Below are 121,637 nucleotides of genomic sequence, written 5' to 3'. Positions count from 1 at the left end.
TTTTCATTTAAACACAGATGTTACTCCAGTTTCACATTTCCTGTGGACATCTTGATCTTGTTGATTTTGTAAGATTGTGCAATAGTTAAGTAAACACAGTTGATGCTGATAATCAAACTGTTTGTTCTCCTTTTTTCCCCAAATTGGAATCGAAAAAAGAATCGATAAAGAATCGAATCGTTTCATAGAATCGAAAAGGGAATCGGAATCGTGAAAATCTTTTCAATTCCCAACCCTACTGTTTAGGCAAACAGAGCACGCTTCATTAAACCTTTTGGTTGGGGTTCATTAAACAGCAGGAAAGGACATTCCAGGAGACTCTTAACCAAGCAGTCCTATGACACGCAGTCAGGCCGGCAGCTTTCAAACATCTTATCTTAAAACTGCTGCCTTTTCCCCTTCTCGCCCCTCCCAACAACTCTTGTACAAAACACAAAGGAGCCACAAAGGAATGCACTAGCAAAAATGAAATGACACGTCAAACACAAATGCACAGGCACACCGCATTGCACGCACATTTTCACGGGTCTGTGTGTCTTCTGTGGCTCTGATGTGCTACTACCTATATTGCAAGACGGCCTCCATCTGCCTGTTTCCCTGGTTTATATTTTAAGGGGTGAGGGGGGGCTGCACGTGGGGGTCAGTGAGTAAGTGTTGGCGACCTGACTAAAAAGAGCAGCTATTAAGACAAAAAACCATGTTAGGAAATGGGTGTACTTATATAGTGGCTTTTCAAATCTGAAGACAGAAAAATGCTTTACACTTCATTCCATCATTCACTCAAACATTTACACACTGGTGGTAAGCTAGATTGTGGCCAAAGCTGCCCTGGGGCTCACTGACAGAAACAAGTCTGCTGAGCACAGGCGCCACCAGTTCCTCTGACCACCATCAGTAGGCAATGTGGGTGAAGCGTCTTGGCCAAGCCAACAAACACAGAGAAACCAACCTCTGCCTCTCACCCTATACAAAATTACTTTTGTATTGGGATAGTTTTAATAGTGGGAGGAGGGTTTATGGCCAAGGATCAACAACAGACTTACTGGATTGGAGAGACTCGTGTAAGTGCAACTTAAGTGATGGATATCTCAGAAGAAGAGTAATGGCAGCCTTATTTCTGCATGTAACATTAGCAGTTGCATTACCAGTAGCATTTTATATATTTATTTCATTATATAACTTTAAGTGTACCATATGGTATCCTATCTATTCTATTGAGCCACTTGTTTTAAGTAAATCAAAAAACTTTACTCAAATCAAAATGCATTCTCTGGCACTTGAGTGGGAGAGATCTGTGCTCTTAGCTGTGTGCTGCATAAGCAGGTATAACTGGATTATCCTTGTGTTCCAGTTGGCAAGCCCTACCATGTGGGGCTCTATAGCTGGTCAGTTTAAACTGGGAAGATTACATTTTGCAGAGATGGAGGTTTAGCCTCGTTTCTGGTTCTGATATGTTAATTAAAGTGGATTTTCTGAAAATGGGACGGCTGCAATGGTAAACTCCACCTCAACAAAGCATTAAGCCCATCTGTTGGCAGAGGTGTGTTGGGCTTCGATGAGTGCATTTGTGTGTGGGTTGACTTCATGTCGGTTAGCTCTTGTATTTCTGTTCCTATGAGAACAATTTAAGACTCATAACATTTCTTCAGTGGAGTCTTTGGGGTTTGTGATGAGTCTTGCAATAGGCAGATTTCAATTTTTAAATCCACCTACTGTATTTCTTCACGAAAAAAAAAAAAAATATATATATATATATATATACATATACCACTGGATATATATTGTTTTATTATATATATATATATATATATATATATATTTATATATATATATATATATATATATATACTAGTGCTGTCAATCGATTAAATTTTTTTAATCGCGATTAATCGCATCAATGCCTGAGTTAACTCGCGATTAATCGCATTTTAATCGCAAATTTTTTTTCTGATTGAAAATCATTTAAATACTCTCGATGACATACAAAAAATACATACAGGCTAGGTTTGTGCCAATGTTCTTTTTTTAAATGAGAACAGGTCACAGATACTGATTTATGCCATAGAAACATATGGCAAGAAGATGGGGAGGCATGTAGCAAAAAATAACAAATATGTAGCCAAAAAAAAGGCCCTGAAAACAGGCTGATGTAAAAGACAGTCTTTACAGTTAATACAGTCTTTTGAACAAAGACAAGCATTTTACCCTACTGCTATAAAATGTAGTACAGTTAACATTAGATGTTAATTAACCAAGATAATAATGAACAATTTTCAATCAATACATCAAAATCAATAGACGGACATCACTAGATGGAGGTAGTCTATGAAAGTTACTTTTCAGACTCTTAACAAAAATGAGAACACACACACACCCACCCACACACACACAGACACACCCACCCACACACACACACACACACGATACCGACCTGTGACAGCAAGAGTGCCGTAGCAGATTCCATTTCCCCTCAGTAATCTGTTTTCTCAGCGTATTTCAGGTTGCTACTAGTTACCAGACACTCAACTTGTTTGTTGGTGGTGGGGCTTAAAGAAAAGGCACTAGCGTCACCCAGTGTATGAGCGTCTTTTTTCCTTGAGGAGCTCCGCTCTTGAAGCCTATGAGAAATGCATAGACTGGGGGAAAATAGCCCCGCCTCCCCGCAGGCTGCAGCGGGATGTACTTGGAAAATTGTACCATAAAACCACATAGCGTTAATCTCACGTTAAAAAAATTATCGCCGTTAAAATGGCCTCGCGTTAACGCGATAATAACGCGATAATTTTGACAGCACTAATATATACATATATAGATAGATAGATATTAGCATTTCTTAAGAATGTATTTTAATTTGTGTTGTGCCGATGCCATTTTTTGGCCCCGATACCCGATACTTGGCTGTGCAGTATCGGCTGATACCGATACCATAATAATGTAAAATAATTGCCATCATGGCTAAAAAATCTAATACAAAGTGAATCCAGTAGAACTTTTTATTGCCTACCAGGAGTGGATGACAATAGTTGAATAAACGTATGGCTCTCAAAATGGTATCGGTGCCCTATTTGTTGGTACTCGCCGATACCGATACCACCATTTTAGGGCAGTATCGGGGCCCCGTCCGATACTGGTATCGGTATCGGTGCAACACTAATTTTAATTAGGTGGTTACTCTGTTTTGCTTAAGATGCTACTTGATATCTTTTACGACATTGGGAAACAGTGAAAATACAGTAGCTAACATGTTAGAAGAGGTATCCATCTTCTCTCCTATTTCTAATTTACACGTGCTTGTACAATGCTTACTTGACTTATTTTACAGTGGTCTGATTCTGGCCCCAATCTGTTATTTCAAATCAAGCATGGCTGTAATCAAAAGGCTGAAAAACCACTTTTCCTCGGCTGCATTTGAAGGCTACCAAATAGTTGTATAACTGCAAAAAGAAATGTAGTTATTGTGGCACTTAGATTATTACTACTATCTTCCATTCTATGGTTCAATCACAGTCAAAAGACGTCAGAAAGGAATTGAAGTCATTAATTCTGTATTAATTCTGTTTGCTTCCTATTCTTAGCATCATTAATTATATTATGGCAACTACAGGACAAGAGGTGTATGAAATATCCAATATTATATAAGCTAAAAATGTAAATGTAAATCTGCATGGTGAAACTGAATACATGGTATGTATCTATAGTTAAACATTCTGAACTAAATTGACATCGCCAAAAAAATATAATTTGTAATTGTTTTTCTTCATAAAATAAAAGAACATGTCTTTAGCAAAATATTCAGCAATGGTCACAGAAATTAGGTAGAATTATTCATATTGGTATCTGTTATGCAGCATATTGGTGCAATGAGAGCCTTATGTATGAATTGCAGTCCATCATTCCTAAAAGAGGAGCCTCTGCTTGCTTTGAGGGAAATATTCAAGTCAGACTTAGAAGACCTTAAGCATTAGTTTCATCAAACGAGAGGGCTTCTTTTAAGAAGGGAGAAAATTGGAGAGGCCAGCTTCTCTCCTTGAGTTTGTTGTATTTTTGGAACCTTATAAAGAGGTTTTCCATGAACTTTTTAGGCTCAGTGAAATTTGGGTTGTAATTCCAGTTAGCACTGCATCCTACGAAAGAAGTTTCTCTGCCCTTAAATAATTAAAAACCCACTTTAGGACAACAATAGCAGATGATAAATGAAGTCACCTGGGCATATTCAGTGTTGAGTCAAGGAGGGCATATTCCCTAAATATGGAAGATTTTGTAAAATATTTTCCTTCATCTCACCAGAACCACATAATTTTGCTGTTGTAATTGTTTTTGTTAACTTGATTTTGTCATTTCACTGGGCAGTGGTCAACTTTATTCAGTTTTAGAGGGCTGTATGTTTTTTTTGCTTTGTTGTTCTAATATTCTTCTTGTGGTACACATTTAAATCTACACCGCTACTTGTCCTGTCCAAATCATCTCAAGTTTTTGGATTTGATTAGTCCAAGGAGAAAATTGAGTACTTGTTTTGCTGTATACTTAATTTATAATGCACTGTACAGTACATAATGGTATATATTTTTGGAAAATAAACAAATAATAATTACATATATTCAATATACATGCGGAAAATAATGATTGTCTGTAGTCTAATTGAACCCTTTATATTTTGATCCCCCCCTAAAATTAAAGATCAACGGTTTAAAATCAAGAATGGAAAAGAGTTTTGTACTTACTGGACCTTAAAACACACATCTCTAACCAGCCTCTTTCCTTCAGAGGGAAATGTATCTTTTTCTGCATAAGATTGCAAAAATTGCACTTCAAATCTATCACTCACTTTCTAAAAGAGCGCCAAATCACATCAACAGCATAAGATGGTCTCTGTTCAGGCACATAATGTAGAAATTGCATATGAGTTAGGAATTAAAAGCAATTAAAAATTGAGTAAACAACATTTAGAAAATCACACTTAGATCTTTTCTGTGATCGATTAGCCATACAACAATCCGTACAAATCCGTAGTTTAGCTTGATTCATTAAAGAAAATGTAGTTTTATGCAATAGACTAAAAAACTGCAGAAATCAGCTTCACTAAAAAGGATTTATGCCTCTTGTTCTAAATTTCTATAATTTCAGAATAATTTAATACATTTGACAATGGAAGTAATCAAGAAATGAATCTTGCTAGCATCTATTCTCCAAGCCTCATCGTACAAAACAAAACACCAATGAATTTAAAACATTAAACAGTTACACTTAGAAAAGCAGCAGTTTCTATCTAATATCAACAATGCTTCTTTACAGTTGCTAATGTGTGAGTCACTTTTAAACATCATGTCTATTTATTTCATTATGGTCACAGAGTTGAGATCCTGTCTCAGTAGTGGCTTTGCCTTGGGTGTTTTGGTTGAGATGACACCACTGCCCCTTTCAGGCATCTTCACTCACTTGTAATCATCAAAAATGTCAGCTGAATTTGTATCACCGGGGGAATCCTTTGAAAACTACTGGACCTCCTTCAAATAAGAGAGAAAAAAAAAACACTTTCCTGAGGAAGAAATTGCAAAATCGTCACCTCTGGGATGAAACTAATGCCGTGAGGAGAAGGTCATGAGGAACAATACACCAGACCGGAGCTCAGCGTTAAAGCTATAGCAGTGAGAATTATTGTAAAAAAAAAAAAAAAAAATGAAGAAGAATGAGTTCACTCTTAGGAGTTTCTTTTTTGGTTAACTTTAAACACACACTTTTATGTACTGCATTATCATCCCTGTAATAGTTCTATACTCTAGTTTCATTGCCAACATTAACCACTAAATAATACTGTAATGACAGTTTAAGGAGAAATTTCTTCACTTATAAAAGCTTTCTTATGATCCTTTCAGATTTTTTTTTCTTTCAATCCCCTGCTTTACCCTACTTTTATCTCATCCAGATTTAGCTCTCTTTCATCCTATGATCCCTCTGTTTTGTAAGAGACACTGTTTGGACTATGTCACTCAACCCTCGCAGTCAAAGCCTATAACATCTCTCCCCAAGATGAGTCTATTGCTTTTTGCTCTGGGTGTCTTTAAATCGAATTGCTTGTGATAGAACGCTCATATTGAGTTGGTTGTCTGTGTTTGAGCATATGTTCGATTGTGTATTTATTGTACTTGTATCTAGTGAATTTGGCACACTAGGATAAACTTCACCGTTCTCCTGTCTGACCTTAAATTTCATACCTTCCCCTCTCTTCCATCCTACCAACATCTTATCTGTCCATTCCCACAGTGGGTGATAGATATTGCAGCAGAGACGGAGGATGTTAAAGTTTGTGGGCCGTAGATGGACAGCTAGGGATGAATATCTGTGGCACAGAGAGTAAATGCTCGGAATTGGATGAGCCAGGCAAAGGGAAGCGTCAGCACTTTTCCTCCCATGCATTTTCACTCAGTCGGATTGAGTCTTATTATGTGACCCTGCTCTTCTCTCAGTGACCTAATAATATTGTTTCAGCGATCCTGTCCAGCCTGTGAACTTATGACTTTTTAAAGGAATGTATTAGATTGGAGGGAAAAAGTTTAGAGCTTTTTAGTTTTTTATGAAATCTTCCTGTGATATCAACATAGAGTAAATCAATCAATTAGGTTTTATACAAAATAACTTAGAGATTTTTAGGTATATAATTGCTAAAAATAGTTCTGCTGTACTTTAAGAGTTTAGTACGGTTGTATGTTATGACAGTTGATGAAAACAAATCACATCAACGGAGAGAGATAATGCATGATGAAAGATCAGATACAGTTTTAAAACTCAATGTATACAAGATTAAGAGCAAACTATTGGAAATTTTTAATCTATAATTAAAGTTGTTTATAATAAGACAATATGCCTAACATTTATACATCTATTTTACTTATTCAGGTTTAATACAACTTTTGTTTTATTTTAGGTAATGGTCATTTTAAAATCCTCCTGAATTTTACTTTGAATTTATCTTTAATCAGTTTCGGAGGACAATATAACCTTTTGTTTGAAATCTTTTCACAACTCTTTTTCGAGAAAGAGAGATTACACAATTTGACATGTGCATATCCATTTGGATGTAGCATTAGCAATACTAGCAGTTTGCTTTGATTCTTTTAACATTGGTGTTAAAAAAGACATTGATACCTTTTTTTTGTTTCAGCTGATGCCGATACCAATTCTTTTAAAATCAGCCTAAAAGATCCCTGATATATGCTACTTATGGTTTTTGAGCTGATTCTTTAGGCCTATATTGATTTCTCTTCTTCCATTTACATCATAAACATCACACAAAAATGCATTTTTATTCTTAAAAATCTCAGTTCAGACTAAATAAAGCATTTAGTAAGAAATCAAAGATACCATTAACAGTGGGTTGCATTTAAAGGGAGTCACAATGCATGCACTTAACATGATCTCAAGGCATGGCTGCTGAATTGATTAATGAATTGGGGGACATTTTTATATGTCGGCCAATACCAATGCAAGAAAATAAATATCAACTGGACAATGTATCATTGTACCTCTAGTAGATCTTCTTCCTGACACGCAAACTTGCCAATTTAATTCCTAGGCCTATGATCAAACCAAGGACTTTCTTGCTATCAGGCATTTCTGCAAGGCACTGCACTACAGAGCTGCCTATGTAGACACTTTAAGTTACTAACTGGTGATTCATATTTATTTTGCAATAAGATTGCTTGTCTTCAAAGTCTAAAACAAAGAATGCAACACATTTAGTGACTCAGCTTTAAACACAGATGAAACATACCAACATTTGGCAGAGAAGTAGCTTACAAATTTCTCTCTTCTAGAGTTGTTGTTACACCTTGTATTTGCACAGAAAGAATTAAATTTTAAAGCAAAATGCTGTTGTAATTCAACAGTAATTCTCAACTTTTGTTTCACATCATCAATTACTCTGTATCTATTGTAAATGTCTCAACAAATTAGTTCCTATATTAGCCCATTTAAACTTTCTGTTGCAAAAATCTATGTTCAGTGTCACCATTAATGCCTCGTTGATCGGACATGGGTGACCACCAGAATCAGTGTTTGCTCTCTGTGAATTAACATGGCAATGTAGGAGCTTGTTAGACAGCTGGGATAAGTGAAGGAGATTTGGGAAATAATCCCTTCCCAATCTGGACACCACAGCTGGTTGTCTCAAGTCTCTCTATCCCTCCCAGCACATATGCACACATTTGTGCATCCACAAATGCTCGCCTCTGAACTGCACTCTGGTGCCAAGTGACACATGGATTCGGATTTATGGGAAAAGCAAGGAGTGTGTTGGTGCATTTAAGTGGGATTTTCAAAATCTATCTGGAGTTCCATTTATATACAAACACATGCTTCAGTTTCTCTTAGTCTGCAGGTCATTTAAACTCAACAACTGAAGAACCTTATAATCACTGGGATATATATTTCAAATGTTTACCCACTTTTCATCATAAAGGAGCCTTTTAAAGATATCCAGTGACTGCCACACTTCAGCAAAAACTCTTATTTAGTGTAGTTTTAATGATATTTAATTACTACCTCTGGTCTCTGGTAATACATGCTCAGTTTTTGTGGCTGTCTGTTAAATTTCCCTCCTCTTTGTTCTACTGGGAGCCAGATTGGCTCGGAGAAAAAAAACAAAAAAAAAAAAACATGTTGACCTTGTCCACAGATTTAGAAAACAGAAACATCCCTGACAGGGCAGCTGTGCTGTGGCAGGCAGCAGAAGCTTGAACTCCAATCAGATCATCAGGTCAGATGGCTGTAGTTAATGCCAAAGCACAGAGGGAGAATATGATGCCTTTCAATTTGATGGACAAAGACTGCTTTGATGTTCTTTATTATAGCCTTTGGTCACCTCAAAATATTACTCGATTTGCTACATTTGAAAATAGGATGGTTCTGTTGGGTGTTTTGGATACAGCCAACATGGCTGTCCCTCGAGGCCAGCATTTTATCTATGGATGACATACACGTTTTTTGACTGTTCTTGATATGTACTTAAATGTTTTGGGTGTTGATTGCAAGTCCTTTGTATCCAAACTTTTTTCCAAAATAAGGGAACCTGGAGAGTCATCACATAAACTTTTATGAAACATTTTTTTTTATAGAAAAAAAAAAGAAAACTTGTAATGTCTAGTTTTAATATTGATTTAATGTATTCAACTCTATGGTGGGGCAGTTTGTAGCACGTTTGCCTTGCTGTAAAAAAAATGCTGCTTTCTTTGAGTTTGCATGTTTTTCCCATGTGTGGGTTCCCTCCCATTACTCTGGGTTCCTCCCACAGTCCACAAACCTGACTGATAGGTTGATTGGCCTTAATTGTGTGTGCATGGTTCTATGTCTCTGCCCTGTGGTAGACGGGAGACATGTCCAGGGTGTACTATGCCTTTCACCCATAGACTTAAGATAGACACTGTGACCCTGATGGATGTAATGTGTTATATTTGGTATCCTTGTAGATCAAAAGTATAACACAGAATATTTTCTTTCTGGGATGAAATTTGTGGAAAACTTTATCCACGTTTTTGTTCCAATATAATTTGTACATATCTTCCGCGCCATGTTCTATCCACACAAATTCAACCCACACCCATAAGCATAAATAGGAAGTCCAACCCATCAAAGTACCATACACAGTTTGGCTTCTGCTCCACATTTCTGATTAAATTCCCTGGACATGACCTCGTCTTTCCATTTTTTGCACAATGTGTTGCTTTTCTATGTGGTGCTTATTGTTTTCCTTTGATTAATCTTCCTTCGAGCTCTCCCTGACGCACTGCTTTGAGTCAGTAGGCTTCCTGTTGGTTTTCAAAACAACCCTTCATGTCAGCCTTCCTTCCGCCCAACTCTCCATTTCCCCTTCTCTTCCCTCGTCTTCAATTCATCACTCCACAGTCAATTTTACGGTATCTTTCTGTCTGCTTCCTCCATCCGTTTCTCTCGCTCCATTACCTTGCCGTTCATGTCCCCTTCAACTCCCCCTCTAACAGTCCAACCTCCTGACATGAATTCTTTTCAAACTCTTACTGTATTTTCCTCCTCTTCGTTTCCTCTTACCTCTTGCTATTCATCTTTAGACCCTCTGTCCACTTCCTTCACTCCTTTTCTACAAACCACCCACCCCCACCTCTCTGTCAGGCCTCTGCTCCCTCCCTCCTGTTCCTTCATCTGGCAGTGGAGCTGCTCCACTCTTGCTGACAGTGCTGTTTGCGTGAACTGAGTGCTCAGCTTCACAGCCCCACGCCTTGCATTGCCCCCCATCCACCCACCACCTCTTTACCTCATCCTCCCCCTCCTTCCATCCTTACTTCTTGCTTCACTCCAGCCCAACACCCCACTCCTCTTCTCCCTTCAGGCAGGGGAATTAACCTTCCAGCCCTGGGCTGCTGGGCTTTAATGACTGTCTGTGGGGCCAGTTTCAACCACACAACCCAAATACTCACATCTTGGCCGCACACACCTTCCCTTACTGCCTATATAAAACAGAGACCATTTTATTCTCCTTTGCATAGACACCAGTAACATCCGCACAAGTACATAGTCATCAAATTAAGCAAGAGAGCTTTGCAAAAGCTTATTTTAATCTTTCTAACATTTGAACACACAAAAACTCAATGTTTTTTATTAATTTTGTTTATTTTTCTTACAAATAAGAACCTGAGGTGTTTACTAAGAGCTTTATATGGGAATTTTATGCTGGATTTAACAGAAAGCTATTGAAGGAAAGCAAAAATAGGATAAATACGGTCTTTCTTTTTAATTTTTATCAGAACGCATTTTGGATCAGATGAAGGATTTTATGGTGGCAGCGGAACAAAAATCACAGAAAAATCCTCAATGGAAATCAAATTTATTAATCAATGGAGGCCTGGATTTCGATAAATGCTGTTTTTCTTACCTAGTTGAAAACAAAACTATTGGTCTTACTCAAAAATCATATTCCTGCCTATTATCCATGTAATATGTCAATCAAAATCTGAAGGACCAACAATGCTGCAACCCATCTTGTGCTTATTTTGCCCACCCTCCACCAACTAAGATTGGTCAATGCAGTTAAAAAGATATGAGCTTGGTGGCTGAAAACCCTATAAGATCCTATAGATAAACTTTAAATATAATCTATCTAAACGAAATCTAATCTTGTGAGGAGACAGATGGCAGTTTATGTTGGCATAAACGAGGAGGGAGAATCAGAGCGGAACCTTAAGGCTCTCTGTGCTGATATTTCTATGTATGGCTGGACAGCAAGTGCAATGTTCAATCAAGTTTATCTACTTGATTATGCTCTGCCAAGACAGTCATTTTGACAGTTCTGAGATTTTGGAGAGAATGAACTTAATGTTATGTTGGTCAGGTTAACTGAAAATTTCTGTTTCTATATTTCCTTAATTTTTACATTGTTTTTTTAAATTAAATAAAAACTTAAAAGATAAATATCATTACAATGTATGTGTTTTAAGTAGTGGGATTTGGGGGATGCACCAGGATGTAAAGTCTAATCTGAAGGTACCGGTAAAAATGAGTGAAAGGCAGTGCTGTGTGTGTGCGTCTTCATTTAATAAGAGAAACAAACATAAAACATGGTGGCAGCGGTATATCCGAACGCAATAACCCAGTTGTGAAGTTGAGGAGAAGGAGGAAGCTGAAGACAGCTTTATACAACAAAAAAGGATTCGGTTTTTCAAACAGAATTGCCACATGGGATTGGAATTCCACATACCTGGCGAAAACATAGAAGACATGGAAAGATGAGTTTTATTGTATGTGTCTGATAACAAGACAAAGGTAAAAGTGTTCAAATACAGATTGGATCAGTATCAGGGTTGTGCGTTAAGAAACCATCAGGAAAATTGAGAATCTGCATTGATCTTAGACCCCTAAACAAAGCATTAAAGAGAAACACTTTCCACTATCAACCATCAATTGATGATGTCCTGCCAGACCTAGCAAATGCAAGATTATTCACAGTGTGTGATGTAAAGAATGGATTCTGGCATGTGAAACTGACAGAACATTCCAGCTATATGACAACATTTGCGACCCTTTTCGGAAGATACAGATGGATGACAATGCCAATGGGGATCAGCCCGGCTCTGAGGTGTTTCAGCACAGGCTGACACAGGCATTTGGTGGGCAGTAAGGCAGTCACCTGCACTGAGAGAGGGTATGCATGAATAGAAAAGGAGTGCTTGGCCATATTTTTTGGGATGGAAAAGTTTCACCAAAAAAAAAAAGTAATAGTGCACTTTGACCATAACCACTTGAAAATTTCAGAAAAAAACCTCTGCTTAGCACCCTGAAGGCTTATGAGATTTGAAAAGTACAACATAGAACTAGTGTTTGTCCCAGGCAGATTAATGCTTGTAGTAGATACACTGAGCAGGGCGTCTCTACCTGAATGTGCAGCTGAGGGTCAGTTGAAGCTGAAATAAAAACTGTTAATATGATTCATTGCTTACCCATTTCAGAGGAGAGACAGCAGAGAATCCAAAGTGAGACAGAACGAGACCAGGCTCTCCAAGTCCTAAAACAAACTGCAAGGATGGCCAGAAGATAAAGGACAGGTTGAGGACGTATTTTTCTATGGGGGACGAGCTAAGCGTGCAAAATAATGTCATCTTAGGGGAGAGAGGGCTGTTATCCCAACTGCTCTATTTTTCAGCCCATAAGCAATTCTCTGCAATTGGTTTTGCGTAGTTCCAGCTGAGGTAGACCCCCAGACTATTAAAATTAACAGTGTACTGTCAGATAAAAGATGACTATCTTTTTTGAGCATTTTGGAGCAGTAGCCACAAATTAATTCTTACAATTTCTGTGACATCCATGGTCAATAGAGGAAGCATCTACATAGCCGGTGCACATACAGAATTGGACCCAATAAGTGTCATCTGTCCTTTTTTTCTAAAGTTTGTTATGGCCTCTAACATTTTGTCTTACAGGAATGCCCTGAATAACTATTTTCCACTGAAAGGATCTAAATCCCCTGGATTTGTATTACCCAGGTAATAAGAATAATTCATCAATGAGCTTTTCAATTGCTGTCTAGCGGATGCCAGTAACAAGTGCACACAACTTCTCCCACTACCTCCAGTGACGATCAACTTTAAGTTAATCTCTAGGCATAAAAAGTACATTTATTTATTTGTTTTTTATGATCCAGAGACTGGCCAGAGTTGCTTTTTAATTGTATGATTAAATTAAAATAACCACAACAAACAGATTAACAGCTTTCTTCTATTAAAATATCAGCCAGTTAAATCTCAGATATTTAGAGCAGAAAAGAAAACATAGTCAAAATGTTAATTATCAGTTAGTTAACATTTACAATAAATAAATATCTCCACTTTATACTGCAGTCATAACAAAATATTTATATCAAACGGAAGCTCTAGACCCTGGATTTGATGATGAAAGGATCCCCACAAGCCAACAAGCAGTATCCAACTCCTGATCTCTCCTCTTCCAGTACTGTAGGCAGAGAGTTGTGAAAAAGAAATAAGCACTTAAAAACATATATACGTATAAATGGTAAAAATTAAGGTTAACATCAAAACCTAGCCTAAGAAAAATGTACTCCAAATTACTCCAAATATTTTTTTAGACAGTATCAAAACACTTTGGAACTAATAAATACATTAACCTACAATCTGTACCCTACTGGTGAAAATCCACTGTTATTTTGCCATATACCTCCTGAATGGTATTTATTCACTTTCAGTCACTACAGATGAAACGGGCTGGCCAACTGACTTGCCGACGATGGTTAGCCAGAGGTACACATCAGTTATTCAGCTCAGATGAAAAAAGGAAAAGGTATTACTCTAGTATTAGGTATTTTAGATCAAGACTTTAACAAAACAGAGAGAGTAACTCATCAGTTGAAAAAAATGATTCAGATAAGTTTGATAATAAAAATTATTTGTTACTTTGAGTAAATCATTTATGCACACTAGACAGAACAACAACATTCTTAGTAAGATTAATTTACATATACAGTAGGGGTACTCCGCAAACTAATCAGGTGACTGCCAAATGCAATTGATAGCATCTGGTCTTTGCCTTAGAGGTAGAAAAAGATAAACACAAAATAAGTACTGAATAGGTACACATGTTTATGACTTTTAAAAAAAGGAAATTAAAATAATATATTATATAATATAGTTGAGACAGTCTCATTTCAAGTTGAACAGAGCATCGAATGATCAAGTAAAAGATGCATCTGCAGATAAAAACAAACATTAGCTTTTAAGTTTATTTTTTAGAAAAGCTTAAGTACTGTATGTTCCACTGAGTAAATGGTGGTATACTCCAGACACCATTCAGTTGGAAATATATTTACAAAAATGTTAGAGGGCCAATATCTAAAAAAAAAAAAAAAACAACAAAAACAAAAGACAAAACTAGTTTATACTTCCCTTCTCTGCAGAGCATGTCAGCCTTGAAGCGTTCTGTGTAGAAAATACAGTTATGTGGGAAGTCTTGTATCCATTTATTATGTATAAGTGTTAGAGACCCGCAGTGGTGAAGACATCTGTGTTACCTCAGGAAATATAAGACAGTTCTGGTCTTTTCAACCCAGTAGTAAAACTATTACTCTAATTTTGCAAAAGTGGAGATTGTTCTTTTACACATAGAGGTGTATTTAAAAATAGCCTAGGCATTTTTAAGATTTACAATTAGAGATTAATACAAATGAGCAAATACAAAATACAAAGATTAATTTTGGCTTACTAATCAAAAAGTATGACAGTCTCCAAAAATATGCAAAATTAGAAAAATAAAAAATGGAAAAAGTATATCTCATGGTTTAACTTTTGTTAAAAGATTTTTTTTCCTTGTGGCTTTTTGTCACCTCTATTAATTACATGCCATACAGTGTATTAACTGACACATGAGGCACCAGTTCTGAGAGTCAGTCCCTTTGAACTGAAATAGTTTTTGGAGGAGTGGCCATTGTGTTTAAAGGTACACTATGCAACCGGTGTTGATTTTCCAGTGAGGCTCCCTCCAGAGGGCGAAAGTAAAAGTGCACTGTCGTAAATATGCTCAGCTGTTCTCCTGGTTTCTCCGTCAAGCCAGGCGCGGTTGTTTTGAGCTTAGCAGCGAATGACTAACGCTGCGTTCACACTGGATGTAGCTGGCGCGACAGAAGCAGCGAGTTTACATGCAAAGTCAATGGTTGACGCGCGCGTTTTGAGCTGCAGGCGCAGCACGTCTGAGCGGCTGCAGCAGCGCGTCGGGTGCGTTTAACGCAGGGAGAGAGACACAGGCAGCGCGTCGGGTGCGTTTAACGCAGGGAGAGAGACACAGCGCTGATGATCACTGCTCTTAAACAGTTTATTGATGCCTAAATTAACTTAAAATGCAGAAATCTGCCGGCAGAATATGCAGTTTGGATTATTTAGATGAAAAACACCTACCAGCTGCTGCGGTGAACCGCTGCTGATGAAGGGATCCATACTGTCGGGGCATCCCTGGTATGTGGGGGTCTGAGCGGCTCCGACAGAAAAAATATTGAAGGCAGGATAATAATCTGAATGAACTGACTGCACTGATTACGTTTTCAGGTGGATTTTCTCACTTAAAAACATATTAAAACTACTTTATTCCCACTGATCACAGCAAATATAGCTGCAAGGCAGAGAAAGGATAGAGTAGCTCCGCCCAACGCGCCTCAGACACACTTTTGCAGCCAGAGCAGCAAAGCTGCTTCAGCCCCGCGTCAGAACTAACTGGTACAAGCAGCAAAAATGAAGCAGCAGATGCGATTTTGCTGCTTTTGCTGCGTGAACGTAGCATAACTGCACAAAGATTGCCACTGTGCTAGCAACGAGCATGCTTTTAACTGGGGGTGTGTAGCAGTTCTCGCCGTAAAGCAAGACTGACCCTCGCGAGACTTCTGAGCCTGTGGGTGCGGGTCGGTGCTCCTGCAATTGCAAGTGCAGTATTTCCCCCACAGACCACCAGGGCGGCCGAGAATACCTTTGTTCAACCTGAAATGACTCATTTAATCATCCAAAACGTTATGGAACACATTAATTAACTGAAAAATGTTGCATAGTGTCCCTTTAATGAGTCAATAAAATATGAACATTTCTTTTGTGGAAAAAAAATTATTTACTCTTTTTATCTCTGGCTCTAATGTGATATTTGAAGGCATCAGATGTCCAAAACAAAAGTGTTAAGGACCTATCTGTGATATGAATAGATAATGAGTCATAATTATTGTAGCAGACTTTCACATTCACATTGCCAAACCTCAAGAAAGAGGAGCAAAACAATGATGTGCTAAACAAAGAAAGAACAAAGAAAATTTTGTTTTGATTTGAGATTTTAAAGGAGCATTGAGCAAGTTTAATAATTGAAACTTTATTTTTTTTTCCATATGTGCCTTTACATTTTTTTTCTTTTATTGTCATTATACTGTCACAAGTACAGAGCAGCGAAATGAAGTCTCTGCATTTTACCCATCCTCTTGGGGAGCAGAGGGCTGCCATTGTAGAGTAGTTTGGGAGTCGAAGCTCTGTGCCCAAACCGCTAGGCCGCCACTCCCCCCATCTTAAAGTGTAAGAGTTTCTCCTGTATTTACCGCTATCTGTATTTACCATTATATAACTGGTTGAAGACTCTATGCATACATGTGGTTGTGACACTCTGAACACTCGGTTTCCCTTGGGTTAGTTAATTCTCTTCTGCCACAGACACTGTCTGTCGCAATTAACACTTTAGTCCTAAACCTAACTCCCACTCATGTGGACCAATTGTTGATCCCCACAAGTACCTATAAGTTCCCAAAATGTAGCACATTTCTGGGAAATTAATTAAATAGGTAACAAAAACATGTCCAACTAAACTTAACTAATACAATCCAGCTAAAACTAACCCCTAACCTTAAAAATTTGGGTATAATTCTTAGGGCTGGACTTTGGTTTTTACAAGACCTATTAATCTTCAGAAGTTAGCAAATACACAACATACAGCACACCTTATTCTTCAGTTTGTGCATCGTGGCCTCTCTCACTCTCCTTTTTGTGCCTAAGTCAAAGAGGACGGACTGACTGAAGGAGAGTCCCATTGGCATTCTTTAACATCTCGGTTGCTGACTTGCGTTCAGAGAGCTATCTGGAAATCAGGAAGACAAAAAGAGGCTCCTGAGCATTGGTGTCACTCAACAGGTAAGCTATTGCTCTCTTTCACTCATGCAAATTCAGAAAACCGTTCAAAGATTCAGGGTCTTTTTTTTTTCCTAAAAGAAGCAGCTCCCTCTCCGTGTGTGTCTGCCTCATGAACTCACTCTGTGAGCTTTTTGCTGGCAGATGAGTTGGTTCGGGTTGAAAGGAGGTTTTACCATTCTGTCTTAACCTTTTTTAGAGGAAAGCAGGTGTGTCACAATATGAAGTGAAGTCATTTTATGCCAGAAAACCTGAAGTGTGTAAGAAGAAAAAAACAGTATCGGTTCCGTACAATCCCTTTGAACTGTTTGGGGCTTTGAAAATGATAAAGGATATCTACTTATTATGCTTTTTCTATCCATATTGTGTATATTATGATAATGGTTATCAAAAAGTAGTGTAACAATTCAATTGAGTAGATGTATGATGTTGGGGTGAAAAGAATGAGACAAGCTTAAAAATAAGTGACTACATTTTAGTGAAACAATTTTTTCACCAGTTCTTTAAAGATTTCACAAATCACAAACTGTTTTTTTTAAATCAGCTCCAATTAGTGTGAAATATTACATTGCTGTCTCTTGATCATAGATGTTTAGTGACATCTTTTTTTCACAGCTTATTCAGATCTGCCTTTTATAATCTCTAAGTGTGGTGTGTTAACACAAATAGTAAAATCAAATGAAAGCAACTGAATGCCTTTTAACAACCAGGCATTATATGAATGACTTGCTGAAGTTCAATCTAAGCTTTAAAAAATTGAGGATTTAAGTGTCTTGGTATGTGACATGGCTATCGTTGCAAGAAAGTATGGCCAGAGTGTTTAAAGAAAATGGTTGTATGCAGTGATATTAATGATCTCCAATTGACCATGAAAAGACAAAATACCAATTGAGCTGTAGTTATGTTTACTCAGTGCCTTACTGATATCACGCAGATACTGCAATGTAGCCAGATTTGTTTGACACTGTATGTCAGAGAGGCAACAGTATTCCAATACTTTGTTATACAGAAGATACAGAACGTAGTATAATGCTTGTGTAACTTAGTGTTGGAAGTCAGCCCGACAGTACTGTACATATTAGTCAGTTATGTCAACACCACAAGCCAACTCAAAACATACATTATGTCTTACTTTAGAAAGAAGGGCTTCAAAAATTGATTGCCCAACTGAACTTCAGTTTCAGTCTGTCATAGTTCCCTTGGTAGCTGTTATGACTGTTAGCAGGCATACACAAACAATGAGTTTTGAGAGAGATGGGTTGGCATTCACATGTCAGACCTCATCTAAACTACACAGCCATACGAAGGTTAAACTTCATTTTTTTTATATTAACTGGACTCATCAAGCTTTGTGTTAAGTTGATAATGTTCTGAAAAGCTGTCTGTCATGGTCACATAAACTGGTTCAGCTGCCTTCTTTGTCCTTGCAGGAGGAACTGACAGACATATTCTTTTCATTCCACAGAGAATCAAATTTCAAATAAAACTTAAATTTGCATTTGTAGCAATCTGGTAACAAAAATCACTAGAAAAAGCAATTGTAAGAGATATTTTGGCAAAATAGGTTTCTTTCTGTAATTTAAAGAAAATTGAATGTTTTTCATCCACAATTTATCTATTCTCACATTCTAAATGACAAATTACAGTTCATCTGTAAATATTGTACCATCATATATTTCTCACACAAAACAAGCAAACATGCACCATTTAATGAACATTCCAGGGACTCGCTATATTTTTAAAGCAATTAAGGAGGTTGTTTAACTAGGTAATGGAAATGTGGGGAGGTCAGGCAGGCAATGTCTGCTTTCATTAAGAGGCCCAATGAAAATGGTGACTCATGAGGTTACCAGCAACCTTTTTTGTGTGTGTGTTAGATTAACATTTCCCTTCCTCACAGTGAATATTTGATGTTTAAAGTCTGAATCCCAGAAGAAGAAATAATATTTAGGATTTCTAACTGTATTATATACAAAATGCTAAATTTTTTACTCAAAAAGCATTTCACTGAAATCCATATGAGAAACAATTTAGGCAGCAAATGAAATGATAAAATTATGCCTTTTGTGTCTACCCACATGTGGCAGGGATAAATAGACAATGGGCTTTTTTCACCTCACAGAGGATTCTCTGTTCATTTAAGATGAAAAATAATTGGCTTTGTGTATTCTAAGAGTATACTGGAGAATGTGAAATGCACAAAATGTTTTGAGAGCAAAAAATAATTAAGTGCCAGTTAGGTCTTATCAAAGTCTGTTGGAGTGCAACTAATCGACCAGGAGAGATGCGTCAAAGAGCAATAGCCTCCAATTCATTTTGTGTATTCAGATGAGAAAATATTTAGTTTTCAATTAAGTTAATCACTATTATTTGTTCCACTATTGCAGCAGATAATTTAAAGTGATTGCCTGCTGAACCTAAAATCCATAAAGCTCTTCTGCATGTCAGATAAGTCAGTCTGTACGTGTGTTGCTTTCAGAGGTGGCTTTAACTATTTGTTTTTTGTTTGTCTGGTGTCCTGTTTTGCCAATAAAACTCTGGGAATAGATGTCCCAACAGCTTTACTTTCACAAGCGGACCATTATGACTGTTGCCATAATGTCCAGCTTTGTACTTATATATTAAACTTTTTTTGAAAATTATTTTGTCATTTTTTAAAAGGAAAGGGAGTTGATTAAGAAAGAGGGAATAAGAGCTAAGGGGAGATAGAGAGAGACACAGACAGCAAAGAGTGCATGACAGGAGAAAAATAAAACAAAAAGGCAAAAATAGACAACAAAGATGATAAACAGTAACTCCTAGAAGTCTGCTTCCAGACTACATAACAGCAAAAAGAAGACAACAGACAACCCAAGTAATCATGAAAAAAAAAGCTTCAAGAGCAGCGGGTATCCATGTGTGTTGAAGTCAAAACCTATGGTGATTACCCAGTATTATTAATGGAGGTATGTATTTGTAGCTGCAGCTTAGTATTTTAGTATTAGTGTGTATCCATGAACACCTTGAACCAAACTACCATGGTATGTATGCATGGACGTGCTCATCGATAGAGGATTAACAAATCTTCTTCGAAGGGAAGTATGCTAAATAGCATGTTGAGGGTGGCCCCAGACTTGTTCTACAGGGCCCCAGACTGAAAGAGTGGTGATGTGAGCCCCAGATATGCAGATATGCACCCCAGATCACACACAAGGAGGGACACAAGGAGGGCAGACATACTGTAGGGTTGGCTGCATCCACCAGAGAAGGGCAGACCAGAGCACCCTGAGATAAACTCCAAAGGGCCCCAGTCCCTGAGGGACCCGACCCTTGGGGCCATACTGTCAGGGTCCCACGGGACCGTGGCAGCAATCCCATGCACTCTGCCAGCGGCTAGTCATGGCCAAGTTGGGTCAGGATGAGAGGACCACCCCAAGTGGAGACCACACAGGGCCAGGAGGCCCAGTCCCGGCCAGGCAGCCCCCAGGAATGAGACAATGCCCACTGAAGTGCCCAAATCAGCACCTAGAGAACCATCAGCGAGGCAGCAGACACAGGCACCTGTCACTGACGAAGACTATAAGAAGGGGGAGGATGCAGGTCCTGCTCATACTTCGGGAGCTAAGATGTTCAGTAGGTGGGGTGGGGGAGGCAAACACTACCTGACAAGTAGACAGAAACAACAAGGGGCAAGTTTGTGCGACAATGGAGGGACATGAGGACGAAAAAGAGAGGGGATCCAGGTGGAAAAAGGGTCTCAGCATTCTCACACACTTCGCTCTTCTATAAATCAGCCTTAACACTTTATTCTGCTTTCCTTGCCTCATTTCTCAATCATCAGGATCTGACCCAGCATGGATAAAGACAGGTAGGACTGATTTAAAACAGGTTTTAGAAAAGGCAAAGAGGAATTTTTGGCCTAGGCAGATGGCTGCTCACACTGAGCCTGGTTCTGCTGGAGGTTTCTTCCTGTTAAAAGGGAGTTTTTCCTCTCCACTGTCGCTACAGGCATTCTTAGTGTGAGGGATTGTATTTGAGTTAATGAGTCAATGCAATCAACAGGTTGTCCTTAGATAGAAAACTGAATCAATTTGACTGTATGATCTGGTGAACTGTAAAGTGCCTTGAGATGACGTGTTGTGATTTGGCGAATTTGAATAAAAACAATCTGGGTTTTACATGGAAAATTATTTATTATAGTGTAATTTTTCTAGATGTTTGTTAATTTGCATAGTTGCTCTTAAATAAACACATTGTGAGAAAATAAAAAGTTTTTATATATTAAAAAAAATATAAAGCTGACTAATAGCTTCTCAATTATTAAACTGGTACATTATTTTCTTTAGGTCTATAAAACAATATTGGACCAAAACACAGATTTGCCTCCACAGAACATCAGAAGGGCAAGATTTACGTACAAAAAGTAAACCTGTACATGAAATTATGTTTTGTTTTTATGTTTTGTTTTATAATGTTTTTATTGTTATACTGGTGTGATAACTTCATAGACTTCTGATTGGTTTTCTGTATACATCTATTATGAATTTATAGCCCCCTCTGGAGAAAACTACACCAGCCGCCACTGGTGAGAGCCCAGACCCCCAGTGCGGGAAGGCGGCAGGTAAAAAAAAATATATTTTTTTTTTCTGGAACCTGGCGCCACCATAGGGAGGAGAGCAGCAGTGAAGCCCAGCACCAGCCACAAACACTACTCCAGTTTCACCCCCCAAGAGTGCCACAGCCCCTCTACAGTATCCCACCACAAACTGCCAAACCGCTGATAGCCAATCCACCACGCCCCAGCCATGTTCAGCTGTTCTAGGCCCCAATATCCATATATTCTATGGCTGCCAGGCAATCACAACCCAGGTACACCCCCTAGGCCAAGTATGGTGCGCCAGCCACCCAAGTCCAGGCGTCAAACACCCTCCAGTTGCAGCTCCATACCCGACTGCAAGCATTGGCTGCACGCCGGGTCAGGGCAGACAGAAAGGCAGACCCACACCACAGGCTGAGATGCATCCAGTCACATTGATTGTATTATATAATCACGCCAGTCAGTCAGTCCAAATATATCTGTGGGCATGAGCACCAGAAGTAAAGCCAGAAAGCCTGACCCACCTCTAGTGCCCTGAATATGCCCACAATGATGGCCTACATATGAATGTCTTGGAAATGTTATAAATGATGCTGACTTAAGTGTTTTCATCAATTCAATTCAGATTATTTATATAGCGCCAATTCAAAACACATCATCTCAATGCACTTTACAGTTCACTAAAAGGGATGGGAATGGCCAACCTTAGCCAAGGGACAAAGCAGGACACATAACAGCCCAACCAGCTCCCCAACTAGGCCTCCAGTGGGGGAGCGACTGCTAAGAAATCAAAAGATGCTGCAGGGAGCCCAAAGCCCCCCGCCAAGTAGAAACATCCCACCCAGAGGTGGCAGTAGGCGACAGGAGCAGATACTAGAGCTGCACCCAAAGCTCCGATGCGCAAAGGGATCCCAAGAGCAAAGGCGCCCAGGAAGAGCCAACCCAGGAAATCTGACCCCCACCAAGGGAGAATGAGAGATGGCCCCAAGGAAAAACCCCAGCCACCGAAATGCCGGAGCCCCCAGGAGCTGCGGGGAGGAGTCTGCAGGCTCCACCGGCAGCCACCCACCCCAAAGTGGATCCGGCCATGAACCCCCACTCGCAACACAACATCTCTGTGAAGAGAAAAAAAAGAATAAATAAAATAAAGAAATAAGTAAAACGCGGACGCACATTCACACATAACACTCACATCCAATAATCGTAGGACCCGGCGGCACCGGTGGCTGGTCCCGGCACTACCGGATGACCCAAACTTAGTAAATAATTCTGTAAGCTAGGGACTGTAAGTATGCTACATGCCATGCAATCTTACTTGGCCTACCGGGCCATCCCGGCAGTCGTCAGCCGTAAACCCAGTTTTCCACAAGAAGACATTAACTATATTTCATACATAATCAATGTTGTCTTCTTCTTTGTAGTAGAAAAACGTTACAGTACAAAAGAAGAAAAAGTAAATTGTGTTTACTGGGAATATGCATGTAGCCTTTTTGAACCTTATGTTAAAACTAAAAAATATTGGAATTTTGGGTTTTAAGGATCTAGCACAGCTGAATGTTTTTTTTTTTTTATCTTTAATTGTATGTTGTTTTCTTTGTATATTTAGACACACTCCTTGAGTTTCTTTAAAATCCAAATAGCATTTTCTGCTGAAAAAAAGTGCTGACCCCCAGAATTCAGAGATGTCTACAAAACACATGTCAAAGTGTTTCTTAACTCTAGAGTCACATATGTTAATTTTATAATCTTTTTTTCCTCTGGTTCTTCCAGGATTTCTTTAAGGTCAGGTGTCAATGGTGAAATGGAGTTTGTGTCGGCTTGGATTCTATCTGCATCGAGTCTACCCTTTTTCTGTTTCTTTTTGGGTAAGGGAGTCAAATGTCATTGTGGAGCTTTCATCTCAGTAATTGTGGCCTTTTCAGGTCTTATCTTTGTTTAAAGCTGTACACCCATATCCAAAGAATCTTGAAAAGGATTTTTACTTTAATTTAACTGCTACTATGTGTTATATGTTAGATTCCTTGTAAATCTCAGTCAAATACATGTTGATAATTATCTTTGCGCTCTATCCAAATGCTATTTACAATCCAATTCAACTTTATTTATAAAGCACTTCAAAATTTCTCAAAGGACCAAAGTGCTGTACAGTGAAACAACATAACACCATCAATGATTTTTTAGATAAATAGAAGCTTAGAAATCGGACTATAGTTTAAAAGAATTGTGGTATCTAGAGCAGGTTTTTTTAAGTAATCATTTAACCACAGAGTGTTTTAAATTTTTAGGAACTAAACCTGAAGCCAGACTGCTGTTAACAATAACAAGAGCAGAGTGGTCCACTGTTGGAAAGACCACCTTCAAAAATCAAAGAGGAACAGCATCATATTGAGAGCCAGCAGTCTTTAAACCCCTTACAACCTTATTTTAAAAAGCCGGATTCACAGGCTCAAACTGATTAAAAACAACAGAGAAAGTAACAGGGGTTGACGGGTCAGAATCAGAATGTGAAATAGAAGGTCTAGTTGTTGTGACCTTTTTAATGAAAAAATTAAGACAATGTTCACAAACAGCAGGAGATGCATCAATCACATTTTTCTGGGAAGCATTTAAAATGTGATCAATAGCCCTAAACAAGACACGAGGGTTGTGACGGTTTGCTTGGAAAGCTGAGAAATGCTTTCTCTTAGCATTTCTCACAGCTATTTGATAGTTTTGCCAGTGGTCCTTCAATATCAGAAATGAAACCTTCAGTTTGTCCTTTTTCGATCTGCTCTCAGCTTGACGGCACTCACGGCTGAGTGTCTGTGTCTGGTGGTTTAGCCAAGCCTCAGATTTAGTTTTTGGCATCTTAATTTTCATTGGTCCAACACAGTCTGGCAAGTGAAATGAAACCAAGAGATAAGTTGTTTATCCTCTGTGTATGCTGGTTCATGTTCTTTCATTAGTTCAATAACTTCAGAAAACTGGGGTGCAGATGAGGGATTAAAAATGCAATAACTGCAAGCAGGCTTGAGGTTGCATGGGCTAGGGCAAAAACAATGGGTATGTGATTTGAAAAAACTGCTTCACAGAGCTCCAAAATTGAACAGACAGGCCATATGATAAAATCAAGTCAGGAGTATGGCCACATATATGTGTTGAACTGGACACGCACTGCACAAGATTAAAAGGGTCATTAAGGTTTAAGAACTCCTTTGACCTCTGCGACAAGAAGAAATCCTTCAGGATAAACATCTTATTTGCTATAGATCTAGCGATTACCAGACCAATCCTTACGGGATCTGCCTCCCCCTACAACCTGGAGGCCCGAGACAAGGTGCGCAAGTTTCGCTGATCCACACCACGCTGACGCTGACAGGGAGACCACGAGTGGTGGGTCTGGAAAACTCCATCCCGCCCGCAGAGAGGCACCAGCCAGGGATCGATGAAGGCCAAAAAGTGTCGGGAAACAGCGACTCCACAAACCAATACATGACTTTTAGTTGAGGTGAATGAAGAATGCCACAGAAAAACCCTCAGCTTCACTGGTCATCCACTGCGTTTACCCCGGAGAGGTGGAGTCCAGGTACGGAATAGGTGAGTCGGAATCCCTGAAGACAGAGGAGGCAAGGTTTTATGCCAAGCTTATAAAATTTATTGAGACCTGGGTATCCAACAATGTTTGGCGATCATACACCAGTAGAGAATTGACATTTGCTGTGATAATCAAAAAAAGTAACAAAATACCACATAAAGCTGACAGTGAGAGACGGCATGCCTCAGAAAATGGCACCATCTTGTCAATTAAATGGTTCATCAGACGATTAATTCTATGAATTCTATGAATTAGTTTAATCTAATATCTACTAAATTGCAAATAAGTCTTCACAAACATACTGGATGTGATACACCCTATACACAAGAATAAGCTTACGATAAGATATTGTAAAACACTAAATGTCCACACACAAGTTGTTCGGTCGAGTTAACTTGTGAGTCAAGTGAGGTATGTTATGTACCAGAGAAAAAAAACCTAGGCCGTCTCTCAATTCACGAGAACGCAAGTACAGACTTGTGTCCTCACCAAGCATGTTCTTGAGAAGAACACAGGAAAGTCTAGACTTGGGGAGAACGGGAGCACGCAGCATAAATATGGGGCAATTGGAACAGAAGCGTACTTGTGACGTCGTCACATGCTCAGCTCATCTGAAGCTATATTTCTCCTCCTGTTATTAATAGTCTCTAGATAACAATAAGGTTTAACTTTTTTCATTTAGTGAGAGAATAATAATTAACACAACCAGATAAACACAAATCAAATGAACATTTTGCCAAACAAAACAAAAATATCAGAGCCAGCGGTCCTTCACACACGGCTATGCCGAGACAGGACTGCTATATTAGCCCTGGCTGCTGTTACCCTCAGAGCTCTGCTTGTTGCAGCGGTCCTCTCAACTTCGGGAAAAAACATTTTTAATTATGCATTAAATCAGTATATGGGCCATAAAGTGACGCTTTTCTCGTCTCAAATGATATTAAAACTTGCTTTTATTGAACAACAGCAAAAGAAAAGAGAACTTTAACTTAACACTCTGAGCTCTGTGAGCGCTCCATTGAAAGCTCCTGTTGCAACAGTGCATGCTGGGACAGCTGTCAATCTCAAGAACGGACAAGTCTGCTCTGATGCATACTCACTAAATAGGGAGGGGCGAGAACAACATCCGGGGATTTTGTCCGTTCTCGGTCTGCTGTTCTTATGAACAGTACTAAGGCCAAGGCTGATGACATTTCACGAGCACATGAGAAAGCACAAGTACATATATTGAGAAACGCGTCTAGTCTAGCAAAGGGACAAAAACTATTTGTCTCATATAGCTCTTAAAATCTATAGCCAATCTAAAAACAGCAACTAAATCCTAATCCTTTTTTTTTTCTTTTTTTTAACAATGGGCATTAACAGATCAAGAAAACTCATTAATAACTGAACATACATAAACTCTATTCCTTCAAACTGATTTGTCAGTGTAAAACATCCAAATTCTGTGTTGAGGGCTTCTAGGTGCATGCTTGTATAAAATGATACAATATGAATATTTACCTATTTATGAACTGAAGTGATAAACGACTTTAGGCAACTTGACGGAAGAGAGAGGAAGGCTGTTTTAGCTGCTTGCCAGAAACAGCAACTATTTAGAGAAAAGGTAACAATGTATATATTTATTTATTATGATAATGTATCACACCCTTAAGGGTAAATAAAGTACAAGGTTTTATCTGAGTGTTTATTCCTAAGAGAGTGAGGACACAAAGATAAGAGGGTTTGAGCAATAAAAAAAAAGAATGGAAGGCTTGCTTATCTGAAATACAAAAAAATAATAATAAAATAGGAATGCAGGCTCAGAAGCAAAATCAGCTGGGGATGCAGCCAAAACAAAGTAAAAAAAATAAAATAATAAAAAATAAATATGGCATTTAATAAAAAATCTGTTATCATGGCACAACAAAAAATATAAGCAGGTAGCCTATAGGAATGTTCAGATTACAAGTCATGGCTGCAGCAAAACAGTTTTAGAAAAAAAACATATATTTCTTGATACATAAACTTAAAAAGCAAAAAATGTAAATAATTATATTTTCCTTCATTTCATCTTCAAATGCTGCATATTGTATTAAAACAGTTCACTTGCACCATCTCTAAATAACAGCTCAACAATATTGCAGAACTGCAGTGATAAAATTTACATTTTCTGAAATAAGAGTTTAAAGACTGGCCAAGAGAAGACTACTGATGAACTTTGGAAGGAACGATAAAACCAAAAGCAATAACATTTGCACTTGAAACCCTAACCCTTTGAGGTTGCCATCTTATCAATTTACTGCTAAATAAAATCAACATCTTATAGTTCTTTTTTCATATTGATAATATCCATAGCTCACTTGTAAGGAATAGGCTCTATGCACAGCTCCACTACTTCCTGAATTTAAGGGAGCTCCTTTGTTTCCTGTCTTTCATGATTGGATGCACTGATTAATCCAGGTGTGTATGACCTAAGTAACTGGCCAGACACACCTGGATTAATCAGTTCGTCCAGTAATGAAAGACAGGAAACAAAGGAGCTGCCTTAAATTCAGGAAGTAGTGGAGCTGTGCATAGAGCCCATTGTATTCCTCCTAAAGATACATTTGATCAGTTCAAGCTAACACTGGGTTAAGCAAGTGTTGGTGGGCGAGTAAATTCTTTTTAACATAAATTCAACAAGATGCTTGTTTTTGTTGACATAGAAGCATCACATTATTGCTACAGATTTGCAGGATAGAGATCAATTATGTAAATCTCTTGTTCAACCACAGCCTAATTTGGTTCTATAGCATTGAGATCCTGAGGCTATGACATACAGTGAGCATTATGCCACAATAAAAACCAGTATTAAAGTATTTCAGTTTTACACGGAGCAATGTCATGTTGTAAATAAACAATACAAGATCGGTACACAATGGTCATACAGAGATGGACAGAGCAAATTATTGAACCCCGACAGTGTTAATTTTAACACCTTTTCAGGGTTTATATAGGTCCAACATATTCAGAGTTAAATTAAAACAAGCAGTATTCCTTCCAAAAAAGTAAAAAAAAAAAAAAAAACAATCCACTGGACTTTGTTTCTAAGTTCGAAGACATATTGCTTCCCATCCAGGAAGCTTTTTTAATTCAAAATGTCAGACAGTAGCATTGAGTTTAAGGCTTTTTTTAAGTAGCCTAACATAGCTTTTGCTTTTAGAAAGCTATGCCAAACTCTACCGTAACAATCTAAATGCTGATTTTGAGATATTTATAAGCAAGTACAAATTTTCAGTCTGTTATTGACAAATTTTGATGAGTTTGTAAAAATTATGGCCTTGGCTTTCCGATCTTAGTAGGCATAAGTGTCACTGGTCTTGGTCTCCATCTGCTTCAGAGTTTAATGTTTCATTGCTCAAAAGCGGTATTCCTCACATATTTAGATGTACTGTAGCAAGACGAGAACTGCTACTGCACCTACCAAGACATCTGAAAACAGGCAACTTGTGCTTACTGCATTTACCATAAGTGTGTATGAAAATCTCTGTGAATCTACAGTTTTCTAAAATTATACCAGCTTACCTGGAATCAAAAACAACGCCACACTTAAATCATGCTGCCCTGACTTTTTACAACTAACCACATGGTCACAGGACACACACTTTTATCTTTAACAATGTAATTTAGGGAAAAGCACATTTTTGGGATATAAATTTATATTTTACTTAAGCACATAAAAACGAAGAGTTATCACTTGTACTTGATAACCTATATTTTCAAATTTTGAAAAAAGAACACATCCACTCAGCATCTGTTATGTATTCATTTATGTAAAATGTATGCAAAAATGCTTCTATTTGGCTGTTTGTATGCATCCTCTGTAATGGCCAATCCTGCCCTTCATATTTGACGTGAGGTGACTGGTTCAGCCTTGATCTAAGAGCTCTGCCTCTCACTCATGTTGTCACATGCAACAGAGCATGCACTTCACAAACAACTTGGTCATTGTTTCAATGAAGGTCAAAATTTAAGCAACTCACTGGAGTCTGGCAGTCCCTCTCTGCAGGGTATTGCCTAAACAAGACTCAAGCTTTGATATGAGGTGCTAATTGAAGTAAGTATTTGAACTGGGCTCCTTAAGCTAAATTTATTCTATGTATAATACTGATATTATGCTTAAGTGGCAGATAGTGGTTCTGCCTTAAGGTTACCTCTCTGATTGAAGCGCACTCAACCAATGAATTTCCCCACATAGCCTGACTGAAGGATGGCCAACCATACCTATGGCAAACAAAGGGGATTAAAGTGATAATCGTTACTCATCCTAGAAGGAATTAGGTAGTGGGACATTGACAATGAAGAAAAAGCACAGGTCAACAAGGCTCTTTGATACCCCACGCTTTTTTAACATCTCCCCATACACTATCTATGTGACCAAAGGGAGGTTTAATTTGCCATAATTACTTTATTGACTCATTTTCAGAGCCGTATTCCTCCAGTTTGCCATCTATAAAACATATGCCAGAATGAATAATGTCCGCACACAATGGGGTTGCCTTCTACAAAACATCACAGGAATGAAGCCCTGTAGGTCATGTTTATCTCATGTTCTCTCTACTTCATTTACTTCATTGATACCCCTGCTCGCACAATGATTTCCTCATTCATTTTTATCTCCTTACATTAACTACCATTACACCCTCTTCCGCTTCAGCTCTTCTCCCCTTCTGATTTTTGTGTCTCCAGGCATGAATGCCCAGCAGGCTTTCAGAACTGAGCCTAGAAACCTCACTGTGCGGATGGGAGCCACAGCTGTGCTTAAGTGTGAGGTCCTGAGGGCCTCAGGGATTGTGCAGTGGGCGAAAGATGGCTTGCTTTTAGGACCCCAGAGGAGCCTGCCAGGCTTCCCACGCTACAGCATGATCGGAAGGAAAGGTAAACAGGAGTAGTCGCACAAATATACCTCATGTTTTTCAGGGAGTTCATACAAAAATTACTAATAATGATAGCAAAAATTAAAAAGTTAAAGAAGAAAAACAACAGAGTCAGTGCTGTGCTACAGTGTCTTGAAATATTTTTTATGAAATTAGAATTAGAATTTTATTTTTTATTTTTATTTATTTATTATTTTATTTTCTGACCTCAAATATCAATGTACAATATACAAACAAAAAAATATAGATAGATGATAGATAGATAGATAGATAGATAGATAGATAGATAGATAGATAGATAGATAGATAGATAGATAGATAGATAGATAGATAGATAGATAGATAGATAGATAGATAGATAGATAGATAGATAGATAGATAGATAGATAGATAGATAGATAGATAGATAGATAGATAGATAGATAGATAGATAGATAGATAGATAGATAGATAGATATTGTTTTAGGTATATTTTTTTAGGTATATATATTTTTTTCTTTTTAAGAAAAACTTTATTTTTAGTATTTCAGCAAGTTGAGGAGGCTGCTCTCTATCAAGTCTAATAACTTTGAGCTGTTCTGAACAGAATTAGTATCGAAAGTCTTTATCTCCAAATTTGCAAGGCTAGTAGAGACATGGATCAAACACTGGTAACTGCAAATAGAGTGTTTCTATAAAGTACTGTCTCTTAGAAACTGAATAAAAAAGAATTATCAATTTTTATTTATTTATTATCATGTTTATTTATAGATTAAAAACATACCTCATGTTCCTTTTGCTTCTCCATCTGACATTACTTTGTGTGAGTTTAATACCATAAATCTAGGTAAAACACAATGACATCTATAGTGGTTATGTGAACAATTTGGAACTGTTCAACAGCTTAGAATATAATTCACGAGCTAAGGGTTTTGTTTATAAGTAAAACAACATAGAAAATTCCACAAACCTTTAGCTCTACAGTTGGTCCCTAAAATAAAGCTCAGGCACTAATTTACACAGTTTTAGTAACAAACCGATTATGTTTGCTCATCATACATCAAATAACACAGTTTTTAAACCTCTCAGCAAAGAAAGTGAGGTTCAAACTGTTAGCAACACCGACATGAAGAAAAAAGTCCAGCTGTAAATGCAGTGGAGTTGCACAAACATGTTAGAGTACATGTTCCACTTATCCTGTCACTGGCACATCAAGAGTGGGGAAGAAAAAACACTACAGAGGTGTCAGCTAATCAGTAATATGTGACAGAGGGGGGAAAAAGTGTCTCACAAAATATGCACCACAGTCTATAAAAAGTAATAGCCAATTAGAAGGCAATCCTGAGAAGCAGAGAAGCATCTGTTCCTGATCAGCTTGCAACTCGACGAGCTGCACTTCACCGTTGAACACTGTCTCAGACAGCCAGGGACATATAAGAGCTCATGGATAAATAGCCACAAACATTGAACAGTATAAACAAAAAAAATCTACAGGTAAATAATATATAGTATCATTAAAAAAATATGTAAATTTTTCCTTCCTATATTCAAATAAATATAAATAATTTTTGTTTTATGGTTGTTTTTTTACTTAGAGTGATTCATTTCAGCCCTTTATTTTTCGTTATTTTAATGTTTTATTTTCATTGAAAGCTGCTGAAATATGTGTATACTTACTGGGGAGTATTTGCACTGAGTGCTTAGACTTTGTTGGCATGAACTATGCAATCAATGAGGTGTGGCAGAGATGCAATCTGCCTTTTCTTAGGTGTGTGGGGAGTTGCAATCAGCTTATCTCCACTGTTGAGTCTAGTGTCCCTCATCTTCCTTTTAATAATAGTTCACAGCTTTCTTTTTGTCTTAGGTATGTGTGAGTTCACTGGAGAATTAATCATATATATATATATATATATATATATATATATATATATATATATATATATATATATATATATATATATATATTGCATTCATTACACCAGGTGTTTGTACTTTTTTGCACTGCGTATAAAGTTCCAGTGTAAAAGAAAATCAGGATCTTTATAAAGTTTGTTAGCAGAAGAAAGCATGATTTTAGTTTCCAGTGGATACAGTTGACCATCAACTGAATCTGAAGTCAAGTCAATGTGGTTCCTCCTTAGTTAATATCAGATTGTGGAATATCCCAGTGAAATGTAAAATGTGCTTTCTTTTAAACAGAGGATTGTGAACCACTGATCAAGGGGGCATTTGATTTTCTCCTTTGTTTGCTTGGCATGCTTTTGATGTCACAAGCAGCAATTATTTCCCACAACTCCTGGGTACATATCTCCTGGCTATTGAGGAACTCACAGTATCTGCAAACAGTGCCATGTAATCTTCTCAAAGATCTTTAGGAAAAGACTTTGCATACCACATATTCCAATGATTTCTTAATTAATCTACATTTTCAATTAAAATCATGGATACAGTACTCTATAATTGGCTAATTTGCTCTTTAAAGTGTTAGCATTTTTCTTCTGCATTATACAAATTTTCTGAAGCACTCTAATGATATCACTTATTGACTAATACATCTATATAATTTATGTCTTTTATTTTTTCTAATTAACTTAATACAGAAATGGACCTTTGAGGTAATACAATTACTTTTCATGTGCTCATGGGAGGACACAAAAGCAACACCAATAGCAGCAAATATTGAAATCCAAACAAAAATATACCTCTGAAGTATTGAGAAAAAAACTGGCACCCATGAACACATGCAGGGAAACACAACACACCAAAGACTTCTCCACTCACCCTTGAATAACATCTTCATCAGCACAGGTACAATTTCCAGGAAAGGTAACTGCAGACTGGTGTATGCAATCACTTTCCTCAGCCAAGAAAGAGCCAAATCATTTAGGATGACACTTGACTGCACTTTACAAACCACCGGTTCTTGTTGATTGTATCATCAGGAGTTTTTATTTATGCTTTAAAAAAGCTTGAAATCATGCATTTACAGACACCGAAGAGGGCAGCATTGATTTCAACACACTTAAGATAAATGTAGCGTACTTAACTTTTTTCCCATGAAGCTGAAAAAGTGACATAAATACTCAATGCATGAGTCATGATCTGCTGTAGAATTTTCATCTGATTGGCGCAACAGCTTCTATTGTAAAGACAAACACAGATGAGCTGATGAAACAGCTTGTTCAGGGCATTAGAGCATGAAGTATGTCTTTGTTAATTTATTTTCAATGATTAGCCCACAAGAAGGGATTTAATTATACCTGACCTGCAGCAAGTCAATAAGGTGAAATATAATTATTAGTGGGCACAAATAACACCAAGCTTTGCATGTTTCCTATACTTTTTATAACCTAGCTATTATAAAAGCTTATTAAATTGATTGATGATTTATTTTGTTATTTATGAAACTTAAAAAGTCCACCCCTTTTAATTTGATCAGCCCAGGTACATAATAGTGTCATGTAAGCACAGAAGTGTTTGTTTTCTTCCTTTGAGTCTGTATTTTGTACACACACACACACACACACACACACACACACACACTCACACATATATATATATATATATATATATATATATATATATGAATAAAAATAAACTCTTCCTCACCCATCGCGGGTGGTCTTCCCCCCTTTTTCCTCTAAGCTTGGGTCCTCTTTCAGAGGCCTGGGAGTTTGAGGGTTCTGCGCTCTATCTTTGCTGTTTCTAGAACTGCACTCTTCTGGACCAAGATGTCTCATGCATTTCCAGGGATCTGCTGTAACCACTCCTCCAGTTTGGGGGTCACTGCCCTGAGGGCCCCAATGACCACGGGTACCACTGATGCCTTGACCTTCCCGGTTTTCTCCAGCTTTTCTCTGAGTCCCTGGTATTTCTCTGGGGCTCAGAGAAGAGCTTAAGAAAACCTGAAAGGTTTAAATACATACATATATTTATACAACAATATATATATATATATATATATATATATATATATATATATATATATATATATATATATATATATATATATATATATATACATATACACATTAATATTAGTGGTGGACATAGATTCATTTTTTGAAACTAGATTATTCTCACTGAAATCTTGGAATTAATCCATGTGTGTGCTATCTAAATAATAAAAATTCAATACATTTTTCCTTAAGCAAACCTGGCGCCTATATACAGTACCTGCATCCATGTTGAACATGTTTCAGGGTCAGACATAATTAATTATCACACAGATCCCTTCACTTTTGAAAAAGTTAATCAACAAAAATCCTTCTTTGCCACAATCCTTTTCCAAAATCAAGAACTTTGCTTTCTGTGATCAATTGTTTCTTTGCAGCACAGCAGTGCTTTTTTTGATAAACTCAATCAGCTGATTTTACTCACAGCCGTTGGCTGTTTTCTTTGTTCGTCTGTGAGTGTTCGGCTGGGTCCCCCAACCTTGTTCTTTTCTTCAAGTCCTCAGTAAAGTTTTTGTACTTGTTACAGCTTCTCTTGCAACCTAATATGATATTACTCAGCTTTATATATATTTTTTATGTATAAAATAATTTCTTTTCTGAGAATTTGTTTATTTAGGAGCAACTATTCAAAATAACAAACATCTAGAAAAAACAAAACTATATATTATTTTCCATGTGAATCCCAGATTAATTATTCTTCTTTGCCATTTATAAAAAATGCTTTAGATCAGTCCTACCTGTCTTTATCCATGCTGGGTCAGATCCTGTTAATGAAAAAGGAGGCAGGGAAATCACAATAAAGTGTAACCCCAGGCTCACACCGACTCCGTCTTACCGTTGCGGTGCGGTGGGTGCGGCGCCGCAGTGATTCCAAGTCATTAAAAAGACGTAAACCTCTCTCACCGGCTGCTGAGCAAGCTATCCTTGCGGCGTGCCGGAGCCCTCCGCAACAAGCTCTCGCAAATATCCTTATTTGGGCCGTGTTATCGCGTGAAGTTACGTCAACTCAAGTGAACTTCTGTTAAATCTCCGGACCTGTTGCCGGAGCCGCAGAGCCGCACCGTACCGTAGTCAAAAGGGCGGTGTGAGAGGGGGTGTGCGGGAGTTGCGGTCTCCGTCGGCTCGGTAACCGCACCAGAGCCAGTGTGAGCAAGGGGTTAGCCTCGCTATATGCAGTTAGCCAAGCCTTTGTGCTAAAGCAGGTCCTAGAAAAGGACGTTTCTTGCACCATTTCTCTTTCTCTCTCTCTCCAATGCATCTCCAACTCCTGCAACTCAACCTGTCAGGTGGTGAGCAAATACACTTCCTGTCACCTCAGGGCACAGAAGAGGTGCACCCCAAGCTCTCCTATACATTTGTATTGCAGATTAAGAACTGCATATGTACAACTTTTAACGAGAGCCAATGGGCAAAGATTTTTGCACCCTAGGGTGGAAATACATCTTATTTTTGCAATATTTCAAAAATATTTAAGATTTTAATTTTAAAAAAATTTTATGCTCAGGGTCATTATGCTCAGCGCCCTCTATTGTCCAGCCAACACTGAAGGTGTTTTCTTTACTTATAAAAGTGACAGAAATAATCTCCAAATTGACTTACAAAAAATTCAAATATTGACGTTATTGGTAAAAACTGTTTCCTTCCTCACTCTATCGCCAAACAATCAGATCAACCAAAGCAGCTGCTTCTGCTTGTTAATCACAGCAGGAGGCGGCCTGACAGGGAAGAAGGTCAAATAAGATAAACAGAAAAATAACAATAGATTTCACATAACCTTAGATCTATACCATTAATAATTTAGCAAAAAAGAAATTAATCTAATACTTAAGAGACTCCAGCAGTGCATTACTTTCAATGTGGAAATTTCACAGTAATTCTACACAGGTTCAAAGAGGGATCCTTCTTGCCCCGCAGATTACATCCACACTAAAATATCAAGGTGAAAGACAACATTAGAATAGACCCAGATCTGCTAATACATAGATAGATAGACATCCAGACAGACAGACATAGAAAGAAGGACGGAAAGGGAGAGATAGATGCAACTGGTTGCTTTTGCTTTTACGAGTTGAAGATAGCTGTAGGGGAGATATAAAAACAGATATTTTTATAAATGGCTTCTAGTTTTACTAAAACAATATGAAAGGCCTTCTTTCCCCCCATAATTGGGGTTTGGAAAGGGAACACTTATTTTCACTGCAGCCAATATGTATGCGAATCTATCCTCAGTCATAAAGCCTCCTAAAGTTCTAATCTAGATGAAATAAATACAAAGTAATGGGCAAATAGGCACATCACGTCTCTGCCTTCCACCATCTCCTCTGCCATAAATACACACTTGCTGCTACTTGATTGCACTATTTGTGAATAATTTCAGAAAAGAGGAACATGATTAATGACTTCAGTGTCTCTCTCTCTCTCTCTGCACTCAATGATAACTTAGATGTGAAAATTGCTTCTGGTTGGTGTTAATTATCTTGCCAGCTTACTTGACACATGCGTTTTTAGGCCTGAGTGGTTGTCAGACCAAGATACTATTTTCCACATGTTAGTGGGCTGTGAGCCATCAGGAGTTGGAAAACCAACAGTGAGCATCATCTAATCCCCACAGGTTGTGGCAAAGCATCAAACAAATCAAGCCCCATTGGCATGCTAGACTAGCAGTGGGGAGATACATAGTGAGGAACTCTGTCTGGCAGCAAATAATAGGCAGTTTATTTAGTTCGCATTCTGAATTGGAGATTGGATTTTATTTACCGCATTAGAAACTCCTGCAAAAGCAGAAAAAACAATCCTTCAGCTATACAGTACACTGCAACTTGCATATCAATTAGAATGCCTGGGGCAAGAAATTAGAGATTCTCAAAGAATCGGATGTCTCCACTACACAGCTAGAAGAAAATAATCTATTTATAGCAAGATTACCAGATATCACAGAATATTGTTCATTTTTTTTTATTTTATAAGTTCTAAAGAGCTATTCTTATCATTGTACAACAAAGAACATATTTTGATTTGTACATTAACTAGGGTACACTGAAAGAACTTTAAAAAGCCTTTATTTCACATGCTTTCATTTGCAAATATATAAGTGTTAATTGTTTATAATTTGAGAGATCATAAACTTATCTTAATTGTTTGAACATATGGAGAAAGTTTGGGTTCAAAACCTTTTAGGGTTTTCAAAAGGCTTTGTCATATAAAAGGGATGGTTTAGGTTATGAAAGGTAAAGACAACTCTCTTAGTGCCCTAATTTAGTATAAATCCTGTTTGGTGATCCTAGGAGCTCAAGCTATCAACTATTTAGAGAAGAGTTTAAACAAAACAGGATGTCCATTGTCTAAAAATGGCCCCAGTCTCACATCTGTTGTAGTTCTTATGCAAACACAATTTCCTACTGATATTTATGTATAAGGGGAATGGAGGCTGGAGGTGATCCGGCAAGAGTGAGTGTCTTAAAGAGAAGTAGGGCAGTAGAAAATAATTTCAATAATGTTTTCTACAGACAAAATAATATATTTTTTTCCATTGTCCTTTGGTGAAAGGTTACTGAAACTGTCAATGATTTAACGGACTCAGTCATAGTTTCACACAACGAGATTTATCATAATGCTCAACCTCAATTACCTCATTAAAAAGTCTGTTTATATACATACGTTTCAAGTTTAAAGGTTTAACAAACAGAACTGCTGTGATATTTTCAAGAAAGGAGTTGTTTCACTCAAAAAATAAAAAAAAGGTTGCTCACTCAAGCTCAGTTGTATGACAGACTGAATAAAGTGCTAAATTACATATAAGTAAATGTTTATTTCTAACCCAGAGAATGGAAGAAGTCGATGCACCCTTCATAAGTTTCCTTTTGTGAAACACATTCTAAAAATGAATCATTCCATCTCAGAGTAACTGTCTGGTATAAAGGTTGAATATCATGAACAAAAAACGTAGAATAATAGTTAAGGTGTACCTTAATTTTATGATTTTATTTTTATATGCTGGCATACTTTTCTGTTTGGCCGCTAATCTGGCTAGAAACACTACATTTTTCCTTTACAGTATCATACTGGAAAAAGCTTTTGTCACCACATTAATTTTTAGCTTTGACTTTCTTTAGGAAGTAGAATAGCATATTGCTCTTGGCCCCTCTTGGATGATCCATTATCTTCAATAATAAGATTTATTGGGTGAGGTATCAAAAAGAAGATGAGATGAAATAGTTTTTTATGACTTTTCAACACTTCACTTTAAAGATATTTGAAGGGTATTCTGCTCAGAGCTGATTTAGTGGTTTGAAAGATTGCAGAGTGATGAACAATCTTATTGGATGAAAATCTTAATGTGACAGACCGCTTTTTATGTTATAATAAAGTTTTTTTTATTTATTTATTTTTTTTTTACATTTTATACAATACTAGAGTAAGCATGTATCTCTGTCTCTCCTTCAGGACAATATAATCTTAGGATTGAAAATGCACAGCTTGAAGATGATGCATCCTTTGAGTGTCAAGCTGGCCAATCTGAGAGAAGTGATGCAATTATCTCCAACATAGCCTTCCTCACCGTACAAAGTAAGGATCTGTCTGTCTGTCTGTCTGTCTGTCTGTCTGTCTGTCTGTCTGTCTGTCGGCCTGTCTGCCTGGTTAGACACGTGCAAAGTAAGGCACAAATAGCATTATCCGTACTCCAATGATATGCATGACCTTTAGACCACTAATCTGCATAAAAAGAGCTGTTACATATTCAGTTATATTGATGAATATCTTTCATTTTGTAAAGAAAGGACTGCTGCAGTTAAAGCAGACTTAATCAATGTACGACTGGTACAGTAAAACTGAAAAGTTCCCCTTTGAGCGCATTAACAAATCTATCTTGATGAATTACTAATTTATTTCAGTAACTCAATCCAAGTGAGACTCATATGCTATATAGATTTACTACCTCAATTATATATTTACACGCAGTGGTATAATAACTTATTTCGGTTGATTTGGGTGATTACAACTCACTGCCAATGAAAACCCAAATTACAGTTTCTCAGAAAGTGAGAATATTATGTTTTTTTTTAGAAGTTGTGAAAGCTTTAGTGAAAAAAAAAAGCTTGGCTTAATATTTTCAGTCTTGTTTTTCTTATTTTTCCTTTTACAAAATATTTTCTCTAAGGGTCTTGGGTCAGGTGAATTTGCTGGCCAGACTTTGGACCAGGTTACCTAGTAGACCAGAAGGAGTATTAAACACTAATCCTGGATTCTTTTTTGTCAATAGCCCGGGATGCATTGACCATAACCATAGTCCATGTTTTGTTACTCCAAACTGCAATATTCCAATATTCAGATAATTTTTGAATTATGCATTTTCCTACCACCAAATTTTCCATAAATATGCTTAGGCAGAGCTCTACATAAAAAGCCAACTTCTTTAGTAATAACCTTTTCAGGCTTATCCTTCATGTGGAGGGTCTTGGTGTCCACCGGTCAGTTCAGCATTTTCCCCCATTATTGTGTGGACTTTAACATGAATAAAACATAACATGCTGCATTTACTAATTTTTTATTGATCTTGTACAATATTCTTTGTTCTGGAATGCTTAACCTTGGGCTTTCATTAGCCTATAATCATCAAATTAAGAGATGAAATGCCAGACTCTGCATTTAATAACTCTATATTATTGATTTCCATTTTTATAAGCAAACCTTTTAATACCTGTAATTGTAAATTGCTATGATTAGTTTTCTAGCTCTTTATATTTCTTTCTTTCACATTCTTCTTTCTTGAGAGTCATGGTTTTAACTAGCTGTGACATATAAGGAAATGGTGCGGTTCAATTAATTATTGTCTCTTTCCTCAAGAGGATAAATTATTTCTGAGGTGATTCAAAAGTTCAGCTTGGATGTAGAGAGAAACATATGTAATTGTAAAACTACACTGGACCACCTGTTGTTATTCTATAACAACCCTCTCCCATCCCTCTTGCCTGTGGGAGTGAGCCCATATGTGGTCAGGAAAGGACTCTAAAAGAACCTTTCTTCTCCAGGCACAGTTCATTTACTTAGACCCACCCCTAACCGCTTCCTATTTTCTCTGTCAATGAATTTCTCCCTCCCTCCCTCGTGCTCAGGCTTTTTTCTTTGCTGAATATGGTTGTGGGGGTGCCGGTGCAGGGTTTTGCTGGGGGTTTTCTCTGTGGCAGTTTCAGCAGTTTCTCTCCTCTGGGAAGAGAGCAGGTTTTTCTGACATCAATAGGCTGCCAGGAGGGATGGCGGGTGGTGCGGGGTAGCAAGAGCCATAGACTGCAGACGTCTCTTTTAAATGACTGCGCTCCATTCTCCCCTGCAGCAGCTCCATATCCTGCAGCAGGCCCTACACCTGCAGCCACAGCGGGTTTGACTCCCACATTTATTACTTTGGAGATGCCTACTACTTGTGTGATCACATATACAAAACCAACAAAATTTTTGTGTAGGAGCTGGCATCTTTTGTACATGCTCATATAATGAATTTTATCTGACGGCAGGGAGTGTTGGGTTTTCTGGTTGTTCCTGGTTGACTTCCAGCGTGGACAGTTACCCCTGTCGAAAGGTTATCGGATCAACCATGAAAGCTTTTTGAAAATGTCTGTCCTAAAGCATCATTAATTCTTGTCCAGCTTTATACGTGTTTCAAAATATGTGAGAAACTTGATGCTTTGTGATAAGCTGATAAATGGAATCTTGCATTAGTGCTGAGCAGGGGCCGGAAACTGTGCATCCTTTCTAAAAAGCACTGTCTCTGATGAGTTCCCATAGACTCCTTCATCAAGGCAACGATTGCTCCCAAGGCCCCCCCGCAACCAGTCAGCCGTTGCCAGATCCCATCAAGCTCTGCATCAAATCATAACACCATAAACCCTTTATGAAGACCTGGCTTATGAGAGAGGGAAAGGAATTTGCAAAAGAAAGCCAAACTGAGATTGCTGGTTATAAAATTGGTATCATGACTGGCTAATTCAAGATAAATCACTGCAGGAAATGAATAGCAGAGGGAAGGGAGAGATATGTCAACAAAGCCCCCATCTACTGGCTTACAAAGAGATGTTTTCAAGACATATCCATTGGTGTAACATAACTCCTGTGTGTTTTTGCTTTTCTGTGGAGCTTAGATTGGGGATTACTGCTATAGGCAGATCAAGTGGCAGTGAGTAATCCATGACAATAACAACCTCTACTGAAACCCCCCCTCCTCCTCACTCTGATGCTAAAACTTACCCTGTGCTGTGCCACATATCACATACCTGACACATCCTGTGTCTCGGTTTGTACCATTAGCTTTAGTATTTAATCCTATTAATGAACAACTCTCTCTCATCACGTTGCGTGTCTGTACAGATGCCTCCTGCAAACATTCAAAGCAGTTTTTTGAGGTGTTCTGGTTTTAGAAGGCATTACTCATTCAGCTGCGTCCTACAAAAATATGCACATTTGTTTGAGTGTGTGTTTGCACATGAGTGTATGGCTGTCTATTTGTATGAGCCTATTATCGGAGTGGCTTGGAGGTTAGAGGACATTTTAGGAACCAGGGCTATGGTGAGGTTTCGCCGGTAGCTAATGAGTTTTGCTCTTGAAGAGTATATAATTAGCCTTCAGTTTCTTATTCCTTGTTATGAATAATGGAGCAACTCATAAATGGGGGGACAAGCAACACAAAGCATAGAGACTTTATTCAGTCTTGTTCTTAAAAAGTTCTGACAGCTACCAATGATATGTTTTCATCAGTTCTTGAGAGGCTGCTTTTAATTCTACTTTGAATCTTGAATTAGCATGGACAGCACCCACCATGTATTGGTTTTCCCAGTAAAGATTTGTGAAAAGGCAGGGACCCTTGAGCACTGAGGGGTGGCCAATAGGGCACATCAGTATTTTCTAAATGAAGATAAGCTAAATTTCCAATAACCCGCTAATAAATAAATAAATACACATATTTACACATCAATGCTGGCTAAAATAAACGAATACTGTTGGGCTCACTGGATTGTGTGCTGAGCTGCGTTAGGGTTCTTTCTTACCTTTTCCTCCTTAGACTCCAGTCCTGACGAGCCTCCAGCTGGTTCCAATTGGACGCAATCAGGGAGCAGTATTTAGAGGAGTGGATTCCCTGGGACGGACGCCAGTCGGTTAAAGTTCCACACAGTGGTAACCTACCTGCTAGCTCTCCTAAGACTGAACCAATAGTTTAGACTTAAGCTTACCTCCGTGTCCTCCTTCTCTCTCCTAGAAGCCTCGCTGTTTCCAAGCCGGTCCTCCTCTCAGTCCTCCTGGATCCTCCCCTCGACTGCTCGCCTGCCTGTCCACCCTCTGGAGCTCTCAAGTCTAAGCCCTCCATCTCTGTCTAAGACTCAATCTCAGTGGGCTCTTCCAACCTCCCCTCCAGCTGCACCGCTCTCCAAGAACTGTAAGAAATCAGCATCTTCTCAAAATAACTCGGATCCTCCTGCCAGAATCTAACTTATATCTCTCTCCGTGCAGTTCCTGAAGAAGCCGCTGTTATCCGAACCATCACGCCAGGCTGAAACTTTATTCTGTAAAACTTTTCAATAAACAATCTAACTGCTTCCCTACTCGCATTGTGTCTGCGCCAGAGTCTACTTTTGAATCATGTCAGAACCGACTGGCCATCATGACTCTGCAGCACAACTACGAACCGCTTTATCCGAACAAGGAGTTCTCCTTGGCCGTCATGATTCGGCTATCTCAACAATAGCTCAACAACAAACCTCAATCATGCAGACTCTTAGCCAGTTGTCACTCCAAGTACAGGAACTTAGCTCCAAGCTGCCGTCTCCTCCTCCTCCTCCTAGACTTAACCTATCTGCTGGTTCTGCTGCCTCTTCCAGGTCTCCCATCTCCAGAGACGTTGTTTTGCCCACTCCTGAGCCATTCGCCGGCGACCTGAACAAAAGCAAGGGATTCTTGCTACAGTGCTCCCTAGTGTTCGGGCGGTCCCCGCAGTCATTTCCGGATGACGCCAGCAGAATCTCCTACGTCATTGGCTTGCTCAGAGACAAGGCTTTAAGGTGGGCTGAAGCAATTATTGATGATTCAAACATTTATGAGTACACCTTTGGAGAATTTCTAGATTTATTTAAACAGACATTTTGCTTACATGTTGGAGAGGAAGAAGCAGCCAAAAAATTGTGGACTCTAAAACAAGGAAACAAGTCAGCAGCAGAATTGGCAATTGAATTTCGTACTCTTGCAGCAGAATCCGGTTGGAACGAGACAGCCCTCAAGGGGGCGTTCCAACATTCTCTCAGTGAAAGGCTAAAAGATGAATTGGCCTGCCGAGAGGAACCAGAAACCCTGGACCAGTTAATTAATCTCACCATCCGGATTGACAATAGGCTCAGAGAAAGAAACCGTCAACGAAATGTAGCAACTTCACACCATGCTTATGCTATGACGCCTGACCCTCAGCCTCAGCCTCAGCCTCGCCCCCCGTCTCCCGAACCCATGCAGATCGGTAGAGCTCGGCTCTCACCTGAGGAACGCCAACGGCGGTTGTCATCTGGCTGCTGTCTGTATTGTGGTCACCCTGGTCATTTGATTTCCGCCTGTCCAGTTCGCCCAAAAGCCTTTGCCCGTCAGTAAATCTGGGGGTGCTGACGGGCAAAACCACGATTCAAAACAACCTCCGTCTAACTATTCATTCGTCCATCTGCTTTGATCGTAAAAACCTCCCCGTGCTCTCCCTGGTGGATTGTGGTTCTGAACAGAATCTTATAAGCCCAGATCTAGTTCACCAATACAAGATTCCAGTTCAAAGACTCCCTACTCCAATTTTTGTGTCTGCCTTAGATGGTAGCGCTCTTAAGACCATTACTCATCAGACTGTCCCTCTTCAGTTTGTTTCTCTAGGCAACCATAACGAACAAATATCATTTCTAGTTTTTCCCACCAAGAACTCCCCAGTGGTTTTGGGCTACCCCTGGTTAATTAAACACAACCCCCAAATTAACTGGTCTCTTTCCCGCATCGAGTCCTGGAGCCCTGAGTGCTCTAATTGCTGCCTCCGCTCTGCTCTCCCCCCTCAGAGCTGCATGTCCAATCCTCAGCAACCTCCAGCTGACCTCTCTAAGGTCCCACCTGATTATCACGATTTGCAACGCGTCTTCAGTAAAGATTTAGCCCTCTCCTTGCCTCCTCATCGGCCCTATGATTGTCCCATCAATCTTCTTCCAGGCGCCCCACTTCCCTCTGGCCGATTATACAACTTGTCTAGACCTGAACGTCAAGCCATGGAGAACTATATAAACAGTTCTCTCGAAGCAGGTATCATCCGCCCCTCCTCTTCTCCAGTTGGGGCCGGTTTCTTCTTTGTCGAGAAGAAGGACAAAACCCTCCGCCCATGTATAGATTATCGGGACCTAAATAAGATCACGGTCAAGAACAAATACTCTCTTCCGCTCATATCAGCTGCTTTTGAACCCGTAAGCCAGGCCACCGTTTTCTCCAAGCTCGACCTCCGAAACGCCTACCACCTGGTTCGTATTCGGGAGGGGGATGAGTGGAAAACTGCTTTCAAGACTCACATTGGTCATTTCGAATATCTGGTCATGCCTTTTGGCCTTTCTAATGCCCCAGCAGTTTTTCAGGCTCTCATAAACGATGTTCTGAGAGACTTTCTAAATGTCTTTGTTTTTGTTTACATTGACGATATCCTGATCTTTTCCAGAGATCTGGAGGAACATAAGGTCCACGTAAGAAAGGTGCTCCACCGTCTGCTAGAAAATCGCCTGTATGTCAAAGCTGAAAAGTGCGAATTTCATGTTTCTTCAATCACTTTCCTTGGTTTTGTTTTTGAGGGTGGACAGGTGAAGACGGACCCAGCCAAGATCAAGGCAGTGTTGGACTGGCCAACCCCTGAGACCAGAAAACAGCTCCAGCAGTTTCTTGGGTTTGCCAACTTCTACAGGAGGTTCATAAGAAACTTCAGTGTCATAGCCGCTCCTCTCTCTGCCTTAACATCCACCAAAAGACCTTTCATCTGGACCCCTGAAGCTCAGAAGGCCTTCTCCGAGCTGAAGACCCTATTCTCAAAGGCTCCCATCCTCATCCATCCTGATCCCACAGCTCAATTCATCATGGAGGTGGATGCGTCAGATACCGGTGTTGGGGCTGTACTCTCCCAGCGGTCCCCAGCAGACAGTAAGCTCCACCCATGTGCCTTCTTTTCAAAGAGGTTCTCTCCTTCTGAGAGAAATTATAACATTGGGGACAGAGAGCTCCTAGCCATCAAGCTCTCACTGGAAGAGTGGAGGCACTGGCTCGAGGGCTCAGAACTCCCAGTGGTGGTTTGGACTGACCATAAAAATCTGTCCTACCTCCAAAATGCCAAGAGACTGAACTCCCGGCAATCCCGCTGGACCTTGTTCTTCTCTAGATTTAATCTAAACATCACTTATCATCCTGGCTCCCGTAACATTAAACCGGATGCCTTGTCCAGACAGTTTGCCCCTGATGACGTCTCCAAAACCCCTGAGCCGATCCTTCCGCCGTCCTGTGTGGTTGGGGGGCTTTCCTGGAGCTTGGAGAAGGCCATTGAAGCAGCCTCGAAGGCCGATCCCGATCCAGGGGGGGGACCTCCCAACCGCCTTTATGTTCCGGCTAAGACCCGTTCACAGGCCATCCAATGGGCACATTCTTCACGGTTCTCCTGCCACCCAGGGACAAGCCGTACTATTGGTTTGCTCCGCCGCTATTTCTGGTGGCCTTCCCTCAACAAAGATGTGTTGGAGTTTGTCTCAGCCTGCTCCACGTGTGCTCGTGGAAAGAACCTTCACCGCCCTCCAGCTGGTCTCCTGCAACCTCTCTCTGTCCCTAACCGGCCTTGGTCGCATATTGCCCTAGATTTTGTCACTGGCCTTCCTGTCTCCAAAAATAAGACGGCTATACTGACAATCATCGACAGGTTTTCCAAAGCCTGCCACTTAATCCCTCTTAGCAAGCTTCCATCTGCTGCTGCCACTGCTCGCCTCTTGTTTTCTCATGTATTCAAACTTCACGGCATCCCCTTAGAAATTCTTTCAGACCGGGGTCCTCAATTTGTTTCTCGGGTCTGGAGAGACTTTTGCTCTATCTTGGGAGCCAAACCCCGCCTCACTTCAGGGTTTCATCCCCAGACCAATGGGCAATGTGAGAGACTGAACCAGGAACTGGAAAACGCACTTCGTTGCGTCTGTGCCAACCACCCCTCCTCCTGGTGTGCACATTTACCGTGGGTTGAGTATGCCCATAATTCTCACATCTCTGCTGCCTCTGGGTTGTCCCCTTTTGAAGCCTCTCTTGGCTATCAGCCATCCCTCATCCCCTCTTCTTTTCCAGATGCCGTCATCCCCTCTGTGAAGGACCACATGGAGGCTTGCCGCCGGATCTGGGACCAGACCAGGGCAGCCCTGAACCGAACTGCTGCCCTCAACAAGAAGATCGCTGACCGCAAGCGTGTCCCTGCTCCAGTCTATTCCCCTGGACAACAGGTCTGGCTCTCATCAAAGAACTTCCCTCTTAAGGGGTGCTCCCGTAAACTTTCTCCTAGGTTTTTGGGCCCTTTTCCTGTCCAAGCTGTCATCAGTCCTACCACTGTCCGCCTGAGGCTCCCTTCTCACCTTCGGGTCCATCCCGTTTTTCATGTTTCCCAAGTCAAGCCTGTGTCTTTCAGCCCGTTGTGCCCTCCGTCCAGACCCCCTCCACCCGCCCGGATCGTCGACGGCCACCCCGCCTTCACTGTGCGCCGCATTGTGGATGTCCGCCCCCGTGGTCGGGGTTGCCAGTATCTGGTTGATTGGGAGGGTTATGGTCCGGAGCAGCGGTCCTGGGTTCCGCGCTCCTTCATTCTGGATCCCACGCTCATCTCCGACTTTGAGCGCCGTTCGGCGTCTTCTTCTACTCGTCCGCCAGGTGGCGTCCTTTGAGGGGGGGGGTACTGTTGGGCTCACTGGATTGTGTGCTGAGCTGCGTTAGGGTTCTTTCTTACCTTTTCCTCCTTAGACTCCAGTCCTGACGAGCCTCCAGCTGGTTCCAATTGGACGCAATCAGGGAGCAGTATTTAGAGGAGTGGATTCCCTGGGACGGACGCCAGTCGGTTAAAGTTCCACACAGTGGTAACCTACCTGCTAGCTCTCCTAAGACTGAACCAATAGTTTAGACTTAAGCTTACCTCCGTGTCCTCCTTCTCTCTCCTAGAAGCCTCGCTGTTTCCAAGCCGGTCCTCCTCTCAGTCCTCCTGGATCCTCCCCTCGACTGCTCGCCTGCCTGTCCACCCTCTGGAGCTCTCAAGTCTAAGCCCTCCATCTCTGTCTAAGACTCAATCTCAGTGGGCTCTTCCAACCTCCCCTCCAGCTGCACCGCTCTCCAAGAACTGTAAGAAATCAGCATCTTCTCAAAATAACTCGGATCCTCCTGCCAGAATCTAACTTATATCTCTCTCCGTGCAGTTCCTGAAGAAGCCGCTGTTATCCGAACCATCACGCCAGGCTGAAACTTTATTCTGTAAAACTTTTCAATAAACAATCTAACTGCTTCCCTACTCGCATTGTGTCTGCGCCAGAGTCTACTTTTGAATCATGTCAGAATAGTGGTTTGTCATCTGCTTTAAGTTCTATATATTGTCATTTATTAAATTTGTCATTTCTGGAAAAAATGTCCACTATACTTTTATGAATGCTATTTTAATATTTACATGTTGAATACCATTTATTAATGCCACTTTAAAAGAATTTAGGTATTAAACCTAACACACAAAAACTAGTCCTAAAAAGAGCATGTACTCCGCATTTATCATCTTCAGTGTTGGCTTATTGATATGAGTAATTAACTACTCTATTTTTGTTGTCAGGTTGTTGGTAACATGCAACCCTCTATCTTACAGGGGAACTGAATAAGGCCCACATGGTGTATGGTGTATGTGTATATATATATATATATATATCTATATATATATATATATATATATATATATATATATATATATATATATATATATATATATATAATTTATTTACATCTACATAGTGTTCATACCCTATATGGTGAAGTTGTATTTTCCTGCTTCGCTCATATGTCCAAAGCAGGGGTTGATTTTCCAAAAAAGGCATTTAGCAGTTATGCACTACAGTCAGAACAAGTTACATATGGTTGAATGAAGAAATTATGGGGTGGCTGTGTAAGGAGTTGTTTTTCTTCCTACATATTTACTTGATATATTCCCTTCTAACTGTGAAAATGTTGGAAGATAAAGGGGAGAAAAGGGCCGGGAGAGAAGGGATAAGCTAAAAAAAAGAGCTCTCTTTCTGTTGCTTTTATTGCGAGAGATCACACACCTGAGACCTACGATCTGTGCATATGTGTAAGCACAAGTGTGTTTTTATGCAAAATAAAAATGCACTCAAATATGCACATGAGCACAGATGTGTATGTGTGTGTGTGCTTTCTTCCCCCAGAGATAAAACCGATGAGTGCAGTGTGTCTGCCGTTAAGAACTCAGATCTCCATTATTTTCCATCCTATTCAGCACAATCAGCTTTTTAGAGACTGTTTATCTCCTTGCCCAGCAACATTTGGAGAATTGTGTTGCTATCACATGTTAGACCTCGCACATCCTTAAAGCAAAGTGAGATCAACATCAACCTATTTCTCTCACCTGTGTCATTTTGTGGGTTAGTGAGCAAATCTGCATGCACTGTACATATTAGCTTATCTTTGGATGTTTGTGCGACAAAGGAAGTAATGTAAATGAAAGTGAGGGATAGGTGGGAAGCGCTGCTTATGCATTTTAATGTTTCTGCTAATCTTGTTCTTATCTGCTTTATCCATCCATCCGCCTGTATTTGTCTAATAATTCTAGTTCTGCAGCTCACTGTTTGTCTTCTGAACTGAAGGAACAAGTCTTTGCATATCTATTTTTGTGTTCATGCATGTACCTGGATGAGAATGACAGGGAGGAGAAGAGGACGCTAAAGAAAATAGAATGACTGGCATGTAGACAAAGACGAAGCTGTAAGAGGCAATTAGAAAAACTGAATAATAGTTTTCTTGTCTAAGCTCTGGATGCATTTCTGAAAAAAAAAGTGAAACTATCTTCCACTTATTTTTCATTAAGTCCTTTAACTTTTTCACAAATGCAGAACCGCGCTAAAGTTTAAATACTCCTTAAACATTTAGCATGTTGTCAATTTAGAAACACCACATCATATACTTTTCTTGGGATTTTTGCAGGATAGATCAAAAAAGCTTAAATATGTTAAGTGAAAGATAAGTGTTTGTTATCATTTTTACATATAACTATACAGTTTTAACAGGAACCTTAGAGATTACAAAGAAAAGTCTTTAGGGATGTGTTTCCACTAACTTTAAGCTATAAGCTAAAACCTTTGCCCCTTCTATTTTTCAAAGTATTTCAGAATCTTTACGAGTGAATTGGAACCATCTGCGAACATCGGCTTCAAGCTTTTCCAAAAACCTTTCTGAAAAGTCTTTCTTGAAATTTAGGACTGCACAATTCTAACACATTAACATGCTTTGATGGAAAACATTCTGTTGTAACTTTTTCTATACTGTGGAAATACTTTTCTTTAGCAGAGACAATGAATTGTGGTCAAAACTGATGGGAGAATGGATTGAGCTAAATACCAAGGGAACCACATGGAGGGGAAAAGTTAGGAAGATTTCAAGGGCTTTTGGGGCCCTTGACTGAGGGGGGCCGAAAAGATATGTCCTACTATATTTTTCAAATATGAAAAGAAAATCCAGCAGTGAAATAAGTAATCTTTGTGTTCTCCCTCATTTACCATGATAAACAGTGAAATAATGCATAAATATATTGTATTAAAATCTGTGTCAATATTAAAAAAGGTTTTGTTAGATTTTAATATTCGGATTAAATAATAAACAAAGTCATCTATAATTCTTGATCATTCTCATGAGCAGCCTAGACCAGCCCCAACAAAACTACATGAAAAATAAGTTCTCAGGGCCAGCATAAAAATAATCTGTCCTTAGTAAAACCTTACAGGACAACATTTTCACAATCCAAAACCCATCCTCTTTAAATTTAAACATAGATACAGCCATGTTTTTTGCTTTACATAAGCCGTTATTATTTTGAGGCGATGATTTTTAATGTAATGTTTAAAGTTAATGTATATTTAACTTTTTAGTGTTATGATCATTTTCCTTTGTACAAATCTTACAATAAAACTTATGTTACAAATGTAAATGAGACTCTTCGTTGCATCGGTATAGCAGTCTTTCATGGGGCCCTATATTCCTGGCGGCGCCCCTGCTAAATACTGAAGTCTGGAAGAAAACTCATTAGAGGTGGCAAAATAACAAAGAGTAAGGCAGGGATTCACCTTTCAACATGACAAAAGCTTCAAAACAAAGTCACAAAGCTTTGGCAGAGGTTTAAATTAAATCAATTGTGAGAATAGTCTCCTCATAGTCAAGAGGTTTGTTTGAAACATGGAAGCTGTTTATAGATGTGGCAAACGACACAAGAAAGGGCCCAGGCAGGGCCCTAAAAATGAATACAGATTTAATTGTAAAAAACACATCACTTTCTAAACTATAAGATAAAGGGGTTAAACATATACATTTCAAAGTTTCAAAGCTGATTCACATTTATTGACTACTGTAAAGCACATAGAGGTTTGTGGTTGTTACTTGACAATATATGAGAAGAGCTGAAGTGGTATAAACAGATATTTCTATGTCTATGTATAACAGTACTGGGCTGATCTCATCACATGGTTTGTCACTGGTAATATGATAGATGGAATGTCGCAAAATCCCAGTTCAAGACAGAGTATACCTTCCTCCATGATTTCAGCAGTTTAGCTGCAGTGGTCAAGAAGGATAGCATTTAGGCAAGGGAGATGGGCTCTGAGATGGATGATCGAGTGAACAAGAGATACAAAGGAAAGGATTGTGTTTCAGCGATGGAAGAAGAAATTAGAAACCTGCCTGGCTCATTTGTGAACATATCATTATTCTTATTTTTAGGATTTGTTGGGCTGCCAGACGCTCCGCCAGCAAAACAAGTGATGCACCCATGTGAATTGTGTTGCTGTGAGTAGATTGAGAGTGCAGCGGCTGTCAATAGATGCATGGCCCAGTCAACTTCTCAGGGAAGAGGAGGATGAGGGAGGGGGGGAGAAAACAAACAAATGCATCTCATTATTGCTGCTTGCGCCTCTGCAGTGCTCTTGGTAACCCATCACAGTCCACACAGATTCAATTGCTTCTTTTAAATCAGTTTGAAGCTAAAGCCACATCTCATCTGTCTCAATAGCAGACCAGAGCATGCGTGCGACCCTGGATACTGCAACAGCTCCTCCTAGTGGTAGAAGACAGATTGTAGGTGTCAAAAAAAAGCTGAGTAGGAGCTGTTTGTTAATGGCTGCTTGCAAATTTGGCCAGATTTATAGATAAAAAAAAATGGGGTAAGCAGCAACTAAACCAACAGTCTCATGCTCACTTTTGTATCTTTACCTGTTACTTTATTTCCTTCTAGATATATCTAACCTATAGGTACCAACTGTTTTGATTCTCAGCCCAGACAGCCTCTGCTCTGTGATAAAACCTGATCTGTGATAAAAGAAAAACAACCTTCACTCTAACCATGCTCTAAAGGCTCACCCACTCTCTCAAAGTTGGCACAATACATGGACTTTTTCTCTGTAGTTTGTGTGTGACATAACAGTTTTTTTTTTTTTTTTTTTTTGGTAGTCACTGATAGATCTGCAGAATCTCTTTGATAATTAGGCTGGTGGCATATTTCACAATTCACTGCCAAACGATTCTTGGTCCCTTGTGGTGAAAGATATTTGTTGTTGTCATTTTCTTTATTTTACTTGAGTCTGGGACTCCTATTCATGGTCAGATAAAAGAATTGTATTGTTGATAACTTGACATGTAGTAGCTTTGATCAGTCCAAAAAGCATTTTAGCTCAGAGGTGATCTAAGAAAAAGATAGAGAGAGGAAACGAGATGGAGGTTTGTTGTGTTCTGTGAAAATATATTGTTGGATCAGTTTCTCTGCTGTATTCCTCCTATCCACAGATTAGGATAACTTTTAACCTCACTATTTTAAATCAGTCAAAATTTTGACAGCATGCCAATTATTTCATCCTTAGATTGTTCACTATTACTTTAAGGTCGTAGCATAAGTTAGTCCCTTACAAAATTTTTATCACCCGTAAAACCTTTTAAGGTTTTCTAAAGTCACAACCTCAAACTTGTGGAAGGGTATTAGGACCATAGGGGAACAAAAAACATATTCTCAAAAATATAAATAAAAAAAAAACTTTTTTTCTTTGAAATGTAACTTTTAAGAAAAAGGTGAGAATTTTTCTTGGATGTTATATACAGCAGAAGTTATCCAAATATGTTTGATTTTTCCAACCTCGGGGTTTCCCAAAGAGTTCTTTTTTCCATGGATGAACAGAGGGTAGAAAAATTATTATATTGATTTTCTGATTTTTTTAGGAATCAAAGAAATGCATTTTGCTTGTAGCATGCATAGTGCAGGGAGATAGAGCATATTTACACAATTTGCCAGATGTATATGGTTAAAGTATTTCATGGAGTCTTTCCTCATGTTGCTACCAATTAGAGTCTGTTTTAAAAAGCGATTGAGGGACATCCAGTCAATTCAAAAATCAAAAGAACCACCTGTTTTTAGCTCTGGTAATTGCTGCTCATACTTTAGGTAGCTACAAAGTAGAAGGGCTATATAGAAAATATTTCCAATGACTTGAAGCAAACTAGGCAGCACAGTTGCTTCATGGCCCCTACTGTTGCCCAACTGAAAGAACATTGGAAGACAAACTGAAATTTACAGGATTTTGTTTTCTTAGCAATGAAAAAAGGTCAAAATTAACAATAATTTATTTCTTCTGGCTCTGAATTTCTGTAATAAACAAGCCTTTGTTTGTTTTACTACTAAATTAATTTCATATTTAGCACCCCATTTTTGCTGCAATGATCGATTGCTATCACAGTCATTTTTAAGTAGTCTCACATGATCAGTGTTAACAGTGTTAATTATGGTATTTTTAACAGTGTAATTCTTTCAAAAATTGTTTAGTTTAATTAATTTTCACATATTAGGAAAGGCGCTAAGCTATGCAGCAAGTTACTATAATGCTAATAATTATAGATCATTTTTATCACTACACACTCTGCTACACAATAGGACGGATTTCTGTTTTTAGAGCAGGACAGGGGTAGGAGAGCTTAGATAGAGGTGTAAATTAGAGGTGGGCATTACCGGGAATTTTTAATCGATACGATACCAAGTACCATCAGTATCACCGATATCGATACGATACCGATACTTTTTAACATTTTAACTTGATGTATCATGGAACTGTTGACCTTTCTGTGTTTTTGTGATTTTTCATTTTATTGTTGCAATTAAATATTAATAATATTAAAATTGTTCTGTTCATAGTGTTTTTTCCTAATCTACCTCTTATATAATTTCTTTCAATCCTTATGTAATTTTGTTTCTATTATGTGTACTTGCTTGTTGCTTTAATTCTATAAATGTCCACATCGTTGGATAAATAAAGGATTAGCTAATGTTAGCCCACTTAGATAACATGTTTTAATTGGATGAATGCACTGGGTTCTTTCAAGGTCTTAAAGTTGTAGGGAAACAGCGCTTCCAACCGTTGCATTTCTGAATTCTCCGGAGTGGTACCTGACTTTACACGAGTAAACGAAGTGAATGTGATTGGTTGTTTATCAATTTATTTTTTCTTTTCTGCTTAAAAATCATATTTTTTTCTCTGTTATGCCTATTTTTTGTTACTTTGATTTTGCAGAAACTGACTCAACATTTGCCAATAAATCTTTGTCCATATTGTTTTATCACCATTGTATTTTTGGCAACTTTTTACATTCCATAATTTGCTGTTTTCAAGTGCGAATGCAATCAGTTCAGTTTCTAAGCTACAGGCAACAGCCTGATGCATTTGTAGCAATAATTGGTGATTTTTAACACACTTCACTCTCTGCTACACTTCCAATGTTTCAACGGTTTGTCAAGTGCTCTTAAAAAGTAAAAAAAAAGCTTTGGATTTTATTTTATGCAAACTGTTAGAAGAAGCAGAATAGCAGAAGATGCCCTGCATAGTTGTTTTTAGGCTACGCATCGGGTTGCACTGTGTCATCCACACACAGGGGCGAGAACAAGTATTTGATACACTGTTGATTTTTCAGGTTTTCCCACTTGCAAAGCTTGTAGAAGACTGTAATTTATATCATAGGTACTCTAAAACTGTGAGTAATGGAATCTAAAACAAAAATCCAGAAAAATACAATGTATGATTTTTAAATAATTAATTTCCATTTTATTGTTTGCAATAAGTATTTGATCATCTATCAACCAGTAAGAATTTTGGCTCTCACAGACATGTTAGTTCTTTAAGAAGCCCTCCTGTTCTCCACTCATTACCTGTATTAACTGCACCTGTTTGAACTCGTTACCTGTATAAAAGACACCTGTCCACACACTCAATCAATCACACTCCAGCATCTCCACAATGCCCAAGTCCAGAGAGCTGTGTAAGTGTAACATACATAAAATGGCGATGTCTCTTTAAGAGTCAGAGGACCACTGCCGCGCGGGTCCCGTCTTGCTTCCCTGCGTCTGCAGTACCAGTTCTGGCATGAAGAGGAGACTGCTGAGCTGTGCAGTGTGATAGTCTGACAGTTATAGTTCGGATACAAACTTAAAACAAACAGTTGCAGTTAAAATTACCGTTTATCATCCACAGTTCAAGCTGGAAATAGTTGAGGTGAGTTAAAAACTAAAGTTTTCTGCCGAGCATTAAACCTACCTTGCTAGCCAGCCTTGTTAGCTCTTAGCTATTAGTTTCTGGAGGTTCATTTTGTTCTCCATTCAGTTGAAGTGCCCCACCTGTCTAGACTGAGAGCCATCATATTGTTGTCCCAAACAGGTTGCAGTGAGATCGGTAAGCATGTTTTGTGCATTTCCTTTAGGTTTTTGTTCTGTTTATCACATTGCTGTTAAATAATAGCATTTAGTTGGATGTAGTTAATAATTAAAATGTAAACTTTTACTGAGTTGGTTAAAATGTAATGTTTTATTATTGTGTTGAAAAATATTTTACAATTAGAAGAATAAGTGAATTGATAATGTGGTGAAATACTGCATTGAGGTAAAAGGGAAATGGTTATTTCAAATTTGAGTAACTTAACACATTGATGTTGGATATGATGTCTAGAGAAGCATGATTCAGGGATTAAAGCTAGAACAGCTTAATAAAAATTCTGTTATTCTGCTGGTCCTGTCTGTTGACAGGTCAGGTTTTTTTCTTTATGCTGGATTATTCCTGAGATGGATTCCTCCGGTGATTGATGGCGAGCCTTCCCACCTGGACTTAGAGAAAGAACTGGACTCATTCTTTTCCATTTGGAGTCCTGCTGCACCCTGCGGTGTGGTAGGCCTGTTTCACTCACATCTTCACGCACAGTTGGTTATGCACGGGACCATTGACTGACATTTTTTCACTTTTATTGTTTCATTCTGGGATTTAAGACCTTATTTTTTTTACAAGATTTAGTTCGGACATTAGAACAGACCACTGTGGTGGACATTCTCCTCAGGTGAATGATGATGAGTCAGACCTGAATTGGAACTGAATTTAATCTGAATTGTTTATTACAAATTTGAATTCATATTAAAAGGGTGCACCCAAGATATTTAGAACTGAGAATTAGAACTTGGCCAAGTATTGCTATTATTTTATTTCATTGTTGATTTTATTGTGTGTATTTTATTTTCATGATTTTGTGTTTCATACAACTGTTTTGTACAATGTTACATTTCATATCACTAAAGCCAGTTGTTCTTTAAATCCATCCAACCACTTTTGTGTGTCATTTAAACACCCCACTATGCTCCCATAGCCGAACCTATTGGCCCATTTATCTAAAATACTTAATACCCTTCTTTACTGTGTTACATAAGGACATCAGGGATAAAATTGTAGACCTGCACAAGGCTGGGATGGGCTACAGGACAATAGACAAGCAGCTTGGTGAGAAGGTACTGTAACAACAGTTGGTGCAATTATTAGAAAATGGAAGAAATACAAAATAACGGAAAATCTCCCTCGGTCTGGGGCGCCATGCAAGATCTCACCTCGTTGAGCATCATTGATCCAGAGGAGGAATGGGAGAAGTTCATGTGGTGTGATGAGACAAAAATAGAACTTTCTGGTTTAAACTCCACTCGTCATGTTTGGAGGAAGAAGAATGGTGAGTACAACCCCAAGAACACCATCCAACCGTGAAGCATGGCGGTGGAAACATCATTCTTTGGGGATGCTCTTCTGCAAAGGGGACAGGACGACTGCACCATATTGTGGGAAGGATGGATGGGGCCATGTATCGTGAGATGTCTTCCAGCATGATAACGACCCAAAACACACAGCCAGGGCAACTAAAGAGTGGCTCCGTAGGAAACATTTTAAGGTCCTGGAGTGGCCTAGCCAGTCTCCAGACCTGAATCCAATAGAAAATCTTTGGAGGGAGCTTAAAGTCTGTGTGGCCCAGCGACAGCCCCGAAACCTGAAGGCTCTGGAGGAGATCTGTATGGAGGAGTGGGCCAAAATCCCTGCTGCAGTGTGTGCAAACCTGGTCAAGAACTACAGGAAACGTCTGATCTCTGTAATTGCAAACAAACGTTTCTGTACCAAATATTAAGGTTCATTGTTCTGGTGTATCAAATACTTATTTCACACAATAAAATGGAAATTAATTATTTAAAAATCATACATTGTATTTTTCTGGATTTTTGTTTTAGATTCCATCACTCACAGTTGAAGAGTACCTATGATAAAAATTACAGTCTTCTACAAGGTTTGCAAGTGGGAAAACCTGAAAAATCAACAGTGTATCAAATACTTGTTCTCCCCACTGTAGAAAGATCAAATTGAAGTGTCTTTCTTTGCTTCTCTCTTCCAACTGTCTGTCTCCAGAACTCAACTGTAGAGGCAACTGGGAAGATTAAGTCAAACTAAGGTACCGTGTCCACATGGCACGGCCAGAGTCCTGAAGGCTTTTGCAGTGCAGGTTTCTTGAATTCTATAGCACCTCTTTAACCTTAACTTGACCAAGGAGACAGTTCCAGTGTTGTAGAAGAATTCCTGCCTTGGTCTAATGAAAGAAAGATCAGCCTAAAAAAAGAAAGATCAGCCATCATTCTTTAATGAATATAGACCTGTTACCCCGACATGCCAATTCCTGAAGGTCTTAGAGAGACACTTGTTAGCCCATCTGAGCAAGCAAAGAATCAGTATCATGAACACATGCAGTTTGCTTTTCATTGTGTAACTTAAGTTGAAAATGCCATCATACACCTAATTCATCAAAATCATAGGAATTTGAACTAGGCAGACATAACTATGATGATCATGTTATTTGATTTTTTTCCCCCATTCATTTAGTACAATTCAGCCTGATTACAGGGTTAGAAACTCCAGAGGACTCAGATGGTGGCCTTAACAACTGCCTGTATCACAGACTACCTGACAGACCACACTTTGTGAGACTGAAGGTAGTCTCTTATGAGGTAGTCAGCATCATATGAGCACTGCAGGGGATTGTAAGCTCAATCACCATTCCTTTTTACTGTTTGCCTCTAAATTCCAATACAAGACACTTTTGTTATAATCAGAAATTCTCTGACTCTGCAGTTGTGTCTGTCAAAGATGGAGTACAGAGAGCTGGTGGACTACTTGGTTGCAGTCTGTAATCCTAAATGCAAATAAAACAATTGAGGCAATTGTAGATTTATACTTTGTCATGTGTTGTCGTAACTGTTGACTCCGGTAGAATTCCTGGCAATGATTTTACAAAGCAGAATTGAATGAAAAACATTATGGAAAATACTGAAATTTCTCTTCAAGTCTGTTTAACAATAGAGTGTCTTCAGTGAAAAGCTTTTCTAGATCTGCTACAAGGCAGATCTCTACAAGGGATCCTCCCTGCCAAAAGCTATTAACATGAAAAACACCTAATCAAAAAAACTGAGTAACAATGTTAAATTTTGGGATTAATAAAAACTATATCATCTTTTTTAATTCAATCTAATTAGATTGAAAATGAAATGAAGCTTAAGGGAAATTCAATCTGGAAGCCTGAAAGACGGCACCTCCTCTAAAGCCAATCATATTTCAAGATCTCTTTCATTTAGCTCCTGGCCTAGCTTCTCTCTCGCACACCAGTGAACGTTCACCCACCTCATCTCCTCCATCTCAGTCCCACTCACCGTCTGGCTTGTTCCACTACCTGTGTCCGGGCCTCTGGAGAAGACCACTCCAATAATTTTCCTAGGTTACTCATCCAAGTGAATGTCGATCCTCAGTATCAAAGTCTTCTGCCAGGCTCCAGCACCAAGTAACTTCTTTCATTCATATTGTAACTGTTGCAAACTGTTGTAACTGTAACTGTTGTAACTTTTTCATGCAAAATATTTTTTTAATACTTACCTGTGTTAAGGGTGAACTTTTATTTTAATATGCAACCTCAATGTGTGTGCATGTGATAACACCCCAACGTTGACATTTAAACTTCAGAAGGACATTAGCACGTCAGGGAATAGGTCACAGAAGATAAGCTCTGTTTAAGTTTTTTAAGAAGGACGGTTACACACAACTTCAGGACTAAAGACACCAATGACATTACAGTCTCTCATCATGCACGCAGCCAACAAGTTCTGTTTTGTTTGTCATTTTGTTTATTTTCTGCAATGGTCTGATTCGTTTCAGCATTTTAGCTGACACCGTTATAATGCTGTGCATTTCGTATTTTAGTTTTCACTTTTTTTTTTTTTTGAAGACTACCTAAATAATAAAAACCTGTAAAAAAGAAAACCTGCAACCCATCGTGCAACAAGAGGAATAACACATGTCAATATCTGTATATCTGCTTCTATCTCCTTGGGTGGTCTCTGTGAGGTGCCTTGGGGGTTGCATTTGTTGTGGATTGGTGCTATATAAATAAACTGCATTGTATTGAATAAAACTTTTCTAATTGCAGCTTTTCACTGTGTGAGTCTCTCTGGGTTGAATTATACGCAGGTGAATTCAACCAATTAATGAACTTGTAATTGGTTCCACTAGATTGTCTCTAAAGGGATCAGAATACACGTCCATACTTGTACCAGTAACCAGATATGTTCACAATTTTGCACCACTTTGTGGTGTACAAATCCAACAAACTTTTGGATTTGGATCTTTTTCACACAATAGAATATGAAAGACCATGAATTATGAATACTTTTCAAGTTACTGTAATTTGGATTTCTCAAACACTTAATGGTTGTTTTATATCTGCAGTTCCTCCTTCAAAGCCATATTTTATCATGGACGTGAAGACACCCTGGGTGGCAGGGAAAAAGTATAGGATTGAGTGTGTGGCCCCTGACGCAAAACCTGATGCTGATATCTGCCTATATAAAGGTGAGAACATATTCAGGTTAGTTTATATGACAATAACAGTTGGGGGAAATAAGCATTGTGGTCATTTTAAGATATTCTACATTTAGTATTTTTATAAGTTGTGACCTTGATGTTTAAGAGCAGAAACATCTTAAAGGATGAAATTCAGTTTTTCTGTGTTTTTATTATATTTTTAGAATAGGAAGAGAGACTGTGTGGGAGGATAACCCAAATGTTTAAATTTCCAATTTCTCCCTGACTCTTACAGTATATTTAACAAGTTTCTTCTTGTCCATTTAAGCAAACTGCCTGTTAAAGTACTTGGGGCCAAAACATCACATGACCTGTTGTCTTTGTTTTTAGGGGAAATTAGGTTAAAAGGTTATTTTTTGTATGCATCTTAATCTATTTACAAACATTTAAAGACATCAAAACAGAGGTGGTATAACTATGGCACACAATGATAAATATATTTGCATATTTAACTTGTCACTGCTCAAATTATAGCAATTCCGATGCATCTGACTCCTGTGAACACATCTATAGTGAGTGCTCTTCTTATTTGTGCATCTTCTCCCCACTGTGTCTTTTTTAGATGGAGTCGATCTGACAGGTGCAACGTCTTTTACCACATCTGGCTCAAAGGATAAGCTTCTGAACACGCACGCCGAAGTAACGTATGTGCTCCACCGCCTGCCAGACTCATTCTCCTCTACCAGGCTGTTCAATCTCCCTTCAGCCTGCCTGGGCTCCTTGTTTCCCTTGTTTTCAAAGTGTTCTTATTTTCTCCATCTGTCTTAGCGAATACAATGAATCTCTGTACACACACAAGTCAACTGTTTCTTGGCGTCGCTCGATTGAATTAGCTCCTGTCAAATGCACGAAATTACATTGCAGAAGCGAGACAGAGCTGAACCTCGCAGGTTTACCAGGTGCCTATACATTAAACAGGGGCATAGATTGCTTTAATCCTGCACGTCTCCTCAGTGTCAGAGATAATAACCTCTTGTCATATTCTGAAATAACATTTGTACTGAGGAGCTGTGCTATTGTCTTATTCAACACAGTTGGAACTAAGGTCTTAAGCAATTTTGGTGCTCTTTTTTTCATAATCACAGTGAACATGCAGAGCAGAAGGCCTTGTGGGATTTCAACAGCTGTCATGTACTGTAACTCTGTGTAAAAGGCATAAACTGAATTTCAAACAAGATAAGAATGAAAGCTACTTTAAAGTTTTCTACCACTTCATACTGCACATTTTCTTTTGATTTACTGACGTACAGAATCATCCCTAAGAGATCTTTTCTCCCAGACCAAAAAAGAGGGACCAGCGTGGAATATTGAATTTTGAACTCAAATATTCGCCTGCTACAAGTCTTTATTACCACTGAAGCCTTTTGCATTATGCTGGCCTAATGGCTGCATCGACACAGCTACTGCAAATTAATATTTCTTCCTTGCATGGCTGATTGTTATATCCTATTGGTTACTGACTTGGATGTTGTGGCCTGAAACCATATGCAGTTTTTATTAATCTTCAGCAGATGGAGTAATTTAATATGGGGTAAGATGTCTCTCAAAAACATATGCATAGGTCTCTAATTTTGCAAGCATAAATGTCTCACAAGACAGTAAACACAAATAAGGTTGCTGATTTAAAATGCCCAACATAGTTTGGAAAATATATCTACTGTACTGCAATAATTATAAAATCTCTGTATGAAGTTTAGAGGAAGATAGTTGAGGACCCCAATGCAAAAATGAAAAGGCAGAGAGGATTTATTGCAGATTTAATTTTTATGTAGATGTTAAGAGAAGGAGAAATCCAGAAATAATAAACAGGGAACCAAAACTAGGAGACACAAAGGAGAAATATAAATGAGGAGTAAACCAGCAATGAGGACCTGCAGATGAGGAGTATATATAGGAAAGAATAATGAATGGAATTATTAGGTAATTGGGAGCAGGTGTGTACAGAAGCAGCTGTTTGGAAAGGAGAGGGACAACCAGGAGTAAACAGGGCTTAACTAAAACTAGAAAAGAACTTTAATGAATAAGAAGGTAAATAATACCAATTATTAGGAAACAACGAATGACCAAGGGGGAAAACTAAAGGATAGGAAAATGGACCAGAGATAACTGAAAACACACCACTAGGAAAACTAAAACTAAAGTATTCAAAACATGATATAATTCTTAACAGCGAAAACAGAATAACAAATTCAAGCCTACCAGAAAATCCAAAGTGAAAACTAAATGAACACAAAATCTCAGAACGGCAGGTCATATCATTCTTAATTTACTGCCTCAGATGATTCAGTATATTATTGCTAACATTCAACTTTTCCACTCGTATGATATTTCTGATTTAGATTTATTTTGTCAACATACTGTTTGAAAAGAGCAGTCAATAGACAGAAGCGGTAAGAAAAAGGAGGAAGTCTGCTTTGAGAGTAATATATCATTTTCACTATTGATTTGTCACTGGTTTGGAAAATTGAAATGGAAGGTGTTTCCTACCTTCTTTCAACACCTTACAATACCTTACTTTTATGCATGTGCAATTTAGAGCAAGAAATTAAGTTGGTCTTGCCTCTACTTGTTTTTTTTAATAATCAGATTTAAAATTAGGCACATTTGACTGAAAGGGGAAATATGGGTTGGATGTTGGTAACAACGGCAATGCGCACAACTTTCTATTTGTTTTGTAGTTTTTACATTTAATTACTTTACTAACTGCAGTGCATCATTATTTGACAATATTTGACAGCAAGCAGGTCTAATTTGGGAGTCATTTTACCCTACTGCAAAATGCTTTGATCCATTTTAAAAAGCAATAATTACTCTAAATAGGTTTAATTTCATCACTGTGAAAAAAAACAACAACATTTTATTCTAATTTGTTTTGAATTATCTGACATCCAATCAAGAAAAAAATGTCCCCAAGCTGGGAAAGAAGTTGATACATGATGGAAATCTGATGTCCTGCAGCAGGCAGGTTTTTTGGACCACAGAAATATAAGTACAAACATACAAAAGGTTCTAAAGTACAAAATGGTATAGGAGCAAACTTACTAGCATGCTTAGATTCTTATACTTTTCCCCAGACTTCACTGAGCACTTTTGCACAGCGTAAGCAGGATCACATTTTTGGCTTGACAGTTTTTGGATAATGGTGCAGTGGCTGCTAAACAGATACAAATCTGCTTTGAAACTGTTATTGAAAAGTAAAGCATTTCATTTATTCTTAATTTCAATCTAATCAAATAACTTTATTTTAAAATGTTCTATTCATGTTTTTGCACGTTTGCATTCCTTAAAACACAAATTCTATAGTCCTGTATGAACAAGCGTGAACTTCAAGGACTTACTCTCCTTCTATGTCCATGATTTTTTTTATGTACTTACTTTCTGATAAACAGACATTTTGATCTTTAGTAGTTGAAAGCCATAAGTATCTTGTATCAATAAAAATTGTGTTAAGAAAAGGACATATATAATTCTATGTTAAAGAATCTGTAAAATATATGGGCTCTAAATTCAATTACTTTGTTATGAATTTTCTTATACACCTCAATGAATCCTTCATTTTTGATATCAACCAAAAAGATCTCTGTGCACCACAATTTTTCAAAACTTGTGACTCTTTCTGTTCTGTGTTACCTCTAAAAGGTTCACTGCTCTGAAATCTGACAATGGAAGAGAGCTGACATGTCATGCCAACAATGAAGCCACTTCCCAGCCTGTGGTGACCACGGTGACCATGAATGTGTATTGTGAGTGTGCCATCTTATTTCCTCAAAGCATACACTCGTGCAGCTACTGGCACACTTAGAAGTCAAGGCATCCTCAGGGAGACCCAGGGGGCATTCTGTCTTGTGCACTCAGCCTGTGCTATTGGTCCAAGAAGAATTCAACATGAAGGCAAAATCACACCTGTTTAACGAAGGACAGAACAAATAATCTTTAGAAAGTAAACAAAAATAAAATCCACCCTACAGACTCAATTAATGATTAATACAGCACAAGGTTTTCTACTAGTACTCTGAAAAACAGAGCAATTTGCAGTAACATTTTCATTAAATTTGATGTATTGTTTTTGAGACACCTTTAGTCTCACCTTTAAGCAAAATACAATTATTAGACCAGCCCAAATGGATTATACAAGCAAAGATTATTTTTTTTTAACAGCATTAGCATAAATAATAGGCTAATGCCTACCAGGGCCACCTCAGTTATGATAATAATAATAATAAATATAGCCTTGACTAATCTAGTAACATTTGTGTTCATCAGCTCAAATTAAATTTAGAATGCACAAAGGCAGAAAATGCCTTTTCCTTCAGACTGTTTTCACAAACTGTCTGACAACATGGAATAAAATGGATGCTACTCAGCACAAAGGTTAGTTGGCACACACGCTGGCACTTTCTCTTATTGTTATTTAATGTCCTTTTTGCTCTTGTTTGGCAGCGCAACAGTGAAAGCTTTTGTTTCTTAATGCATGAAGCAGTGTGACATGGCAGCTACAGTGAAATCTTTATTTTATAGAAAGTTGATAAGCTAAAATAAGATTGTTTTCCATCTTATGGTTATGTTTAAGTAAAGATTTCCAGGTTGAACATCTTTTATCTTCTTTAAGCTGACTGAAACCCTGATTAACCTTCTCAAACTAAAGCCCTTTACGTTCAAAGTATTTTTCTTTTGTCTCCATCATCATATAAATAAAAGGGTCTGTCTGTAGCAAAATGCTAATGTTGCAGAACTTGGGACCTGTGCTGCAGTATTACTCAGTGTGCCAGCCCATCAAAGCCAGTGCGGTGGCCATTTTCTGCCAGCCAGATTGTCAGCAAGGTGGCAATTTATCATGCTGGCCTAGGGTCTGCAGGCTGCTCCCTAAAACTGATTGCAGCAATAACAAAAGCCCATCCTCTTCTAATTCATTTTACTGCATATATTTTATTCAAGCCCAGCTGTAATTTATTCATATTTCATGCTTCCTTATTACTGCTTGAACATCTGTTATTTTGCTTTATGGACACAATGTTCCCCTTAATTCTTAATGCTTTCATCAGATCTGGACCTCTTACCCACAATCATGTTGAATGGGACCACTTTAATGGATCTCTCCCAACAAATAGGGAGACATTGTGCTCAGTCTTTTATTTTAGCCAGGAAGCAATCTTTATTGATGTTACACATTTCCCAAAAAAACACACCAATTTCTACATGGGATCTCACAAACTACACAGAGGATGCAGTCAAGATGTGTATCAGTTGTGGACTTATATGCATGCAGAATTATGTGGAAAAGGTTTAAAACAAGGCTGCAGGATAAAGCAGTTGGTAGGACTGTTGTCTGGTAGCCACAATGTCCGGGATGTGAAACCCGAAGGGGGTGAGGGTGCATGGGGCTTGTGTTTTTACCTTTGCATGCATGGATTTTCTCCTCCGTCAAACCAAAAACAGGACTTTTAGTTTCATTGGTCCCTCATAATCACCTTTAGATATGAGTCTGTGTGTGCATGGTTGTTTGCGTCTCTTTAGCCTTGCGATTAATACATAAAAAGTAATTAATGGATGATCAGGTGCAGCAGAAACATGAGGGAAAACTACTGGAGAATATTGTGACACGTGAATGAACTGCATAAATATATAGGAATATACAGATTACTACAGTTAAAAAAATGATAGAGGTCCCTATCAAATAAAGCACTTACTGTAAGTCATTCAAGTCCTGTTGAAGAAAAAAAAAAGTGTTTTGAGTTGTTTTTTTTTTAGAAATATAAATCCAATTGATGCAAAGATAAAGGCCTAACATTGCAGGGGGAGTGGGGCCTTTAAAAAAATAAAGACCCCACTGTCTTTAGTCCTAAAATGTGCCTACAGTAATACTGACAACCTCAGACCATATGATACCAGATTAAATCTGGAAAGAAGCAGTTTTAAAAGATCTGAGTTCAAATTTGTTGCAGAACCCATTTAAACAGGAGGACTCAAGGAAAATGTATTTCTGCCGAAGAGTAAAAGCCATGCATTTGCTTTCTTGATTGACTGCAGGCTGCCAAGATAATCCATAATCAAACATAAAATACAGGTATGATTGCTGGCAATAGATAATATTAATCAACAACTCTACCTTAGCTTGTGAGACATTTTGACTCTTTTCAAGAGATAACTTTTTATTAATACTCTTAAATTATACTCCAAATATAGAATGTAGTTAACTGTAGACTAAACAGTCCTCCCATACCACATACAGTATAACGCTATAATTAGCATATGTTGAAATTGTGATATAAATGTCTGTATTTTACTTAACCTGAAGATTTTTCTGCACCATTGTTTTTTCGCCCTGACAGATCCACCCGATCCGCCATATATTATTGGTTTGGAGAGAAATGAGATTATAGCAGGAAAATTGCTTGTGCTGGAGTGTGTGTCCGATGGTGGAAACCCCCTTGCCACTCTCCAATGGACTAAGGTAAATTCTCTTCAACATCTGCTAAATCAAGATGCAAAAAACCCACACTGGCTATATGAGACATTTTATTTCACAAATCCCTTAGCTCTAGGTTGTCAGAATTCTTTTGTAGTTCTGACAAAATCCGAGAAGGTTACATGCTTTTGTTTTCTTACAAATAAGATCAGCAAACGATGGGTTTGCAATTGTGGACTGAAATGCAAACTAAAACAAGATATTCTACCCTGACTTATTTTTTTGTGTCTTGTGTCTTGTTGCATTAGCAGCTCTAAGTTCTATATGGTATGTTTCTGTTTGTGTGTCTCAAAACAAGTGCAGAGCAGATCTATAAACAAGGTGGCAAGTAAATTGCGCTTGTAATTCAGCAGACTGTGAGTGCAAACCTTTTTTCATGTTTGCCTTCATCAATATGCAGCTCATATTCTTCTGACCAAACTGCATAAATTCAATTTGGGTGGAGGATATGCAAATGTAAACATTTAGCACGTGCAAAGCATGTGTTGAAAAAAAGGTGCAAAGTTTTTTGCTACTTCTGAAAGCCGGTGACAAACTGACATGCAAAAATATCTGCAGTCATTGCTGCCACAAAGCAGGCACCGGTACAATGCAAGAATTAAAATACATTCTAAAATTAAGTAAAAACAGTGGACACCAGTCAATGTAGGGAGATGGTAGAAGATTTTATACAAATCAACCCCCCAGAAAATCACTGTACTTAAATATTGTTGCATATGTGACAGCCTGCACTTAGAAATAAGTGTAAATAAAGTGTTCTATTTGTTATATCCCAATAAAGGTTAACCATCATTCCTCCTGGAAGTGGTTCTGCTCAACCGATGTAGATACCAGATCTGTTTGGGGTCCTGTCCCTTCTTATGATGTCAACATATGGCAACTCTACTCGGACAAACTGTATTGCACCCATTTCTTAAGGATTAAATCTCTTTTGGATTCTCAACTTATTATTATCTATATTTGCTATTATTTTACATTTCATTGGTGTTCTAAAGTAACCGAAAGTACAAAAAAATCATGCTCAGTCTTGAAGGTAAGTGCCTCGTTCTAAGATTGAGCTCTGCCGTTCTAAGACTGAGCTCTGCCGTTCTAAGACTGAGCTCTGCAGTTTAACAAGTTGACTAAGCTTATTTTTACTCTTTTTATTAAGATCTGAGGGCAGTGGAGGACAAATGGGACATCTTAAAAAATGACTTCCGTAGAGATTTTAGACAAATAAAACAACAGTTATTCTACTTGTAGAAAATGAACAGTTGTTGACACGAAGTGTATTGTAGCTTAATATGGCTAACTGACCGAGCTTAAAGAGGCTAACCTGTTAGCTACTGAGCACAGCTAGCTCTACCCAGCTCTCCCACTTTATATCATTGTCTAACAATTACTTTGTTCACCATAAACAGATCTTTTTGAGTTTTATTATCTTTCTGATAAAACGTCATCGGTCGTTAGACCCGCTAACATTACATATGCTACCGACTCTGCACACAGATGCTGCGTGATGTTAGTATCGCTGTCTGTGCAACCTTTTAGGGTAGGCTTAAAACCTTCCTTTTTGATAAAGCATATAGTAAGTTTGGCCCAGGTTATCCTGTTCTAGCTCTATAGTTATGCTGCTATAGGCTTAGACTGCTGGAGGACATAGGGACCCCTTGTTCATCATTCTGCTTCATTCAATCTCTTTATTCTCCCACTCTTCAGAATTTGTTAGTTCGATCTCTAATGTTACGGTTTCTCTGCCTTTTCTCATAGTAGCTTCATCTGGTCTGTTGTTGTTTGGCTGTGACACCATCCTGGAGAGAAATATCAGCTGTGCTGCAGCCATTAACACCTTTGTTTAAAGATGTTGGAGATCAGCCTGTTTTTCAGTGGTCCTGTTTATCTGACTGTGACTGGCTGGGTGTGCTCTCTTCATCCTTTTACATGGGAGCTGGCTTGGAAATCATCTGCCTGGCTGTGTGTGTCCTTGACAGGTCCGCCTGTGGAGCTGGTTTACAGTTACCTTTTATGTTTCTGCATCTTTCTCTCTGTCTGCTTCTGTCTCCTTGATCCCCAGTCGTCCTCGGCAGATGGCAGCTCACACTGAGCCTGGTTTTGCTGGAAGCTTCTTCCTGTTAAAAGGGAGATTTCTTCTCCACTGTCGCTACAATCATGCTTGGTGTGTGGGATTGCCTTCTAGTCAATGAGTTGATGAAATCAACTGGTTTTCCTTAGATAGAAGACTTTGAATAAATTTGACTGATCTGGTGAACTGTAAAGTGCCTTGAGATGACATGTGTTGTGAATTGGTGCTATATAAATAAACTGAATTGAATTGCATAACTTGTATCATTACCTTAACTTTCTTTTAAGACAAGACTTGAACATTCGGTAAAGCAAAATCTGTTTATATTAATGGGATAGGACCAAACTGATTTGCATATCTTAGCATTTATGCATCAATCTTTGTAGATCGTCCGCAATGCACCCATTTTTTGCACATAGTTAAATAACATTGTAAGTGCAATTTCGCTCCACTTATTTTGAATCATTGAAGATTAGGCAAACGTAGATTAAACTTATTACTTTTTCCTTTCAATATGGCTAAAGCTTTATCAGAATGGATGGAAAACTGTATAAGGGTTAAAACTTTAAGGTGGATTCTCACTCAAATATTTACTGGGCAGGGTTTATAACATGTAGACCAAAAAGTTCACTGTTGGTCAACAGCTGTGTTTAACAACCACTTTCCACTTAAGAAATGTTCTATAGAGATACGTGTGATAGTTGGCTTGCTAACTTTCTCCCACCTGAGCTCTGGGTCTCTGCTGCTCCTTCAGTCATACAGTCTGTTATGAGATCATAAAAATGTTGGACTTTTTAATGTTTTTTTTTTACCTCAGTCTGCTTTAAACACTGCTTCATGCCTGATTTGAACTATCTTGAACATAGTGATGCTGTTTGTTTTTTCGACTTATGTTATAACTGTCACTTGATAAAAGTATTTAGAGTGACATAAAAATTAAAAAAAAGACTACAAGACTGTTTTATTATTTAGGTGACTTATAAGCAGAGGTCTCAGTAAGGAAGTACAAATGCTTCGTTACTGTACTTAAGTACACTTTTTAGGTATCTATACTTTACTCCATCACTTATTTTTCTTCCTACTTCTGACTTCGACTCATTACATTTTCACACAAGTATCTGTACTTTCTCTTCCTTACATTTTTAAAACAAACGTTACTTGTTACTCGTCTTCAGTTTAATGTTTCTGAATATTTATTTCACGTCATGTGTGCCATCCAATGCAGATCATTGGCGCCATCCACATCTAGTGAAAACTAGTGTGATTGGACGCGTCATATAACACAAACACTCATTGGTTAGTTAAAGGAAATCATCAGAAGCAAGGAGGTGTTCTTCAAACTGCAAAAGTGAATTATCTATGCCATGCTACAATGTCAGATTCAGAAAAAGATGTTGAAATGTCTGAAAGGTCGGACACATGTGAGAGCGTATCGGGAGATGGAAGACTTCCCCCATCCTTGGCCCTATGTCAAAGAATTTTTCAGTATAGTTGAAAAATTGAGCTTTCAGTTCATATAGTGGCATCTGGATTTTTTTTTTCTAAAGGTTACTTTTGGAGCACAAACTTTTTCACTTTTACTTGAGTAAAGAGGTCAAGCTGATACTTCAACTTTTAACAGAGTTTTTTTAAACTGCTGTATCTATCTACTTCTACAGTGTGTTGTTTTTCATCCATATCAAAAATGTGTTGCATTCTGTTTGTCTATCACATAAAATGTTTCTCGATGTTTGTGCATTTATAGTAATGCTGAGCGAAAAGAAAAAGAGTGTAAATTCTTTTTGTAATGTTCTGTTTTCAAACATGCTGCCACCTTTTTTCCCCACACTTTCATCCTTTTTACAGGAAGGCGAAGTTCTCTCTACAACCTGGGGAGAGGAAGTCGTGGGCCAAAGGTCCAGGAACATCCTAAGACTAAAGATCACCCCTGCTGATAACCAGGCAGAGTTGAGCTGCGAAAGTTCCAATATTGTCTCCCTGTCTCCTCTATACATCACTCGAAAAATAACAGTGCTATGTGAGTGAAAGAGGAGACCATACAAAGCAATTTTTTGTTCTTGTTCGTTATGGAATATTAAAGATTCAAGAAAAAGCAATTAAAATCTCAAAGTTCAAGATAAAAAAAAAGGCTAATGTTAATATGGTTAATAAAACTAATGATTATAGTGGCTGAAGCCAATATATCTTACCGCCTGCAGACTAGCATCACTACCTATCTCTCTCAGAGCTGTTGCATTAATTCAGTCCAACTGCTTCACTTGACAGTCCTTAGGCACTTCAGACTACACTTGGAGCAACTGTAACAACCACAGTTAATAGATCATACTCTCTACTCTGAATGTAAAATGTTTACTTCAGTAGCAATTTGGTGGAGTTGGATTTTAGCATTAAACAGTATTTCTACAATGTACATACTGTATATATATATATATATATATATATATATATATATATATATAATATGAAAGTTATTTGCACTTGCTGTCTCAGTGTGAGTGAGGTTGCACCCATATGACTCCCTAAACCCCCAACCCCCCACCCCCCTCCCTTACCGTATCCCCTGCAGGCTCTGGTGCCATGCCTTCAAGTCATCCATTCAGGGATGCTGAAAATGAACTGCAGATTTAGAGCTCTAACAAATGCTGCAGGGTACAGAGTGAGACTCCATGCTGGAATTCTTACAATAATACATATTATGTCTGTCTGTCATTCTGTCTGTCTCTTTCCCACTCTTTATATATATATATATATATATATATATATATATATATATATATATATATATATATATATATATATATATAAACATGCAAACTGACACACATGACCTACCTTCCCTGAACCTGTCAGTTCAGTCCTCCTTCCAGCCTTTGTATTCCCCTGGAGGATTTATACTACTGCATCGTATCGCCTGCAGCGATTGTACCCTGTCTCCCCCTCTGGTTAAAATGAAGCAGACTTTAAAAACCACAATGAAAAACCCCTAGAGAAAACAAGTTGCCACTCAAAGTGATTTTCACTCTCACCCTTGATACATGCTCTGTGTCTCACATCCTAAAATAGTCTCTCTGCCACTGTGATCAGAATAGGGAGCTGTTGAATGCGGGGTGATATTTTTACTGACTTCTTTGTGTGTTTGCCTGTGTATGTGGGTGCATTTTCTTCAGTTGATCCTGTGGAGTTGACGCTGTCGGGTTTGCTGGAGGCCGTCGAGGGGCAGGAGTTGACTCTGAGCTGCCATGCTTCCTCAAGTAATCCCGCAGTCCACATTCGTTGGTGGCTCGGTTACAAGGAGCTCAACAACACTAGTGTCACAATAGAAGAGGTGGGGCTGCAAGGCACACACATACACAAAGCGAGTTTGTATCAAGCAGAGCAGGTAGATGGCAGGAAGAGCAATGAGATAAAGAAAGCAGTGGGTTTTACAGCCTGATCAGAAACATACATATGAATATCAGAATATCATATTACTGAACTGTTCAGTGTTGGGGGAACTCATTACATATAACTCGAGGCTTTATTTATTATAGAATTCTTTATATTCACTGAAACTGAGTAAAATTAATTGTCCCCAACTAATGTTTTCATAAATGTACTTTTTGTAAGTTAGAGAGAATCCAAAAGTATGTTTTATGGCCAGATTCATTGTAGATTAAAATATTACCAATCAGTTTTACCAGATTGTTCTTCCAACCAATAAATGTTTAATAGTGTTGAGTGAGGGACCTTTCGGTTAGTGTAATTTTAACCTGCTTTACTGTGTTGAGTCCAAGGCTTATGATATAAGCATTTTAATTCATTAAAAGAATTGGACTATCACCATTATTCTACCAACTATCGGCAAAGAAGCTCTATGGCAGAACCCTGCCACTCTGCTTGGCAGTTCAATTTTCTGCCATGTTCATGTCAGCGATAATTTAAAATACAAGGAACTGCAAAAGCCACATAAATATAAAAAATATTATTTAGAAATAAAAAGTACTTTATTGTACAAGTTTAGTTGTGACCCGCAGCTGCATCTTTGCTTCTTTGCTTTCGTTGTCGAAAAGTGGGTCTGATGCGTGCTGGGCGGAGGTACTCTATCCTATCTTTGCCTGTAACAATGACAGCTATATTTGCTGTTATAAGTGGATAAAACGTATTTTTAATATGTTTTTAATTGAGAAAGTCCACCTGAAAACCTTATCTGTGCAGTCAGTTCATCAAGATTATGATCCTGCCTTCAAATATTATTTCGCTGTCTGAGCCGCTCAGACCCCCGTACACCGGCTGTGCTCTGTCAGTAGGAATCCCTTTCAACAGCAGCTCAAATCTAGTCGACATTGATACCAAGGTTAGTTCCATTAGAGGTTTCATTGATCTCATGAGAATAAATGACGAACACTGACATCAAGTAGAAATGTGTCAAAAATAGGCAGTCAGGTAGTCATCTTAAGACGACGTTTAACCAAGAGCTCTTGAAGAACAAAAAGAAAGACAAAATTCCTACACAAAATTGGAAAAGGCATTAGAGAATTTCAGAAGAACACTCTCTTCGATTTTCTAATTTTTGTTTCACCTGACCAAAAAACGTTTTTTCCCTAAGACCTTTCCATGTAGGACAGTCGAAAAGTCTTGGTTTCTTCAGGTGTCCCTTTTGGAGCTTATGATCATATCTTGAGCAGTACCTTCTCATAATAGTGTTGCAGCAACAGCTTCATTAGCAGTGTTGCAAGATAAAGTCAAAGTTTTCCAGGACAAACATGTTGAAAATTGCAACATCACACAAAAACCCGCCCAATTTATATATTGTTATATTTTCTGTATGAACATGAACACAATTCAGTACAACTTAATTGAAAACTACATTCCAAAACATAATGCTACAATCCAACAAAATCTGCCCAGAGCTTTTCTCCATAAACAACTCTGACCCATCCACCACAGCGATCTGAGATCCAGTGAGTGTCTTGTGACCCATTACATATCGGTACTAACATGTCTGCAGATGGATTCATAACCACTACTGCTCTTTTCACATTTAAAAGACAAGCTATGATCAGTGCGCACACACAGATATGCTAAGCTTATTTTTACATAACTGTAATAATTATATTTATTATAGTAATTTTGTAATTCTTACCTTTATTGCTCATTAGATTGTTGGCTGGAGCATTGAACATCTGAACGCTAAACTTTTACTCGACTATAATACAATCTGTTGTGATTTGTGATCAGTACATGCTTGAATGAAATCTCGACAATAACTTTCAGGGAGTGGGGAATTTTGCTGATGTCCATCCATTTCGTGTTAATCCAGTTTGCATATCAATCAAACTTGACAGGATCAGCAGGTTCATCTTCATCTTTCAGCAGTACAACTTGTGAAAAAGCTTTTTCAATGCATTTGATATAGGGAGGGTGAGGAGTTTAATTGCACCAAGCGCTAAATCCGTAAAGCAGTGGTTACCTCCAGTATCGTTAAAAGATTCCTCTTCCAACATAACGCATCGATCATCAGCACGAGGTTTATCACACCAGATCCACCGGCTGCTAAAACTAGCATAATTTGTGGCACCACTAAACTAGTTCTCTGTTGAAAACACCGTGGCAGATGACATGTAGAAAGTTAAGGGAGGCTTTGCTTTTAACCAGTAATGATGAATAATTCGTGGACATGTGTTTTAATAGGTTAACCCAAAAACCGCCGATCTGACTGCAAGCCAGCTCAAATTATCTCCACCTGCCCACAGCAATTTTTACCCTCAAAATCAAGATGAAAACCGCCCAATCTGGCAACACGGTTCATTAGAGGCTTCACTCTTGGAAGTTGTATTACTTAAGCATCCAGGATGATTTTCTGTCATATAAGTGTGGTGAATGGAGACAAACTGTATTTTCTATGGAGATAATGATTATATTAATAACAGGTGACAATTTTTAACAGCACTGTTAAAACTACTAAGAAAAGCCTGGTTAGTGTCAAGTAACCATCTATAAGAAGATATTCCACCGATAAGGAATGTGATTAGACAAAAGCCTTTGGATGACTGTGGTGGCTCTCTGCAACATCATTGAAGAATATGAACTAAATCTAAATTGTTTGCTTGTATAAGTTTTATGTACATTTGTGAACTTGTTTGCCCAATCTAGCTTTTAAACTGTATACTGTCTTCTTCAGACCCATTCAAATGCATTACTTTTAATCCCAGATTACAGTGTGATCTTTCTGCTTATATAATGGCTTGAAGAAAACTTCAGGACTGACCAGAACTGTATCTTCAAATATTTTTTTTGCTAGCAGAAAACTAAGATAGGCTATTTTATGTTAGCCCTCTGACAAAAACAAATGTCCAAAAGTTATAAATGTAAGTAGATATGAGAATACCTCCTGCTCAATCAAGCTTTTCATTAGGGTAGCAAAGGATCCTCAAATGAATGAAAATAATTCTCTACATGAAATTTGACCTCATGTGAACCCTGGTAGATGAAAGCAAACATTATGTCCATGAGCAATCCCCGAATAGACCCAGTGCTGCTTTTGCAAATGAGTCAGTTGATTCCCCCCAAAAAATAGCTCCTCTTTTGTGTATGTTAATAAGATCAAAGTGAATAAAAGCTGACACAGAAGATGAGTACTATTAAACAAGCTCTTTATTCATCTGGCAGCAGCATTTCCATTTGATCTTGCGCAAGGCACTCTGAGGGCTGCATGTGAGCTTTAATGCATGTGAAACAGTGGGAAGTTAATGAAGACTGACGCTCCTGTTCACCGTCTTTGTTAGTCTTTCTGACTGTGGCTTTTACTGTAATCACCACAATAATGGCTTTAATAACCAGATGTGCTGCATAGGCATGACCACTATCAGGCAGGTGCAAAATGACACTGCATAATGGGGTACAAAGCATGGGGAATCAGATGAATATGGTTATTTATCGAACGCCATGCACAACATCAGTCATCACAGCAGTTAATTTGCCATCTGTATTCACAAGACAAATCAGGGAGGTTGGTGGCGTTTTTATCTTGCTTTTTCGCAGATTAGTACGGCGGACCAAGTCTATCTGTTTTCTTCAACTTAATTGTGGTGAGCTCTTTCTGTCTGCAGGGAGAGAATGGAGGGATGACAACGAGCTCCAATGTTACCCATCAAGTCTTTCGGGAAGATAATGGGCTGACGCTGACCTGTGAGGCTTTTAACAATGGCACTCATGTCTCCAAAATTCAGATGGCTAAACTCACTGTATTCTGTAAGTAGGCATAATTATACTTTACAAGTTCTATAAGCAACATAGGTAGGAAGTATGCAGAAAAAAGCATTACCATTATCACTTTTTAAAAAGAGTTCTGTATTTTCAGCTGGATTACCTAAATCTGTATAATTTGCAATTCACTCTTTCAGACTCAAAGTGTAAACACGTTTTCTTTTTGAGGCACTTAGATCTGATTTGTACATTTCACACATCTGTCACACATCCCAAAGGTTCGAATTAGACCACAAGCAAATTGAAAAATCACTTTAAATCAATCTAGAAAGTGAAATCAAATCTATTGTAGAGAAGATAGAAGCCAAGCAATAATGAATCAAGCAGACAGCCCTTTTTTCAACAAGCCCCTATAGAGTTCACCATATTTAGTGGAGATTGTTGATACTTTGTATGTTCTTTTTTATTTTATTTATTTATTTATTTTTTGTTTAAATTAATTTGAGCACGAATCACACAAAGATAAAAAAAAAAATATTACAGTACATCTAAATTTATCAAAATTTGTAACATTATGTTTTTAAATTTACATCCCTTGAGAACAGATCCCCCTCAGAAAGTATTCATTGAGTCTCCGCCTGAGGATGTTCCTCTTCGCTCAGGAACCAGGGTCAAGCTCGTTTGTCACTCCACTGGAGGGAATCCTCCTGCGAAACTCACCTGGTTTAAGGTAAAATCCTGCCTTACACAACTTCTATTGTAAGCTAAGCTGAAATGTACACCAATATATATATATATATATATATATATATAAATTTTTTGTTTTGTTTTGTTTTTAGAATGGAAAAGAAGTTTTCCTTACGCAGGCGCAAACATCCTCTCACATGGTTGTGACTCTGGTACTTAACCTGGTTTTGACAGCAAGCGACAATCAGGCTGACTACCGCTGTGATGCCACAAATGAGGCAATGAAAACAATCTCTGCACATGCTAAGCTCCTAGTTCAATGTAAGTTAGACAGCAGCTGAATTGCATGCATACCTTACTACCTTGATTTTTTTTAGTCGCCTCAGTGATGCATATTGATATCAATATTAGATAAACTGATGTCATGTATGTTGAAAAATAAAAGTTCTTGATGTATTTAGATAGTCCATTCAGACTAGAGTATTAATAGTTAAGTACTTAATCATTTCCAGTTTATCTTTATGCACTCTACTACATTACTGTACACCTTTCCCACTAGCCGAAGAACCCATTTAAACCTGGGAACAGTAGTCTTCTGGTGCCGGTGGGAACAGCTCAATGACCAGTGTCGACCTGAGTCAAAACGACTTGGGTTAAAATTGCTTTCAAAATGCTCAGCTCCAACCAGCATGCAGTGGGAACATCAGACCCGGTCGAGCTGCTAATTTATGATACCACAGAAAACAATGAACCTACCTCATAATATTACGTGAGTCACGTCTAATCTAACAAGCTGAAGCAACTCTATTTACATGCAATAAACATGGCCGATACAGTCTCAATCTAGTCATATGTTGACGCTTGGTCAATTCCCTGTGTGTCATATACTGACGCAAGTGGGATACCCCTCTCGTCAGTAACTGACTTGCAGGGTTCATAACAGGCTGCAGCAGGAACATCCAAAAAATGTTAAAAGGGCCAGTCTGGGGCTGCCCACACCTCTAAATCCTTTGTACATGAGCATAGCCATGCATAGATACCATGGGAGTATGGTTCCAGGTGGTAATGGATACACAGTAATACTAAATACTAAGCTGCAGATATATACTACCCTGAATAATATTGTGTAATCACCATAGATTCTGCCTGCGATGTACATGATTATCTAAGGGATATCTGCTGCTCTTGAAGAATTTGTTTAATGTTTACTTTGTTTGTTTTTTGTTTGTTTCATGCAATCTAAAAACACTAAACACTAAAATCACTTGCTAGTAATGGCCAGTCAAACAAACTAAGCCAAACAAAAAGAAAATTGGATTAAATTATTTATTTCAAGTCTAGTTCAGTCATATGGTGATTTATTTAGACTTAATTTAAAGGATCATATCTCCACAGGTGGATAATCCAGGTGCATAAGTAAAACCCTGCTTAATTTTCCTTTATCCTGTTCACTTAGTAGGTGATTAACCCCCAGTCTGTGTTTTTGAGCTGGAATTGCAAACGGTTGGAACTAGTCTCTGTACCTTCTGAACCTGGATTATCCACCACTGATAACATCTAGTTGATCATTTAATGCCAATCTGTAAAAAAATATATCTGAGGAAGGGCAGCTGGTTTGAGTCATTGACTCTGCAGCAATCCCTCCTCATGAGCATAGACATAGTAACACTGGAACACTCTTTTAACAAGGAAAAACTCGGAATAAGAGATCATCTGCCACAACTGACAAGGGGTCAGCCAGCTGAGCCAGAAAGGAGGTTCCCATAAGACCCAAAATGAACATAATTTTCTGACAATGGCCATGTCTTCCAAAGAAATCAGACTGAACGTGGAATAAAAAAAAAAAACAAGTTAAGTGGAGCGATAAATTCAAATGCAGTGCAAATACTTACGTGATCCAGCTTACGTTTATTGCAGAATACCTAAGGATGTAGTTCAGGAGAATCCAACCTAAGCCACTCTAACTGTAGCTGTGTGTCTTATTAAATTGATGTTTTTTCAGTTAAAGCAGTAAGCATGAAGATAACAGCCAAACAAGAGGAGCTGCGTCCAGGACAGGAGATTAATCTGGAGTGTCTTTCTGGGAGCAGCAACCCAAAGTCCAACATCTCCTGGAGTGTGGGCTCAGTGAGGTTTGTAAATGAGCCCAATGTGTAGAGACCTTTCACTGTGAAATGCCTGAAGAAAATTTAAAAGTTACATTTGGCACCTTTGTACAATTGTATTTGATGGAATGTGAGATGTATATCATGGCTGTCAAGTTCACTTTTTGTAAACTTTAAATCAGAATCAGACTCAGAAATACTTTAATAATCCCAGAGGGAAATTACTTTTGTTACATGCTCCAGTTACAGTATATATATATATATATATATATATATATATATATATATATATATATATATATATATATATATATATATATATATATATATATATATATATATATATATATATATATATATATGCATTTGTAAAAACTAAATCCAAGTAAAGTGAAAATCCAAGTAAAGTGATATGTGGCGTGCAAAAATAGTGTATAAATGTCAATTACAGGGAGGGGGGGAGTCTGAATCACTTGAGGGAGGTATTATAGAGATTGAAAATAATAAAGTTAAAAATGTAACAGGAGCGGTGTAACTGCAGCATGCTGCTTTCGTGCATGCACACTTTCCTAATTTCATATTTGTGACTTTTTGGCTGCTTCTAGGTTCCAGGGAGTGGAAGAGACACCTACAGAGTCGTTGTTTGGGGGTGTTTCTGTGCTCAGTAGGCTACACCTAAAGCTGACTTCGAAGCACCACAACCAGAAGGTGATCTGTCAGGCCTACAGCCCTGTGTTGAAAGAGGGTTCAAAGACATTTTACCACCTGAATGTACTATGTAAGTAGGGGAGAATTAAAAATCAAGGTATACATTGCATTATTTGTTGTATGTGTGTAAATAAACAGTTTTGTTTGCTTAACTTTAAAAAGACTAATCACTTACATGGCAGATAAAATCTACATCTCAGAGAATTTTTGCTGTGTTTTTTTTTTGTTTACAGGATACCTTTGTTATGGTCTGTGTCTGTTGAGCTCTCCGGCAGTTTGTCCTAATTGTGCATTTACTTTGCTGCATGGCCATGTTTGCCTTTGATGCTATTTCACAGGCAGCAGTCAGCTTCTGCTTCAAAGCTTGGTGCTGTGTATGAGCATGAAGGAATGTCACTGTGTGTTTGTGCAGATCTGCATTTGGACAACAGTACTGTCAGGCAATGTTTTAATGCCTGTCCCTCTCCCTCCCACGCTGCTTCACTCCCCCTTTGTCGAAGTGCTTGAAGTTGGTTAGATCTGGAATTATTGGTGGGATGTTGACTTTTTACTGGTTTGACTCTCATTAGTGTCCCTCAGTGCTTTCATGCTCAGTGTGTTTTGTGAGTTTTTGTGTTTGTTCTGGTTGGATTTCTGTGGACAGGAGTCTGTATGTATTCCTCTCTGCTTGTAATATTTGTATGAATCCAAGTGAGTTTGTATTTCTGTTTTCCTTTTATGTCAGATCCTCCTGAATTCAGTCCTGAGAAGGCAACAGAAGTCCAGGTGGTGGAGGATGACGTGGCTATCATCCCCCTGTTGGTCTCAGCTAACCCTGAGGTGCTCTCCTGCATTTGGCATCACGGCAGACAGATGCTGGTCAAAGGTGATCCAGGGCTGTGTGATGGCTCTATAAACCAGGTCCTAGTTGAGCTGAGCCAGCAAGTAAGCACTCAGCCTTGCCATTCAGGGTCTGAATAAAACATAGCAGGTTAGCCGGCATGGGACTCTGCCAAATGTGATTCTCATTACAGCTCTAATATATTCACTCTAAATGAGGATAGCTGAATACAACACAGCAGCTTTAAACTTGTCTTCCTCTGCAGGTCGATGTCATCAGAGCCCAGCTGCACCCACACCCTTTTTGTTATCTCTGTCACTTCCATTATATGCAGATAACCCTATATAATGAATGCATTTTTTTAAAATGAGGAACAAACACATTACCTTTTTGGGCACTGTGGTACAGACCATCTCCCTCAGAGTATTATTGTTACCTTGAAGGGGGAATCTAGCCAGGCTAATCAATATTGCAGGATTAGATGTCAATAAAAGACCGATAGTGAGAGGACATGTTGATGAGCATACAATTAAGCTCTAATTTCCCATTGGTGTGCATGTGTCTGCCTGTGTTTTTACTTTTTCAAAGGGGAGGATCTACGCCACAAGTGGACAGATGATCACTCTCTGGAGATTAGAAATGTGACGAGGAAAGATGCCGGCATCTACACCGTCAAATGTGAAAATGATGAAGGTGTCAACCAAACTACTTTCACGCTGGATGTTCTTTGTAAGACATTGTTCATAGAAAATGCATATATATATCCTAGATATATATTACATTTATTCACCTACTGCAATAGTATGAAGGTGTGCATGTTTGTAATTGTAAAGGCCAGTTTGTATACAGTATTTCTTTAGCATGTAATGTTTCAGATTTTTTGCATTCAAAATCTGCTTTCCGATAATATTCCACTTAGGTAGACTTTCAACATATTTATTTTCCTATCTGGTGTTAAGGTGATAAACTATTGCCTAGATTATAGGATGCTGGAATGCTGAGTGTGCTGCAGAATAAAGACTACTTTAAGCAACTTTACATAAATGTTGAAAGGATTCTAGAGCAGCTTTTGCATCTCTAATTCTACAGTTCATCTTTACCTTGAGCCACTCTACCTGCATAAAAATGTCTTACAAATTGACATTCTTATTTCAGTTAGGTTCCAGATTTGGATAATTGTCCCAGTAGTTCAGTCAATTCATATATGCTGGCTCCTAATAGCACAGTTTTAAGTTCGTCTAAAGCTGTACATTTGCAAAGGACCAAACTGGTTTTCAAGTTCCTTCTCGCGAAAAGAAAAAAAAAACCTTTATTAGGTTCCCATGCAAGGCCATCCACTTCCCCTTCTGCCTCAGGCCCCGCCTCAAGCTTTAGGCCCTCTGCCTCGATTGTAATGATTTAGTAATGCTAGCGCTAAAAATTAGGTCTGTTTGATTCAGCAAAGCCCATGGTAGACGACTAATGGATTCTGCCATCCTGCACTGACTGGGCTTGACAGTTGTAGATATTCATTATGTATGGAGGATTGTAGTAGCTTTTAACTATGGCAGTGGATCCCACTTAACAATGTCGGTCTTTGTTAGGAGACCAACATGAGTGGGTACTACCAACCCAGAGGACGGTGTCTTGCTACTGTTTCTCACCACTGTTCTTCAAGAGGGAACATAGGTTCAGACAAGTTGGCACTAATGGCCTGACTGTTGCATGAGTGTGGCACCCAGGGGAAGTGTAAAAGGCTTGTGAGGTTAACAAAGAAAAGAAGTGTGAAGTCTCTGGTAGAAGAGATTCACTGATGTTTAGATAGATGGAGGAAAGCAAAAGAGGGCAAACTGGTCACTCAGCCATAATCTGAACAGGGATGTGCTCTCATTAAAGGGTTTTGTGGGTCACATAGCCAGTTTTTAATGTGCTGCTGTTGTTCCAGCATAGAAAGAAGCTAATAGTTTGTATCCCATGGGTTATGAGCCCAGTTAAAGCCAAACAAGTGCAAGAGTAATTATCTCAAATCCACATGCCTTTTTTAATGGATGATGTTTCCTGCTGACTTTACTTCTGCCTCAGCCTTTTCCTTTTTTCTTACGCTCAGATGATCCCAATGTCAAGGCGGAGAAAGACCCTGTGTTCGTTAACCAAGGAGGAATAGCTGACCTGATATGTGTGGCAGATGCCAACCCCATTATACCTGACATGTTCTCTTGGAAATGGCTAGTGAGTGCTACTGCAAGCAAACACGCATAGGCACACATAGCAGGAGCAGCAACAGTCAAGGACCAGAATCTATTTCCTCTATCTGGCTTCCCCTGTTATTTTCTCTGTTCTCGCCGTTTATCACTGGGCTCTCTAAATGCACAGATGCACCATAATTCACTGGCCTTAACTATCCTTCCACCCCACGTCTCCTTGTTTCACACTCAGCCCAAATCTAGAAAAATAGCTTTCATTACTGCTGCGTGACTAAAGGGCACATTTGTCAATGTGGTGTGTATCTACTGATACTCTCCGTGGTCCAACCCGCCCCTGGCAGTGGAGTGCATGTTCTTTTCCTCTGCTTTTATTGCCCATTCTTTTCTGTCTTGGGCCTCTGTAGCATTTGATGTTATTCTTCTTTGTCCTCTCAGCTTATTCTATTGAATGCCCTTCCCATGCAGACATCAAGTGATGAGTCCGGCTACCTGTCTTGCCTTACGCAGCAAGACAGGTATTGCACCATCCCCAGGGAGGGAGGATAGGAGGTACTGAGGGATAGCAGCTGTCTTTTGCTTATTTCCTCTCACTCTGTATTCCACAGGGAGAGGAAGAGGTGGAGATGGGAGAGGAGACCCAGGAAGATGAATCAAGCCTTCTGACCATTCATAATGTGACTCGGGCTCACGCTGGTTTTTACCAGTGCACGGCCAGTAATAGCATAGCACTCCCTGCCAGTGTGGAGATGCAGCTGGTAGTGCAATGTAAGTCTGTCATTTTTTAAGTTTAGGGCATAGCAAACATTAAATATAATTCTATGATCCTTCTGTGGATTTCAATAAATACAGCATTTATGGTTCCTGAGTACCTGCTACTCTGTTATTATTTCTGCAGTCACACCAGAGCTTTGGAAGGGACCACAGTGGTCGAAGGTTGCCAGTCGGGGAGATGGCACTACCACAGCTGAGTTGGTGTGTCAGGCAGAAGGCATTCCTCGTGTAGAATTTATCTGGAAAAAAAAAGGGATGCTCATTGATTTAGCCAACCCCAGGTCAGAAAGTTATTTAGTTTGCTATTTTCCATGACAAAGCCCAAGTTACATTTACAATGCTTTGCAAAAGTGTTTTTTTAGCTACAGTGGCTTAGAGGTGCATATACTTAAATGCGCTACTACCGTATACTAAAAGTGTTGCAAACACAAAAAAACAAGGCTAGCAAACACAACATTTAGACCTACACACAACACTAAAGCAAAGGAAAAAACAACAACAAAAAAAATGCTGCAAACAATCTAAACCCAATTAAAAATTTGTTCTAAGACTTGCTGTACAAAAGGGCATCATCTGTTTAGATATGAAATGATTTGAAAACACAATGTTTAATAACAATCCCTATCTGGATGTGCAAAGCTTTTAAAGACACTAAACATAGCAGAAAAAGGGATTGTTGTTTTTTTTATTATTATTTGCATGGTATTGCTAAGGGAGTCTACATATTAGCAAGAACGCCACACTTTTCAGATTCTTGCAAATGATATGGATTTCTGATATGGATGATATGGATTTCTATTTCTTTGTTTTTCTAGTGTGCTTTAGTGTCGGCACTGTTCATCCTTTTTCTTAACTGTGTGCTATAAATCTTCATGCTACAGGTATGAGGAGAGGACAGTGAGGGAGGGCTCCTTCCACACCAGCACTCTGCGAGTGGTAAATGTAAGTGCTGCTCTGGACTACGCCGTCTTCAGCTGCACAGCTCGCAACTCACTTGGGGAAGACAAGCTAGACATCCAGCTCGTCAGCACAAGTATTGCATCTGCATACATTTCCATTTTAAGTTCATATGGGCGTGTGTCTCTGGGTGACTGTGGTTTAAGCAGTATTTTTACTTGGTGCCATGTAAAATGCAGAAAAAGGAATTTTGAGAAATGGCTGTGCTACAATTTTGGCATCTCTAGAGTGAAAAAAGGAACTAGTATGAAAGAGTGTTTTGAATATATTTAAACCAATCTATTTTCATCTATTTATATTTGAATATGCTGTAATCTCATGATTCCATAAACACTTCCAGCAGTTTGGTTATCTAGCCAACATAAACCATATGCCTAAACCTCCCTGTTCCCATAAACACTCAGACAAGATAAATACCAAGAGACAGAGGACAGCACAAAATAGTTTATTGGTTCCTGACCATTCCTGGCATCCATCTCTACCTTCCTTGCCTTTTCTGTTGCTGTGAATATTCCCCCAGGAATATTTTAATAAATGACAAATTCAAAATTTGGATAATTAATGGCACGCCGGGTAGGGATTATTCAGATCACACACTTGGCAGGGAAACATGAATGTTTCCTTCTGTTCTTATTTGGATACAGGAAATGAAACTGAATCTATGTCGTCTGGTCCAAATTCTACCCGGCCATCTTAGCTGAATCAAAATAGTATTAGGGGGTCATTACAATTCCCACTATTCCCTCAAACCTTATTTTATACCCCTAAATCTACCTTATCATTTAGCCCACAGCTCTACTTTGCTTCTTCCACAGATAAGAGTTGCAGAGATAAGCTTTACACTCCTGGCATACTTAGACTTTCCACCAAATGCTTCTGCACACTACTGGTGTAATCAGCCTGGTCCAGCTCTCAGCAAATGCCAGCAGCTATCGATGGACACATTTAATATTTACTATGAAGACTACAAAATGCAATCCAATACTGACTGTTTATTTCCATCTTTTCGTTTTTTTATGGCTGAGTGTAAATAATCATAATTAATTTGATACAGTGGTGATAAATTATGAATGCTTCTTTATCACTTTGGGGCTGAGAGAAAAAGGTCTTTGGTAATATTTTTTTGGCATGGATGGCGATGTTTAATATAAGCAACCTCTTTGCTTTCTTTTAGTTGAACTGATTATAGGAATTTTTTAGTCTTGTAATCTGGTGTACAGACTATGGACCAGCAAACTGTCTGCTTATGCCTCCGTCAAAATACCTCTCCTTCATTTCACCTTGACTAGTCCCCTTCACCAAAATTACTGCCTTTATGCTCCCAATACAAAACAGCCCACTTTGCTTCCAGAAGCCTGACTGAAGCAGCGCTTTGTATAAAAAAAAAAAAAAAAAAAACAGTCCAAGTCTGACTAGGCTCCTTTGATCTTCTTAATATTGGTGCTGAAATAATCAAGAGGCAATGTCTTATTGACTATGTTTTGTTATATGAATTATGCAAATCAGCTTCTAGGTTATTAGTGGAGACAGTCAAAGCTTTGTCCTTTTTTTGGTGATCTTTCAAAAGTTTATTTATAATAATTATGCAGTTTCACATTTAGAATTTTTTTTTTAAACCAGTGCTACACAACGTCTGATCTGCAAAGTCTTCAGCCTATTAATATTTTTGACATTATCTTGTGTTAGATTTTATTTAGAAATCTTGGCAGCTAAAAGCAACACAAATGAAGCAAAAAAAAGAAAAAGGGGAAATTGCAGGCATCTTTGAATAAATGTGGACAAACGTTATGGTGATGTATAAACTACCTTTTTTAAGTCTTGTAGCTTCTGTCTGAATTTTAATAAAAAAAGTATCCCCAAAGCATGATGCTCCCACTACTGTGTTTCTTGGAAGGACCTGAGTTTCTAGACTTCGAAGTGTTAGTTTTCCAGCAAATATAGGGCATTTAACATGTGAAAAAAGTAACATTTCCTTTTTGTCTAATCAGAGCATTTTCTACCACATGTTTTATACCTCACCTACAGAAATCTGCAAAAAAGACCTTGGTGACTTGTTTTAACAATTAAATAATCCTATAACTGTTCCTTTAAAGATCACCCTTTCTTGGTTCATTATTAGTTGTGCTATGAGCCAAAGTTAAATGGATATGCACTGTTTTGACTTATATTTGAAAAAAAAAATAAAAATAAGACTATACCTTATGCTCCCTTCATTTTAAATTCATGGTATTCAATCTTATAAAACCCCAATAAGATGCAATCAATTTTATTTCTCTAAACAGTCAAAATGGGAAGAAGTAGAGGTGTTTTTAGAATTTTTGGAAGGAGTGTGACTTAATAATTTTCTTAGGTTGATTAATTTGTTGATGAAACATCTACTCACAATAGGGAAAATTCTGTGTTTCTCTTGGGTGTAGCTGTGATGTGACAGAATGCTATATTTCTCTTATTCTCGAACACAAGGAAAGATGGAACAAAATACTATTTCAGAAAGGGGAACATCGATTGATCTTAAATATTCAGGAAATGTAAAAGGTAAAGTAGCCTCATTTAAACTACCATAATCAAAGAAAAGTGCCTCAACCAACTTCATATGGGACATATAAGATTGGTGGAGATGGCAATTATTTGGCACACAAGAAGAATGGAAGAACAGAGTCCAGTGTCAAAAACAGTACTTTAATAAATTAATTACTTGTAGTTGAAGTTATTTCTCTTAAAAAGTAGCTACTTAGCTATTGATCTTTCAAGCTTAATACATGTTTAGCAAATTTAACTTTCTTAAAATATTGATGTATTTGAAGTACTTTCATTTTATTTAGGCTTTAAATACAACTGTGAGTTCAATTCTCAAATATATAATATAATATAAGATTATATAAGAAATGCAGTTGTTTCCCTTATCAATACCTACATTCTCTTTCCTTACAACTTAAGACTTCAGAGAGCTTACTGAAGAGTGAAAGTGTTTAGCTCAAAGAATACAATCAGTTTTTAATTTTATTATCCTACCTTTTCACCCTTAGATCACCCAGATCCGCCTTCATCGGTTCGTCAGGTCAGTGTTACCCACGACTCTGTCACTCTAGAGTGGATCCCTGGCTTTAATGGGGGCCTACAGCAAAGGTTCCGTATAAGGTAAGATAAAAATAAGAAACATATGAACATCTTGACAATGAGGAGAAAACCATTGTTAATGTAGTGTTATTTCTTTTGACAGATACATCTGGGACAACTCCATTAGCTTCATGTATGTAGATGTTGTTCCCCCTGATACAACAACCTTCACTGTTACAGGTCTTCAGCCCCTCACCACTTACAACTTCTCAGTTAATGCCCTCAATGCAATAGGAGAGAGTGGCTATGCTGACAATGGTGCAGTACTGATCATCACCACTAAGGGTCAGTTGTTACTTACCCTCCAGATTATTCCATGGACAACTGATGTCCACAAAACATTTACGATGAGTTTACTTTTGGTATTCTATCTCTTTGTTTAAAGAGGCACTAACATCAGAGGGGGATCCATTGGATGATGACGCTCAGTGTGAGTTCCCCTTGGATTGTGTGTGTGTGATTGCATGTGTGTGCAAAGCTTTATTGTATATATATATATATATATATATATATATATATATATATATGTTTGATGCATTAGAATGGGTGCAACACCATAAGCCAGTTAGATGTCTAACAACTAGGGTACCTAGGGGGCCGACGGGGGTCTGAGGCCACCACCGGTCAATTATCCATCCAATCATGATTCACTGGATAATATAGGCCTCATTAGCAATAATAATAATAATAATGAGAAGAAGAACATTATTACCATTATCATCTTGACTACCATAATAAATTACTGCTCAGCATCTGAATTGCTTACTTCCTCTGCTGTCCATTAGCTCAGATAGGCTGACAGCAAATCCCAAGCTGGGTTTAATATAAACTCCTATTAGTCTACAACAGGGGTCTCCAACCCTGGTCCTCAGGGCCTACTGTCCAGCATGTTTTAGGTGTTCCCTTACCTCCACACACCTGACTTAAATAAAATGGTGATTAATACGCCTATCCAGCTCTGGAGGCTGCTCAGGAGGAAAGGCAATCATTAGATTTATGTGAGCAGAAGCAAAGAAAGATCTGAAACATGCAGGACATTGGGCAGTGATACAGGGTGGAAGTCTTCTGGTGTGGAATAATAAAATCCTGATTTGAAGACTAAGTGCTGTAGTCTTTAAACTAGAGCAGATTAAAAATGTTTAAGGTGATTAGAAATGTGGTGGAATATTCCTTTAGGTGATTGCCATTTCAAAGGCTGTAAATGTAAGCCAACTTCAGCTTTGCACATCTGTTACAACGCTAGGATTGCTAGTCTCTAATCTCTCCAAAGCACAAGACAGATGAGTGCTGTCCTTCCCAGTTACCAGCTCCAGCTTCTCCTTTGCAAGTTAGCGGTGCCAGTCTATCAATTATCAGATCAGCACAGACTTTATACCAATCAAATTGTATAATTGAAAACTGTTATAACTGATATCAAAGTTATTAATTATTGTGATAACAGAGTTTAGTGACGCTATATGATATTTTTTCGTCCCTCTTTTTTCCATATTGTCCTATTTATTCACTTAAAAAGGCCTTCGAATTTTTAGAATTTAAGCTGTTTAATAAAAATGAATACTTATTTCAAACTTTAAAACATTACTTAAGACTAGTGGGAATAGACATTTCACTTTATATAGACAAGAGATATAAAGCCTTTGTCATTTTAATTTCTTTTATCTTTGTGAACATCATTGGCTGGAAAAGCTGCCAATGGAAAACCGATATTTGTAACATTAAATCAATATACTTACGAAATGTTTACAACGAATTAAGTTCCTTTCTTTACATATCACAAAAAGTGTAAGTATTGAGGTTTCAGGATGCAATAAAATTAAAATTACCAATTGTTGTTGGCTTGTTGTTTATAGTGTTTTGTGATTGTTTGGAGCCAGCAATGAAATGTTAATACAGATTAACATACTTGCGCAATCCTGGTTGCTGAATAATGAAACAAGACAGGTTTGATTTCAAACAACCAAAAAATATGATGCCAATTACACAAAAGTAAATAAATAGATATAAAATTACAGATTTGTAGAAATAGATGAATTGCTGTGCGCTATATTTATCCAAATATACAGAAACAATTACCAACAAAAAAAACACAGCACATTTAAGTATAAAACAAAACAACAACATGAAAAGTCGGCAATAATTAAACAGACTGTTGCCAATGGTGTCTCTTTATTCTATGCTCTACCTGTACAGCACTGACAGAAAGCCATGCTGTTAAAGTCATTTTTATATTTACTCTCTTAACAAAGCTATTATTTTTCATTATATGTTTAAATTCGAAATTAAATGCTGATTATTTACTTCATTTTTTATGTTTTACATTATACAGTTATATAAATATCTCATGATTTAGAAAGTTTTTGCTTATATATACTACATATCTATCTATCTATCTATCTATCTATCTATCTATCTATCTATCTATCTATCTATATATATATATATATATATATATATATATATATATATATATATATATATATATATACTTATTATCATCTGCTAGTTTTTAATTATTAAAAGGCCACTAAGAGATCAGTTATTTTTTATTTTTTTAATCCTAAATCTTTCTGTTTAACTTTCCAGATTCTGTTCTATCTGATCATTTTGTTTTTGTTTACAACCAGCTCCAAGTGCCCTGACAACCCATTTGACTGTGGCCTTCACAGTGGTGTTTGGAGTCATGCTGGTGTTGAATTCGTTGGGCTGCTTCTTGGGGCGGAAGTGGAAGAACAGGCGTGACAAAACAAGTACCTGTGATTATCTTTTCATCTGCGGATGGGGAAGTGTTACTCGCTTTCTTGTCTCTGCAATGTTCCGATTTCTCCCTGCAAGACTCTAAAGACATTACTCTGAGCAATGATGTAATTGTCAGCTCGGCACCACCTCATCCTCTCATGTCCCTCTTTCTGTTTGTGTGTCCTGTCTCCTTTCCTTTTCCTCACCATCTGAGCCTCTACCTCGCTCTGGATTCATCCCTCAAATCTGTCACTTCAATGTTGCATTCATATCTTTTATCTCATTGGCCGGCTTCATGTCCTTCCTCTCTCCCCCTCCTTTTGTCTCTTTCCATTTGGTTATCAGCCTAACCATCAAGGCCTCCTTCTCAATCTTTAAGGTTTTGCATTTATTCAGCACCTTTCCTTGCCCTCTAGTTTTTACATTGAATTTCTTTCACATCTCGCTAATCTTTCATTCACTCTTGCTCTCTGGCCTCTTTAGTTTTCTGATAAAATTCAACGCTTTTGATCGGATAGCTCTCTGCTTTAAGTATTTCTTTCTTGTATTTCTGTTTCCCCTGTAGAGGCAAAAGGAGACAGGGCCGTAAATGGACAAAAGCTTGAAGAGGAAATGTAAGTCAAGGCTTTTTATATCAATAGATGAAATAAAGGTTCACACATGTTATTCGCTAACGTATTGAAAGCAGCTTGGGAGGCAAAAAGAGCTTTTGCTTGATAAAAATCAATCTAAATGTCTTAAATTTTGTATAGCACAAACAGTACAGCCAATAAACTTGGATTTTATGTGAGAGACCAAAATAAAATACTGAATAATATTAATGTAGAAGGAAAAGGTAACATGGTTTCAAGTTTTCTTGTTAAATAAAAATGTTTGTTATAATTTATAATAATTGGTTAACATGTCAGGGGTTTTAAAATACTAAAGATAAATTCACACCAAATGTGGATTATGCAGCTGGAGCAGAGGATTTCCATGTTATTCCTTTGTTTCCCTTTAGGATTAATAAAGTTTAATTGAATTGAATGTAAATGGTGAGATGCAGCTTTCCAATAGACTGATGAATGGTGCATTCTTTGGTGAATTGGTGAAATTAGATCACTTTAATGGCTGCAAAACAGGCAAAGCAAAATTTGCAGGAGTTCAAAATTTTTTGTCTACATTTGTGTCAAAAAAAATAAAGTTGAAAAAGGAAGTGGAACATGCTCTTAAGAGGTTTGTGGGTAGCATTTAAAGAAACAGAAGGACTGTTTTGTCATTCCACCTCCACCGATCAACCTGCTGGCTTCTCTTCTCCGTTCTACCTGTCTGCTGTCCTCCTTCCATCGCCTACAGTTGTTTCTAGAGGAGCTATCTCTGGTTAGATGCTGCATCTCTATGCTCTGTCTCCCTATCACTGAACCTCTCCTGGCCTACCGCACCTTCTCCCCCGCCCTCAGTGCTCTGTCCGCCTGGCGGACATATTCGATCTACCACTGTGGACCTTAGTCGCCGGTCAGTTGTAACCTCGCCTCTCCTTGTTGCCGTTTCCCTGATGGGCTTCGCCGATCTACCAGTGTGCTCCTCCTAAGAAGGAGGAAAATGGAGATGGACTGAGTTAAATACAGGGTGATTGTTAAATGTTTATGCCTATCATGAAGGATCACTTTCCTTAATGACAATAATTGACAGAGAATTTAATTGGTTAAGATAAAGAAACAATCTTTAACAGTTTTTGGATGATCCAATCAAAGGTGTTTGGAATTTAATTCACTTAGGAATAGAGATGGGAGTCGAAAAACAGTTCCTGTTCAGAACCGGTTCCGTGTGTTCCAATTCCATGGCACCGTTTGGTAGCTCGCTTAACGATTCCCCTAACGATTCCAGGCAGCACCAGAGCCTAGCGCTGGGCATCACGACTTACGTCATGTTTGTTACGCAAGTTACTCACACGGCATTCAGTAAGCAAGTACGATATGACTAGGCGTAAGTCTAGAAAAGCAAAACAAAAGCGCTCAAAAGTTTGGCTTGATTTTAAGGAAAAGAAAGATGGTAACAAGATGCTTTGCTATCATTGCAAAGTGGCAATTACATCCGTGGGATGGGTTACATCCAACATGCAGAAACACCTGCGCACACAAGATGGCATACATTTTAATGAATACTGTGTTTTTGATGCTTCTGGACAGAAGCTAAAGTTACTACCAGCATGAAAGGAAACTAGTGGTAAGTAGCTAGTTTTATATCACTGGCTGTGCTTTATGTGGTTCCTAGCAAATCATATGCCATTTCTGAAAATGAACAAATTTCCTACCTCTCTTTGGGGTTATTAAACATGGTACGAAGTTGCTCTGCAGTTCAGGGAGCGAGAGAAAGGTGATGCTTGTTTATTTAAATCAGGGGGAGATTAGTTTAATTCCCGAAATTGTACATTAATGCTTTCTCATTAAACGGATGCCTTCTCCATTAGATTTAGATGACTGTGAGGAGACGGGTAGCCTGGCTGGCTCAGAGGCTGGCAGCTCCCGCTTACTGCCTTCTGTTTTTGCTGAGGCAGGCAGAAATAGAATGTCCCAGGCGAAGGTAGACGAATGTCATCGTGCACTTACTAAGTTAACTGTTTCACAGAATCGTTAAGGAATCTAATCATTTCACAGAATCGATAAGGGAATCTGAATCGTGAAAATCTTATCAATTCCCAACCCTAAAGATTAGGAAGCTGATGTTCTCCTGGATCATCTGACCAAATTTGAGCAATTTTGCAAAGATGACCAGGCAAAAAAGAAACAATAAAAATTCTGCCTCTGAATGTGTAAAGCTGGTGGAAACCTAATTATTTGCAGCAATAAGTGCAATTAAACTGGGCTCTACAAAGCACTGACTCAGGGGGACTGAATAGAAATGCACACATCACTTTCTAGATTTTATTCCTAAAAGATATTAAAAACTATGAATATTGTGTTCTTTGGTCACACCATTATGTTCCGATTTGTCTTCAAAACATTGTGAATGTAATGAGACAAAAAACTTTTCCAAAGCTGTTTAGTAACCATACAATGTCCAGGCTTTTCAGGATAAAAGTTTCTATGGAAACTGTGTGGTTTGTACACCTCCTAATACACACTGGAGACTAATTATCAGTAGTATTACCATGCAATGAACAAGATCTGATTTCTGCTTGTAGGTCAAGTCAATCAACTGCTAGCAACTCCAATAAGTATGAGAGCAGAGAAAAAATCAACATTGGAGCCCAGCACACCCTCCTCATTGACTCTGGATCTGAAACGGAGAGCAACATCTACGAGAGCTACACAGCGGTGAGAAAGTGGAGAGGAGTGCGTGAGGGACAGAAAAGGGCAACAGATAATAGGGAGAAACACCAGGAAAGGGATAAAGAGAGAAAGGTGCTTAGGTAGCTGGTGAAGGGATTTGGCAGCAGAGAAAATGCAGAGTTCAGGCATAACAAGGAAAAGGGATAAATATACTGATGAAATGTTTGGTTGTGCACGGGGAGAGAACATCAATTAATGGCTCTCAATTAGCATGCAAAATACAAACTGATCTTAGAGAAATTATGATTTTGTACTTTAAAAGGGCCAAAAGGATTTAAGCCTTAAAGGAGATAATTTATTAAGGTTAAAAGAAACAGATAAAGCTATGCTGTCAGAGGGTAATCACACATACCCATGGAGGCAAACTCATCTCAGTTTGACTTGAAACATGTTTGCTTCCAGCAACTTCTGGTTTTGGCTTGTAATGGAATTGTATTTTATGCGTGCATGCACTGGGATATTATACTAACAAACTATCTGTCAATATGTCCCCCTGCAACATTTCATTGAGTGAACATTACCTCAATAACTTTATATTATCCTTAACATCTATTGGCACCTCTGGGGAGAGTTATAAAAAATCCTAATAATGAACTATGTGTGTGTTTTGTTTTGTTTTGTCCAACATAAAACTGAAAATGTGGAAAGTGTTGCCTTTGGTTTACTCTCATATACTCCAAAGTTAAAGAAAAAAATGTTTTTTGTAAAAATGTTTTTTGTAAAATTACTCAAAATTCATATGGAACTATTGCTTCTGAAGCATTTTCTAGGGTTTATCTTAGTGTAGATGACATAAAAGCCGTTACTATTTGCCACTTTTCAAAGGGAAAGACAGGCCGATCTGTGAAGCAGATGTGTGTCAGTTGCAAATTAAATCCCATTTGTCTGTGGCCAAATGGGCATAGGTCGTTATTTGGTTTTGAGGATAATACATGGAACATATTTATTTAGATAGTCTAATTCACTCAGTGAATGAAATCAACATATCAATACTGCATTTTACTCAGGTTATCTTATTTTACATTTAGAATGTTTTTGGCGGGGGGGGGGGGGTGTGTGTGTGTGTGGAAATAATATATATATATATATATTTAAAAGTTGAACACTAAAACCGTTAAATATTAAAAGCAGTTTTTTGATCATTTAATGGGGAAAATTCTTATTTTTGTATTCTGGGTTCTCCTTGTTCTGCTAAACAATAAAGTACATGAACATGTACCCCCCCCAACCCCCCCCCCCCCCCCCCCCCCAACCCACACACACACACACACAACGCACAACCATGAACTTTGTATTTAAATGCTTTGTGAAGGAGGTTGCATAACCTGGTTGCTTATCCAATCTCTCCTCTGATTCGCAAGTTTCAGGAAGACTCCCGTTATTATTATCCTGCTGGTGATTACAAACCTTCCATGAGTCCACGCCCTGGAGAAAGAAGTGGCCTCGGTGAGATACAAATTTTATTTAAAGAACGCCCTGGTTAACACCTTATATTTAAAAAAGATCAGCCAGTGAGGCCTCACTGATACCAACAAAGGTTGTTTTGTTCTGAAAATTGTAACTAATCAATATTTATGTTGTGATCCATATTCATATTGTGAATTTGTATGTTTTTTTTAAGGAGTCATTGCTGAGAACTTTGAAAGCCATTTGTATGAAGAAGTGGGAGATACAAGAGTGTACCAGGACATTACTCCCTACCCTCCCTTTTTCTCTGAGCGCAGACAAACCCAGCAAATGGAGGACTTGAAGTCATCAACATTCCCTGAGGTCTCTGAAAAATCAGTTTAAAACAATTAAATCAATACATTAAATTAAATAATGTAGCAATTGGAAGGAGCTTTGTAAAAAAGGCATTATTGTCCTCACATTTCTTGCGTTATGCCTTCTTTTCCACAATTAAACAACTTTATTTTACAGACTATAGAGTGCACCTCACTACAAGCTGCCCCCACTAAATGTTTTGAAAAAACTGGAAACATACATATTTAAGCTGCACCGGGCTATAAGCTGCTGATATCTACTGAACTGTCCCCCAACAAACCTGTAGGGTGAGCTCTAGGTATAGCCCCTGGAGAAGGGACGAAGAAGAATGCTGGCTCCTGTTACCTTGTTAGCTCGCAGCAGTAAGCGCTTCCACTGAAAGATGGGGCTTCGTCTGCTCTTTATTTTAGCTCTGCAGGAGTTTAACCCAGTCTCTTCAGCACTGCTACCATGATCTTGTGCAAAATAAAACTTAGGCCCAGTCCCATTTCTCTCACTTGCACTCTTTTTGGACCCTCGGTTTTGCGCATTCACGAGTTTAGTGTGTCCCAATAGTTTTTAGAGCTAGAGAGAAGTGCCCTCCAACCCTTTAAATTATCCCTACAGACCAAGTGAGGTGGGGAGCTGACTTCGCAATGGAGTGGCTTCACAGAACTCATTCAGTGAAGTTAACCGCGCATTTTTTTTAAATATCTCGGGATATCTTAGTTGGACCTAAATACAACAGAATTCTTTACTTTTAAGTTAAAACATGAATATTGCAAAATTGCTATTTCTCGTAATACACAAATCTACCGAGAGTTTTTTTATTTTTTTGTAAAGTAGGATGATTATGACCGAGGTGGGGTCGGTCGGAGGTTGGATGTTCGGGTTCTGCGGGGTCAGCGGGATCTAGCTCACGGTCAATCCAATTGAGGGACTCCGATTTCGACCAGCATCTCTCAGCACTTTCCGGAGTGGCTGAGAGATGCTGGTCGAAATCGGAGTCCTGATTGGAGTGATATGAAATGGATTTCTTCAAATAGCTCGCCAAACTTGACCTGTCAAGTAGAAATTCTCAACCGAGGCATCAGTGAGAAGCCTGACCTGTGCTTTCAGTGTATGCCATCACATGAAAGATTCTCACAAAACACTCTGGTCTTGGTTCTCTCTTCTGAGTCCTTCCTCTTCTTCTCATACACTTTTTCTCTTATGACCCTCAAAGGAAAGCAGGGAAAAAGGTGAGTTTCAATGACTGTCTGAAACCATAGTTCACCACAAATATATGCCTGAAAGCGTGCATGCGCAGAAAAATATAGCTAACTGGAGACAAGCATGTAAGACGGCCTTATGTGAACATATCACCAGAAGGATGGACAATTAGGAGGACCACTTACTTTGATGATCCATCCAGAAAAGGAAAATCCTAAAATATACTCGTAATCTAGTCTAATATTTAGATTAGTTTGTTAGATAATTTGAAGTATTTTTAGTACTAATGTACTATATGCAAGTGACTCTAATCTGGATGTAATCTTCTCTTCACAGAAACCCGGCCAGTTTATGGATCATCAACATCCAGAGAGGGATTATGATCTGCCCTTCGAATTGAGAGGAGAATTAGTCTAGAGTGGGACAATGACATCAATTCAACCACTTCTTCAACCCCATGCATTTAGGAAAATTTTGTAAAGGATTATTCACTTGTCTTAATTATTTTGTATCTTCTCAGGCTTGATTCAATTAACATATAAAATGAGTTGATTAAGAGAAAAATACAAGATATTTGATTGATTTATGTTATCATTACTGCCATTTTTTTTTGCCTTACTTTTTCTCCCTAAAGGAATAATTGATCTAATGTACAGGGTTTCATTTTACTCTGGCCCTGAACAAAAGGAAGGGAGGCTGTTACAATGATTTGCAAAACAAACAACAACAACAAAAAAACCAATGAAAGCTTCTGTCGCCTCGATGCAGTCAGGAATGTCAAAACGATAGAATTCCCTTTCCCTCAATACAGATACCAATAGCATACTATAAGCTTATTTTTCACTTTTATTCCCCTTTTCAAGGCCCCTTTCACCTTGTGAGTCTTTCTTTGAACCGAGTCATGGTCTCTACCCAGAGCCCCCCCACCCCTCTCCTGCTTGCCTGCAGGTAGACATAAATCAGCCGGTTAGAGACAGAAATGAACTGACATGTTTGCGGTTGGCACTGGAGCAGAAGCAACAAAGGCTCATGGTGCCACCCAAGCAGACATCATCCTTTTGACCCATCTGACATTAACATTTTCCAGTGTGTATCCAGATGAGAACCTGATGACAGCGCCTTCCCTTCCTCTCTCCCCCCCATTGACTACAAAGACTTTCAGATATGACAGCTGGTCTTATGGAGTCACTATAATGGGATCATATTGAGCAGTATTTAACACAATTATGCTTTAAGAAGAGATAAGCCATATCTGTGACCAAACCTTATATAAGTGTTTTTTTTATTTTACTTGGGTACTGGTATAGTGGAGAAAACAACCCGGGAATTTCAGATTGAGACGAAAAAAGGTTAAGCTAAGCCTTAACTGTGGCCGCTAGTTTTCAATTTAATGCAAAGGCAATATTTGTTAGGTAATCAAATATAAATACAAATATTAAATGGAAGTCCTAATAATCCTTTTATGAAAGATATCATAGAAACAAATGAAATTTCTACAATTCATCATGCCAACATAAAAAAAGTAAAAAGAAAGTTACTTAAATACTGAGTAAAAAAAAATCATAATATCTGAATTACTTATAAAAATTATGTACATGAGTTAAAAAGCTGGACTGTAGAAAAAGCAAACCTGTTGAATTATTTGGATTAAAGCATACTCATGTGTTGATTGGCCCCACCTAAATCCAGACAGTATCCATAACAGCCTGGCTATACTATAACCAGGAAAAAAGAGAGAATACAGTAATTTGGAAACATTGATTCTCTAAAATAAGCTAGAAGGGACTTATACCAAAAGCCTGGCATTTATAATTTGGCTTCCACAAAGTTTTGACCTAGTATACTCATATTTGTCTTCTTTTTAATCTTTACAAATTCCCTGTTAAAATAAATAACTTATTAGTGCAGCTAGGACTCCCTAAACGGTGGAGCATCAGTCCTTTTAACAAGCTGGCTCAGGCCTCAGCATGAATGATGTTCCTTTTATAAGACCTCAGGTGTACCATACTCACTACCGTTCTCATTTCTAACAGCAGATGTCACTTCAGAGAATAACTACCTACCCACAATCTGCAAGTAGTAGCAAGGTGGGACATTTAGAGGGAACTTTCTGATGTAGAACGATCGTTTTAAATTATGAAACATTTTGCACAAAATATTACTTTAGTAATTATGTCAACACATTTGCATGTAAAGTCACAAAATAAAGTAGCAAAATTCAACTGAACAACTCCTACAGAACATACACCTCCATTCGGGCCCCTCGGTTTTCAGCCTTATTTTGGAAGTCCATAGAGCTCCAAAGATAAATATAGTAATTCATTTCTTTTAAGCAGCCCTAATGTCTGCTTGATAGTTAAACCCAATGTACTATATATATTTCACCACCTGTAACATCTCTTGACTGACTGTTGATCTTCAGTAGTAGTGTGCAGTTTTGACTCTAATGACTCTCATTTAAAGGGTGGGAACAGACAGAATGCAGAAAAAAGCAAGCAGGTAAAAAGAAAACAAACAAGGCAGGCTGTTTTTTGCAGGAGCCAGAGGAGTGGTGGAGGGGGATTGTGAGGGAATAATAAATGGCCTCCTTGGGATAACAAAGACACAGAAATGCACTGATATCCTGATGAGAAATTAAAGGATTATAAAGCAATTTTTTAGTTTGTTTTTCCCTTTTCTTCTAAGCCATGTGAGATCCAAATTTGGACTCACACATATGGATTAGTATATTTAGACCTGAAGCGGTGTTGGTCATGACCACACTGCCACTGTCATGGTTACCAGCCTGCGCTGGACCTCCCTCAGCAAATATTTCTGGTGCAGAGCTGAAACAAAGCCGAGATGGATTGAGGAGGGCTGAACAAATTATGATGATTTGTTCAATGTCCTTTCTAATTTCTGCCAAAACTTACATATGTTTAATTATCAGCATGTTTTTTTTAACAGAAAATGAAGATGTTTTTTATAAGTGTATAAATGTTTCAAATTGTTCTGTGGCCCCTTAAGGTTGTTTACTTTGTATATTATTGGCTATAACTGAGGACTATAGTTATACTAGGAACCAACTGAGCTGTAAATCATTTGGGGGGGCTGCCTTTGTTTGTAACACATTTATAATTAGCTGTCTATATTTACAGCTTTTATTTTTTTTAAGCATTCTTTAAAGTCTTGCTGTAAATCAGCACACAATCATGTCTATTTTTTTCTGAGTGTGTCTGCATGTCTCCAGATGTATACAATATTTTAGGTAAAATATTTACAAACTGTTATTATTATTAAAATATTATTAATTATTGGTGAGGTAAACCTCTTGTTTTATAGTCTGGCTTGGTATTCTCTATCATCAGCCGCAAAGTTGCGTTTGTCTCATTACTGAACAACTGTTTAAGTTCCTTTCTAACTGAGTTCTGTTTTCATACCAAAGCCTTCATAATGCTTCATTTCAGCTCAGGCATGAACACTAATCTGCTAGACTGATGCCTTGACAGCTCAATACTGCATGTCACATTCTATTTTTTCTCACTCGCCTGATGAACATTTTCATACGTTGCTTTCAGGGGAATCTCGAGGGAGCTCAGAGAAGCAGTGAGAAACATTAAGAGAAAACCAAACAATATTCAATTACTTTAAAGAATATTTTCCTGTGTGATTCTGTCTGATTTAATACTCTCCTTAAAGTAATAATCTATGTAACTTAAGCAGCTTGTGCAACCTGTTAATGATGCTATAAAATATGCTAAATATTTGTAAATCTGGTCCTTGTTTTTATTTTTTTCAACTGGATCCATGCAAGGATCAAATAAAGACCAATCAGGCATTTTATTGGCTATACTACACCACTTTCAGTTTGAATTTTGAAAATTGATAAATTCACTAGTAGATTTTGAATGAAAATGCTTTGTTAGTGTTTCATAAACTGAAAGGTCAGCTGTTGCTCAGACATTCTTATATATAGATTTATAAGATTTTAGCAAGGCCATGTTTTTTTCTTTGAAAGAAAAGGTTTTTATGCTTCATCCCAACTCTAGACATATGTAGTGTATAGTACTATTTTTTGAATAAAATAATAAAAATCAGTCAGTGTAAAAAAAATAGTCCTGCCACTAAACTTTAAACCTAAAAAGAATGAATGCTGGATTTGAGTCAAAAGGTTATGTGACAGAGTATTGGATTTTTTGTGTATTTCAGCCTTTTAGATATGTAAATAAAAAAATAAAAACTATTATTTGTCAGTTTAACTTAACACTTCTATGTAAGTATCTCATACTGGAAGTGGCAAAATATGGAAATAATTTCGTTGTTTTTTTTAACTATAAAACTCTTAATTTATACATACATTTGTAGCTTTCAGCTTGCAAGATAAGGGCATTTTGCATCACCAGTTAGTAAACTGAAAATGAATCAATAAAATTTTGCATTTTTTCATTCAGCATAAGCAAACTGTTTGGGTTTAGCATTTAACAGACCTACACATCCGTTCAGCAAATTATTGTTCATGCAATCTTTATGATGTCCAGAGTTAATGATCTTCCTGGCTGTGACCACTAAAAGAATGGACTAAGAAAGAAGCCACCGGCCAAAAAGATTTCATAGCAGAGTAGCATCATTAGGCTAAGATTTAGTGGTTTATACTCATCTGGTGTCATATTTATAAGGATTGAGTAAGCACAAAACAGGACCTGACACTCGCATACGCCAACTATCCCAAAAAGAAGGCTGAAAATGAAAATATACAATCATTTTAAATTTAAATCCTACAACTGTAAATCCGACTTTAAAACGTGCTTTATAATTATACATTTCTTATTTTATTTTGAAATACAAAAAATGGAAAATGCATGAAATCCTATTTCTAAATGGATACTTTAAAAAATAAATAAATAAATACCTGTCCTTATCATATAACATTCAAAAAAGGATATTCCTCCTCTAGTTCCAGGGTATTTCAGTTTTGGGGATTATGTATTTCTGCTGGCTTCCTTCTGCAAAGACCTAAAACATGTACTGGGGTGGTTCACTGAGCGCAAAGCAGCCAGGATAAGGATCAGCTCCCACAAGTTAAGGGTAATGCTTCTTGTACATAGGAAATTACACATAGACAATACTTAAACATTTGCTGGACCAAAGACAGTTACTGAAAAATGCAACCATTTACCTAAATTTGTGAAAGACACATTTTCTCTATTAATATCTGATAAGACAGTTGCAGTTGCTTAGTGTATAGTCTCATTGTTTTCATCTAACTTTCATGTTACAGAATATACTGTAGGGAAATAGGGCAGCAAGCCTATAGTCATCTTTCAAAGGAGTGCCAAGGTATGGTAATACATGCAAAGTGTGGCTTGGCAATCCTTACTGACCTACTGTAGGGAGGATCTCTCTGATACCGTCCCTTTTGGGTAGAAGCATAGAGTATGTAATACAGTATGATCTAAATTTTCGCTTTAGGTTTTTCTTCAATTACCAGAAGAGAGTATTGTGGGTATTTTTAACATTACATGCTTTATTCCTCTAAAAGGAGATGAATACACACTGAACCTTTTAGCCTTTAATCTTTCAAATCAATGTGGGTGTGTGTGTGTGTGTGTTGACCATCAACAATGTAACATTACTGTAAAAACACAAAGATAATTTTTGTTCAAACAAAAATTTCCTTGTTTTACTTAAAGGGCTCATAAAATGATTATATAGGATATTTGGGGCTATTCCTTCAGCTCTCTCAATAGGGTGTGTAACATTGGTTGGGCTGAAAATGGCATCTTTGCTGTTCTATATGCCCTAATGCGAGCTTGGTTAAAAGCCCTAGAATGAAACAACAGGTTTTCTTCCTTTTATGGTATTTTAATGAATATTTAGATGACCTGTGCGCTGATTGGTTGGTTTACAACAAGCGAAGCTGCTGAGTAAAGACGCATCATAGCAACAAGCACTCACTTACTGAAACATCGAAATTGTTGATATGATAGGGTGACCAGACATCCTCTTTCTCCCGGACGTCCTACTTTTCATACCTAAAAAAATGTGTGGGGGGGGGGGTTTCAAAATCATCCGCGATTTCGGTCGAGTACAGTGCAACACGTAGTCGAAACACACAGTGCACTCAAACCGAGCCGTAAGCTCTGGGGCTGGTCCGGGAATTCTGGCGGACAGGGCCAGGGAGTCAGCGGGGGACGGAGCGACCAAACCCGGCTGGCTCATTTTCAATAGAGAAACTGCCTGCTTTGTAATTCTTGTAGAAGTTAACCCAACTGTAGGCTAAACAGCTAACTGGTGTCTTACATCTAGCTCTATTTATCTTGAGCCAGTAAACTAGTGAACTGGTCTATATGTCAATTTCGGGGCGTGATAAAAGTACAGCCCAGAACCAAATAAGGCAACATTCCAGAGTTGATGTCAACTCGGGGATTTGTTTGGATTCCTTTTATGGTGGAAGCTTAGAATTGTGAGATTTGAAGAGAAACGAGGTGTCAATGTGGTTTGAACGTCTCTATACGTCCATTTCAGCCACTGAACTATCGTTATTCATCTATGACAATGTAAACTCGGTTTTGCATTCTATGACCCTTTAAGCAGACTGACACCTCGTAGGTGAGCATTGATCCATAAGCCTGTAGCCTATTTACCCCGAATGTACTATGGGTCTGAAGTTTTCATGCTGTCTTTGCGAATGTGAAGTCAAGTGCATCCATCTTAAAGGAATAGTACACCCAAAACATGATTAACCTTCATTTTCTACTCACCCCCATGCTGAACAACACTCTGGAGTACTTTTTTGATATCTCAAATGCATCTGGAGATCTGGGAGGCTTCTTGCTGTCTGCTGACATTCAAATAATGGAGGTCTATGGCGCCCGAGGCAGAAAGGTCCATAAAAGTCCACAAAAAACGTGTCAATATTGCTCCATACTGCTCATCCAATGTATTCCAAGTGTCCTGAGTTGCTAGCGTCCATAATTTACTCGAAACGAAGTCATTTAGAATGTTTTTAGAGCATAAACAGTAGTGTATAGGATTTCCTAAAAGCGCTCGCCTGCGAGTTCACGAGTCTACAGAAACCGCGGCAGACCAAACCAGATGAAAGTGCGCATGCAGCGTCTGCTCTGCCGATAATGCAAGCGTAGAAGAAGAAATGTGCTGTTTACCTGTGCAAAGAAAGAAACAACGAAAGAAAAATGTCTGAGGACTTCAGTGTTGAGGAAGAGCATGAGTTCTTTGCCGAGCTGAATGCGCACTTTCATCTGGTTTGGTCTGCCGCGGTTTCCGTAGGCTCGTGAGCTCGCAGGCGCGCGCTTTTAGGAAATTCTATACACTACTGTTTATGCTCTAAAAACATTCTAAATGACTTCGTTTCGAGTAAATTATGGACGCTACCCACTCAGGACACTTGGAATACATTGGACGAGCAGTATGGGGGAATATTGACACGTTTTTTGTGGACTTTTATGGACCTTTCTGCTTCGGGCGCTATGGACCTCAATTATATGAATGTCAGCAGACAGCAAGAAGCCTCCCAGATCTCCAGATGCATTTGAGATATCAAAAAAGTACTCCAGAGTGTTGTTCAGCATGGGGGTGAGTAGAAAATGAAGGCTAATCATGTTTTGGGTGTACTATTCCTTTAAAGCAGATCTCCCTCTTGTGGACAACAGCTGTATTATCTTGCCTGAAGGAAGACAACATTTCCCATGAGGGCCAGCGCATAGCACAGTAAAATCCTGATGGCCTGCAATTGGATTAAACTATATTTTTGTTTCCAGTGGCTGTGTGATAAAGGAATAGCGATGAGTTAATCTAAATGTTGGGAAACAATATCATATGATGATGCTGAAAATAAGAAATGTTTTACTTTGGTTGTGTACTGTATTCCTGAAAGATGATTCTTCTGAATAAATTATCACTTTTCCCGCTCGAGTCATGAGGAAAACCTCCTCGCTGTCTGGCCACTCTCAGATTTAGCCTCTCAATTATTCAATGAGAAATAGGCTCTGAATCTACATGGCTTCTAATTTTAAACAGTATATGAAGACCATATATGTAAGACTGAATAAATGAATATAATTAACTTAAGTTGCTTGCCTACTTAAATTTGCCAAATTTGTCTGATCCCCCGCTGGCAAGCTGCATGCCGTTTGTCCCCCCATCGCTGCATGTACACCATCACCCTGGGTTACCATTGATTAGGTTACCAATGTGACAGAAATCAGGAATGTAAACAATGGAAAGCAACATATAATGGAGTCAGGGCGTAGTTTGTGCACTTTATTTTTTGCCTCTTTTCTCCAACCAAATCTGCCTTACCAGTGCTATGCCATGTTTATCGAATGCAAGCAGAGTTGTGTTTGCTTATTTTAGCAGAAGCTACTGGCGTAATGTTGCGACGTACATTTGTTGTGCTCAATTGTATCACTTAAATTTGTAGGTCTCCCTGTGTTCAATGTTCCCACTGTATGCCAATCGTAGCCAAGCCATTGGAAGGTGATTTTAGCCTGGGTCAATCGCCCAGTTGTTTAAAGGGTTGACATGGGTCAGTGAGCCTTTCCCACTTATAATGTTTAATGTTTGATGTTTTTTTGTTTTTTTTTTGGCCTGTGCGAAAGCAGTATTAGATAGAAAAAAAAAAAGAAAAAAACACTCTTTACTTACCTTGCATCAGCCATTTGTTTATTTCATATGGATTAATACCAAGACAGCTATCTTTACTTTGTATCTTTTTAAGAATAGATGGTCTAACCGTCTCTGTAACATGCTCCAGCACATCACACAACCATAGCTCATGAATAAAAAAATATATCTTGGTTGTGCCATTGGTAATGTTGTTCTTATGAAGCACCATCTACCAGTACCCTCTCTATCCTAAGCTTTACCAAAGTCACTCAATATTGGCTCGGTCTTTGGGGAACTATCTGATAGAGGTATATTTGTAACAGTGTTTCTATGTAACAATGAGCCATTGTTACTTGTATATTGGCTAAAGTAGCAGTTAAACACACCATCTGGTTTTGTAGATTGGTTTATTTTTGTTGTTTTGGGTGAAGTGGATTTGTTTGGGGTGTGCTTTTTTGGTAGGCCACATCTTGTTTTCATTTTGTAAAAAGGTCAATTTATTTCACTTTACAATATTTTGTTTTTGTTAAAGTCTTCCTAAAAGGGAAACGCATGGATTAAAGAGTTAAAATATCAAAAGTCATTGTGAAATACTCACCTCTGCTGTTTCACTCTCCAAGCAGGTGTGCACAGGACTGCACCATCAGAGAATTGAAGGGGGAGGTTGATCTCATGTATGGTGTTTTCTATATTAAGTTTGAATATTTGTTTTGGTTGAACTGAAATATTTGTTTTTTTGTATTTAGTGGTAAAAGTATTTCTTAATTAGCTGTTCATTTGAAACAAATTTTCTTTTTTTTTTTCTTGTTGTTGTGCAGCTGCACATTCTTTTAAAAATGGTTTCTTCCAATTCAGTTCCACCTCTATATAAGAAACATGTCTGCCAATGTTCTTGTTATTGGTGTTGTTTGCACCAGAAAAAATTAAAGACTTGTTAGCTGAAAACTCTTTGGAGCATGTACTTCTTTCAACTGGTTTGGATCCCACCTCCAAGACTGCTTGGCCTCCTGACAAGCATGTGACAGTTTAAAACCATCCTCTTCATGTTTAGAGAGCATACCGCATCCGATTTTAAATCAGTATTAGTATTGGCTGTAAAGTTATTGTTACATCCAGACAAAATGACATTACAGCTCTACTGCTGTGGGGAATAAAGGCAGCAGAGCCATAATGTTGTCTCCATAAGGAGTTGAAACTAGTCTAGAGCTCCCACAAAACTCTAATTAATATGATTGCTTTCCATGTCTGTGTTGCTGTCACTGCAGGCCAGGGTCACTGCTGCTGTGACTCAAAGCAAAGACCAAGACACAATTTTAAAATATCATATGTGGGTTAAAGTAGGCTCTGCAATGGGTGAGGTCAGTTTAAAATACAGTCTTGTGAAATCGTAAGGTTTCTTTTGTTTTTGTTCTTTTAATGCTATTAAATATTTCACACCATCAAACACATTGATAATAACACAGGTTGGTGAATGCAGGATAAAATGAAGTTTTTGAATGATGATTTAATAAGTCAATAGTGACTAACCACTTTATTTTTTGAAAGCTACAGTACTTTAACTCTACTAGAGCCATTTTCAAGTTTGACTATTATCAGAATTGAACAGTACTTGCTTAAATGGACTTAGACTACAGAAGGTAGGCTGAAAGATCTAAAAAAGTGGCAGTTTCCCATATGTAAACAAATTTAACAGCTTGAGAGAAAATTTGTTTGTTCTGAAGAGTTAAAAAAAAAAATCTAGGGTTCACAAGACTTCAACAGTGGAAGCCATTATTCAGAAATGAAGAAACATAGAACAGTGGTGAGTCTTCCCAGGAAACGAACAGCCTACAAAAATTAGTCCAAATGTGCATCAATTCAGATGTTACAATAGAGCATAGAAAAAGCTAAATACACCTGGGGCTCACTAGCTGTAAGGTCAGTGTTCATCTTTTAACAACAACAACGAGGACATCCATGGGAGGGTACAAAGATGAAAACCACTGCTGACAAAAAAAAACATTAATAATAATAATAATAATAATTGAGTATTTGTAAAAAAAACAAAAAAACAAAAAAAAAAAAACATGTTGATAATCCCCATGCCATGCTTTGCGGAGACAAATGTGAAAACATTTCTTTTTTGGGACTGTTTACAAAATATATTTTCTATATAGTCACACCTGATTGTCTTACGGTGATGTCTGAGGCTGCAGTCCCATTACTGGTTCGCAAACTTAAACTCATATGCAAGACAATGATCCAAAGCACAAATCCAAGCTCATTTTTGAATGGACCAAAAGAGAAAAAATAATCAGTTGGCTTTGTCAAAGTGCATGCTTTTTTTTATCGAAATTAAGTTGCAGCTGCATGACCTTAAAAAGACAAGTGGGCAAAAGGTCCTCCACAGCAATATAAAAAGACTCATTACTCTGTACTGTAAATGTTTTGGTGGCAGCTTTGGCAGCCAAGGAGAACAGAACCAGGTCTACTTTCATTTTGATTTATATATTTGAAAATCTTATTAGAAAACAGCCCTTTTATATTTACTCTACCTTTCTTTTGTGTAAAAATGTGTGCAATAAGCCAAATCATTTGAATCTGACATAAAATCAGAAACAGAAATCTAGAAGTTAGCTAATACATTTCCACTGCCCTACAGGTGGAGAGCTCAAATAATAAGCTTATATTTCATGAAGACCAGGAGTCTGTAGGATTCAAATTGAGTACAAATTGCACCGACATTGCGAACAAAGGCTATGCTTTCCTCATGTAGATGAATTGCAGCCTTTGTTTACTGTAACAGCCTAGGATTGTTCCTCTCACTTGAGTAATGCAGTTAGGTCACAATTACTACCTCTTTTCTTGTAAACTTCTTGTTATGGGTGTTTAAACCTTTTTTCTAGAAAAAAAATAACTTACCCCTGGTGATAATAATGGCTTTAGCATCCAACCGATTATGATAAATAGAAAGAAATTATATGTACAGTGAATTTCCTTCAGCTATACTGTGTTTTTCTTCTTCTAATAAACTCTGTTTCAGATTTCTAAAGTTATATATATATATATATATATATATATATATATATATATATATATATATATATATATATATATATATATATATATATATATATTTATAGCTTTAGAAATGATTTATGTTTAAAGCGAGCAAGGTTTCCCAAAACTTGAAGGCCACATTCAGCACTACAAAGCATCTCAAGGTAGAATATGCATTAAATATCTGGATCAATTTGCTGTATAGTTATAACATATTTATATCTGTTTGTTGGTGAGCTTTCGTATCGCAATTTTGTTCATTAAAGTTTGCGAGTCAATGATGCAGAGACTGATAGTTAAGTGGAAAACAGTAAATTAGAGAAGAACAATAAAAATGGGATGAAAACTCAAAATGTTGTGAGAAAAGCTGCAGAAATAGAACAGAATCAAGTGAAAAACTTATCTCAAAGAGCAGATGGAGGAAGGTTGGGTGAGAGAGACAGAGGCTCTGGATGCGGAAGTGGCTGCTGTGTGGTTAGCCCCATGGGTGTGGCCTTTTTAAACGTTTTTTGCATAACCCTGTCAGAGGTCGCTTTACAAAGGAAAGCACTGTGGGGGATGAGGCATTGGATGTATCCCTGGAAACAAACCCTGTGCAGGATGGATATTAAGGTAAGCATCATATTTTGGATTATAGACTAAATATCCAAATGCTCAGGGCTGTTTCTGGGTAAAGCAGAGTTAAAGAAGACTGATGGGGGTTGACAGACAAATGGATGAAGAGACAAACCATGGAGTGAGGGAGAGAGCTGGATGTGACAAACAGGCAGGCGGGTCAGGCCAGGGGAAGTGAGGGACGCTGTTACAGCCCAGGGGTTACAGACCTCTTCTTGACATATGCTCTGGAGTAAAATAAGGATTGGCAAGACCTGCTAATCTGAGCTGTCAAAGCTCATGATGTCTGTGGACACTAACCTACCACGCCGTTGCATACCCAAGGGTGAGATGCCACCAGGATAGGTTAAAATCTAAAATATAATTTTCTGCTGGTAAGATCCAAACCTGAACTATGGCCTAGACCTATACCTGTTAACATCCCTGTTTCTGCTTTACCTTTTTTGAAAGACATACATAATGGAAAGTTTTTGTGTTTTTTTTTTTCTAACTGAGGCAGTATGTTGAGGGGGAGGAAGAAAACTGCTTACAAACTCAGGGTCTCCATTATGGTAAAAATATTTTCGACACATCTTCTGAAGCAAACTTTTAATTGGTGACAGTTTTGAGACAACGATACAGTAATTCCTCGGTGCTGCAAAGTGCAGCACAGATACATGTGGGAGGATTGTGCCCAGAATATGTCTCCCAAGTCCCTCTTTTGACAAACAAAAACAAGTTTCACACAGCTTGAATTAGAAGTAGGGATCTGTTTTCTGTTGCACTGCATCAGGAGTGTGAGTAATGGTGATTGGGGGCTACAGGAGGAAGAAGAAGGAAGTAGAAATGGCCATGTGGTGCTGAGCTGTAAAGCCCTGGCTTCCTGTTTTGTGAACCTGAAGCACATTTGTCTGATATAATTAATGCAACAATCATTCAGACCGACCTTTTATTACATGCGAGGGATATTTACATAGCACGTTAGCTTTTGCTTTGAACTCGAAGGCTTATTATGACCAACAGGTTAATTAAAAACCGTGTTTTTTTAATATATGAGGAAATATTATATATCTATGTTGTCACCCTTTAGATAGAGCTGAATTTACCTAAATAAAATCATCAAACTAAGTTAACTTACATTCCTTGATTTATTTACTCTACCATTCATCTCTGTTTCACCTTCTTAAGACTTCTTGATGAATCATTTCTATTCCTCTTTCTGCAAAATGTTGTTTCTTTCAGATTTACAAGGCCTCCCTGATATGTCTTCTATTAGTCATGTTGAAAGGTGAGTGCTGCAAATCCCCGTGGTACTGAATTTACTCATTGCAAGTTAATATGAGAGGTGGGTTTGAATAAAGAAGCAATTTGCAGCAAATGAATTGCCTGAGACCAAGATGTAAACTTTCTCTGTTTTTAAGCTTTTGTTTTTATGTTTGCAGTGTCCAAAGATTCCATACTCATCTTGATTCAAATTAATTAAACAGTATAGTTATACATATTTATTGGAAGTGCAATACATCTTGCTCAGGAGACAAAACGTTGCATGATGTTGGGTTTAGGAAAGTGATGAGTTATTTCCACATTATTTACAAATAAATACATAATGTTTCATGAACAGTAGGACCTCAAAACAGAATTCATTTTTAAATATACTTCACCATCAACACATTTTTAACTAGAAAACATTTCTTTAAAAAAAAGTTATTTTTCAATGGCAATTATTTTATAAAATAAAGTCTTTAATGGTATAGAATAGAGATGTGGACATTACTTGTACATTAGCCTGTTTAGTATTTTGTTGCATAGTTTTTTTTTAAACCTTAGTATTGCAAACATCTTTAGATCGGTCTAATTATGTCCTTTTATATTTCCTCATATAAACTGATTTTCTATTTTGCTGAACTCTAGATAAAGCTGCTCTGATCCACGTGTTTGTTTTGTTTCACTGAGCAATCTAAGACCGAATGTCTGCCCTAACCCCTCTAACCTCAATCACTATATAGAGCAGAGACTGTATAGTGGACTGTACAGTACACTCGGTTAACTGACCGTTTAGACATGTGATCACTATTTTTTGCTCCATGTTGCTCACATGACTCTGGTACCTCACATGGTGCCTGCGCCATCTTTGTTCTTTCTCACTCCCAAATACCACAATGCTTTGCAAGGAGAATTCTTGCAAAGCATTCTGGTATATATCTGCTTATTTAGTGACCATAAATGTATACTACTTTTCAAGATGCACTCAGGGAAATTTTGAGTCCACTACTTTTTTTTTCCCCAATAGACATTCCTACACTCAAATAAAATGGCATAACCCCTGTACAGTGCTATATATATTGGTCGTGTCACACATTCAGGCACAACCTGTGATGGAAAATCTTTTAGCTAGGACTTTAGCAAACCTATATAGTTTCAGTTTGATGTCACATGACAAAGGAGGGTCTTTGGTAATTTAAAGAAAATATATGTGCAGTTTTTTTAGTTATATTTCTCTCTAGATGAAAATCTACAGCTGGTCTGGATTTTATTTTGTGTCCAGGTTTAACAAGTTTATATGTTGTTGCTGTATTTCAATGTTAGGTGGTTCTAACACTGAGATTCACATTGACCCACATGCAAAATCACAGAGAGAACCAGTGAGTTTTAACATTTTATGTACAAAGCAGCAAGAAGCAGAGAACTTGAGGAAGTCAGTTGAACTTTCTGGTTGGTCTGAAGGAAAAAGCAGACTGATCAGAAAGGAGTTGGTTGATGAAAACTTATGACTGATTGATTTGGTTACTTGTGAGATGAAGGGGAGGTAGCATGGATCTGTAGGGGAATAACCAAACGATACAGATGATCCTTCACCTCCTTATATGCATGGTAGTCATCTTGACTGAGAAATCTTCTAAGGGGTGCAGCAACACGGGTCGGCCCAGTCACTAGCAAAGATTATCTCTGTGACAGGAAGCTCGCTCAAACCAGAAAAACCCCATAGACCATAACATCTGTTCCCTAAAGAATAAACAGGTTAGGTTTCACAAAAAAGATAACTTGCTAAACAATATTGTCATGTGCAAACCTGATTCTTTGATAAAATGTGAAATTGCTAGGTTGAAGGTACTCTCAATGCCAAGGTAAATTTAAGGTACTCTCATTCGTGCAAATTACTGGCACATCTTCTGTAAACCCGTTATCTTTTCACAATGCTCTATTATTTTTTTTCCTGAAATCCAATCTTTTTGGCATAGTCTTTAATACTACGAATTAAATAAGACCTGCCATAAAATTCAGGTCTCAATGTTTCAGGACATCAAAGTAACCCACATTTGCCAAAGAAGACGTCACAGGAGCACACTGTGGTTGTCACCACGCCTCTCAAAAATGTGCCACGATGACGAAAGGGGATGCTGGGCGAGATTTCCCTTGACTTTTTTTTTAAAAACGAAACTGTAAATGACTTCTGGCTAGCAATTAGCAAGGATCTTCTCTTGAATAATCTTGTGATATCCTGAAGATTGTCAATTACTGTACATCTCCCTTCGCTGCTTTGCAGGATACATCAAACATTGGCCAAAATCCCTCCTGCAGCATGTGCAAACATGGTGAAAAATGACACATCTTTAATTTCAAACAAATTCCACTGTACCGAATATTAACATTGATTTTCTCAGGTGTTCAAATCGCTATTTGTAGCTGTATCATAGAAATAAATACTGTATTTTCCAAACTAAAGAGCGCAACACACCGACATTTTTTTTTTTTAACCTAAGCCGCTGTTATCTACCGAGATGTCTCCCACCAAACCTGTAGGGGGAGCTCTACTTAAAGCTCCTAGAGTAGGGACAATGAAAATGCTGGCTCCCATTAGCCTGGTGGTTTGCAGCAGTAAGAGCTTCTTCTGAAAAACAGGGCCTTTTCTGCTCTTTATTTTAGCTCTGCAGAAGTTGAGCCCCGTCTCTTCATTGGTTTGGCAGCTTTAATGTTTGAAATAAAATGTCAAAATATGTGAATTTGGGACATTTGTTTTGCGTCATGCCTTGCTGCAAGAATGTTCTTGTGCTAAATGAAAATTAGCTCCTTGTTCGTTCTTCTCCAACTTTGACTTTCCTGTCTGGTGGTTAGGAAAAATCCACAGAATAGCTGCACCTTCTTATAAGCCCTGTGGGGGAGTACAACTTTGTCTCTACTGTCTTTGGTCTTGGCCATGTTAATAGTAGATTCTTACTGATTATATGGGGTGGACAGGTGCTTTCATGCAGCTAACAACCTCAAACAAGTGCATCTAATTACTGATAATAAATGGGGTGAAGGTGGACATTTTGGCTATGCTCACACAGCAGCCTGAAGTGACCCAAATCCAATTTTTTGCCCATATGCGACCTAGATCTGATCTTCTCCTGACAGTCTAAACAACTCAGATCTGATTTTTTTTCAATGCGACCCAGGCCTACTTGTCTATGTGGTCCTGACTCTGATCCATATCTGATCTTTTCAAATGCAAGCTGTGTCTGAACAGCCAGGTCGCATCCATCCGACCTAAATGTCATTAATACCCGACAGTGGTCACTCTTCTACTTCTTGCTACGCAGACGTGGCAAGAAAAACAAAAACCATGGTGGACAATAATGCAGAGAGCAGTATTTATGTTTAACCTCTGAACATCCACCTCATTTTGGGTAATCCTCGCCTATTTTGCATACCCAAATTGATAAGCAAATAACTTAGGAACTGTAAGTCCAAATTACATGTGCAATACATTATTTGAAAGCTAACACCCTCCATTTTCCTAAATATAAATTAAAATTGGGTGATTAGAACACAGATCAACCTGCAGCAGTTTAAACATGACTTAAAGTTTTTTTTTATTCTCGGAATGATAGGTAGTTTTTGAACAGCAGTAATAAAGATATTCTTGAGAAAAGGCAGGTTTTATGTATTATATTTCTTCTACAGTACATCATATCAACCACGCATGCAGACAATTTCAGACCTCTAGCTATAACAGTTCCAGAGCTGTGCGGATTTGAACTTTTAGTGTCAGCTTGGAGCTGCGTGCAATGGCTCCACCTTCTGGTAAACGTTTTACCGGTGGAATTTTGTTTTAAGAGGTTCACAATCTTGGAAAGATTGTGATTTTAAGGTTAGGAAAGATCACTAGATGTTCTCCAGCAATACCATCCATGCTTACTTCCTTAAAGACAGAGCACACTTGCTTGTGACATCATTGCATCCTCTACTGCGTATGAGGAAAAATGCAGTTCACAAAGGAGATCACATACAAGTCGCATATATTTGGAAATGTGAACAGCAACGCCAAAAAAAAATGTAATTGAGCATCAAGGCCTGCAGTGTGAACGTAGCCTTTGAAGGCAGACTAACAGGTCTTTGAGGGTCAGAATTCTAGCTGATAGACAGGTGTTCTAATAGTTATTTGCAGCTGTATCTGTGTCATACAAATAAACAGTTTAAAAAATTCATACATTGTGATTTCTGGATTTTTTTGTTTTTTTTAGATTATGTCTCTCACAGTGTACATGCACCTACAATGACAATTTCAGACCCCTCCATGATTTCTAAGCGGGAGAACTTGCAAAATAGCAGGCCGTTCAAATACTTTTTTTTCTCACTGTAGTTTTTTGTGTGAAACCATTTACAATGACCATTTTGGAGAATCTTTCAACAATTGTGAGTATAATTGTGAAACCATGGGACGAGAACAAACCCACAATAAAAATAGGGATAGCGCTGGCAATAAAAACTAAATAAAGACAGGATCCATGAAGATTAGTTTTTTCTTGAGACCAGAATTACAACCAGCCCACCACTTGAGAAAATTGTAACACATTACTTGACACTGTACTTGGTATTCTTAAAGGATCAGGTAAGTTTGCAATTGACCCCTCCCTCCATGGAAACAAACTCTCTCCTCTGACGGGAGGCTGCAGTCCATCCGACCAGACCCTCCCACCCCGAAAACAGCATCTCCCCTTCTGCATTAGTTTCATTAACAAGACCTGGGTCCCTTAGGCTTTCTCCGTTTACCAATAAAGGAGAAAATAAATTGAATAATAACAATTGTAACTGCATACTTTGTAATCTTATCTGATTTTAGTTTTTATTTTCAATGTCTGCCACTGTACTCTTGCAATTGTTTCTTCCAAATTATAGTTCGACATATCATTTTTTTTCAACTCTTTGTTTTTCTGCTTGCAGCACCTTATCACCATAGCAAGTTGTTCTCATGTGTGGACACTACGTGACAATAAATATCTTTCTGATTCTAATCATGATCCCATGAGTATGAAATGCTGTAAGGCTACAGTATACACAGCAATGGAGCTAAAAGCACTGCATCCAAAGCTAGAAGCTAAATATACAGTAATCTCACAGTTAAGGCATTGCCAGGCTGCTAATCATGAAAACATACAAACAACATATTGGATACATTTGAATAAGAAAAAAACATAGCCAAATACATATTTCATTCATCCTATTTTTGCATTTGGCAAAATGATGTAAAGATTTTGTGAAACTTCATGACTAATGTGAAGGTACTGAGTGGGAGCACAGACAATAGGCTGCTCTGTCCTGTGGTCTCACTCAACAATCTGACTGTGTTGTAGCTAGAGATTGCCTCACAGCCCCATTCACTGACAGGACTACCACTGTGACATGCTCAGTGCATCTGCAAGCCTCCCTCCACTTCATATTCTGAGGTCTGGCCTCTGCCAAGAAATACGTGACAGCATGGTCAGAGAAACTCATAAACAACACAGTGCTTTGTTCTTTCTGTAAATGTGTACTGTTTCATTTGAGTCTTTTTTCTAAGTTTGGTGATTAAAAATGCATCTATTTTTTCTACAGAGTCGTGGGCAAAGACTGCCATTCCCACAGATCATAGGACGGCTCCCAGTACCGCTACCACTCCCACTGGTAGGACACTTGTTTTGGACTGTCTCTATCAACTGCACCCTATACAATTGGTAGGAAACTTAATGAAGATTAAAATAGAGGGTTCAAAACCTGAGCCACAGTAATAAAGAGGCTGAAATCTTCCAGCCATTTCCTAACTGATTACAATCATATCATGTAAGACCTAATCTACCAGTGTTTTCTATTGTCTATTTAAATTTTAAGGATCTGTGATAAAAGAAACAACAAATACATCCTCATTGTCAAGAATTTATATCTATACTCCAGGGAAACAACAAGTCCTAAACCAATGTTTAAAAGTTCATAAGCGGGGAGTGGCAGTCTAGAGATTAGGGCATAGAGCTTGGAATCCTGAGATTGTGAGTTCGAAACCCAGTCCTACAGACTGCCACTCTGGGTCTCTGAACATGGCCCTTAACCCCAGATTGCTCCCTGGGCATCCCACAATAGCTACCCACTGCTCCCCAAGGAGATGAGTTAAATGCAGAGGTAATATACTCCAATGTGAGATCAATAAATTTCAATTAGGATTATTATGATAAGACATACATGTATATGGAGGACCAACTTTGCCATATTTAAAAATACAGAAATAAATAAATGCTCAATAAATAAATAAGCATACAATGAATTGCCCCCCAAAATACAATAAAGAAAGAAATGAAGGTAGAAATTGAATAATACAGTGAGACATAAATGTATTTATCTCTTTTAATTAGCTTCTTTATTTGTCTTTGTAATAATTTCCATGTGATAATATTTTGTCTGTTCTATTCTTCCTTTGTATTTATTCACCATCTTTATTTCTGCCTGTTGTTTTTACATTTCTCTATGCATTTCTGCCTCAGTATGCAAATGAAAAAGGGGTGTGTCTTAGATTTGGGGGCAATTAATTGTATGCTTATTTCTTAAGCATTTATTTATTTATTTTTAAATATATTAGTGTTGGTCCTCAATACATGTAGATATATATGTAATTCTGCACTCTTTCTTGTCAGTATAAGATTTTTACCATTCATAAACTTCTTCAAATTTTAGTGGGATTTCATTTAAAATGCTGAAAAATAAAAGCTAAAATAATAGTTCTTGATCTCAGTGTCACAAATTCAACCTGAACCATGTGCCATGAGGTTGTATATTTTTGTCCCATTTACTTTAATATTGGGAATCAAATCTACTGAGTCAAAAGCTATAACAAAAAGTTTGCTTTAAAGGATCTATTTCAACTTAAATCCTTCTTCCCATTTGTTACCAGCTTAGAAAGTAGAGTTATTTTGTTTCCCAAAAAGTTATCAACAGGAGCATATGACTGATGCATGTGCCAAAAAAGGCAAAATACAAATACAAAGATTTTTACTTACGTTTATTTAACATAAAAAAAAAAATATTTTTAAATATATAAAAAAGATAAACAGGCATTTAGGTCTTGAGAAATACCTCTATTGCAACTGTCCTGTTAATTTTGTTTTTCTGTTTTTTTAAGATTTAACTGTTCTCTCTATATATAAGCAACCGGGTTTGTGTTAATTCTAAATACTAATTAGATTTTTTTTTGTGTGTGTGTGTGTGTGTGTGTGTGTGTGTGTGTGTGTGTGTGTGTGTGTGTGTGTGTGTGTGTGTGTGTGTGTGTGTGTGTGTGTGTGTAGTAGCTGAAAGCACAGCAACCACAGTTGCTAACTCCACCCCGGGAAATTTCTTAGAGCAAACCACAAACTGGCACAGCACCAAGACCAATTCAGTCAACTCCACTGCATCAGAAATAAGAACAACAGGTAGTATGGCATGGGCTGTGGCATTTTTGAAATACAAACCACGCTCAGAATGTCTGCATTACTGATTTTTTGTTGTAATTCTATTTAGCTTTCACTGAGAAGCCGACAAAGCCTCAAACCAATCCTGCATCTACTCCAGGTAACAACTTATTTAATCTTTTCAGTAAAAAGTTTAAACAGCAACAAGAGCCACTGAGTTTAATCAAAAACTGAATTATGCACTAAAAAGAATTTAGGACCTTATACAAAAAATAAAATTAAAATGTATTTTTTTAAATGATAATTTACCTGTGCATATATACATGTTTCTTTTCCCTAATGTGTTTTTTTAGTTACTCACTGGCCAGAATAATGTACTATAGTAACAATTCTAACAGGGTGAGCATTAAAATGTTTCTTTAGATGTTTTTTGTAGATCTTGCTTCGGTAAAATATTCAATATTTATTTGGAAAATTAGACATAGAGAAGCATCTGGGCTCTAATTTTGAATGATTATTTTGTGATGTTGCAAATATCAGGTATATATGATAATGATCAGATTTTTTAAATTCTTTTCACCCCCTACAGCGTCATCTACCAGAATGCCACAAAACCCTAAAGCTGTTGTCTGGGGTAACTAGAATTCCTTTCTACATGATAGTTACCCTTACCTGCCATGGCCATGTAATCATCTGATCCTTTGACTTAAGGACGCTATTACAATACCCTGTCGTCTAAGTAAAACCCACAGATGGCATGGCCGAATAGAGCATGTTACGGCACAGTGAGCTGTGAACTTTTAAACCCTGCGGTTCCGTCATACAGTTTGAGCTGTAGCTGGGTGCAGCAATTGAAAATATCGCACAGTGTATGCATGGCTTAAAGATTAATACTTGATTGTACCTTCTGAAAAAGCAGATGAGACACTTGTGCCCTCAGAGTGTGCCAGCTTACTGTAGATAAGATTTTGATAGACCGAACAGAATGTCACACAACCAAGTAGATCTGTTGTGACATTGCTGACAGTTGCTCCCTATCTTTTAAGCAGTACAACCAAATCCAAATGCCTTTTTCTTTATTTTTTGGTGTCATATAGATCCAAAGTGGGACAAACCATTCACCTATGGTAAGAAACTAATTGTTTGTTCTTTTTGGTATTTTTTTCTAAAAGTACTTGTAAATTTGTATGAATGGGACTTTGAAATATTTACCTCACCTCTTTAGACTATGAATCTCTGCGATATGCTGGCTTAATAATTGCTGGTGTACTTTTCGTTATGGGGATTATGATCATTGGCTGTAAGTTTTTATTTTTTTCTCTTCAATAATCTCTACTGACAGTAATAAAGATTCTAAATACATTGTTTTTTCTTTAACTACAGGTGGCAAGGTCTGTCGGCTGCCCAAGTGTCACAAGAAGTCATCAAAGTCAGTATTTACATGCAGAACCTTTACTTAGAGTTAAATTAAACACATCTGCAACTATGAAAGTCTTTGTAAAAGTAAAACTGTTAGAAAGGAGCAGCCAAGTATTACCCTAAGCATGAGTTGCTAAAAGATTTCTAACTATGAACAAAGCCTTATATTCACTGAAAAAGAGTGAAGCAAAAAGTTCTCGTACTTGTCATCTTCCAATTAGGCAGCATCAGATTGCGGGGACAGCAGTCACAGCAGAGACTCCCAGACTTTCCTCTCCCCAGACACCTTCCCCAGCTCTGCAGGGGGAGGCCAGAGGTGCTCCAGGGCACCCGAGAGACCTAGTCCCTCCAGTGTGTCCTGGTTCGTCTCCTGGGCTCCCACCTGGTGGGATGTGCCTGGAACCCCTCTTGAGGGAGGTGTCCAAGGATAATCAGAACCACCTCAGCTGACTCCTCTCAATGTAGAGGAGAAGTTGCACTACTCTGATCCTCTCTGGATGACCTTCTCCATAAGATAGAGAAGCCACCCTGTGGAGAAAGCTAATTTCAGCCACCTGTATTTGGGATATTGTTCTTTCAGTCATGATCCAGATTTCATGAATATGTGTGAGGATATGAACGTAGACCAACCAATAGAGCTAGCTTTGCATTTCAGCTCAGCTCCCTCTTCACCACAAAAGACTGGTGAAGTGTCCCCATTACAGTAGCAGCTGCACCGATTCATCTAATGATCTCCCACTCCATTCTTTCCTTACTCGTAAATAGGACCTTAAGATAATGATTCCATTCAAGGCAGGAATTGTCCTCTAACCTGAAGTCGGCAATGAACCTGCTTCCGGTTGAGAACAAAGCATGTGAACGAAGCAGAGTGTGGAGCCAGTGGTGTAGCTCTGGTGATATAAAAATTTTGGATTATAAATTTTGTAAATAACATTTACTTGATTTTAGTGTGACATGTTTCAACATGTTTGACCACATGACCTCATGTCCCAGCAGCACCGAGTGTGACGAGTAGGTGGATATGCCTGCACTGTTGCAGATGGAAGTGGTTGCGATTACAGCCAATGCAGAATACATGATAAACACTGACTTCACTGGCCCAAGTTTGCATTTGAGATTCCCTATCCATCTGCTTCAGCTGGCAATAAAAGATGGCGAGATGAGGATTGCATATTGTGTGATCAAATGGATTGCATACATGCATTATACGCCATTATCTCATTTGCAGTGGGATGCGAAGTTAACTTTATTATTGTAGTCTCGTAAAAAAAATTGGCAACATGAATGGAGCGAGGTGTTATGTTTACAGCTGGGAAACAGTGCGATAATTTAACAGCCAGTTAAATAAGACAATACACATGTATGGGTCACATCATTAAATCAAACGCCATGTGTCCCAGGGCCCTGGCATAATTACATGATGGAAAAATGTTAGAAAAAGCCTTGGAGCGATTTCGCCGGAGCGGCAGGAAAATTAAGATGAACGCGGAGCTTCCTGGTGCAACTTTGATCGTTAGAGCGAATGAGCGAACATCCTCCTGAGGGGACTGGGAATTGTGCGGTTCTCCGCTCCATTCACATGCAATGGTTGAGAACCATTGCCTCAAACTTGGAGTAGCTGGTTCTCACCAAGCCTTTTTAACACTGCTGCAAACCACTCAAATCAGACCCCCCTGTTCATAAACGTTATAAAAAGGACAGATGACAAGGGGAGCTTGCTGTAGTCTAACATGCACTCGGAAAGGCCCGACTTGATACCAGCAATGCAAACCAAACACCTGTTCCACTTGTACAGAGACTGTCTGGCCCCTAGTAAATGGCCCTAGACTCCAGGCTCCTGGAGCACCCCTAAAAGGCACCAAAAGGGACAATGTTGAATGCTGTCTACAAAACATATGTGTATACCAGTTGATCATACTCCTATGAACCTTTGAGCACCAGAGGGTGTAGAGTTGGTCCAGTGTTCCATGGCCTGGGCAAACCCACACTGCTCCTCCTGAGGCCAAGGTTCAACAATCAGTCTCTCCTCAGTACCCTGGCATAGGCTTTCCCAATTAGGCTGAGAATGGTGATCCACTATAGTTGGAAAACACGCTTTGGTCCCCCTTACTCTGGAGGGGGAGGCACTTCCATTTACCCATCCTTGAGTAGCCATCTTAACATGGTGGGGGTGTTAGAACCAGGATGATCCCAGAGGCTTTCTTGTTGGGGGTTCAAATACATCTGATATGTTCTCCAAACATTAACAGTTTCTGAGTGACTGTTCAGACAAAGTAAAGTTCAAAAAGTCCTTAAGACGACAAGAAAAATCAGGGCACATTGCTTGGTATATGGAGGCGGAAACTGCACCCTGGATCTAGGACTGGGGTTAGGGTTTGTCAGCTAGTGTCTTTGGGTAAGGTTTCTTTTTTCGGAACCCGGCCAACCCAAGCTGTGATGTCTCAATCTCCCAGTGGGTGACCATCTGCAAGGGAACCATGATGGACCGTTGCCAAGAGCACTGGACTGCAGTCACAAGCAGGTCTTGGCAAACAGATCCACAGAAAAGAGTCAAAGAACATGATTAACCTCCTTATAACAAAAGAAAAACAGCAACATTTGTTCATACTCTTGTTCAAATCAGGCCAGTCTCAACAGTGGTTGCGACTAGCCTGATTTGGCCAGACACTTACAGCTCGGAACGCAAGACTTTACCATGAGTGACTCTCTACCAGAAATACTGATAATGCAGCAGCATTCATATGCTAGAAAAAAAAACAAGCTGGCAACTGCAACGGAGCAATGTTGTAATGAAACATTAGAACATAACAGAGAGCACACACTTTATTTCCTCAGATTGTTTTAGGCAAAACCATTACAAATTAAAACCGCGAGCGGTATTGACGGCCCTCGCAGCTCGCACCGCCTGGTATGTCGCGACCGCGGGAACCAAGCGACCGCCGGCTCGACGCTCCTTCCCAGCCTATTCTCCTGCTCTTCAGCCTATGCCTGCTGCTGCTTCCCCTCATCCTCTTCATCACCCTGTGCTGCTCCTCTTCATCCTCCTCTTTCTCCGCTCGGCCTATCGCGACCGCGGGAGGTGAGCGACCGCTGCCCCCTTGCTCCTTCCTAGCCAGCGGAAAAAGCGCCACGCTTCACCTCTGGACCAGCCGGAGACAACCACAGCTTTGGTCAGGAAGGGTTAAACTAGGGATAAAAGATAATATCTGGGGATGAATCTCATCTGTCAGATATTTGCTGTAGCAATCTCAGTTGGTGGGTCAAAAGTATATATTCAAAAGATGGAGAAACAGCACTGCCAAAACCCACGGTTAGCGGTATTACACCCTACTCAAAACAAAAAAATCATTAAAAATCCATAGTTTGCAATAAAATCCCCAAAAAAATCACAAATGTCAAGGAACACATCTTGCATGTCCTAGATTCTTTTTTAGATGATTTATTAAATAATTCAAAGAAAGAAAAATCTTTAAACGTGAATGCCTTATACTGCGGCAGTTGAAAATTATATCCTGGCATTATCTGTCCACTTGACCAACTATTAGGCAAGAACG

The 121,637-nt window shown here is 38.3% G+C and overlaps 1 protein-coding gene and 2 long non-coding RNA genes across 3 annotated transcripts; all 3 read left to right on the top strand.

Moving 5' to 3' along the window:
- The first annotated feature begins 17,080 nt into the window (after window positions 1-17,080).
- On the top strand, window positions 17,081-97,333 carry nphs1 (NPHS1 adhesion molecule, nephrin). Its single transcript, XM_038267583.1, has 30 exons — window positions 17,081-17,177; window positions 23,521-23,615; window positions 30,035-30,223; window positions 38,601-38,723; window positions 59,555-59,677; window positions 60,252-60,333; window positions 63,329-63,432; window positions 66,019-66,140; window positions 70,063-70,234; window positions 71,385-71,542; window positions 75,306-75,447; window positions 76,008-76,132; window positions 76,242-76,410; window positions 78,092-78,221; window positions 78,800-78,972; window positions 79,627-79,767; window positions 80,311-80,451; window positions 81,809-81,930; window positions 82,511-82,670; window positions 82,801-82,957; window positions 83,558-83,709; window positions 86,660-86,771; window positions 86,854-87,035; window positions 87,136-87,180; window positions 89,375-89,497; window positions 90,052-90,100; window positions 92,650-92,782; window positions 94,159-94,243; window positions 94,419-94,567; window positions 96,089-97,333. Exons 2-30 carry the CDS (start codon window positions 23,552-23,554, stop codon window positions 96,167-96,169), a joined length of 3,708 nt encoding a protein of 1,235 aa, XP_038123511.1. The 5' UTR covers window positions 17,081-17,177; window positions 23,521-23,551; the 3' UTR covers window positions 96,170-97,333.
- On the top strand, window positions 42,153-42,693 carry LOC119771538. Its single transcript, XR_005279155.1, has 3 exons — window positions 42,153-42,320; window positions 42,403-42,579; window positions 42,654-42,693. It is a non-coding gene; the product is annotated as an uncharacterized LOC119771538 (long non-coding RNA).
- A 17,305-nt stretch (window positions 97,334-114,638) lies between the features above and the next one.
- LOC119771539 lies at window positions 114,639-119,519 on the top strand. The gene is made up of 8 exons (XR_005279156.1): window positions 114,639-114,730; window positions 114,845-114,913; window positions 116,560-116,685; window positions 116,774-116,824; window positions 117,254-117,298; window positions 117,762-117,791; window positions 117,890-117,964; window positions 118,048-119,519. It is a non-coding gene; the product is annotated as an uncharacterized LOC119771539 (long non-coding RNA).
- Window positions 119,520-121,637: the final 2,118 nt, after the last annotated feature.

Source organism: Cyprinodon tularosa, unplaced genomic scaffold, assembly GCF_016077235.1.
Source record: "Cyprinodon tularosa strain WSP-4 unplaced genomic scaffold, ASM1607723v1 ctg679, whole genome shotgun sequence".
In the NCBI taxonomy this organism is placed as follows: Eukaryota; Metazoa; Chordata; class Actinopteri; order Cyprinodontiformes; family Cyprinodontidae; genus Cyprinodon; species Cyprinodon tularosa.
The sequence above is the reverse complement of the archived record's forward strand: the minus strand, read 5'-3'. Positions and strand labels throughout refer to the sequence as shown.

Coding starts and splice junctions, on each gene's coding strand:
- nphs1 (XM_038267583.1), top strand. CDS start 23,552: ATGGAGTTTGTGTCGGCTTGGATTCTATCTGCATCGAGTCTACCCTTT. Junction 59,678..60,251: donor TGATATCTGCCTATATAAAG/GTGAGAACATAT, acceptor TGTCTTTTTTAG/ATGGAGTCGATCTGACAGGT. Junction 92,783..94,158: donor TCTACGAGAGCTACACAGCG/GTGAGAAAGTGG, acceptor CTGATTCGCAAG/TTTCAGGAAGACTCCCGTTA.